Genomic DNA, 144,179 nt, shown 5'->3' with positions numbered 1-144,179 from the left:
TTTCCACTCCCGTTCCATTTCCACTCCCGTTCCATTTCCACTCCCGTTCCATTTCCACTCCCCTTCCATTTCCACTCCCCTTCCATTTCCACTCCCGTTCCATTTCCACTCCCGTTCCATTTCCACTCCCGTTCCATTTCCACTCCCCTTCCATTTCCACTCCCGTTCCATTTCCACTCCCGTTCCATTTCCACTCCCGTTCCATTTCCACTCCCCTTCCATTTCCACTCCCGTTCCATTTCCACTCCCGTTCCATTTCCACTCCCGTTCCATTTCCACTCCCCTTCCATTTCCACTCCCGTTCCATTTCCACTCCCCTTCCATTTCCACTCCCGTTCCATTTCCACCCCCGCTCCATTTCCACTCCCGTTCCATTTCCACTCCCGTTCCATTTCCACTCCCGTTCCATTTCCACTCCCGCCCCATTTCCACCCCCGTTCCATTTCCACTCCCGTTCCATTTCCACTCCCTTTCCATTTCCACTCCCGTTCCATTTCCACTCCCCTTCCATTTCCACTCCCGTTCCATTTCCACTCCCCTTCCATTTCCACTCCCATTCCATTTCCACTCCCATTCCATTTCCACTCCCATTCCATTTCCACTCCCATTCCATTTCCACTCCCGTTCCATTTCCACTCCCCTTCCATTTCCACTCCCCTTCCATTTCCACTCCCGTTCCATTTCCACTCCCGTTCCATTTCCACTCCCGTTCCATTTCCACTCCCGTTCCACTTCCACTCCCGTTCCATTTCCACTCCCCCTCCATTTCCACTCCCGTTCCATTTCCACTCCCGTTCCATTTCCACTCCCGTTCCATTTCCACTCCCCTTCCATTTCCACTCCCGTTCCATTTCCACTCCCCTTCCATTTCCACTCCCGTTCCATTTCCACTCCCGTTCCATTTCCACTCCCGTTCCATTTCCACTCCCGTTCCATTTCCACTCCCGTTCCATTTCCACTCCCGTTCCATTTCCACACCCGTTCCATTTCCACTCCCGTTCCATTTCCACTCCCGTTCCATTTCCACTCCCGTTCCATTTCCACTCCCGTTCCATTTCCACTCCCGTTCCATTTCCACTCCCGTTCCATTTCCACTCCCGTTCCATTTCCACTCCCGTTCCATTTCCACTCCCGTTCCATTTCCACTCCCGTTCCATTTCCACTCCCGTTCCATATCCTATCCCGTTCCATTTCCACTCCCATTCCATTTCCACTCCCGTTCCATTTCCACTCCCGTTCCATTTCCACTCCCGTTCCATTTCCACTCCCGTTCCATATCCTATCCCGTTCCATTTCCACTCCCATTCCATTTCCACTCCCATTCCATTTCCACTCCCGTTCCATTTCCTCTCCCATTCCATTTCCACTCCCGTTCCATTTCCACTCCCGTTCCATTTCCACTCCCGTTCCATTTCCACTCCCGTTCCATTTCCTCTCCCGTTCCATTTCCACTCCCGTTCCATTTCCACTCCCATTCCCATTCCACTGCCGTTCCATTTCCACTCCCGTTCCATTTCCACTCCCCTTCCATTTCCACTCCCGTTCCATTTCCACTCCCGTTCCATTTCCACTCCCGTTCCATTTCCACTCCCCTTCCATTTCCACTCCCGTTCCATTTCCACTCCCGTTCCATTTCCACTCCCGTTCCATTTCCACTCCCGTTCCATTTCCACTCCCGTTCCATTTCCACTCCCGTTCCATTTCCACTCCCCTTCCATTTCCACTCCCGTTCCATTTCCACTCCCGTTCCATTTCCACTCCCATTCCCATTCCACTGCCGTTCCATTTCCACTCCCGTTCCATTTCCACTCCCGTTCCATTTCCACTCCCGTTCCATATCCTATCCCGTTCCATTTCCACTCCCGTTCCATTTCCACTCCCGTTCCATTTCCACTCCCGTTCCATTTCCACTCCCGTTCCACTTCCACTCCCGTTCCATTTCCACTCCCCCTCCATTTCCACTCCCGTTCCATTTCCACTCCCGTTCCATTTCCACTCCCGTTCCATTTCCACTCCCCTTCCATTTCCACTCCCGTTCCATTTCCACTCCCCTTCCATTTCCACTCCCGTTCCATTTCCACTCCCGTTCCATTTCCACTCCCGTTCCATTTCCACTCCCGTTCCATTTCCACTCCCGTTCCATTTCCACTCCCGTTCCATTTCCACTCCCGTTCCATTTCCACTCCCGTTCCATTTCCACTCCCGTTCCATTTCCACTCCCGTTCCATTTCCACTCCCGTTCCATTTCCACTCCCGTTCCATTTCCACTCCCGTTCCATTTCCACTCCCGTTCCATTTCCACTCCCGTTCCATTTCCACTCCCGTTCCATTTCCACTCCCGTTCCATTTCCACTCCCGTTCCATTTCCACTCCCGTTCCATTTCCACTCCCGTTCCATTTCCACTCCCGTTCCATTTCCACTCCCGTTCCATATCCTATCCCGTTCCATTTCCACTCCCGTTCCATTTCCACTCCCGTTCCATTTCCACTCCCGTTCCATTTCCACTCCCGTTCCATTTCCACTCCCGTTCCATATCCTATCCCGTTCCATTTCCACTCCCATTCCATTTCCACTCCCATTCCATTTCCACTCCCGTTCCATTTCCTCTCCCATTCCATTTCCACTCCCGTTCCATTTCCACTCCCGTTCCATTTCCACTCCCGTTCCATTTCCACTCCCGTTCCATATCCTATCCCGTTCCATTTCCACTCCCATTCCATTTCCACTCCCATTCCATTTCCACTCCCGTTCCATTTCCACTCCCGTTCCATTTCCACTCCCCTTCCATTTCCACTCCCGTTCCATTTCCACTCCCCTTCCATTTCCACTCCCGTTCCATTTCCACTCCCGTTCCATTTCCACTCCCGTTCCATTTCCACTCCCCTTCCATTTCCACTCCCGTTCCATTTCCACTCCCGTTCCATTTCCACTCCCGTTCCATTTCCACTCCCGTTCCATTTCCACTCCCGTTCCATTTCCACTCCCGTTCCATTTCCACTCCCCTTCCATTTCCACTCCCGTTCCATTTCCACTCCCGTTCCATTTCCACTCCCATTCCCATTCCACTGCCGTTCCATTTCCACTCCCGTTCCATTTCCACTCCCGTTCCATTTCCACTCCCGTTCCATATCCTATCCCGTTCCATTTCCACTCCCGTTCCATTTCCACTCCCGTTCCATTTCCACTCCCGTTCCATTTCCACTCCCGTTCCACTTCCACTCCCGTTCCATTTCCACTCCCCCTCCATTTCCACTCCCGTTCCATTTCCACTCCCGTTCCATTTCCACTCCCGTTCCATTTCCACTCCCCTTCCATTTCCACTCCCGTTCCATTTCCACTCCCCTTCCATTTCCACTCCCGTTCCATTTCCACTCCCGTTCCATATCCTATCCCGTTCCATTTCCACTCCCGTTCCATTTCCACTCCCGTTCCATTTCCACTCCCGTTCCATTTCCACTCCCGTTCCATTTCCACTCCCGTTCCATATCCTATCCCGTTCCATTTCCACTCCCATTCCATTTCCACTCCCATTCCATTTCCACTCCCGTTCCATTTCCTCTCCCATTCCATTTCCACTCCCGTTCCATTTCCACTCCCGTTCCATTTCCACTCCCGTTCCATTTCCACTCCCGTTCCATTTCCTCTCCCGTTCCATTTCCACTCCCATTCCATTTCCACTCCCATTCCCATTCCACTGCCGTTCCATTTCCACTCCCGTTCCATTTCCACTCCCCTTCCATTTCCACTCCCGTTCCATTTCCACTCCCGTTCCATTTCCACTCCCGTTCCATTTCCACTCCCCTTCCATTTCCACTCCCGTTCCATTTCCACTCCCGTTCCATTTCCACTCCCGTTCCATTTCCACTCCCGTTCCATTTCCACTCCCGTTCCATTTCCACTCCCGTTCCATTTCCACTCCCCTTCCATTTCCACTCCCGTTCCATTTCCACTCCCGTTCCATTTCCACTCCCATTCCCATTCCACTGCCGTTCCATTTCCACTCCCGTTCCATTTCCACTCCCGTTCCATTTCCACTCCCGTTCCATATCCTATCCCGTTCCATTTCCACTCCCGTTCCATTTCCACTCCCATTCCATTTCCACTCCCATTCCATTTCCTCTCCCATTCCATTTCCACTCCCGTTCCATTTCCACTCCCGTTCCATTTCCACTCCCGTTCCATTTCCTCTCCCGTTCCATTTCCACTCCCATTCCATTTCCACTCCCATTCCCATTCCACTGCCGTTCCATTTCCACTCCCGTTCCATTTCCACTCCCCTTCCATTTCCACTCCCGTTCCATTTCCACTCCCGTTCCATTTCCACTCCCGTTCCATTTCCACTCCCGTTCCATTTCCACTCCCGTTCCATTTCCACTCCCGTTCCATTTCCACTCCCGTTCCATTTCCACTCCCGTTCCATTTCCACTCCCGTTCCATTTCCACTCCCGTTCCATTTCCACTCCCGTTCCATTTCCACTCCCGTTCCATTTCCACTCCCGTTCCACTTCCTCTCCCGTTCCATTTCCACTCCCGTTCCATTTCCACTCCCGTTCCATTTCCACTCCCGTTCCATTTCCACTCCCGTTCCACTTCCACTCCCGTTCCATTTCCACTCCCCTTCCATTTCCACTCCCGTTCCATTTCCACTCCCGTTCCATTTCCACTCCCGTTCCATTTCCACTCCCCTTCCATTTCCACTCCCCTTCCATTTCCACTCCCGTTCCATTTCCACTCCCGTTCCATTTCCACTCCCGTTCCATTTCCACTCCCCTTCCATTTCCACTCCCGTTCCATTTCCACTCCCGTTCCATTTCCACTCCCGTTCCATTTCCACTCCCGTTCCATTTCCACTCCCGTTCCATTTCCACTCCCGTTCCATTTCCACTCCCGTTCCATTTCCACTCCCGTTCCATTTCCACTCCCGTTCCATTTCCACTCCCGTTCCATTTCCACTCCCGTTCCATTTCCACTCCCGTTCCATTTCCACTCCCGTTCCATTTCCACTCCCGTTCCATATCCTATCCCGTTCCATTTCCACTCCCGTTCCATTTCCACTCCCGTTCCATTTCCACTCCCGTTCCATTTCCACTCCCGTTCCATTTCCACTCCCGTTCCATTTCCACTCCCGTTCCATTTCCACTCCCGTTCCATTTCCACTCCCGTTCCATTTCCACTCCCGTTCCATTTCCACTCCCGTTCCATTTCCACTCCCGTTCCATTTCCACTCCCGTTCCATATCCTATCCCGTTCCATTTCCACTCCCGTTCCATTTCCACTCCCGTTCCATTTCCACTCCCGTTCCATTTCCACTCCCGTTCCATTTCCACTCCCGTTCCATATCCTATCCCGTTCCATTTCCACTCCCATTCCATTTCCACTCCCGTTCCATTTCCACTCCCGTTCCATTTCCTCTCCCATTCCATTTCCACTCCCGTTCCATTTCCACTCCCGTTCCATTTCCACTCCCGTTCCATTTCCACTCCCGTTCCATTTCCTCTCCCGTTCCATTTCCACTCCCATTCCATTTCCACTCCCATTCCCATTCCACTGCCGTTCCATTTCCACTCCCGTTCCATTTCCACTCCCCTTCCATTTCCACTCCCGTTCCATTTCCACTCCCGTTCCATTTCCACTCCCGTTCCATTTCCACTCCCCTTCCATTTCCACTCCCGTTCCATTTCCACTCCCGTTCCATTTCCACTCCCGTTCCATTTCCACTCCCGTTCCATTTCCACTCCCGTTCCATTTCCACTCCCGTTCCATTTCCACTCCCCTTCCATTTCCACTCCCGTTCCATTTCCACTCCCGTTCCATTTCCACTCCCATTCCCATTCCACTGCCGTTCCATTTCCACTCCCGTTCCATTTCCACTCCCGTTCCATTTCCACTCCCGTTCCATATCCTATCCCGTTCCATTTCCACTCCCGTTCCATTTCCACTCCCATTCCATTTCCACTCCCATTCCATTTCCTCTCCCATTCCATTTCCACTCCCGTTCCATTTCCACTCCCGTTCCATTTCCACTCCCGTTCCATTTCCTCTCCCGTTCCATTTCCACTCCCATTCCATTTCCACTCCCATTCCCATTCCACTGCCGTTCCATTTCCACTCCCGTTCCATTTCCACTCCCCTTCCATTTCCACTCCCGTTCCATTTCCACTCCCGTTCCATTTCCACTCCCGTTCCATTTCCACTCCCGTTCCATTTCCACTCCCGTTCCATTTCCACTCCCGTTCCATTTCCACTCCCGTTCCATTTCCACTCCCGTTCCATTTCCACTCCCGTTCCATTTCCACTCCCGTTCCATTTCCACTCCCGTTCCATTTCCACTCCCGTTCCATTTCCAATCCCGTTCCACTTCCTCTCCCGTTCCATTTCCACTCCCGTTCCATTTCCACTCCCGTTCCATTTCCACTCCCGTTCCATTTCCACTCCCGTTCCACTTCCACTCCCGTTCCATTTCCACTCCCCTTCCATTTCCACTCCCGTTCCATTTCCACTCCCGTTCCATTTCCACTCCCGTTCCATTTCCACTCCCCTTCCATTTCCACTCCCCTTCCATTTCCACTCCCGTTCCATTTCCACTCCCGTTCCATTTCCACTCCCGTTCCATTTCCACTCCCCTTCCATTTCCACTCCCGTTTCATTTCCACTCCCGTTCCATTTCCACTCCCGTTCCATTTCCACTCCCGTTCCATTTCCACTCCCGTTCCATTTCCACTCCCGTTCCATTTCCACTCCCGTTCCATTTCCACTCCCGTTCCATTTCCACTCCCGTTCCATTTCCACTCCCGTTCCATTTCCACTCCCGTTCCATTTCCACTCCCGTTCCATTTCCACTCCCGTTCCATTTCCACTCCCGTTCCATTTCCACTCCCGTTCCATTTCCACTCCCGTTCCATATCCTATCCCGTTCCATTTCCACTCCCGTTCCATTTCCACTCCCGTTCCATTTCCACTCCCGTTCCATTTCCACTCCCGTTCCATTTCCACTCCCGTTCCATATCCTATCCCGTTCCATTTCCACTCCCATTCCATTTCCACTCCCATTCCATTTCCACTCCCGTTCCATTTCCTCTCCCATTCCATTTCCACTCCCATTCCATTTCCACTCCCGTTCCATTTCCACTCCCGTTCCATTTCCACTCCCGTTCCATTTCCTCTCCCGTTCCATTTCCACTCCCATTCCATTTCCACTCCCCTTCCCATTCCACTGCCGTTCCATTTCCACTCCCGTTCCATTTCCACTCCCCTTCCATTTCCACTCCCGTTCCATTTCCACTCCCGTTCCATTTCCACTCCCGTTCCATTTCCACTCCCCTTCCATTTCCACTCCCGTTCCATTTCCACTCCCGTTCCATTTCCACTCCCGTTCCATTTCCACTCCCGTTCCATTTCCACTCCCGTTCCATTTCCACTCCCGTTCCATTTCCACTCCCCTTCCATTTCCACTCCCGTTCCATTTCCACTCCCGTTCCGTTTCCACTCCCATTCCCATTCCACTGCCGTTCCATTTCCACTCCCGTTCCATTTCCACTCCCGTTCCATTTCCACTCCCGTTCCATATCCTATCCCGTTCCATTTCCACTCCCGTTCCATTTCCACTCCCGTTCCATTTCCACTCCCGTTCCATTTCCACTCCCGTTCCATTTCCACTCCCGTTCCATTTCCACTCCCGTTCCACTTCCACTCCCGTTCCATTTCCACTCCCCTTCCATTTCCACTCCCGTTCCATTTCCACTCCCGTTCCATTTCCACTCCCGTTCCATTTCCACTCCCCTTCCATTTCCACTCCCGTTCCATTTCCACTCCCCTTCCATTTCCACTCCCGTTCCATTTCCACTCCCGTTCCATTTCCACTCCCGTTCCATTTCCACTCCCCTTCCATTTCCACTCCCGTTCCATTTCCACTCCCGTTCCATTTCCACTCCCGTTCCATTTCCACTCCCGTTCCATTTCCACTCCCGTTCCATTTCCACTCCCGTTCCATTTCCACTCCCCTTCCATTTCCACTCCCGTTCCATTTCCACTCCCGTTCCGTTTCCACTCCCGTTCCCATTCCACTGCCGTTCCATTTCCACTCCCGTTCCATTTCCACTCCCGTTCCATTTCCACTCCCGTTCCATATCCTATCCCGTTCCATTTCCACTCCCGTTCCATTTCCACTCCCATTCCATTTCCACTCCCATTCCATTTCCTCTCCCATTCCATTTCCACTCCCGTTCCATTTCCACTCCCGTTCCATTTCCACTCCCGTTCCATTTCCTCTCCCGTTCCATTTCCACTCCCATTCCATTTCCACTCCCATTCCCATTCCACTGCCGTTCCATTTCCACTCCCGTTCCATTTCCACTCCCCTTCCATTTCCACTCCCGTTCCATTTCCACTCCCGTTCCATTTCCACTCCCGTTCCATTTCCACTCCCGTTCCATTTCCACTCCCGTTGCATTTCCACTCCCGTTCCATTTCCACTCCCGTTCCATTTCCACTCCCGTTCCATTTCCACTCCCGTTCCATTTCCACTCCCGTTCCATTTCCACTCCCGTTCCATTTCCACTCCCGTTCCATTTCCACTCCCGTTCCATTTCCACTCCCGTTCCACTTCCTCTCCCGTTCCATTTCCACTCCCGTTCCATTTCCACTCCCGTTCCATTTCCACTCCCGTTCCATTTCCACTCCCGTTCCACTTCCACTCCCGTTCCATTTCCACTCCCCTTCCATTTCCACTCCCGTTCCATTTCCACTCCCGTTCCATTTCCACTCCCGTTCCATTTCCACTCCCCTTCCATTTCCACTCCCCTTCCATTTCCACTCCCGTTCCATTTCCACTCCCGTTCCATTTCCACTCCCGTTCCATTTCCACTCCCCTTCCATTTCCACTCCCGTTTCATTTCCACTCCCGTTCCATTTCCACTCCCGTTCCATTTCCACTCCCGTTCCATTTCCACTCCCGTTCCATTTCCACTCCCGTTCCATTTCCTCTCCCGTTCCATTTCCACTCCCGTTCCATTTCCACTCCCGTTCCATTTCCACTCCCGTTCCATTTCCACTCCCGTTCCATTTCCACTCCCGTTCCATATCCTATCCCGTTCCATTTCCACTCCCGTTCCATTTCCACTCCCCTTCCATTTCCACTCCCGTTCCATTTCCACTCCCGTTCCATTTCCACTCCCGTTCCATATCCTATCCCGTTCCATTTCCACTCCCGTTCCATTTCCACTCCCGTTCCATTTCCACTCCCGTTCCATTTCCACTCCCGTTCCATTTCCACTCCCGTTCCATATCCTATCCCGTTCCATTTCCACTCCCGTTCCATATCCTATCCCGTTCCATTTCCACTCCCGTTCCATTTCCACTCCCGGTCCATTTCCACTCCCGTTCCATTTCCACTCCCGTTCCATTTCCACTCCCGTTCCATATCCTATCCCGTTCCATTTCCACTCCCATTCCATTTCCACTCCCATTCCATTTCCACTCCCATTCCATTTCCTCTCCCATTCCATTTCCACTCCCGTTCCATTTCCACTCCCGTTCCATTTCCACTCCCGTTCCATTTCCACTCCCGTTCCATTTCCTCTCCCGTTCCATTTCCACTCCCGTTCCATTTCCACTCCCGTTCCATTTCCACTCCCGTTCCATTTCCACTCCCGTTCCATTTCCACTCCCGTTCCATATCCTATCCCGTTCCATTTCCACTCCCGTTCCATTTCCACTCCCATTCCATTTCCACTCCCGTTCCATTTCCACTCCCGTTCCATTTCCACTCCCGTTCCATATCCTATCCCGTTCCATTTCCACTCCCATTCCATTTCCACTCCCATTCCATTTCCACTCCCATTCCATTTCCTCTCCCATTCCATTTCCACTCCCGTTCCATTTCCACTCCCGTTCCATTTCCACTCCCGTTCCATTTCCTCTCCCGTTCCATTTCCACTCCCATTCCATTTCCACTCCCATTCCCATTCCACTGCCGTTCCATTTCCACTCCCGTTCCATTTCCACTCCCGTTCCATTTCCACTCCCGTTCCATATCCTATCCCGTTCCATTTCCACTCCCATTCCATTTCCACTCCCATTCCATTTCCACTCCCATTCCATTTCCTCTCCCATTCCATTTCCACTCCCGTTCCATTTCCACTCCCGTTCCATTTCCACTCCCGTTCCATTTCCTCTCCCGTTCCATTTCCACTCCCATTCCATTTCCACTCCCATTCCCATTCCACTGCCGTTCCATTTCCACTCCCGTTCCATTTCCACTCCCCTTCCATTTCCACTCCCGTTCCATTTCCAGTCCCCTTCCATTTCCACTCCCGTTCCATTTCCACTCCCCTTCCATTTCCACTCCCGTTCCATTTCCACTCCCGTTCCATTTCCACTCCCGTTCCATTTCCACTCCCGTTCCATTTCCACTCCCGTTCCATTTCCACTCCCGTTCCATTTCCACTCCCCTTCCATTTCCACTCCCGTTCCATTTCCACTCCCCTTCCATTTCCACTCCCGTTCCATTTCCACTCCCGCTCCATTTCCACTCCCGTTCCATTTCCACTCCCGTTCCATTTCCACTCCCGTTCCATTTCCACTCCCGCCCCATTTCCACTCCCGTTCCATTTCCACTCCCGTTCCATTTCCACTCCCTTTCCATTTCCACTCCCGTTCCATTTCCACTCCCCTTCCATTTCCACTCCCGTTCCATTTCCACTCCCCTTCCATTTCCACTCCCATTCCATTTCCACTCCCATTCCATTTCCACTCCCGTTCCATTTCCACTCCCGTTCCATTTCCACTCCCATTCCATTTCCACTCCCCTTCCATTTCCACTCCCCTTCCATTTCCACTCCCGTTCCATTTCCACTCCCGTTCCATTTCCACTCCCGTTCCATTTCCACTCCCGTTCCACTTCCACTCCCGTTCCATTTCCACTCCCCTTCCATTTCCACTCCCGTTCCATTTCCACTCCCGTTCCATTTCCACTCCCGTTCCATTTCCACTCCCCTTCCATTTCCACTCCCGTTCCATTTCCACTCCCCTTCCATTTCCACTCCCGTTCCATTTCCACTCCCGTTCCATTTCCACTCCCGTTCCATTTCCACTCCCGTTCCATTTCCACTCCCGTTCCATTTCCACTCCCGTTCCATTTCCACTCCCGTTCCATTTCCACTCCCGTTCCATTTCCACTCCCGTTCCATTTCCACTCCCGTTCCATTTCCACTCCCGTTCCATTTCCACTCCCGTTCCATTTCCACTCCCGTTCCATTTCCACTCCCGTTCCATTTCCACTCCCGTTCCATATCCTATCCCGTTCCATTTCCACTCCCATTCCATTTCCACTCCCGTTCCATTTCCTCTCCCGTTCCATTTCCACTCCCATTCCATTTCCACTCCCATTCCCATTCCACTGCCGTTCCATTTCCACTCCCGTTCCATTTCCACTCCCGTTCCATTTCCACTCCCGTTCCATATCCTATCCCGTTCCATTTCCACTCCCATTCCATTTCCACTCCCATTCCATTTCCACTCCCATTCCATTTCCTCTCCCTTTCCATTTCCACTCCCGTTCCATTTCCACTCCCGTTCCATTTCCACTCCCGTTCCATTTCCTCTCCCGTTCCATTTCCACTCCCATTCCATTTCCACTCCCATTCCCATTCCACTGCCGTTCCATTTCCACTCCCGTTCCATTTCCACACCCCTTCCATTTCCACTCCCGTTCCATTTCCAGTCCCGTTCCATTTCCACTCCCGTTCCATTTCCACTCCCCTTCCATTTCCACTCCCGTTCCATTTCCACTCCCGTTCCATTTCCACTCCCGTTCCATTTCCACTCCCGTTCCATTTCCACTCCCGTTCCATTTCCACTCCCGTTCCATTTCCACTCCCCTTCCATTTCCACTCCCGTTCCATTTCCACTCCCCTTCCATTTCCACTCCCGTTCCATTTCCACTCCCGCTCCATTTCCACTCCCATTCCATTTCCACTCCCGTTCCATTTCCACTCCCGTTCCATTTCCACTCCCGCCCCATTTCCACTCCCGTTCCATTTCCACTCCCGTTCCATTTCCACTCCCTTTCCATTTCCACTCCCGTTCCATTTCCACTCCCGTTCCATTTCCACTCCCGTTCCATTTCCACTCCCCTTCCATTTCCACTCCCCTTCCATTTCCACTCCCGTTCCATTTCCACTCCCGTTCCATTTCCACTCCCATTCCCATTCCACTGCCGTTCCATTTCCACTCCCGTTCCATTTCCACTCCCGTTCCATTTCCACTCCCGTTCCATATCCTATCCCGTTCCATTTCCACTCCCGTTCCATTTCCACTCCCATTCCATTTCCACTCCCATTCCATTTCCTCTCCCATTCCATTTCCACTCCCGTTCCATTTCCACTCCCGTTCCATTTCCACTCCCGTTCCATTTCCTCTCCCGTTCCATTTCCACTCCCATTCCATTTCCACTCCCATTCCCATTCCACTGCCGTTCCATTTCCACTCCCGTTCCATTTCCACTCCCCTTCCATTTCCACTCCCGTTCCATTTCCACTCCCGTTCCATTTCCACTCCCGTTCCATTTCCACTCCCGTTCCATTTCCACTCCCGTTCCATTTCCACTCCCGTTCCATTTCCACTCCCGTTCCATTTCCACTCCCGTTCCATTTCCACTCCCGTTCCATTTCCACTCCCGTTCCATTTCCACTCCCGTTCCATTTCCACTCCCGTTCCACTTCCTCTCCCGTTCCATTTCCACTCCCGTTCCATTTCCACTCCCGTTCCATTTCCACTCCCGTTCCATTTCCACTCCCGTTCCACTTCCACTCCCGTTCCATTTCCACTCCCCTTCCATTTCCACTCCCGTTCCATTTCCACTCCCGTTCCATTTCCACTCCCGTTCCATTTCCACTCCCCTTCCATTTCCACTCCCCTTCCATTTCCACTCCCGTTCCATTTCCACTCCCGTTCCATTTCCACTCCCGTTCCATTTCCACTCCCCTTCCATTTCCACTCCCGTTCCATTTCCACTCCCGTTCCATTTCCACTCCCGTTCCATTTCCACTCCCGTTCCATTTCCACTCCCGTTCCATTTCCACTCCCGTTCCATTTCCACTCCCGTTCCATTTCCACTCCCGTTCCATTTCCACTCCCGTTCCATTTCCACTCCCGTTCCATTTCCACTCCCGTTCCATTTCCACTCCCGTTCCATTTCCACTCCCGTTCCATTTCCACTCCCGTTCCATATCCTATCCCGTTCCATTTCCACTCCCGTTCCATTTCCACTCCCGTTCCATTTCCACTCCCGTTCCATTTCCACTCCCGTTCCATTTCCACTCCCGTTCCATTTCCACTCCCGTTCCATTTCCACTCCCGTTCCATTTCCACTCCCGTTCCATTTCCACTCCCGTTCCATTTCCACTCCCGTTCCATTTCCACTCCCGTTCCATTTCCACTCCCGTTCCATATCCTATCCCGTTCCATTTCCACTCCCGTTCCATTTCCACTCCCGTTCCATTTCCACTCCCGTTCCATTTCCACTCCCGTTCCATTTCCACTCCCGTTCCATATCCTATCCCGTTCCATTTCCACTCCCATTCCATTTCCACTCCCATTCCATTTCCACTCCCGTTCCATTTCCTCTCCCATTCCATTTCCACTCCCGTTCCATTTCCACTCCCGTTCCATTTCCACTCCCGTTCCATTTCCACTCCCGTTCCATTTCCTCTCCCGTTCCATTTCCACTCCCATTCCATTTCCACTCCCATTCCCATTCCACTGCCGTTCCATTTCCACTCCCGTTCCATTTCCACTCCCCTTCCATTTCCACTCCCGTTCCATTTCCACTCCCGTTCCATTTCCACTCCCGTTCCATTTCCACTCCCCTTCCATTTCCACTCCCGTTCCATTTCCACTCCCGTTCCATTTCCACTCCCGTTCCATTTCCACTCCCGTTCCATTTCCACTCCCGTTCCATTTCCACTCCCGTTCCATTTCCACTCCCCTTCCATTTCCACTCCCGTTCCATTTCCACTCCCGTTCCATTTCCACTCCCATTCCCATTCCACTGCCGTTCCATTTCCACTCCCGTTCCATTTCCACTCCCGTTCCATTTCCACTCCCGTTCCATATCCTATCCCGTTCCATTTCCACTCCCGTTCCATTTCCACTCCCATTCCATTTCCACTCCCATTCCATTTCCTCTCCCATTCCATTTCCACTCCCGTTCCATTTCCACTCCCGTTCCATTTCCACTCCCGTTCCATTTCCTCTCCCGTTCCATTTCCACTCCCATTCCATTTCCACTCCCATTCCCATTCCACTGCCGTTCCATTTCCACTCCCGTTCCATTTCCACTCCCCTTCCATTTCCACTCCCGTTCCATTTCCACTCCCGTTCCATTTCCACTCCCGTTCCATTTCCACTCCCGTTCCATTTCCACTCCCGTTCCATTTCCACTCCCGTTCCATTTCCACTCCCGTTCCATTTCCACTCCCGTTCCATTTCCACTCCCGTTCCATTTCCACTCCCGTTCCATTTCCACTCCCGTTCCATTTCCACTCCCGTTCCATTTCCACTCCCGTTCCATTTCCAATCCCGTTCCACTTCCTCTCCCGTTCCATTTCCACTCCCGTTCCATTTCCACTCCCGTTCCATTTCCACTCCCGTTCCATTTCCACTCCCGTTCCACTTCCACTCCCGTTCCATTTCCACTCCCCTTCCATTTCCACTCCCGTTCCATTTCCACTCCCGTTCCATTTCCACTCCCGTTCCATTTCCACTCCCCTTCCATTTCCACTCCCCTTCCATTTCCACTCCCGTTCCATTTCCACTCCCGTTCCATTTCCACTCCCGTTCCATTTCCACTCCCCTTCCATTTCCACTCCCGTTTCATTTCCACTCCCGTTCCATTTCCACTCCCGTTCCATTTCCACTCCCGTTCCATTTCCACTCCCGTTCCATTTCCACTCCCGTTCCATTTCCACTCCCGTTCCATTTCCACTCCCGTTCCATTTCCACTCCCGTTCCATTTCCACTCCCGTTCCATTTCCACTCCCGTTCCATTTCCACTCCCGTTCCATTTCCACTCCCGTTCCATTTCCACTCCCGTTCCATTTCCACTCCCGTTCCATTTCCACTCCCGTTCCATATCCTATCCCGTTCCATTTCCACTCCCGTTCCATTTCCACTCCCGTTCCATTTCCACTCCCGTTCCATTTCCACTCCCGTTCCATTTCCACTCCCGTTCCATATCCTATCCCGTTCCATTTCCACTCCCATTCCATTTCCACTCCCATTCCATTTCCACTCCCGTTCCATTTCCTCTCCCATTCCATTTCCACTCCCATTCCATTTCCACTCCCGTTCCATTTCCACTCCCGTTCCATTTCCACTCCCGTTCCATTTCCTCTCCCGTTCCATTTCCACTCCCATTCCATTTCCACTCCCCTTCCCATTCCACTGCCGTTCCATTTCCACTCCCGTTCCATTTCCACTCCCCTTCCATTTCCACTCCCGTTCCATTTCCACTCCCGTTCCATTTCCACTCCCGTTCCATTTCCACTCCCCTTCCATTTCCACTCCCGTTCCATTTCCACTCCCGTTCCATTTCCACTCCCGTTCCATTTCCACTCCCGTTCCATTTCCACTCCCGTTCCATTTCCACTCCCGTTCCATTTCCACTCCCCTTCCATTTCCACTCCCGTTCCATTTCCACTCCCGTTCCGTTTCCACTCCCATTCCCATTCCACTGCCGTTCCATTTCCACTCCCGTTCCATTTCCACTCCCGTTCCATTTCCACTCCCGTTCCATATCCTATCCCGTTCCATTTCCACTCCCGTTCCATTTCCACTCCCATTCCATTTCCACTCCCATTCCATTTCCTCTCCCATTCCATTTCCACTCCCGTTCCATTTCCACTCCCGTTCCATTTCCACTCCCGTTCCATTTCCTCTCCCGTTCCATTTCCACTCCCATTCCATTTCCACTCCCATTCCCATTCCACTGCCGTTCCATTTCCACTCCCGTTCCATTTCCACTCCCCTTCCATTTCCACTCCCGTTCCATTTCCACTCCCGTTCCATTTCCACTCCCGTTCCATTTCCACTCCCGTTCCATTTCCACTCCCGTTGCATTTCCACTCCCGTTCCATTTCCACTCCCGTTCCATTTCCACTCCCGTTCCATTTCCACTCCCGTTCCATTTCCACTCCCGTTCCATTTCCACTCCCGTTCCATTTCCACTCCCGTTCCATTTCCACTCCCGTTCCATTTCCACTCCCGTTCCACTTCCTCTCCCGTTCCATTTCCACTCCCGTTCCATTTCCACTCCCGTTCCATTTCCACTCCCGTTCCATTTCCACTCCCGTTCCACTTCCACTCCCGTTCCATTTCCACTCCCCTTCCATTTCCACTCCCGTTCCATTTCCACTCCCGTTCCATTTCCACTCCCGTTCCATTTCCACTCCCCTTCCATTTCCACTCCCCTTCCATTTCCACTCCCGTTCCATTTCCACTCCCGTTCCATTTCCACTCCCGTTCCATTTCCACTCCCCTTCCATTTCCACTCCCGTTTCATTTCCACTCCCGTTCCATTTCCACTCCCGTTCCATTTCCACTCCCGTTCCATTTCCACTCCCGTTCCATTTCCACTCCCGTTCCATTTCCTCTCCCGTTCCATTTCCACTCCCGTTCCATTTCCACTCCCGTTCCATTTCCACTCCCGTTCCATTTCCACTCCCGTTCCATTTCCACTCCCGTTCCATATCCTATCCCGTTCCATTTCCACTCCCGTTCCATTTCCACTCCCCTTCCATTTCCACTCCCGTTCCATTTCCACTCCCGTTCCATTTCCACTCCCGTTCCATATCCTATCCCGTTCCATTTCCACTCCCGTTCCATTTCCACTCCCGTTCCATTTCCACTACCGTTCCATTTCCACTCCCGTTCCATTTCCACTCCCGTTCCATATCCTATCCCGTTCCATTTCCACTCCCGTTCCATATCCTATCCCGTTCCATTTCCACTCCCGTTCCATTTCCACTCCCGGTCCATTTCCACTCCCGTTCCATTTCCACTCCCGTTCCATTTCCACTCCCGTTCCATATCCTATCCCGTTCCATTTCCACTCCCATTCCATTTCCACTCCCATTCCATTTCCACTCCCATTCCATTTCCTCTCCCATTCCATTTCCACTCCCGTTCCATTTCCACTCCCGTTCCATTTCCACTCCCGTTCCATTTCCACTCCCGTTCCATTTCCTCTCCCGTTCCATTTCCACTCCCGTTCCATTTCCACTCCCGTTCCATTTCCACTCCCGTTCCATTTCCACTCCCGTTCCATTTCCACTCCCGTTCCATATCCTATCCCGTTCCATTTCCACTCCCGTTCCATTTCCACTCCCATTCCATTTCCACTCCCGTTCCATTTCCACTCCCGTTCCATTTCCACTCCCGTTCCATATCCTATCCCGTTCCATTTCCACTCCCATTCCATTTCCACTCCCATTCCATTTCCACTCCCATTCCATTTCCTCTCCCATTCCATTTCCACTCCCGTTCCATTTCCACTCCCGTTCCATTTCCACTCCCGTTCCATTTCCTCTCCCGTTCCATTTCCACTCCCATTCCATTTCCACTCCCATTCCCATTCCACTGCCGTTCCATTTCCACTCCCGTTCCATTTCCACTCCCGTTCCATTTCCACTCCCGTTCCATATCCTATCCCGTTCCATTTCCACTCCCATTCCATTTCCACTCCCATTCCATTTCCACTCCCATTCCATTTCCTCTCCCATTCCATTTCCACTCCCGTTCCATTTCCACTCCCGTTCCATTTCCACTCCCGTTCCATTTCCTCTCCCGTTCCATTTCCACTCCCATTCCATTTCCACTCCCATTCCCATTCCACTGCCGTTCCATTTCCACTCCCGTTCCATTTCCACTCCCCTTCCATTTCCACTCCCGTTCCATTTCCAGTCCCCTTCCATTTCCACTCCCGTTCCATTTCCACTCCCCTTCCATTTCCACTCCCGTTCCATTTCCACTCCCGTTCCATTTCCACTCCCGTTCCATTTCCACTCCCTTTCCATTTCCACTCCCGTTCCATTTCCACTCCCGTTCCATTTCCACTCCCCTTCCATTTCCACTCCCGTTCCATTTCCACTCCCCTTCCATTTCCACTCCCGTTCCATTTCCACTCCCGCTCCATTTCCACTCCCGTTCCATTTCCACTCCCGTTCCATTTCCACTCCCGTTCCATTTCCACTCCCGCCCCATTTCCACTCCCGTTCCATTTCCACTCCCGTTCCATTTCCACTCCCTTTCCATTTCCACTCCCGTTCCATTTCCACTCCCCTTCCATTTCCACTCCCGTTCCATTTCCACTCCCCTTCCATTTCCACTCCCATTCCATTTCCACTCCCATTCCATTTCCACTCCCGTTCCATTTCCACTCCCGTTCCATTTCCACTCCCATTCCATTTCCACTCCCCTTCCATTTCCACTCCCCTTCCATTTCCACTCCCGTTCCATTTCCACTCCCGTTCCATTTCCACTCCCGTTCCATTTCCACTCCCGTTCCACTTCCACTCCCGTTCCATTTCCACTCCCCTTCCATTTCCACTCCCGTTCCATTTCCACTCCCGTTCCATTTCCACTCCCGTTCCATTTCCACTCCCCTTCCATTTCCACTCCCGTTCCATTTCCACTCCCCTTCCATTTCCACTCCCGTTCCATTTCCACTCCCGTTCCATTTCCACTCCCGTTCCATTTCCACTCCCGTTCCATTTCCACTCCCGTTCCATTTCCACTCCCGTTCCATTTCCACTCCCGTTCCATTTCCACTCCCGTTCCATTTCCACTCCCGTTCCATTTCCACTCCCGTTCCATTTCCACTCCCGTTCCATTTCCACTCCCGTTCCATTTCCACTCCCGTTCCATTTCCACTCCCGTTCCATTTCCACTCCCGTTCCATATCCTATCCCGTTCCATTTCCACTCCCATTCCATTTCCACTCCCGTTCCATTTCCTCTCCCGTTCCATTTCCACTCCCATTCCATTTCCACTCCCATTCCCATTCCACTGCCGTTCCATTTCCACTCCCGTTCCATTTCCACTCCCGTTCCATTTCCACTCCCGTTCCATATCCTATCCCGTTCCATTTCCACTCCCATTCCATTTCCACTCCCATTCCATTTCCACTCCCATTCCATTTCCTCTCCCTTTCCATTTCCACTCCCGTTCCATTTCCACTCCCGTTCCATTTCCACTCCCGTTCCATTTCCTCTCCCGTTCCATTTCCACTCCCATTCCATTTCCACTCCCATTCCCATTCCACTGCCGTTCCATTTCCACTCCCGTTCCATTTCCACACCCCTTCCATTTCCACTCCCGTTCCATTTCCAGTCCCGTTCCATTTCCACTCCCGTTCCATTTCCACTCCCCTTCCATTTCCACTCCCGTTCCATTTCCACTCCCGTTCCATTTCCACTCCCGTTCCATTTCCACTCCCGTTCCATTTCCACTCCCGTTCCATTTCCACTCCCGTTCCATTTCCACTCCCCTTCCATTTCCACTCCCGTTCCATTTCCACTCCCCTTCCATTTCCACTCCCGTTCCATTTCCACTCCCGCTCCATTTCCACTCCCATTCCATTTCCACTCCCGTTCCATTTCCACTCCCGTTCCATTTCCACTCCCGCCCCATTTCCACTCCCGTTCCATTTCCACTCCCGTTCCATTTCCACTCCCTTTCCATTTCCACTCCCGTTCCATTTCCACTCCCCTTCCATTTCCACTCCCGTTCCATTTCCACTCCCCTTCCATTTCCACTCCCATTCCATTTCCACTCCCATTCCATTTCCACTCCCGTTCCATTTCCACTCCCATTCCCATTCCACTCCCATTCCATTTCCACTCCCCTTCCATTTCCACTCCCCTTCCATTTCCACTCCCGTTCCATTTCCACTCCCGTTCCATTTCCACTCCCGTTCCATTTCCACTCCCGTTCCACTTCCACTCCCGTTCCATTTCCACTCCCCTTCCATTTCCACTCCCGTTCCATTTCCACTCCCGTTCCATTTCCACTCCCGTTCCATTTCCACTCCCCTTCCATTTCCACTCCCGTTCCATTTCCACTCCCCTTCCATTTCCACTCCCGTTCCATTTCCACTCCCGTTCCATTTCCACTCCCGTTCCATTTCCACTCCCGTTCCATTTCCACTCCCGTTCCATTTCCACTCCCGTTCCATTTCCACTCCCGTTCCATTTCCACTCCCGTTCCATTTCCACTCCCGTACCATTTCCACTCCCGTTCCATTTCCACTCCCGTTCCATTTCCACTCCCGTTCCATTTCCACTCCCGTTCCATTTCCACTCCCGTTCCATTTCCACTCCCGTTCCATTTCCACTCCCGTTCCATTTCCACTCCCGTTCCATTTCCACTCCCGTTCCATATCCTATCCCGTTCCATTTCCACTCCCATTCCATTTCCACTCCCGTTCCATTTCCACTCCCGTTCCATTTCCACTCCCGTTCCATATCCTATCCCGTTCCATTTCCACTCCCATTCCATTTCCACTCCCATTCCATTTCCACTCCCATTCCATTTCCTCTCCCATTCCATTTCCACTCCCGTTCCATTTCCACTCCCGTTCCATTTCCACTCCCGTTCCATTTCCACTCCCGTTCCATTTCCTCTCCAGTTCCATTTCCACTCCCATTCCATTTCCACTCCCATTCCCATTCCACTGCCGTTCCATTTCCACTCCCGTTCCATTTCCACTCCCCTTCCATTTCCACTCCCGTTCCATTTCCACTCCCGTTCCATTTCCACTCCCGTTCCATTTCCACTCCCGTTCCATTTCCACTCCCGTTCCATTTCCACTCCCGTTCCATTTCCACTCCCGTTCCATTTCCACTCCCGTTCCATTTCCACTCCCGTTCCATTTCCACTCCCGTTCCATTTCCACTCCCGTTCCATTTCCACTCCCGTTCCATTTCCACTCCCGTTCCATTTCCACTCCCGTTCCATTTCCACTCCCGTTCCATATCCTATCCCGTTCCATTTCCACTCCCATTCCATTTCCACTCCCGTTCCATTTCCTCTCCCGTTCCATTTCCACTCCCATTCCATTTCCACTCCCATTCCCATTCCACTGCCGTTCCATTTCCACTCCCGTTCCATTTCCACTCCCGTTCCATTTCCACTCCCGTTCCATATCCTATCCCGTTCCATTTCCACTCCCATTCCATTTCCACTCCCATTCCATTTCCACTCCCATTCCATTTCCTCTCCCTTTCCATTTCCACTCCCGTTCCATTTCCACTCCCGTTCCATTTCCACTCCCGTTCCATTTCCTCTCCCGTTCCATTTCCACTCCCATTCCATTTCCACTCCCATTCCCATTCCACTGCCGTTCCATTTCCACTCCCGTTCCATTTCCACACCCCTTCCATTTCCACTCCCGTTCCATTTCCAGTCCCGTTCCATTTCCACTCCCGTTCCATTTCCACTCCCCTTCCATTTCCACTCCCGTTCCATTTCCACTCCCGTTCCATTTCCACTCCCGTTCCATTTCCACTCCCGTTCCATTTCCACTCCCGTTCCATTTCCACTCCCGTTCCATTTCCACTCCCCTTCCATTTCCACTCCCGTTCCATTTCCACTCCCCTTCCATTTCCACTCCCGTTCCATTTCCACTCCCGTTCCGTTTCCACTCCCATTCCCATTCCACTGCCGTTCCATTTCCACTCCCGTTCCATTTCCACTCCCGTTCCATTTCCACTCCCGTTCCATATCCTATCCCGTTCCATTTCCACTCCCGTTCCATTTCCACTCCCATTCCATTTCCACTCCCATTCCATTTCCTCTCCCATTCCATTTCCACTCCCGTTCCATTTCCACTCCCGTTCCATTTCCACTCCCGTTCCATTTCCTCTCCCGTTCCATTTCCACTCCCATTCCATTTCCACTCCCATTCCCATTCCACTGCCGTTCCATTTCCACTCCCGTTCCATTTCCACTCCCCTTCCATTTCCACTCCCGTTCCATTTCCACTCCCGTTCCATTTCCACTCCCGTTCCATTTCCACTCCCGTTCCATTTCCACTCCCGTTGCATTTCCACTCCCGTTCCATTTCCACTCCCGTTCCATTTCCACTCCCGTTCCATTTCCACTCCCGTTCCATTTCCACTCCCGTTCCACTTCCACTCCCGTTCCATTTCCACTCCCGTTCCACTTCCACTCCCGTTCCATTTCCACTCCCGTTCCACTTCCTCTCCCGTTCCACTTCCACTCCCGTTCCATTTCCACTCCCGTTCCATTTCCACTCCCGTTCCATTTCCACTCCCGTTCCACTTCCACTCCCGTTCCATTTCCACTCCCCTTCCATTTCCACTCCCGTTCCATTTCCACTCCCGTTCCATTTCCACTCCCGTTCCATTTCCACTCCCCTTCCATTTCCACTCCCCTTCCATTTCCACTCCCGTTCCATTTCCACTCCCGTTCCATTTCCACTCCCGTTCCATTTCCACTCCCCTTCCATTTCCACTCCCGTTTCATTTCCACTCCCGTTCCATTTCCACTCCCGTTCCATTTCCACTCCCGTTCCATTTCCACTCCCGTTCCATTTCCACTCCCGTTCCATTTCCTCTCCCGTTCCATTTCCACTCCCGTTCCATTTCCACTCCCGTTCCATTTCCACTCCCGTTCCATTTCCACTCCCGTTCCATTTCCACTCCCGTTCCATATCCTATCCCGTTCCATTTCCACTCCCGTTCCATTTCCACTCCCCTTCCATTTCCACTCCCGTTCCATTTCCACTCCCGTTCCATTTCCACTCCCGTTCCATATCCTATCCCGTTCCATTTCCACTCCCGTTCCATTTCCACTCCCGTTCCATTTCCACTCCCGTTCCATTTCCACTCCCGTTCCATTTCCACTCCCGTTCCATATCCTATCCCGTTCCATTTCCACTCCCGTTCCATATCCTATCCCGTTCCATTTCCACTCCCGTTCCATTTCCACTCCCGGTCCATTTCCACTCCCGTTCCATTTCCACTCCCGTTCCATTTCCACTCCCGTTCCATATCCTATCCCGTTCCATTTCCACTCCCATTCCATTTCCACTCCCATTCCATTTCCACTCCCATTCCATTTCCTCTCCCATTCCATTTCCACTCCCGTTCCATTTCCACTCCCGTTCCATTTCCACTCCCGTTCCATTTCCACTCCCGTTCCATTTCCTCTCCCGTTCCATTTCCACTCCCGTTCCATTTCCACTCCCGTTCCATTTCCACTCCCGTTCCATTTCCACTCCCGTTCCATTTCCACTCCCGTTCCATATCCTATCCCGTTCCATTTCCACTCCCGTTCCATTTCCACTCCCATTCCATTTCCACTCCCGTTCCATTTCCACTCCCGTTCCATTTCCACTCCCGTTCCATATCCTATCCCGTTCCATTTCCACTCCCATTCCATTTCCACTCCCATTCCATTTCCACTCCCATTCCATTTCCTCTCCCATTCCATTTCCACTCCCGTTCCATTTCCACTCCCGTTCCATTTCCACTCCCGTTCCATTTCCTCTCCCGTTCCATTTCCACTCCCATTCCATTTCCACTCCCATTCCCATTCCACTGCCGTTCCATTTCCACTCCCGTTCCATTTCCACTCCCGTTCCATTTCCACTCCCGTTCCATATCCTATCCCGTTCCATTTCCACTCCCATTCCATTTCCACTCCCATTCCATTTCCACTCCCATTCCATTTCCTCTCCCATTCCATTTCCACTCCCGTTCCATTTCCACTCCCGTTCCATTTCCACTCCCGTTCCATTTCCTCTCCCGTTCCATTTCCACTCCCATTCCATTTCCACTCCCATTCCCATTCCACTGCCGTTCCATTTCCACTCCCGTTCCATTTCCACTCCCCTTCCATTTCCACTCCCGTTCCATTTCCAGTCCCCTTCCATTTCCACTCCCGTTCCATTTCCACTCCCCTTCCATTTCCACTCCCGTTCCATTTCCACTCCCGTTCCATTTCCACTCCCGTTCCATTTCCACTCCCGTTCCATTTCCACTCCCGTTCCATTTCCACTCCCGTTCCATTTCCACTCCCCTTCCATTTCCACTCCCGTTCCATTTCCACTCCCCTTCCATTTCCACTCCCGTTCCATTTCCACTCCCGCTCCATTTCCACTCCCGTTCCATTTCCACTCCCGTTCCATTTCCACTCCCGTTCCATTTCCACTCCCGCCCCATTTCCACTCCCGTTCCATTTCCACTCCCGTTCCATTTCCACTCCCTTTCCATTTCCACTCCCGTTCCATTTCCACTCCCCTTCCATTTCCACTCCCGTTCCATTTCCACTCCCCTTCCATTTCCACTCCCATTCCATTTCCACTCCCATTCCATTTCCACTCCCGTTCCATTTCCACTCCCGTTCCATTTCCACTCCCATTCCATTTCCACTCCCCTTCCATTTCCACTCCCCTTCCATTTCCACTCCCGTTCCATTTCCACTCCCGTTCCATTTCCACTCCCGTTCCATTTCCACTCCCGTTCCACTTCCACTCCCGTTCCATTTCCACTCCCCTTCCATTTCCACTCCCGTTCCATTTCCACTCCCGTTCCATTTCCACTCCCGTTCCATTTCCACTCCCCTTCCATTTCCACTCCCGTTCCATTTCCACTCCCCTTCCATTTCCACTCCCGTTCCATTTCCACTCCCGTTCCATTTCCACTCCCGTTCCATTTCCACTCCCGTTCCATTTCCACTCCCGTTCCATTTCCACTCCCGTTCCATTTCCACTCCCGTTCCATTTCCACTCCCGTTCCATTTCCACTCCCGTTCCATTTCCACTCCCGTTCCATTTCCACTCCCGTTCCATTTCCACTCCCGTTCCATTTCCACTCCCGTTCCATTTCCACTCCCGTTCCATATCCTATCCCGTTCCATTTCCACTCCCATTCCATTTCCACTCCCGTTCCATTTCCTCTCCCGTTCCATTTCCACTCCCATTCCATTTCCACTCCCATTCCCATTCCACTGCCGTTCCATTTCCACTCCCGTTCCATTTCCACTCCCGTTCCATTTCCACTCCCGTTCCATATCCTATCCCGTTCCATTTCCACTCCCATTCCATTTCCACTCCCATTCCATTTCCACTCCCATTCCATTTCCTCTCCCTTTCCATTTCCACTCCCGTTCCATTTCCACTCCCGTTCCATTTCCACTCCCGTTCCATTTCCTCTCCCGTTCCATTTCCACTCCCATTCCATTTCCACTCCCATTCCCATTCCACTGCCGTTCCATTTCCACTCCCGTTCCATTTCCACACCCCTTCCATTTCCACTCCCGTTCCATTTCCAGTCCCGTTCCATTTCCACTCCCGTTCCATTTCCACTCCCCTTCCATTTCCACTCCCGTTCCATTTCCACTCCCGTTCCATTTCCACTCCCGTTCCATTTCCACTCCCGTTCCATTTCCACTCCCGTTCCATTTCCACTCCCGTTCCATTTCCACTCCCCTTCCATTTCCACTCCCGTTCCATTTCCACTCCCCTTCCATTTCCACTCCCGTTCCATTTCCACTCCCGCTCCATTTCCACTCCCATTCCATTTCCACTCCCGTTCCATTTCCACTCCCGTTCCATTTCCACTCCCGCCCCATTTCCACTCCCGTTCCATTTCCACTCCCGTTCCATTTCCACTCCCTTTCCATTTCCACTCCCGTTCCATTTCCACTCCCCTTCCATTTCCACTCCCGTTCCATTTCCACTCCCCTTCCATTTCCACTCCCATTCCATTTCCACTCCCCTTCCATTTCCACTCCCGTTCCATTTCCACTCCCATTCCCATTCCACTCCCATTCCATTTCCACTCCCCTTCCATTTCCACTCCCCTTCCATTTCCACTCCCGTTCCATTTCCACTCCCATTCCATTTCCACTCCCGTTCCATTTCCACTCCCGTTCCACTTCCACTCCCGTTCCATTTCCACTCCCCTTCCATTTCCACTCCCGTTCCATTTCCACTCCCGTTCCATTTCCACTCCCGTTCCATTTCCACTCCCCTTCCATTTCCACTCCCGTTCCATTTCCACTCCCCTTCCATTTCCACTCCCGTTCCATTTCCACTCCCGTTCCATTTCCACTCCCGTTCCATTTCCACTCCCGTTCCATTTCCACTCCCGTTCCATTTCCACTCCCGTTCCATTTCCACTCCCGTTCCATTTCCACTCCCGTTCCATTTCCACTCCCGTACCATTTCCACTCCCGTTCCATTTCCACTCCCGTTCCATTTCCACTCCCGTTCCATTTCCACTCCCGTTCCATTTCCACTCCCGTTCCATTTCCACTCCCGTTCCATTTCCACTCCCGTTCCATTTCCACTCCCGTTCCATTTCCACTCCCGTTCCATATCCTATCCCGTTCCATTTCCACTCCCATTCCATTTCCACTCCCGTTCCATTTCCACTCCCGTTCCATTTCCACTCCCGTTCCATATCCTATCCCGTTCCATTTCCACTCCCATTCCATTTCCACTCCCATTCCATTTCCACTCCCATTCCATTTCCTCTCCCATTCCATTTCCACTCCCGTTCCATTTCCACTCCCGTTCCATTTCCACTCCCGTTCCATTTCCACTCCCGTTCCATTTCCTCTCCAGTTCCATTTCCACTCCCATTCCATTTCCACTCCCATTCCCATTCCACTGCCGTTCCATTTCCACTCCCGTTCCATTTCCACTCCCCTTCCATTTCCACTCCCGTTCCATTTCCACTCCCGTTCCATTTCCACTCCCGTTCCATTTCCACTCCCGTTCCATTTCCACTCCCGTTCCATTTCCACTCCCGTTCCATTTCCACTCCCGTTCCATTTCCACTCCCGTTCCATTTCCACTCCCGTTCCATTTCCACTCCCGTTCCATTTCCACTCCCGTTCCATTTCCACTCCCGTTCCATTTCCACTCCCGTTCCATTTCCACTCCCGTTCCATTTCCACTCCCGTTCCATATCCTATCCCGTTCCATTTCCACTCCCATTCCATTTCCACTCCCGTTCCATTTCCTCTCCCGTTCCATTTCCACTCCCATTCCATTTCCACTCCCATTCCCATTCCACTGCCGTTCCATTTCCACTCCCGTTCCATTTCCACTCCCGTTCCATTTCCACTCCCGTTCCATATCCTATCCCGTTCCATTTCCACTCCCATTCCATTTCCACTCCCATTCCATTTCCACTCCCATTCCATTTCCTCTCCCTTTCCATTTCCACTCCCGTTCCATTTCCACTCCCGTTCCATTTCCACTCCCGTTCCATTTCCTCTCCCGTTCCATTTCCACTCCCATTCCATTTCCACTCCCATTCCCATTCCACTGCCGTTCCATTTCCACTCCCGTTCCATTTCCACACCCCTTCCATTTCCACTCCCGTTCCATTTCCAGTCCCGTTCCATTTCCACTCCCGTTCCATTTCCACTCCCCTTCCATTTCCACTCCCGTTCCATTTCCACTCCCGTTCCATTTCCACTCCCGTTCCATTTCCACTCCCGTTCCATTTCCACTCCCGTTCCATTTCCACTCCCGTTCCATTTCCACTCCCCTTCCATTTCCACTCCCGTTCCATTTCCACTCCCCTTCCATTTCCACTCCCGTTCCATTTCCACTCCCGCTCCATTTCCACTCCCATTCCATTTCCACTCCCGTTCCATTTCCACTCCCGTTCCATTTCCACTCCCGCCCCATTTCCACTCCCGTTCCATTTCCACTCCCGTTCCATTTCCACTCCCTTTCCATTTCCACTCCCGTTCCATTTCCACTCCCCTTCCATTTCCACTCCCGTTCCATTTCCACTCCCCTTCCATTTCCACTCCCATTCCATTTCCACTCCCATTCCATTTCCACTCCCGTTCCATTTCCACTCCCATTCCATTTCCACTCCCATTCCATTTCCACTCCCCTTCCATTTCCACTCCCCTTCCATTTCCACTCCCGTTCCATTTCCACTCCCGTTCCATTTCCACTCCCGTTCCATTTCCACTCCCGTTCCACTTCCACTCCCGTTCCATTTCCACTCCCCTTCCATTTCCACTCCCGTTCCATTTCCACTCCCGTTCCATTTCCACTCCCGTTCCATTTCCACTCCCCTTCCATTTCCACTCCCGTTCCATTTCCACTCCCCTTCCATTTCCACTCCCGTTCCATTTCCACTCCCGTTCCATTTCCACTCCCGTTCCATTTCCACTCCCGTTCCATTTCCACTCCCGTTCCATTTCCACTCCCGTTCCATTTCCACTCCCGTTCCATTTCCACTCCCGTACCATTTCCACTCCCGTTCCATTTCCACTCCCGTTCCATTTCCACTCCCGTTCCATTTCCACTCCCGTTCCATTTCCACTCCCGTTCCATTTCCACTCCCGTTCCATTTCCACTCCCGTTCCATTTCCACTCCCGTTCCATTTCCACTCCCGTTCCATATCCTATCCCGTTCCATTTCCACTCCCATTCCATTTCCACTCCCGTTCCATTTCCACTCCCGTTCCATTTCCACTCCCGTTCCATATCCTATCCCGTTCCATTTCCACTCCCATTCCATTTCCACTCCCATTCCATTTCCACTCCCATTCCATTTCCTCTCCCATTCCATTTCCACTCCCGTTCCATTTCCACTCCCGTTCCATTTCCACTCCCGTTCCATTTCCACTCCCGTTCCATTTCCTCTCCAGTTCCATTTCCACTCCCATTCCATTTCCACTCCCATTCCCATTCCACTGCCGTTCCATTTCCACTCCCGTTCCATTTCCACTCCCCTTCCATTTCCACTCCCGTTCCATTTCCACTCCCGTTCCATTTCCACTCCCGTTCCATTTCCACTCCCCTTCCATTTCCACTCCCGTTCCATTTCCACTCCCGTTCCATTTCCACTCCCGTTCCATTTCCACTCCCGTTCCATTTCCACTCCCGTTCCATTTCCACTCCCCTTCCATTTCCACTCCCGTTCCATTTCCACTCCCGTTCCATTTCCACTCCCATTCCCATTCCACTGCCGTTCCATTTCCACTCCCGTTCCATTTCCACTCCCGTTCCATTTCCACTCCCGTTCCATTTCCACTCCCGTTCCACTTCCTCTCCCGTTCCATTTCCACTCCCGTTCCATTTCCACTCCCGTTCCATTTCCACTCCCGTTCCATTTCCACTCCCGTTCCACTTCCACTCCCGTTCCATTTCCACTCCCCTTCCATTTCCACTCCCGTTCCATTTCCACTCCCGTTCCATTTCCACTCCCGTTCCATTTCCACTCCCCTTCCATTTCCACTCCCCTTCCATTTCCACTCCCGTTCCATTTCCACTCCCGTTCCATTTCCACTCCCGTTCCATTTCCACTCCCCTTCCATTTCCACTCCCGTTTCATTTCCACTCCCGTTCCATTTCCACTCCCGTTCCATTTCCACTCCCGTTCCATTTCCACTCCCGTTCCATTTCCACTCCCGTTCCATTTCCTCTCCCGTTCCATTTCCACTCCCGTTCCATTTCCACTCCCGTTCCATTTCCACTCCCGTTCCATTTCCACTCCCGTTCCATTTCCACTCCCGTTCCATATCCTATCCCGTTCCATTTCCACTCCCGTTCCATTTCCACTCCCCTTCCATTTCCACTCCCGTTCCATTTCCACTCCCGTTCCATTTCCACTCCCGTTCCATATCCTATCCCGTTCCATTTCCACTCCCGTTCCATTTCCACTCCCGTTCCATTTCCACTCCCGTTCCATTTCCACTCCCGTTCCATTTCCACTCCCGTTCCATATCCTATCCCGTTCCATTTCCACTCCCGTTCCATATCCTATCCCGTTCCATTTCCACTCCCGTTCCATTTCCACTCCCGGTCCATTTCCACTCCCGTTCCATTTCCACTCCCGTTCCATTTCCACTCCCGTTCCATATCCTATCCCGTTCCATTTCCACTCCCATTCCATTTCCACTCCCATTCCATTTCCACTCCCATTCCATTTCCTCTCCCATTCCATTTCCACTCCCGTTCCATTTCCACTCCCGTTCCATTTCCACTCCCGTTCCATTTCCACTCCCGTTCCATTTCCTCTCCCGTTCCATTTCCACTCCCGTTCCATTTCCACTCCCGTTCCATTTCCACTCCCGTTCCATTTCCACTCCCGTTCCATTTCCACTCCCGTTCCATATCCTATCCCGTTCCATTTCCACTCCCGTTCCATTTCCACTCCCATTCCATTTCCACTCCCGTTCCATTTCCACTCCCGTTCCATTTCCACTCCCGTTCCATATCCTATCCCGTTCCATTTCCACTCCCATTCCATTTCCACTCCCATTCCATTTCCACTCCCATTCCATTTCCTCTCCCATTCCATTTCCACTCCCGTTCCATTTCCACTCCCGTTCCATTTCCACTCCCGTTCCATTTCCTCTCCCGTTCCATTTCCACTCCCATTCCATTTCCACTCCCATTCCCATTCCACTGCCGTTCCATTTCCACTCCCGTTCCATTTCCACTCCCGTTCCATTTCCACTCCCGTTCCATATCCTATCCCGTTCCATTTCCACTCCCATTCCATTTCCACTCCCATTCCATTTCCACTCCCATTCCATTTCCTCTCCCATTCCATTTCCACTCCCGTTCCATTTCCACTCCCGTTCCATTTCCACTCCCGTTCCATTTCCTCTCCCGTTCCATTTCCACTCCCATTCCATTTCCACTCCCATTCCCATTCCACTGCCGTTCCATTTCCACTCCCGTTCCATTTCCACTCCCCTTCCATTTCCACTCCCGTTCCATTTCCAGTCCCCTTCCATTTCCACTCCCGTTCCATTTCCACTCCCCTTCCATTTCCACTCCCGTTCCATTTCCACTCCCGTTCCATTTCCACTCCCGTTCCATTTCCACTCCCGTTCCATTTCCACTCCCGTTCCATTTCCACTCCCGTTCCATTTCCACTCCCCTTCCATTTCCACTCCCGTTCCATTTCCACTCCCCTTCCATTTCCACTCCCGTTCCATTTCCACTCCCGCTCCATTTCCACTCCCGTTCCATTTCCACTCCCGTTCCATTTCCACTCCCGTTCCATTTCCACTCCCGCCCCATTTCCACTCCCGTTCCATTTCCACTCCCGTTCCATTTCCACTCCCTTTCCATTTCCACTCCCGTTCCATTTCCACTCCCCTTCCATTTCCACTCCCGTTCCATTTCCACTCCCCTTCCATTTCCACTCCCATTCCATTTCCACTCCCATTCCATTTCCACTCCCGTTCCATTTCCACTCCCATTCCATTTCCACTCCCATTCCATTTCCACTCCCCTTCCATTTCCACTCCCCTTCCATTTCCACTCCCGTTCCATTTCCACTCCCGTTCCATTTCCACTCCCGTTCCATTTCCACTCCCGTTCCACTTCCACTCCCGTTCCATTTCCACTCCCCTTCCATTTCCACTCCCGTTCCATTTCCACTCCCGTTCCATTTCCTCTCCAGTTCCATTTCCACTCCCATTCCATTTCCACTCCCATTCCCATTCCACTGCCGTTCCATTTCCACTCCCGTTCCATTTCCACTCCCCTTCCATTTCCACTCCCGTTCCATTTCCACTCCCGTTCCATTTCCACTCCCGTTCCATTTCCACTCCCGTTCCATTTCCACTCCCGTTCCATTTCCACTCCCGTTCCATTTCCACTCCCGTTCCATTTCCACTCCCGTTCCATTTCCACTCCCGTTCCATTTCCACTCCCGTTCCATTTCCACTCCCGTTCCATTTCCACTCCCGTTCCATTTCCACTCCCGTTCCATTTCCACTCCCGTTCCATTTCCACTCCCGTTCCATATCCTATCCCGTTCCATTTCCACTCCCATTCCATTTCCACTCCCGTTCCATTTCCTCTCCCGTTCCATTTCCACTCCCATTCCATTTCCACTCCCATTCCCATTCCACTGCCGTTCCATTTCCACTCCCGTTCCATTTCCACTCCCGTTCCATTTCCACTCCCGTTCCATATCCTATCCCGTTCCATTTCCACTCCCATTCCATTTCCACTCCCATTCCATTTCCACTCCCATTCCATTTCCTCTCCCTTTCCATTTCCACTCCCGTTCCATTTCCACTCCCGTTCCATTTCCACTCCCGTTCCATTTCCTCTCCCGTTCCATTTCCACTCCCATTCCATTTCCACTCCCATTCCCATTCCACTGCCGTTCCATTTCCACTCCCGTTCCATTTCCACACCCCTTCCATTTCCACTCCCGTTCCATTTCCAGTCCCGTTCCATTTCCACTCCCGTTCCATTTCCACTCCCCTTCCATTTCCACTCCCGTTCCATTTCCACTCCCGTTCCATTTCCACTCCCGTTCCATTTCCACTCCCGTTCCATTTCCACTCCCGTTCCATTTCCACTCCCGTTCCATTTCCACTCCCCTTCCATTTCCACTCCCGTTCCATTTCCACTCCCCTTCCATTTCCACTCCCGTTCCATTTCCACTCCCGCTCCATTTCCACTCCCATTCCATTTCCACTCCCGTTCCATTTCCACTCCCGTTCCATTTCCACTCCCGCCCCATTTCCACTCCCGTTCCATTTCCACTCCCGTTCCATTTCCACTCCCTTTCCATTTCCACTCCCGTTCCATTTCCACTCCCCTTCCATTTCCACTCCCGTTCCATTTCCACTCCCCTTCCATTTCCACTCCCATTCCATTTCCACTCCCATTCCATTTCCACTCCCGTTCCATTTCCACTCCCATTCCATTTCCACTCCCATTCCATTTCCACTCCCCTTCCATTTCCACTCCCCTTCCATTTCCACTCCCGTTCCATTTCCACTCCCGTTCCATTTCCACTCCCGTTCCATTTCCACTCCCGTTCCACTTCCACTCCCGTTCCATTTCCACTCCCCTTCCATTTCCACTCCCGTTCCATTTCCACTCCCGTTCCATTTCCACTCCCGTTCCATTTCCACTCCCCTTCCATTTCCACTCCCGTTCCATTTCCACTCCCCTTCCATTTCCACTCCCGTTCCATTTCCACTCCCGTTCCATTTCCACTCCCGTTCCATTTCCACTCCCGTTCCATTTCCACTCCCGTTCCATTTCCACTCCCGTTCCATTTCCACTCCCGTTCCATTTCCACTCCCGTACCATTTCCACTCCCGTTCCATTTCCACTCCCGTTCCATTTCCACTCCCGTTCCATTTCCACTCCCGTTCCATTTCCACTCCCGTTCCATTTCCACTCCCGTTCCATTTCCACTCCCGTTCCATTTCCACTCCCGTTCCATTTCCACTCCCGTTCCATATCCTATCCCGTTCCATTTCCACTCCCATTCCATTTCCACTCCCGTTCCATTTCCACTCCCGTTCCATTTCCACTCCCGTTCCATATCCTATCCCGTTCCATTTCCACTCCCATTCCATTTCCACTCCCATTCCATTTCCACTCCCATTCCATTTCCTCTCCCATTCCATTTCCACTCCCGTTCCATTTCCACTCCCGTTCCATTTCCACTCCCGTTCCATTTCCACTCCCGTTCCATTTCCTCTCCAGTTCCATTTCCACTCCCATTCCATTTCCACTCCCATTCCCATTCCACTGCCGTTCCATTTCCACTCCCGTTCCATTTCCACTCCCCTTCCATTTCCACTCCCGTTCCATTTCCACTCCCGTTCCATTTCCACTCCCGTTCCATTTCCACTCCCCTTCCATTTCCACTCCCGTTCCATTTCCACTCCCGTTCCATTTCCACTCCCGTTCCATTTCCACTCCCGTTCCATTTCCACTCCCGTTCCATTTCCACTCCCCTTCCATTTCCACTCCCGTTCCATTTCCACTCCCGTTCCATTTCCACTCCCATTCCCATTCCACTGCCGTTCCATTTCCACTCCCGTTCCATTTCCACTCCCGTTCCATTTCCACTCCCGTTCCATTTCCACTCCCGTTCCACTTCCTCTCCCGTTCCATTTCCACTCCCGTTCCATTTCCACTCCCGTTCCATTTCCACTCCCGTTCCATTTCCACTCCCGTTCCACTTCCACTCCCGTTCCATTTCCACTCCCCTTCCATTTCCACTCCCGTTCCATTTCCACTCCCGTTCCATTTCCACTCCCGTTCCATTTCCACTCCCCTTCCATTTCCACTCCCCTTCCATTTCCACTCCCGTTCCATTTCCACTCCCGTTCCATTTCCACTCCCGTTCCATTTCCACTCCCCTTCCATTTCCACTCCCGTTTCATTTCCACTCCCGTTCCATTTCCACTCCCGTTCCATTTCCACTCCCGTTCCATTTCCACTCCCGTTCCATTTCCACTCCCGTTCCATTTCCTCTCCCGTTCCATTTCCACTCCCGTTCCATTTCCACTCCCGTTCCATTTCCACTCCCGTTCCATTTCCACTCCCGTTCCATTTCCACTCCCGTTCCATATCCTATCCCGTTCCATTTCCACTCCCGTTCCATTTCCACTCCCCTTCCATTTCCACTCCCGTTCCATTTCCACTCCCGTTCCATTTCCACTCCCGTTCCATATCCTATCCCGTTCCATTTCCACTCCCGTTCCATTTCCACTCCCGTTCCATTTCCACTCCCGTTCCATTTCCACTCCCGTTCCATTTCCACTCCCGTTCCATATCCTATCCCGTTCCATTTCCACTCCCGTTCCATATCCTATCCCGTTCCATTTCCACTCCCGTTCCATTTCCACTCCCGGTCCATTTCCACTCCCGTTCCATTTCCACTCCCGTTCCATTTCCACTCCCGTTCCATATCCTATCCCGTTCCATTTCCACTCCCATTCCATTTCCACTCCCATTCCATTTCCACTCCCATTCCATTTCCTCTCCCATTCCATTTCCACTCCCGTTCCATTTCCACTCCCGTTCCATTTCCACTCCCGTTCCATTTCCACTCCCGTTCCATTTCCTCTCCCGTTCCATTTCCACTCCCGTTCCATTTCCACTCCCGTTCCATTTCCACTCCCGTTCCATTTCCACTCCCGTTCCATTTCCACTCCCGTTCCATATCCTATCCCGTTCCATTTCCACTCCCGTTCCATTTCCACTCCCATTCCATTTCCACTCCCGTTCCATTTCCACTCCCGTTCCATTTCCACTCCCGTTCCATATCCTATCCCGTTCCATTTCCACTCCCATTCCATTTCCACTCCCATTCCATTTCCACTCCCATTCCATTTCCTCTCCCATTCCATTTCCACTCCCGTTCCATTTCCACTCCCGTTCCATTTCCACTCCCGTTCCATTTCCTCTCCCGTTCCATTTCCACTCCCATTCCATTTCCACTCCCATTCCCATTCCACTGCCGTTCCATTTCCACTCCCGTTCCATTTCCACTCCCGTTCCATTTCCACTCCCGTTCCATATCCTATCCCGTTCCATTTCCACTCCCATTCCATTTCCACTCCCATTCCATTTCCACTCCCATTCCATTTCCTCTCCCATTCCATTTCCACTCCCGTTCCATTTCCACTCCCGTTCCATTTCCACTCCCGTTCCATTTCCTCTCCCGTTCCATTTCCACTCCCATTCCATTTCCACTCCCATTCCCATTCCACTGCCGTTCCATTTCCACTCCCGTTCCATTTCCACTCCCCTTCCATTTCCACTCCCGTTCCATTTCCAGTCCCCTTCCATTTCCACTCCCGTTCCATTTCCACTCCCCTTCCATTTCCACTCCCGTTCCATTTCCACTCCCGTTCCATTTCCACTCCCGTTCCATTTCCACTCCCGTTCCATTTCCACTCCCGTTCCATTTCCACTCCCGTTCCATTTCCACTCCCCTTCCATTTCCACTCCCGTTCCATTTCCACTCCCCTTCCATTTCCACTCCCGTTCCATTTCCACTCCCGCTCCATTTCCACTCCCGTTCCATTTCCACTCCCGTTCCATTTCCACTCCCGTTCCATTTCCACTCCCGCCCCATTTCCACTCCCGTTCCATTTCCACTCCCGTTCCATTTCCACTCCCTTTCCATTTCCACTCCCGTTCCATTTCCACTCCCCTTCCATTTCCACTCCCGTTCCATTTCCACTCCCCTTCCATTTCCACTCCCATTCCATTTCCACTCCCATTCCATTTCCACTCCCGTTCCATTTCCACTCCCATTCCATTTCCACTCCCATTCCATTTCCACTCCCCTTCCATTTCCACTCCCCTTCCATTTCCACTCCCGTTCCATTTCCACTCCCGTTCCATTTCCACTCCCGTTCCATTTCCACTCCCGTTCCACTTCCACTCCCGTTCCATTTCCACTCCCCTTCCATTTCCACTCCCGTTCCATTTCCACTCCCGTTCCATTTCCACTCCCGTTCCATTTCCACTCCCCTTCCATTTCCACTCCCGTTCCATTTCCACTCCCCTTCCATTTCCACTCCCGTTCCATTTCCACTCCCGTTCCATTTCCACTCCCGTTCCATTTCCACTCCCGTTCCATTTCCACTCCCGTTCCATTTCCACTCCCGTTCCATTTCCACTCCCGTTCCATTTCCACTCCCGTTCCATTTCCACTCCCGTTCCATTTCCACTCCCGTTCCATTTCCACTCCCGTTCCATTTCCACTCCCGTTCCATTTCCACTCCCGTTCCATTTCCACTCCCGTTCCATTTCCACTCCCGTTCCATATCCTATCCCGTTCCATTTCCACTCCCATTCCATTTCCACTCCCGTTCCATTTCCTCTCCCGTTCCATTTCCACTCCCATTCCATTTCCACTCCCATTCCCATTCCACTGCCGTTCCATTTCCACTCCCGTTCCATTTCCACTCCCGTTCCATTTCCACTCCCGTTCCATATCCTATCCCGTTCCATTTCCACTCCCATTCCATTTCCACTCCCATTCCATTTCCACTCCCATTCCATTTCCTCTCCCTTTCCATTTCCACTCCCGTTCCATTTCCACTCCCGTTCCATTTCCACTCCCGTTCCATTTCCTCTCCCGTTCCATTTCCACTCCCATTCCATTTCCACTCCCATTCCCATTCCACTGCCGTTCCATTTCCACTCCCGTTCCATTTCCACACCCCTTCCATTTCCACTCCCGTTCCATTTCCAGTCCCGTTCCATTTCCACTCCCGTTCCATTTCCACTCCCCTTCCATTTCCACTCCCGTTCCATTTCCACTCCCGTTCCATTTCCACTCCCGTTCCATTTCCACTCCCGTTCCATTTCCACTCCCGTTCCATTTCCACTCCCGTTCCATTTCCACTCCCCTTCCATTTCCACTCCCGTTCCATTTCCACTCCCCTTCCATTTCCACTCCCGTTCCATTTCCACTCCCGCCCCATTTCCACTCCCGTTCCATTTCCACTCCCGTTCCATTTCCACTCCCGTTCCATTTCCACTCCCGCCCCATTTCCACTCCCGTTCCATTTCCACTCCCGTTCCATTTCCACTCCCTTTCCATTTCCACTCCCGTTCCATTTCCACTCCCCTTCCATTTCCACTCCCGTTCCATTTCCACTCCCCTTCCATTTCCACTCCCATTCCATTTCCACTCCCATTCCATTTCCACTCCCGTTCCATTTCCACTCCCATTCCATTTCCACTCCCATTCCATTTCCACTCCCCTTCCATTTCCACTCCCCTTCCATTTCCACTCCCGTTCCATTTCCACTCCCGTTCCATTTCCACTCCCGTTCCATTTCCACTCCCGTTCCACTTCCACTCCCGTTCCATTTCCACTCCCCTTCCATTTCCACTCCCGTTCCATTTCCACTCCCGTTCCATTTCCACTCCCGTTCCATTTCCACTCCCGTTCCACTTCCACTCCCGTTCCATTTCCACTCCCCTTCCATTTCCACTCCCGTTCCATTTCCACTCCCGTTCCATTTCCACTCCCGTTCCATTTCCACTCCCCTTCCATTTCCACTCCCGTTCCATTTCCACTCCCCTTCCATTTCCACTCCCGTTCCATTTCCACTCCCGTTCCATTTCCACTCCCGTTCCATTTCCACTCCCGTTCCATTTCCACTCCCGTTCCATTTCCACTCCCGTTCCATTTCCACTCCCGTTCCATTTCCACTCCCGTTCCATATCCTATCCCGTTCCATTTCCACTCCCATTCCATTTCCACTCCCGTTCCATTTCCACTCCCGTTCCATTTCCACTCCCGTTCCATATCCTATCCCGTTCCATTTCCACTCCCATTCCATTTCCACTCCCATTCCATTTCCACTCCCATTCCATTTCCTCTCCCATTCCATTTCCACTCCCGTTCCATTTCCACTCCCGTTCCATTTCCACTCCCGTTCCATTTCCACTCCCGTTCCATTTCCTCTCCAGTTCCATTTCCACTCCCATTCCATTTCCACTCCCATTCCCATTCCACTGCCGTTCCATTTCCACTCCCGTTCCATTTCCACTCCCCTTCCATTTCCACTCCCGTTCCATTTCCACTCCCGTTCCATTTCCACTCCCGTTCCATTTCCACTCCCCTTCCATTTCCACTCCCGTTCCATTTCCACTCCCGTTCCATTTCCACTCCCGTTCCATTTCCACTCCCGTTCCATTTCCACTCCCGTTCCATTTCCACTCCCGTTCCATTTCCACTCCCCTTCCATTTCCACTCCCGTTCCATTTCCACTCCCGTTCCATTTCCACTCCCATTCCCATTCCACTGCCGTTCCATTTCCACTCCCGTTCCATTTCCACTCCCGTTCCATTTCCACTCCCGTTCCATATCCTATCCCGTTCCATTTCCACTCCCGTTCCATTTCCACTCCCATTCCATTTCCACTCCCATTCCATTTCCTCTCCCATTCCATTTCCACTCCCGTTCCATTTCCACTCCCGTTCCATTTCCACTCCCGTTCCATTTCCTCTCCCGTTCCATTTCCACTCCCATTCCATTTCCACTCCCATTCCCATTCCACTGCCGTTCCATTTCCACTCCCGTTCCATTTCCACTCCCCTTCCATTTCCACTCCCGTTCCATTTCCACTCCCGTTCCATTTCCACTCCCGTTCCATTTCCACTCCCGTTCCATTTCCACTCCCGTTCCATTTCCACTCCCCTTCCATTTCCACTCCCGTTCCATTTCCACTCCCGTTCCATTTCCACTCCCATTCCCATTCCACTGCCGTTCCATTTCCACTCCCGTTCCATTTCCACTCCCGTTCCATTTCCACTCCCGTTCCATATCCTATCCCGTTCCATTTCCACTCCCGTTCCATTTCCACTCCCATTCCATTTCCACTCCCATTCCATTTCCTCTCCCATTCCATTTCCACTCCCGTTCCATTTCCACTCCCGTTCCATTTCCACTCCCGTTCCATTTCCTCTCCCGTTCCATTTCCACTCCCATTCCATTTCCACTCCCATTCCCATTCCACTGCCGTTCCATTTCCACTCCCGTTCCATTTCCACTCCCCTTCCATTTCCACTCCCGTTCCATTTCCACTCCCGTTCCATTTCCACTCCCGTTCCATTTCCACTCCCGTTCCATTTCCACTCCCGTTCCATTTCCACTCCCGTTCCACTTCCACTCCCGTTCCATTTCCACTCCCGTTCCATTTCCACTCCCGTTCCATTTCCACTCCCGTTCCATTTCCACTCCCGTTCCATTTCCACTCCCGTTCCATATCCTATCCCGTTCCATTTCCACTCCCGTTCCATATCCTATCCCGTTCCATTTCCACTCCCGTTCCATTTCCACTCCCGGTCCATTTCCACTCCCGTTCCATTTCCACTCCCGTTCCATTTCCACTCCCGTTCCATATCCTATCCCGTTCCATTTCCACTCCCATTCCATTTCCACTCCCATTCCATTTCCACTCCCATTCCATTTCCTCTCCCATTCCATTTCCACTCCCGTTCCATTTCCACTCCCGTTCCATTTCCACTCCCGTTCCATTTCCACTCCCGTTCCATTTCCTCTCCCGTTCCATTTCCACTCCCGTTCCATTTCCACTCCCGTTCCATTTCCACTCCCGTTCCATTTCCACTCCCGTTCCATTTCCACTCCCGTTCCATATCCTATCCCGTTCCATTTCCACTCCCGTTCCATTTCCACTCCCATTCCATTTCCACTCCCGTTCCATTTCCACTCCCGTTCCATTTCCACTCCCGTTCCATATCCTATCCCGTTCCATTTCCACTCCCATTCCATTTCCACTCCCATTCCATTTCCACTCCCATTCCATTTCCTCTCCCATTCCATTTCCACTCCCGTTCCATTTCCACTCCCGTTCCATTTCCACTCCCGTTCCATTTCCTCTCCCGTTCCATTTCCACTCCCATTCCATTTCCACTCCCATTCCCATTCCACTGCCGTTCCATTTCCACTCCCGTTCCATTTCCACTCCCCTTCCATTTCCACTCCCGTTCCATTTCCAGTCCCCTTCCATTTCCACTCCCGTTCCATTTCCACTCCCCTTCCATTTCCACTCCCGTTCCATTTCCACTCCCGTTCCATTTCCACTCCCGTTCCATTTCCACTCCCGTTCCATTTCCACTCCCGTTCCATTTCCACTCCCGTTCCATTTCCACTCCCCTTCCATTTCCACTCCCGTTCCATTTCCACTCCCCTTCCATTTCCACTCCCGTTCCATTTCCACTCCCGCTCCATTTCCACTCCCGTTCCATTTCCACTCCCGTTCCATTTCCACTCCCGTTCCATTTCCACTCCCGCCCCATTTCCACTCCCGTTCCATTTCCACTCCCGTTCCATTTCCACTCCCTTTCCATTTCCACTCCCGTTCCATTTCCACTCCCCTTCCATTTCCACTCCCGTTCCATTTCCACTCCCCTTCCATTTCCACTCCCATTCCATTTCCACTCCCATTCCATTTCCACTCCCGTTCCATTTCCACTCCCATTCCATTTCCACTCCCATTCCATTTCCACTCCCCTTCCATTTCCACTCCCCTTCCATTTCCACTCCCGTTCCATTTCCACTCCCGTTCCATTTCCACTCCCGTTCCATTTCCACTCCCGTTCCACTTCCACTCCCGTTCCATTTCCACTCCCCTTCCATTTCCACTCCCGTTCCATTTCCACTCCCGTTCCATTTCCACTCCCGTTCCATTTCCACTCCCCTTCCATTTCCACTCCCGTTCCATTTCCACTCCCCTTCCATTTCCACTCCCGTTCCATTTCCACTCCCGTTCCATTTCCACTCCCGTTCCATTTCCACTCCCGTTCCATTTCCACTCCCGTTCCATTTCCACTCCCGTTCCATTTCCACTCCCGTTCCATTTCCACTCCCGTTCCATTTCCACTCCCGTTCCATTTCCACTCCCGTTCCATTTCCACTCCCGTTCCATTTCCACTCCCGTTCCATTTCCACTCCCGTTCCATTTCCACTCCCGTTCCATTTCCACTCCCGTTCCATATCCTATCCCGTTCCATTTCCACTCCCATTCCATTTCCACTCCCGTTCCATTTCCTCTCCCGTTCCATTTCCACTCCCATTCCATTTCCACTCCCATTCCCATTCCACTGCCGTTCCATTTCCACTCCCGTTCCATTTCCACTCCCGTTCCATTTCCACTCCCGTTCCATATCCTATCCCGTTCCATTTCCACTCCCATTCCATTTCCACTCCCATTCCATTTCCACTCCCATTCCATTTCCTCTCCCTTTCCATTTCCACTCCCGTTCCATTTCCACTCCCGTTCCATTTCCACTCCCGTTCCATTTCCTCTCCCGTTCCATTTCCACTCCCATTCCATTTCCACTCCCATTCCCATTCCACTGCCGTTCCATTTCCACTCCCGTTCCATTTCCACACCCCTTCCATTTCCACTCCCGTTCCATTTCCAGTCCCGTTCCATTTCCACTCCCGTTCCATTTCCACTCCCCTTCCATTTCCACTCCCGTTCCATTTCCACTCCCGTTCCATTTCCACTCCCATTCCCATTCCACTGCCGTTCCATTTCCACTCCCGTTCCATTTCCACTCCCGTTCCATTTCCACTCCCGTTCCATATCCTATCCCGTTCCATTTCCACTCCCATTCCATTTCCACTCCCATTCCATTTCCACTCCCATTCCATTTCCTCTCCCATTCCATTTCCACTCCCGTTCCATTTCCACTCCCGTTCCATTTCCACTCCCGTTCCATTTCCACTCCCGTTCCATTTCCTCTCCAGTTCCATTTCCACTCCCATTCCATTTCCACTCCCATTCCCATTCCACTGCCGTTCCATTTCCACTCCCGTTCCATTTCCACTCCCCTTCCATTTCCACTCCCGTTCCATTTCCACTCCCGTTCCATTTCCACTCCCGTTCCATTTCCACTCCCCTTCCATTTCCACTCCCGTTCCATTTCCACTCCCGTTCCATTTCCACTCCCGTTCCATTTCCACTCCCGTTCCATTTCCACTCCCGTTCCATTTCCACTCCCGTTCCATTTCCACTCCCCTTCCATTTCCACTCCCGTTCCATTTCCACTCCCGTTCCATTTCCACTCCCATTCCCATTCCACTGCCGTTCCATTTCCACTCCCGTTCCATTTCCACTCCCGTTCCATTTCCACTCCCGTTCCATATCCTATCCCGTTCCATTTCCACTCCCGTTCCATTTCCACTCCCATTCCATTTCCACTCCCATTCCATTTCCTCTCCCATTCCATTTCCACTCCCGTTCCATTTCCACTCCCGTTCCATTTCCACTCCCGTTCCATTTCCTCTCCCGTTCCATTTCCACTCCCATTCCATTTCCACTCCCATTCCCATTCCACTGCCGTTCCATTTCCACTCCCGTTCCATTTCCACTCCCCTTCCATTTCCACTCCCGTTCCATTTCCACTCCCGTTCCATTTCCACTCCCGTTCCATTTCCACTCCCGTTCCATTTCCACTCCCGTTCCATTTCCACTCCCCTTCCATTTCCACTCCCGTTCCATTTCCACTCCCGTTCCATTTCCACTCCCGTTCCATTTCCACTCCCGTTCCATTTCCACTCCCATTCCCATTCCACTGCCGTTCCATTTCCACTCCCGTTCCATTTCCACTCCCGTTCCATTTCCACTCCCGTTCCATATCCTATCCCGTTCCATTTCCACTCCCGTTCCATTTCCACTCCCATTCCATTTCCACTCCCATTCCATTTCCTCTCCCATTCCATTTCCACTCCCGTTCCATTTCCACTCCCGTTCCATTTCCACTCCCGTTCCATTTCCTCTCCCGTTCCATTTCCACTCCCATTCCATTTCCACTCCCATTCCCATTCCACTGCCGTTCCATTTCCACTCCCGTTCCATTTCCACTCCCCTTCCATTTCCACTCCCGTTCCATTTCCACTCCCGTTCCATTTCCACTCCCGTTCCATTTCCACTCCCGTTCCATTTCCACTCCCGTTCCATTTCCACTCCCGTTCCACTTCCACTCCCGTTCCATTTCCACTCCCGTTCCATTTCCACTCCCGTTCCATTTCCACTCCCGTTCCATTTCCACTCCCGTTCCATTTCCACTCCCGTTCCATATCCTATCCCGTTCCATTTCCACTCCCGTTCCATATCCTATCCCGTTCCATTTCCACTCCCGTTCCATTTCCACTCCCGGTCCATTTCCACTCCCGTTCCATTTCCACTCCCGTTCCATTTCCACTCCCGTTCCATATCCTATCCCGTTCCATTTCCACTCCCATTCCATTTCCACTCCCATTCCATTTCCACTCCCATTCCATTTCCTCTCCCATTCCATTTCCACTCCCGTTCCATTTCCACTCCCGTTCCATTTCCACTCCCGTTCCATTTCCACTCCCGTTCCATTTCCTCTCCCGTTCCATTTCCACTCCCGTTCCATTTCCACTCCCGTTCCATTTCCACTCCCGTTCCATTTCCACTCCCGTTCCATTTCCACTCCCGTTCCATATCCTATCCCGTTCCATTTCCACTCCCGTTCCATTTCCACTCCCATTCCATTTCCACTCCCGTTCCATTTCCACTCCCGTTCCATTTCCACTCCCGTTCCATATCCTATCCCGTTCCATTTCCACTCCCATTCCATTTCCACTCCCATTCCATTTCCACTCCCATTCCATTTCCTCTCCCATTCCATTTCCACTCCCGTTCCATTTCCACTCCCGTTCCATTTCCACTCCCGTTCCATTTCCTCTCCCGTTCCATTTCCACTCCCATTCCATTTCCACTCCCATTCCCATTCCACTGCCGTTCCATTTCCACTCCCGTTCCATTTCCACTCCCCTTCCATTTCCACTCCCGTTCCATTTCCAGTCCCCTTCCATTTCCACTCCCGTTCCATTTCCACTCCCCTTCCATTTCCACTCCCGTTCCATTTCCACTCCCGTTCCATTTCCACTCCCGTTCCATTTCCACTCCCGTTCCATTTCCACTCCCGTTCCATTTCCACTCCCGTTCCATTTCCACTCCCCTTCCATTTCCACTCCCGTTCCATTTCCACTCCCCTTCCATTTCCACTCCCGTTCCATTTCCACTCCCGCTCCATTTCCACTCCCGTTCCATTTCCACTCCCGTTCCATTTCCACTCCCGTTCCATTTCCACTCCCGCCCCATTTCCACTCCCGTTCCATTTCCACTCCCGTTCCATTTCCACTCCCTTTCCATTTCCACTCCCGTTCCATTTCCACTCCCCTTCCATTTCCACTCCCGTTCCATTTCCACTCCCCTTCCATTTCCACTCCCATTCCATTTCCACTCCCATTCCATTTCCACTCCCGTTCCATTTCCACTCCCATTCCATTTCCACTCCCATTCCATTTCCACTCCCCTTCCATTTCCACTCCCCTTCCATTTCCACTCCCGTTCCATTTCCACTCCCGTTCCATTTCCACTCCCGTTCCATTTCCACTCCCGTTCCACTTCCACTCCCGTTCCATTTCCACTCCCCTTCCATTTCCACTCCCGTTCCATTTCCACTCCCGTTCCATTTCCACTCCCGTTCCATTTCCACTCCCCTTCCATTTCCACTCCCGTTCCATTTCCACTCCCCTTCCATTTCCACTCCCGTTCCATTTCCACTCCCGTTCCATTTCCACTCCCGTTCCATTTCCACTCCCGTTCCATTTCCACTCCCGTTCCATTTCCACTCCCGTTCCATTTCCACTCCCGTTCCATTTCCACTCCCGTTCCATTTCCACTCCCGTTCCATTTCCACTCCCGTTCCATTTCCACTCCCGTTCCATTTCCACTCCCGTTCCATTTCCACTCCCGTTCCATTTCCACTCCCGTTCCATATCCTATCCCGTTCCATTTCCACTCCCATTCCATTTCCACTCCCGTTCCATTTCCTCTCCCGTTCCATTTCCACTCCCATTCCATTTCCACTCCCATTCCCATTCCACTGCCGTTCCATTTCCACTCCCGTTCCATTTCCACTCCCGTTCCATTTCCACTCCCGTTCCATATCCTATCCCGTTCCATTTCCACTCCCATTCCATTTCCACTCCCATTCCATTTCCACTCCCATTCCATTTCCTCTCCCTTTCCATTTCCACTCCCGTTCCATTTCCACTCCCGTTCCATTTCCACTCCCGTTCCATTTCCTCTCCCGTTCCATTTCCACTCCCATTCCATTTCCACTCCCATTCCCATTCCACTGCCGTTCCATTTCCACTCCCGTTCCATTTCCACACCCCTTCCATTTCCACTCCCGTTCCATTTCCAGTCCCGTTCCATTTCCACTCCCGTTCCATTTCCACTCCCCTTCCATTTCCACTCCCGTTCCATTTCCACTCCCGTTCCATTTCCACTCCCGTTCCATTTCCACTCCCGTTCCATTTCCACTCCCGTTCCATTTCCACTCCCGTTCCATTTCCACTCCCCTTCCATTTCCACTCCCGTTCCATTTCCACTCCCCTTCCATTTCCACTCCCGTTCCATTTCCACTCCCGCTCCATTTCCACTCCCGTTCCATTTCCACTCCCGTTCCATTTCCACTCCCGTTCCATTTCCACTCCCGCCCCATTTCCACTCCCGTTCCATTTCCACTCCCGTTCCATTTCCACTCCCTTTCCATTTCCACTCCCGTTCCATTTCCACTCCCCTTCCATTTCCACTCCCGTTCCATTTCCACTCCCCTTCCATTTCCACTCCCATTCCATTTCCACTCCCATTCCATTTCCACTCCCGTTCCATTTCCACTCCCATTCCATTTCCACTCCCATTCCATTTCCACTCCCCTTCCATTTCCACTCCCCTTCCATTTCCACTCCCGTTCCATTTCCACTCCCGTTCCATTTCCACTCCCGTTCCATTTCCACTCCCGTTCCACTTCCACTCCCGTTCCATTTCCACTCCCCTTCCATTTCCACTCCCGTTCCATTTCCACTCCCGTTCCATTTCCACTCCCGTTCCATTTCCACTCCCCTTCCATTTCCACTCCCGTTCCATTTCCACTCCCCTTCCATTTCCACTCCCGTTCCATTTCCACTCCCGTTCCATTTCCACTCCCGTTCCATTTCCACTCCCGTTCCATTTCCACTCCCGTTCCATTTCCACTCCCGTTCCATTTCCACTCCCGTTCCATTTCCACTCCCATTCCATTTCCACTCCCGTACCATTTCCACTCCCGTTCCATTTCCACTCCCGTTCCATTTCCACTCCCGTTCCATTTCCACTCCCGTTCCATTTCCACTCCCGTTCCATTTCCACTCCCGTTCCATTTCCACTCCCGTTCCATTTCCACTCCCGTTCCATATCCTATCCCGTTCCATTTCCACTCCCATTCCATTTCCACTCCCGTTCCATTTCCACTCCCGTTCCATTTCCACTCCCGTTCCATATCCTATCCCGTTCCATTTCCACTCCCATTCCATTTCCACTCCCATTCCATTTCCACTCCCATTCCATTTCCTCTCCCATTCCATTTCCACTCCCGTTCCATTTCCACTCCCGTTCCATTTCCACTCCCGTTCCATTTCCACTCCCGTTCCATTTCCTCTCCAGTTCCATTTCCACTCCCATTCCATTTCCACTCCCATTCCCATTCCACTGCCGTTCCATTTCCACTCCCGTTCCATTTCCACTCCCCTTCCATTTCCACTCCCGTTCCATTTCCACTCCCGTTCCATTTCCACTCCCGTTCCATTTCCACTCCCCTTCCATTTCCACTCCCGTTCCATTTCCACTCCCGTTCCATTTCCACTCCCGTTCCATTTCCACTCCCGTTCCATTTCCACTCCCGTTCCATTTCCACTCCCGTTCCATTTCCACTCCCCTTCCATTTCCACTCCCGTTCCATTTCCACTCCCGTTCCATTTCCACTCCCATTCCCATTCCACTGCCGTTCCATTTCCACTCCCGTTCCATTTCCACTCCCGTTCCATTTCCACTCCCGTTCCATATCCTATCCCGTTCCATTTCCACTCCCGTTCCATTTCCACTCCCATTCCATTTCCACTCCCATTCCATTTCCTCTCCCATTCCATTTCCACTCCCGTTCCATTTCCACTCCCGTTCCATTTCCACTCCCGTTCCATTTCCTCTCCCGTTCCATTTCCACTCCCATTCCATTTCCACTCCCATTCCCATTCCACTGCCGTTCCATTTCCACTCCCGTTCCATTTCCACTCCCCTTCCATTTCCACTCCCGTTCCATTTCCACTCCCGTTCCATTTCCACTCCCGTTCCATTTCCACTCCCGTTCCATTTCCACTCCCGTTCCATTTCCACTCCCGTTCCACTTCCACTCCCGTTCCATTTCCACTCCCCTTCCATTTCCACTCCCGTTCCATTTCCACTCCCGTTCCATTTCCACTCCCGTTCCACTTCCACTCCCGTTCCATTTCCACTCCCGTTCCACTTCCACTCCCGTTCCATTTCCACTCCCCTTCCATTTCCACTCCCGTTCCATTTCCACTCCCGTTCCATTTCCACTCCCGTTCCATTTCCACTCCCCTTCCATTTCCACTCCCCTTCCATTTCCACTCCCGTTCCATTTCCACTCCCGTTCCATTTCCACTCCCGTTCCATTTCCACTCCCCTTCCATTTCCACTCCCGTTCCATTTCCACTCCCGTTCCATTTCCACTCCCGTTCCATTTCCACTCCCGTTCCATTTCCACTCCCGTTCCATTTCCACTCCCGTTCCATTTCCACTCCCGTTCCATTTCCACTCCCGTTCCATTTCCACTCCCGTTCCATTTCCACTCCCGTTCCATTTCCACTCCCGTTCCATTTCCACTCCCGTTCCATTTCCACTCCCGTTCCATTTCCACTCCCGTTCCACTTCCTCTCCCGTTCCACTTCCACTCCCGTTCCATTTCCACTCCCGTTCCATTTCCACTCCCGTTCCATTTCCACTCCCGTTCCATTTCCTCTCCCGTTCCATTTCCACTCCCGTTCCATTTCCACTCCCGTTCCATTTCCACTCCCGTTCCATTTCCACTCCCGTTCCATTTCCACTCCCGTCCCATTCCACTGCCGTTCCATTTCCACTCCCGTTCCATTTCCACTCCCCTTCCATTTCCACTCCCGTTCCATTTCCACTCCCGTTCCATTTCCACTCCCGTTCCATTTCCACTCCCGTTCCATTTCCACTCCCGTTCCATTTCCACTCCCGTTCCATTTCCACTCCCGTTCCATTTCCACTCCCGTTCCATTTCCACTCCCGTTCCATTTCCACTCCCGTTCCATTTCCACTCCCGTTCCATTTCCACTCCCGTTCCACTTCCTCTCCCGTTCCATTTCCACTCCCGTTCCATTTCCACTCCCGTTCCATTTCCACTCCCGTTCCATTTCCACTCCCGTTCCACTTCCACTCCCGTTCCATTTCCACTCCCCTTCCATTTCCACTCCCCTTCCATTTCCACTCCCGTTCCATTTCCACTCCCGTTCCATTTCCACTCCCGTTCCATTTCCACTCCCCTTCCATTTCCACTCCCCTTCCATTTCCACTCCCGTTCCATTTCCACTCCCGTTCCATTTCCACTCCCGTTCCATTTCCACTCCCCTTCCATTTCCACTCCCGTTTCATTTCCACTCCCGTTCCATTTCCACTCCCGTTCCATTTCCACTCCCGTTCCATTTCCACTCCCGTTCCATTTCCACTCCCGTTCCATTTCCACTCCCGTTCCATTTCCACTCCCGTTCCATTTCCACTCCCGTTCCATTTCCACTCCCGTTCCATTTCCACTCCCGTTCCATATCCTATCCCGTTCCATTTCCACTCCCGTTCCATTTCCACTCCCATTCCATTTCCACTCCCATTCCATTTCCTCTCCCATTCCATTTCCACTCCCATTCCATTTCCTCTCCCATTCCATTTCCACTCCCGTTCCATTTCCACTCCCGTTCCATTTCCACTCCCGTTCCATTTCCACTCCCCTTCCATTTCCACTCCCGTTTCATTTCCACTCCCGTTCCATTTCCACTCCCGTTCCATTTCCACTCCCGTTCCATTTCCACTCCCGTTCCATTTCCACTCCCGTTCCATTTCCACTCCCGTTCCATTTCCACTCCCGTTCCATTTCCACTCCCGTTCCATTTCCACTCCCGTTCCATTTCCACTCCCGTTCCATTTCCACTCCCGTTCCATTTCCACTCCCGTTCCATTTCCACTCCCGTTCCATTTCCACTCCCGTTCCATTTCCACTCCCGTTCCATATCCTATCCCGTTCCATTTCCACTCCCGTTCCATTTCCACTCCCGTTCCATTTCCACTCCCGTTCCATTTCCACTCCCGTTCCATTTCCACTCCCGTTCCATTTCCACTCCCGTTCCATTTCCACTCCCGTTCCATTTCCTCTCCCGTTCCATTTCCACTCCCATTCCATTTCCACTCCCCTTCCCATTCCACTGCCGTTCCATTTCCACTCCCGTTCCATTTCCACTCCCCTTCCATTTCCACTCCCGTTCCATTTCCACTCCCGTTCCATTTCCACTCCCGTTCCATTTCCACTCCCCTTCCATTTCCACTCCCGTTCCATTTCCACTCCCGTTCCATTTCCACTCCCGTTCCATTTCCACTCCCGTTCCATTTCCACTCCCGTTCCATTTCCACTCCCGTTCCATTTCCACTCCCGTTCCATTTCCACTCCCGTTCCATTTCCACTCCCGTTCCATTTCCACTCCCGTTCCATTTCCACTCCCGTTCCATTTCCACTCCCGTTCCATTTCCACTCCCGTTCCATTTCCACTCCCGTTCCATTTCCACTCCCGTTCCATTTCCACTCCCGTTCCATATCCTATCCCGTTCCATTTCCACTCCCGTTCCATTTCCACTCCCGTTCCATTTCCACTCCCGTTCCATTTCCACTCCCGTTCCATTTCCACTCCCGTTCCATTTCCACTCCCGTTCCATTTCCACTCCCGTTCCATTTCCTCTCCCGTTCCATTTCCACTCCCATTCCATTTCCACTCCCCTTCCCATTCCACTGCCGTTCCATTTCCACTCCCGTTCCATTTCCACTCCCCTTCCATTTCCACTCCCGTTCCATTTCCACTCCCGTTCCATTTCCACTCCCGTTCCATTTCCACTCCCCTTCCATTTCCACTCCCGTTCCATTTCCACTCCCGTTCCATTTCCACTCCCGTTCCATTTCCACTCCCGTTCCATTTCCACTCCCGTTCCATATCCTATCCCGTTCCATTTCCACTCCCATTCCATTTCCACTCCCGTTCCATTTCCACTCCCGTTCCATTTCCACTCCCGTTCCATATCCTATCCCGTTCCATTTCCACTCCCATTCCATTTCCACTCCCATTCCATTTCCACTCCCATTCCATTTCCTCTCCCATTCCATTTCCACTCCCGTTCCATTTCCACTCCCGTTCCATTTCCACTCCCGTTCCATTTCCACTCCCGTTCCATTTCCTCTCCAGTTCCATTTCCACTCCCATTCCATTTCCACTCCCATTCCCATTCCACTGCCGTTCCATTTCCACTCCCGTTCCATTTCCACTCCCCTTCCATTTCCACTCCCGTTCCATTTCCACTCCCGTTCCATTTCCACTCCCGTTCCATTTCCACTCCCCTTCCATTTCCACTCCCGTTCCATTTCCTCTCCCATTCCATTTCCACTCCCGTTCCATTTCCACTCCCGTTCCATTTCCACTCCCGTTCCATTTCCTCTCCCGTTCCATTTCCACTCCCATTCCATTTCCACTCCCATTCCCATTCCACTGCCGTTCCATTTCCACTCCCGTTCCATTTCCACTCCCCTTCCATTTCCACTCCCGTTCCATTTCCACTCCCGTTCCATTTCCACTCCCGTTCCATTTCCACTCCCGTTCCATTTCCACTCCCGTTCCATTTCCACTCCCGTTCCACTTCCACTCCCGTTCCATTTCCACTCCCCTTCCACTTCCACTCCCGTTCCATTTCCACTCCCGTTCCATTTCCACTCCCGTTCCACTTCCACTCCCGTTCCATTTCCACTCCCGTTCCATTTCCACTCCCCTTCCATTTCCACTCCCCTTCCATTTCCACTCCCGTTCCATTTCCACTCCCGTTCCATTTCCACTCCCGTTCCATTTCCACTCCCCTTCCATTTCCACTCCCGTTCCATTTCCACTCCCGTTCCATTTCCACTCCCGTTCCATTTCCACTCCCGTTCCATTTCCACTCCCGTTCCATTTCCACTCCCGTTCCATTTCCACTCCCGTTCCATTTCCACTCCCGTTCCATTTCCACTCCCGTTCCATTTCCACTCCCGTTCCATTTCCACTCCCGTTCCATTTCCACTCCCGTTCCATTTCCACTCCCGTTCCATTTCCACTCCCGTTCCATTTCCACTCCCGTTCCATTTCCACTCCCGTTCCACTTCCTCTCCCGTTCCACTTCCACTCCCGTTCCATTTCCACTCCCGTTCCATTTCCACTCCCGTTCCATTTCCACTCCCGTTCCATTTCCTCTCCCGTTCCATTTCCACTCCCGTTCCATTTCCACTCCCATTCCCATTCCACTGCCGTTCCATTTCCACTCCCGTTCCATTTCCACTCCCCTTCCATTTCCACTCCCGTTCCATTTCCACTCCCGTTCCATTTCCACTCCCGTTCCATTTCCACTCCCGTTCCATTTCCACTCCCGTTCCATTTCCACTCCCGTTCCATTTCCACTCCCGTTCCATTTCCACTCCCGTTCCATTTCCACTCCCGTTCCATTTCCACTCCCGTTCCATTTCCACTCCCGTTCCATTTCCACTCCCGTTCCACTTCCTCTCCCGTTCCATTTCCACTCCCGTTCCATTTCCACTCCCGTTCCATTTCCACTCCCGTTCCATTTCCACTCCCGTTCCACTTCCACTCCCGTTCCATTTCCACTCCCCTTCCATTTCCACTCCCCTTCCATTTCCACTCCCGTTCCATTTCCACTCCCGTTCCATTTCCACTCCCGTTCCATTTCCACTCCCCTTCCATTTCCACTCCCCTTCCATTTCCACTCCCGTTCCATTTCCACTCCCGTTCCATTTCCACTCCCGTTCCATTTCCACTCCCCTTCCATTTCCACTCCCGTTTCATTTCCACTCCCGTTCCATTTCCACTCCCGTTCCATTTCCACTCCCGTTCCATTTCCACTCCCGTTCCATTTCCACTCCCGTTCCATTTCCACTCCCGTTCCATTTCCACTCCCGTTCCATTTCCACTCCCGTTCCATTTCCACTCCCGTTCCATTTCCACTCCCGTTCCATTTCCACTCCCGTTCCATTTCCACTCCCGTTCCATTTCCACTCCCGTTCCATTTCCACTCCCGTTCCATTTCCACTCCCGTTCCATATCCTATCCCGTTCCATTTCCACTCCCGTTCCATTTCCACTCCCGTTCCATTTCCACTCCCGTTCCATTTCCACTCCCGTTCCATTTCCACTCCCGTTCCATATCCTATCCCGTTCCATTTCCACTCCCATTCCATTTCCACTCCCATTCCATTTCCACTCCCGTTCCATTTCCTCTCCCATTCCATTTCCACTCCCGTTCCATTTCCACTCCCGTTCCATTTCCACTCCCGTTCCATTTCCACTCCCGTTCCATTTCCTCTCCCGTTCCATTTCCACTCCCATTCCATTTCCACTCCCCTTCCCATTCCACTGCCGTTCCATTTCCACTCCCGTTCCATTTCCACTCCCCTTCCATTTCCACTCCCGTTCCATTTCCACTCCCGTTCCATTTCCACTCCCGTTCCATTTCCACTCCCCTTCCATTTCCACTCCCGTTCCATTTCCACTCCCGTTCCATTTCCACTCCCGTTCCATTTCCACTCCCGTTCCATTTCCACTCCCGTTCCATTTCCACTCCCGTTCCATTTCCACTCCCCTTCCATTTCCACTCCCGTTCCATTTCCACTCCCGTTCCATTTCCACTCCCGTTCCATTTCCACTCCCGTTCCATTTCCACTCCCGTTCCATATCCTATCCCGTTCCATTTCCACTCCCATTCCATTTCCACTCCCATTCCATTTCCACTCCCATTCCATTTCCTCTCCCATTCCATTTCCACTCCCGTTCCATTTCCACTCCCGTTCCATTTCCACTCCCGTTCCATTTCCACTCCCGTTCCATTTCCTCTCCCGTTCCATTTCCACTCCCGTTCCATTTCCACTCCCGTTCCATTTCCACTCCCGTTCCATTTCCACTCCCGTTCCATTTCCACTCCCGTTCCATATCCTATCCCGTTCCATTTCCACTCCCATTCCATTTCCACTCCCATTCCATTTCCACTCCCATTCCATTTCCTCTCCCATTCCATTTCCACTCCCGTTCCATTTCCACTCCCGTTCCATTTCCACTCCCGTTCCATTTCCACTCCCGTTCCATTTCCTCTCCAGTTCCATTTCCACTCCCATTCCATTTCCACTCCCATTCCCATTCCACTGCCGTTCCATTTCCACTCCCGTTCCATTTCCACTCCCCTTCCATTTCCACTCCCGTTCCATTTCCACTCCCGTTCCATTTCCACTCCCGTTCCATTTCCACTCCCCTTCCATTTCCACTCCCGTTCCATTTCCTCTCCCATTCCATTTCCACTCCCGTTCCATTTCCACTCCCGTTCCATTTCCACTCCCGTTCCATTTCCTCTCCCGTTCCATTTCCACTCCCATTCCATTTCCACTCCCATTCCCATTCCACTGCCGTTCCATTTCCACTCCCGTTCCATTTCCACTCCCCTTCCATTTCCACTCCCGTTCCATTTCCACTCCCGTTCCATTTCCACTCCCGTTCCATTTCCACTCCCGTTCCATTTCCACTCCCGTTCCATTTCCACTCCCGTTCCACTTCCACTCCCGTTCCATTTCCACTCCCCTTCCATTTCCACTCCCGTTCCATTTCCACTCCCGTTCCATTTCCACTCCCGTTCCACTTCCACTCCCGTTCCATTTCCACTCCCGTTCCACTTCCACTCCCGTTCCATTTCCACTCCCCTTCCATTTCCACTCCCGTTCCATTTCCACTCCCGTTCCATTTCCACTCCCGTTCCATTTCCACTCCCCTTCCATTTCCACTCCCCTTCCATTTCCACTCCCGTTCCATTTCCACTCCCGTTCCATTTCCACTCCCGTTCCATTTCCACTCCCCTTCCATTTCCACTCCCGTTCCATTTCCACTCCCGTTCCATTTCCACTCCCGTTCCATTTCCACTCCCGTTCCATTTCCACTCCCGTTCCATTTCCACTCCCGTTCCATTTCCACTCCCGTTCCATTTCCACTCCCGTTCCATTTCCACTCCCGTTCCATTTCCACTCCCGTTCCATTTCCACTCCCGTTCCATTTCCACTCCCGTTCCATTTCCACTCCCGTTCCATTTCCACTCCCGTTCCATTTCCACTCCCGTTCCATTTCCACTCCCGTTCCACTTCCTCTCCCGTTCCACTTCCACTCCCGTTCCATTTCCACTCCCGTTCCATTTCCACTCCCGTTCCATTTCCACTCCCGTTCCATTTCCTCTCCCGTTCCATTTCCACTCCCGTTCCATTTCCACTCCCATTCCCATTCCACTGCCGTTCCATTTCCACTCCCGTTCCATTTCCACTCCCCTTCCATTTCCACTCCCGTTCCATTTCCACTCCCGTTCCATTTCCACTCCCGTTCCATTTCCACTCCCGTTCCATTTCCACTCCCGTTCCATTTCCACTCCCGTTCCATTTCCACTCCCGTTCCATTTCCACTCCCGTTCCATTTCCACTCCCGTTCCATTTCCACTCCCGTTCCATTTCCACTCCCGTTCCATTTCCACTCCCGTTCCACTTCCTCTCCCGTTCCATTTCCACTCCCGTTCCATTTCCACTCCCGTTCCATTTCCACTCCCGTTCCATTTCCACTCCCGTTCCACTTCCACTCCCGTTCCATTTCCACTCCCCTTCCATTTCCACTCCCCTTCCATTTCCACTCCCGTTCCATTTCCACTCCCGTTCCATTTCCACTCCCGTTCCATTTCCACTCCCCTTCCATTTCCACTCCCCTTCCATTTCCACTCCCGTTCCATTTCCACTCCCGTTCCATTTCCACTCCCGTTCCATTTCCACTCCCCTTCCATTTCCACTCCCGTTTCATTTCCACTCCCGTTCCATTTCCACTCCCGTTCCATTTCCACTCCCGTTCCATTTCCACTCCCGTTCCATTTCCACTCCCGTTCCATTTCCACTCCCGTTCCATTTCCACTCCCGTTCCATTTCCACTCCCGTTCCATTTCCACTCCCGTTCCATTTCCACTCCCGTTCCATTTCCACTCCCGTTCCATTTCCACTCCCGTTCCATTTCCACTCCCGTTCCATTTCCACTCCCGTTCCATATCCTATCCCGTTCCATTTCCACTCCCGTTCCATTTCCACTCCCGTTCCATTTCCACTCCCGTTCCATTTCCACTCCCGTTCCATTTCCACTCCCGTTCCATATCCTATCCCGTTCCATTTCCACTCCCATTCCATTTCCACTCCCATTCCATTTCCACTCCCGTTCCATTTCCTCTCCCATTCCATTTCCACTCCCGTTCCATTTCCACTCCCGTTCCATTTCCACTCCCGTTCCATTTCCACTCCCGTTCCATTTCCTCTCCCGTTCCATTTCCACTCCCATTCCATTTCCACTCCCCTTCCCATTCCACTGCCGTTCCATTTCCACTCCCGTTCCATTTCCACTCCCCTTCCATTTCCACTCCCGTTCCATTTCCACTCCCGTTCCATTTCCACTCCCGTTCCATTTCCACTCCCCTTCCATTTCCACTCCCGTTCCATTTCCACTCCCGTTCCATTTCCACTCCCGTTCCATTTCCACTCCCGTTCCATTTCCACTCCCGTTCCATTTCCACTCCCGTTCCATTTCCACTCCCCTTCCATTTCCACTCCCGTTCCATTTCCACTCCCGTTCCATTTCCACTCCCGTTCCATTTCCACTCCCCTTCCATTTCCACTCCCGTTCCATTTCCACTCCCGTTCCGTTTCCACTCCCATTCCCATTCCACTGCCGTTCCATTTCCACTCCCGTTCCATTTCCACTCCCGTTCCATTTCCACTCCCGTTCCATATCCTATCCCGTTCCATTTCCACTCCCGTTCCATTTCCACTCCCATTCCATTTCCACTCCCATTCCATTTCCTCTCCCATTCCATTTCCACTCCCATTCCATTTCCTCTCCCATTCCATTTCCACTCCCGTTCCATTTCCACTCCCGTTCCATTTCCACTCCCGTTCCATTTCCACTCCCCTTCCATTTCCACTCCCGTTTCATTTCCACTCCCGTTCCATTTCCACTCCCGTTCCATTTCCACTCCCGTTCCATTTCCACTCCCGTTCCATTTCCACTCCCGTTCCATTTCCACTCCCGTTCCATTTCCACTCCCGTTCCATTTCCACTCCCGTTCCATTTCCACTCCCGTTCCATTTCCACTCCCGTTCCATTTCCACTCCCGTTCCATTTCCACTCCCGTTCCATTTCCACTCCCGTTCCATTTCCACTCCCGTTCCATTTCCACTCCCGTTCCATATCCTATCCCGTTCCATTTCCACTCCCGTTCCATTTCCACTCCCGTTCCATTTCCACTCCCGTTCCATTTCCACTCCCGTTCCATTTCCACTCCCGTTCCATATCCTATCCCGTTCCATTTCCACTCCCATTCCATTTCCACTCCCATTCCATTTCCACTCCCGTTCCATTTCCTCTCCCATTCCATTTCCACTCCCGTTCCATTTCCACTCCCGTTCCATTTCCACTCCCGTTCCATTTCCACTCCCGTTCCATTTCCTCTCCCGTTCCATTTCCACTCCCATTCCATTTCCACTCCCCTTCCCATTCCACTGCCGTTCCATTTCCACTCCCGTTCCATTTCCACTCCCCTTCCATTTCCACTCCCGTTCCATTTCCACTCCCGTTCCATTTCCACTCCCGTTCCATTTCCACTCCCCTTCCATTTCCACTCCCGTTCCATTTCCACTCCCGTTCCATTTCCACTCCCGTTCCATTTCCACTCCCGTTCCATTTCCACTCCCGTTCCATTTCCACTCCCGTTCCATTTCCACTCCCCTTCCATTTCCACTCCCGTTCCATTTCCACTCCCGTTCCATTTCCACTCCCGTTCCATTTCCACTCCCCTTCCATTTCCACTCCCGTTCCATTTCCACTCCCGTTCCGTTTCCACTCCCATTCCCATTCCACTGCCGTTCCATTTCCACTCCCGTTCCATTTCCACTCCCGTTCCATTTCCACTCCCGTTCCATATCCTATCCCGTTCCATTTCCACTCCCGTTCCATTTCCACTCCCATTCCATTTCCACTCCCATTCCATTTCCTCTCCCATTCCATTTCCACTCCCGTTCCATTTCCACTCCCGTTCCATTTCCACTCCCGTTCCATTTCCTCTCCCGTTCCATTTCCACTCCCATTCCATTTCCACTCCCATTCCCATTCCACTGCCGTTCCATTTCCACTCCCGTTCCATTTCCACTCCCCTTCCATTTCCACTCCCGTTCCATTTCCACTCCCGTTCCATTTCCACTCCCGTTCCATTTCCACTCCCGTTCCATTTCCACTCCCGTTGCATTTCCACTCCCGTTCCATTTCCACTCCCGTTCCATTTCCACTCCCCTTCCATTTCCACTCCCCTTCCATTTCCACTCCCGTTCCATTTCCACTCCCGTTCCATTTCCACTCCCGTTCCATTTCCACTCCCGTTCCATTTCCACTCCCGTTCCATTTCCACTCCCGTTCCATTTCCACTCCCGTTCCATTTCCACTCCCGTTCCATTTCCACTCCCGTTCCATTTCCACTCCCGTTCCATTTCCACTCCCGTTCCATTTCCACTCCCGTTCCATTTCCACTCCCGTTCCATTTCCACTCCCGTTCCACTTCCTCTCCCGTTCCACTTCCACTCCCGTTCCATTTCCACTCCCGTTCCATTTCCACTCCCGTTCCATTTCCACTCCCGTTCCACTTCCACTCCCGTTCCATTTCCACTCCCCTTCCATTTCCACTCCCGTTCCATTTCCACTCCCGTTCCATTTCCACTCCCGTTCCATTTCCACTCCCCTTCCATTTCCACTCCCCTTCCATTTCCACTCCCGTTCCATTTCCACTCCCGTTCCATTTCCACTCCCGTTCCATTTCCACTCCCCTTCCATTTCCACTCCCGTTTCATTTCCACTCCCGTTCCATTTCCACTCCCGTTCCATTTCCACTCCCGTTCCATTTCCACTCCCGTTCCATTTCCACTCCCGTTCCATTTCCACTCCCGTTCCATTTCCACTCCCGTTCCATTTCCACTCCCGTTCCATTTCCACTCCCGTTCCATTTCCACTCCCGTTCCATTTCCACTCCCGTTCCATTTCCACTCCCGTTCCATTTCCACTCCCGTTCCATTTCCACTCCCGTTCCATTTCCACTCCCGTTCCATATCCTATCCCGTTCCATTTCCACTCCCGTTCCATTTCCACTCCCGTTCCATTTCCACTCCCGTTCCATTTCCACTCCCGTTCCATTTCCACTCCCGTTCCATATCCTATCCCGTTCCATTTCCACTCCCATTCCATTTCCACTCCCATTCCATTTCCACTCCCGTTCCATTTCCTCTCCCATTCCATTTCCACTCCCGTTCCATTTCCACTCCCGTTCCATTTCCACTCCCGTTCCATTTCCACTCCCGTTCCATTTCCTCTCCCGTTCCATTTCCACTCCCATTCCATTTCCACTCCCCTTCCCATTCCACTGCCGTTCCATTTCCACTCCCGTTCCATTTCCACTCCCCTTCCATTTCCACTCCCGTTCCATTTCCACTCCCGTTCCATTTCCACTCCCGTTCCATTTCCACTCCCCTTCCATTTCCACTCCCGTTCCATTTCCACTCCCGTTCCATTTCCACTCCCGTTCCATTTCCACTCCCGTTCCATTTCCACTCCCGTTCCATTTCCACTCCCGTTCCATTTCCACTCCCCTTCCATTTCCACTCCCGTTCCATTTCCACTCCCGTTCCGTTTCCACTCCCATTCCCATTCCACTGCCGTTCCATTTCCACTCCCGTTCCATTTCCACTCCCGTTCCATTTCCACTCCCGTTCCATATCCTATCCCGTTCCATTTCCACTCCCGTTCCATTTCCACTCCCATTCCATTTCCACTCCCATTCCATTTCCTCTCCCATTCCATTTCCACTCCCGTTCCATTTCCACTCCCGTTCCATTTCCACTCCCGTTCCATTTCCTCTCCCGTTCCATTTCCACTCCCATTCCATTTCCACTCCCATTCCCATTCCACTGCCGTTCCATTTCCACTCCCGTTCCATTTCCACTCCCCTTCCATTTCCACTCCCGTTCCATTTCCACTCCCGTTCCATTTCCACTCCCGTTCCATTTCCACTCCCGTTCCATTTCCACTCCCGTTGCATTTCCACTCCCGTTCCATTTCCACTCCCGTTCCATTTCCACTCCCGTTCCATTTCCACTCCCGTTCCATTTCCACTCCCGTTCCATTTCCACTCCCGTTCCATTTCCACTCCCGTTCCATTTCCACTCCCGTTCCATTTCCACTCCCGTTCCACTTCCTCTCCCGTTCCATTTCCACTCCCGTTCCATTTCCACTCCCGTTCCATTTCCACTCCCGTTCCATTTCCACTCCCGTTCCACTTCCACTCCCGTTCCATTTCCACTCCCCTTCCATTTCCACTCCCGTTCCATTTCCACTCCCGTTCCATTTCCACTCCCGTTCCATTTCCACTCCCCTTCCATTTCCACTCCCCTTCCATTTCCACTCCCGTTCCATTTCCACTCCCGTTCCATTTCCACTCCCGTTCCATTTCCACTCCCCTTCCATTTCCACTCCCGTTTCATTTCCACTCCCGTTCCATTTCCACTCCCGTTCCATTTCCACTCCCGTTCCATTTCCACTCCCGTTCCATTTCCACTCCCGTTCCATTTCCTCTCCCGTTCCATTTCCACTCCCGTTCCATTTCCACTCCCGTTCCATTTCCACTCCCGTTCCATTTCCACTCCCGTTCCATTTCCACTCCCGTTCCATTTCCACTCCCGTTCCATTTCCACTCCCGTTCCATTTCCTCTCCCGTTCCATTTCCACTCCCGTTCCATTTCCACTCCCGTTCCATTTCCACTCCCGTTCCATATCCTATCCCGTTCCATTTCCACTCCCGTTCCATTTCCACTCCCATTCCATTTCCACTCCCGTTCCATTTCCACTCCCGTTCCATTTCCACTCCCGTTCCATATCCTATCCCGTTCCATTTCCACTCCCATTCCATTTCCACTCCCATTCCATTTCCACTCCCATTCCATTTCCTCTCCCATTCCATTTCCACTCCCGTTCCATTTCCACTCCCGTTCCATTTCCACTCCCGTTCCATTTCCACTCCCGTTCCATTTCCTCTCCCGTTCCATTTCCACTCCCGTTCCATTTCCACTCCCCTTCCATTTCCACTCCCGTTTCATTTCCACTCCCGTTCCATTTCCACTCCCGTTCCATTTCCACTCCCGTTCCATTTCCACTCCCGTTCCATTTCCACTCCCGTTCCATTTCCACTCCCGTTCCATTTCCACTCCCGTTCCATTTCCACTCCCGTTCCATATCCTATCCCGTTCCATTTCCACTCCCGTTCCATTTCCACTCCCATTCCATTTCCACTCCCATTCCATTTCCTCTCCCATTCCATTTCCACTCCCGTTCCATTTCCACTCCCGTTCCATTTCCACTCCCGTTCCATTTCCTCTCCCGTTCCATTTCCACTCCCATTCCATTTCCACTCCCATTCCCATTCCACTGCCGTTCCATTTCCACTCCCGTTCCATTTCCACTCCCCTTCCATTTCCACTCCCGTTCCATTTCCACTCCCGTTCCATTTCCACTCCCGTTCCATTTCCACTCCCGTTCCATTTCCACTCCCGTTGCATTTCCACTCCCGTTCCATTTCCACTCCCGTTCCATTTCCACTCCCCTTCCATTTCCACTCCCCTTCCATTTCCACTCCCGTTCCATTTCCACTCCCGTTCCATTTCCACTCCCGTTCCATTTCCACTCCCGTTCCATTTCCACTCCCGTTCCATTTCCACTCCCGTTCCATTTCCACTCCCGTTCCATTTCCACTCCCGTTCCATTTCCACTCCCGTTCCACTTCCACTCCCGTTCCATTTCCACTCCCGTTCCATTTCCACTCCCGTTCCATTTCCACTCCCGTTCCATTTCCACTCCCGTTCCACTTCCTCTCCCGTTCCACTTCCACTCCCGTTCCATTTCCACTCCCGTTCCATTTCCACTCCCGTTCCATTTCCACTCCCGTTCCACTTCCACTCCCGTTCCATTTCCACTCCCCTTCCATTTCCACTCCCGTTCCATTTCCACTCCCGTTCCATTTCCACTCCCGTTCCATTTCCACTCCCCTTCCATTTCCACTCCCCTTCCATTTCCACTCCCGTTCCATTTCCACTCCCGTTCCATTTCCACTCCCGTTCCATTTCCACTCCCCTTCCATTTCCACTCCCGTTTCATTTCCACTCCCGTTCCATTTCCACTCCCGTTCCATTTCCACTCCCGTTCCATTTCCACTCCCGTTCCATTTCCACTCCCGTTCCATTTCCACTCCCGTTCCATTTCCAATCCCGTTCCATTTCCACTCCCGTTCCATTTCCACTCCCGTTCCATTTCCACTCCCGTTCCATTTCCACTCCCGTTCCATTTCCACTCCCGTTCCATTTCCACTCCCGTTCCATTTCCACTCCCGTTCCATTTCCACTCCCGTTCCATATCCTATCCCGTTCCATTTCCACTCCCGTTCCATTTCCACTCCCGTTCCATTTCCACTCCCGTTCCATTTCCACTCCCGTTCCATTTCCACTCCCGTTCCATATCCTATCCCGTTCCATTTCCACTCCCATTCCATTTCCACTCCCGTTCCATTTCCACTCCCGTTCCATTTCCTCTCCCGTTCCATTTCCACTCCCGTTCCATTTCCACTCCCGTTCCATTTCCACTCCCGTTCCATTTCCACTCCCGTTCCATTTCCTCTCCCGTTCCATTTCCACTCCCATTCCATTTCCACTCCCCTTCCCATTCCACTGCCGTTCCATTTCCACTCCCGTTCCATTTCCACTCCCCTTCCATTTCCACTCCCGTTCCATTTCCACTCCCGTTCCATTTCCACTCCCGTTCCATTTCCACTCCCCTTCCATTTCCACTCCCGTTCCATTTCCACTCCCGTTCCATTTCCACTCCCGTTCCATTTCCACTCCCGTTCCATTTCCACTCCCGTTCCATTTCCACTCCCGTTCCATTTCCACTCCCCTTCCATTTCCACTCCCGTTCCATTTCCACTCCCGTTCCGTTTCCACTCCCATTCCCATTCCACTGCCGTTCCATTTCCACTCCCGTTCCATTTCCACTCCCGTTCCATTTCCACTCCCGTTCCATATCCTATCCCGTTCCATTTCCACTCCCGTTCCATTTCCACTCCCATTCCATTTCCACTCCCATTCCATTTCCTCTCCCATTCCATTTCCACTCCCGTTCCATTTCCACTCCCGTTCCATTTCCACTCCCGTTCCATTTCCTCTCCCGTTCCATTTCCACTCCCATTCCATTTCCACTCCCATTCCCATTCCACTGCCGTTCCATTTCCACTCCCGTTCCATTTCCACTCCCCTTCCATTTCCACTCCCGTTCCATTTCCACTCCCGTTCCATTTCCACTCCCGTTCCATTTCCACTCCCGTTCCATTTCCACTCCCGTTGCATTTCCACTCCCGTTCCATTTCCACTCCCGTTCCATTTCCACTCCCGTTCCATTTCCACTCCCGTTCCATTTCCACTCCCGTTCCATTTCCACTCCCGTTCCATTTCCACTCCCGTTCCATTTCCACTCCCGTTCCATTTCCACTCCCGTTCCACTTCCTCTCCCGTTCCATTTCCACTCCCGTTCCATTTCCACTCCCGTTCCATTTCCACTCCCGTTCCATTTCCACTCCCGTTCCACTTCCACTCCCGTTCCATTTCCACTCCCCTTCCATTTCCACTCCCGTTCCATTTCCACTCCCGTTCCATTTCCACTCCCGTTCCATTTCCACTCCCCTTCCATTTCCACTCCCCTTCCATTTCCACTCCCGTTCCATTTCCACTCCCGTTCCATTTCCACTCCCGTTCCATTTCCACTCCCCTTCCATTTCCACTCCCGTTTCATTTCCACTCCCGTTCCATTTCCACTCCCGTTCCATTTCCACTCCCGTTCCATTTCCACTCCCGTTCCATTTCCACTCCCGTTCCATTTCCTCTCCCGTTCCATTTCCACTCCCGTTCCATTTCCACTCCCGTTCCATTTCCACTGCCGTTCCATTTCCACTCCCGTTCCATTTCCACTCCCGTTCCATTTCCACTCCCGTTCCATTTCCACTCCCGTTCCATTTCCTCTCCCGTTCCATTTCCACTCCCGTTCCATTTCCACTCCCGTTCCATTTCCACTCCCGTTCCATATCCTATCCCGTTCCATTTCCACTCCCGTTCCATTTCCACTCCCATTCCATTTCCACTCCCATTCCATTTCCTCTCCCATTCCATTTCGACTCCCGTTCCATTTCCACTCCCGTTCCATTTCCACTCCCGTTCCATTTCCTCTCCCGTTCCATTTCCACTCCCATTCCATTTCCACTCCCATTCCCATTCCACTGCCGTTCCATTTCCACTCCCGTTCCATTTCCACTCCCGTTCCATTTCCACTCCCGTTCCATATCCTATCCCGTTCCATTTCCACTCCCATTCCATTTCCACTCCCATTCCATTTCCACTCCCATTCCATTTCCTCTCCCATTCCATTTCCACTCCCGTTCCATTTCCACTCCCGTTCCATTTCCACTCCCGTTCCATTTCCTCTCCCGTTCCATTTCCACTCCCATTCCATTTCCACTCCCATTCCCATTCCACTGCCGTTCCATTTCCACTCCCGTTCCATTTCCACTCCCCTTCCATTTCCACTCCCGTTCCATTTCCAGTCCCCTTCCATTTCCACTCCCGTTCCATTTCCACTCCCCTTCCATTTCCACTCCCGTTCCATTTCCACTCCCGTTCCATTTCCACTCCCGTTCCATTTCCACTCCCGTTCCATTTCCACTCCCGTTCCATTTCCACTCCCGTTCCATTTCCACTCCCCTTCCATTTCCACTCCCGTTCCATTTCCACTCCCCTTCCATTTCCACTCCCGTTCCATTTCCACTCCCGCTCCATTTCCACTCCCGTTCCATTTCCACTCCCGTTCCATTTCCACTCCCGTTCCATTTCCACTCCCGCCCCATTTCCACTCCCGTTCCATTTCCACTCCCGTTCCATTTCCACTCCCTTTCCATTTCCACTCCCGTTCCATTTCCACTCCCCTTCCATTTCCACTCCCGTTCCATTTCCACTCCCCTTCCATTTCCACTCCCATTCCATTTCCACTCCCATTCCATTTCCACTCCCGTTCCATTTCCACTCCCATTCCATTTCCACTCCCATTCCATTTCCACTCCCCTTCCATTTCCACTCCCCTTCCATTTCCACTCCCGTTCCATTTCCACTCCCGTTCCATTTCCACTCCCGTTCCATTTCCACTCCCGTTCCACTTCCACTCCCGTTCCATTTCCACTCCCCTTCCATTTCCACTCCCGTTCCATTTCCACTCCCGTTCCATTTCCACTCCCGTTCCATTTCCACTCCCCTTCCATTTCCACTCCCGTTCCATTTCCACTCCCCTTCCATTTCCACTCCCGTTCCATTTCCACTCCCGTTCCATTTCCACTCCCGTTCCATTTCCACTCCCGTTCCATTTCCACTCCCGTTCCATTTCCACTCCCGTTCCATTTCCACTCCCGTTCCATTTCCACTCCCGTTCCATTTCCACTCCCGTTCCATTTCCACTCCCGTTCCATTTCCACTCCCGTTCCATTTCCACTCCCGTTCCATTTCCACTCCCGTTCCATTTCCACTCCCGTTCCATTTCCACTCCCGTTCCATATCCTATCCCGTTCCATTTCCACTCCCGTTCCATTTCCACTCCCGTTCCATTTCCTCTCCCGTTCCATTTCCACTCCCATTCCATTTCCACTCCCATTCCCATTCCACTGCCGTTCCATTTCCACTCCCGTTCCATTTCCACTCCCGTTCCATTTCCACTCCCGTTCCATATCCTATCCCGTTCCATTTCCACTCCCATTCCATTTCCACTCCCATTCCATTTCCACTCCCATTCCATTTCCTCTCCCTTTCCATTTCCACTCCCGTTCCATTTCCACTCCCGTTCCATTTCCACTCCCGTTCCATTTCCTCTCCCGTTCCATTTCCACTCCCATTCCATTTCCACTCCCATTCCCATTCCACTGCCGTTCCATTTCCACTCCCGTTCCATTTCCACTCCCCTTCCATTTCCACTCCCGTTCCATTTCCAGTCCCGTTCCATTTCCACTCCCGTTCCATTTCCACTCCCCTTCCATTTCCACTCCCGTTCCATTTCCACTCCCGTTCCATTTCCACTCCCGTTCCATTTCCACTCCCGTTCCATTTCCACTCCCGTTCCATTTCCACTCCCGTTCCATTTCCACTCCCCTTCCATTTCCACTCCCGTTCCATTTCCACTCCCCTTCCATTACCACTCCCGTTCCATTTCCACTCCCGCTCCATTTCCACTCCCGTTCCATTTCCACTCCCGTTCCATTTCCACTCCCGTTCCATTTCCACTCCCGCCCCATTTCCACTCCCGTTCCATTTCCACTCCCGTTCCATTTCCACTCCCTTTCCATTTCCACTCCCGTTCCATTTCCACTCCCCTTCCATTTCCACTCCCGTTCCATTTCCACTCCCCTTCCATTTCCACTCCCATTCCATTTCCACTCCCATTCCATTTCCACTCCCGTTCCATTTCCACTCCCATTCCATTTCCACTCCCATTCCATTTCCACTCCCCTTCCATTTCCACTCCCCTTCCATTTCCACTCCCGTTCCATTTCCACTCCCGTTCCATTTCCACTCCCGTTCCATTTCCACTCCCGTTCCACTTCCACTCCCGTTCCATTTCCACTCCCCTTCCATTTCCACTCCCGTTCCATTTCCACTCCCGTTCCATTTCCACTCCCGTTCCATTTCCACTCCCCTTCCATTTCCACTCCCGTTCCATATCCTATCCCGTTCCATTTCCACTCCCATTCCATTTCCACTCCCATTCCATTTCCACTCCCATTCCATTTCCTCTCCCATTCCATTTCCACTCCCGTTCCATTTCCACTCCCGTTCCATTTCCACTCCCGTTCCATTTCCACTCCCGTTCCATTTCCTCTCCAGTTCCATTTCCACTCCCATTCCATTTCCACTCCCATTCCCATTCCACTGCCGTTCCATTTCCACTCCCGTTCCATTTCCACTCCCCTTCCATTTCCACTCCCGTTCCATTTCCACTCCCGTTCCATTTCCACTCCCGTTCCATTTCCACTCCCCTTCCATTTCCACTCCCGTTCCATTTCCACTCCCGTTCCATTTCCACTCCCGTTCCATTTCCACTCCCGTTCCATTTCCACTCCCGTTCCATTTCCACTCCCGTTCCATTTCCACTCCCCTTCCATTTCCACTCCCGTTCCATTTCCACTCCCGTTCCATTTCCACTCCCATTCCCATTCCACTGCCGTTCCATTTCCACTCCCGTTCCATTTCCACTCCCGTTCCATTTCCACTCCCGTTCCATTTCCACTCCCGTTCCATTTCCTCTCCAGTTCCATTTCCACTCCCATTCCATTTCCACTCCCATTCCCATTCCACTGCCGTTCCATTTCCACTCCCGTTCCATTTCCACTCCCCTTCCATTTCCACTCCCGTTCCATTTCCACTCCCGTTCCATTTCCACTCCCGTTCCATTTCCACTCCCCTTCCATTTCCACTCCCGTTCCATTTCCACTCCCGTTCCATTTCCACTCCCGTTCCATTTCCACTCCCGATCCATTTCCACTCCCGTTCCATTTCCACTCCCGTTCCATTTCCACTCCCCTTCCATTTCCACTCCCGTTCCATTTCCACTCCCGTTCCATTTCCACTCCCGTTCCATTTCCTCTCCCGTTCCATTTCCACTCCCATTCCATTTCCACTCCCATTCCCATTCCACTGCCGTTCCATTTCCACTCCCGTTCCATTTCCACTCCCCTTCCATTTCCACTCCCGTTCCATTTCCAGTCCCGTTCCATTTCCACTCCCGTTCCATTTCCACTCCCCTTCCATTTCCACTCCCGTTCCATTTCCACTCCCGTTCCATTTCCACTCCCGTTCCATTTCCACTCCCGTTCCATTTCCACTCCCGTTCCATTTCCACTCCCGTTCCATTTCCACTCCCCTTCCATTTCCACTCCCGTTCCATTTCCACTCCCCTTCCATTACCACTCCCGTTCCATTTCCACTCCCGCTCCATTTCCACTCCCGTTCCATTTCCACTCCCGTTCCATTTCCACTCCCGTTCCATTTCCACTCCCGCCCCATTTCCACTCCCGTTCCATTTCCACTCCCGTTCCATTTCCACTCCCTTTCCATTTCCACTCCCGTTCCATTTCCACTCCCCTTCCATTTCCACTCCCGTTCCATTTCCACTCCCCTTCCATTTCCACTCCCATTCCATTTCCACTCCCATTCCATTTCCACTCCCGTTCCATTTCCACTCCCATTCCATTTCCACTCCCATTCCATTTCCACTCCCCTTCCATTTCCACTCCCCTTCCATTTCCACTCCCGTTCCATTTCCACTCCCGTTCCATTTCCACTCCCGTTCCATTTCCACTCCCGTTCCACTTCCACTCCCGTTCCATTTCCACTCCCCTTCCATTTCCACTCCCGTTCCATTTCCACTCCCGTTCCATTTCCACTCCCGTTCCATTTCCACTCCCCTTCCATTTCCACTCCCGTTCCATATCCTATCCCGTTCCATTTCCACTCCCATTCCATTTCCACTCCCATTCCATTTCCACTCCCATTCCATTTCCTCTCCCATTCCATTTCCACTCCCGTTCCATTTCCACTCCCGTTCCATTTCCACTCCCGTTCCATTTCCACCCCCGTTCCATTTCCTCTCCAGTTCCATTTCCACTCCCATTCCATTTCCACTCCCATTCCCATTCCACTGCCGTTCCATTTCCACTCCCGTTCCATTTCCACTCCCCTTCCATTTCCACTCCCGTTCCATTTCCACTCCCGTTCCATTTCCACTCCCGTTCCATTTCCACTCCCCTTCCATTTCCACTCCCGTTCCATTTCCACTCCCGTTCCATTTCCACTCCCGTTCCATTTCCACTCCCGTTCCATTTCCACTCCCGTTCCATTTCCACTCCCGTTCCATTTCCACTCCCCTTCCATTTCCACTCCCGTTCCATTTCCACTCCCGTTCCATTTCCACTCCCATTCCCATTCCACTGCCGTTCCATTTCCACTCCCGTTCCATTTCCACTCCCGTTCCATTTCCACTCCCGTTCCATTTCCACTCCCGTTCCATTTCCTCTCCAGTTCCATTTCCACTCCCATTCCATTTCCACTCCCATTCCCATTCCACTGCCGTTCCATTTCCACTCCCGTTCCATTTCCACTCCCCTTCCATTTCCACTCCCGTTCCATTTCCACTCCCGTTCCATTTCCACTCCCGTTCCATTTCCACTCCCCTTCCATTTCCACTCCCGTTCCATTTCCACTCCCGTTCCATTTCCACTCCCGTTCCATTTCCACTCCCGATCCATTTCCACTCCCGTTCCATTTCCACTCCCGTTCCATTTCCACTCCCCTTCCATTTCCACTCCCGTTCCATTTCCACTCCCGTTCCATTTCCACTCCCATTCCCATTCCACTGCCGTTCCATTTCCACTCCCGTTCCATTTCCACTCCCGTTCCATTTCCACTCCCGTTCCATATCCTATCCCGTTCCATTTCCACTCCCGTTCCATTTCCACTCCCATTCCATTTCCACTCCCATTCCATTTCCTCTCCCATTCCATTTCCACTCCCGTTCCATTTCCACTCCCGTTCCATTTCCACTCCCGTTCCATTTCCTCTCCCGTTCCATTTCCACTCCCATTCCATTTCCACTCCCATTCCCATTCCACTGCCGTTCCATTTCCACTCCCGTTCCATTTCCACTCCCCTTCCATTTCCACTCCCGTTCCATTTCCACTCCCGTTCCATTTCCACTCCCGTTCCATTTCCACTCCCGTTCCATTTCCACTCCCGTTCCATTTCCACTCCCGTTCCACTTCCACTCCCGTTCCATTTCCACTCCCCTTCCATTTCCACTCCCGTTCCATTTCCACTCCCGTTCCATTTCCACTCCCGTTCCATTTCCACTCCCGTTCCACTTCCACTCCCGTTCCATTTCCACTCCCCTTCCATTTCCACTCCCGTTCCATTTCCACTCCCGTTCCATTTCCACTCCCGTTCCATTTCCACTCCCCTTCCATTTCCACTCCCCTTCCATTTCCACTCCCGTTCCATTTCCACTCCCGTTCCATTTCCACTCCCGTTCCATTTCCACTCCCCTTCCATTTCCACTCCCGTTCCATTTCCACTCCCGTTCCATTTCCACTCCCGTTCCATTTCCACTCCCGTTCCATTTCCACTCCCGTTCCATTTCCACTCCCGTTCCATTTCCACTCCCGTTCCATTTCCACTCCCGTTCCATTTCCACTCCCGTTCCATATCCTATCCCGTTCCATTTCCACTCCCGTTCCATTTCCACTCCCGTTCCATTTCCACTCCCGTTCCATTTCCACTCCCGTTCCATTTCCTCTCCCGTTCCATTTCCACTCCCATTCCATTTCCACTCCCATTCCCATTCCACTGCCGTTCCATTTCCACTCCCGTTCCATTTCCACTCCCGTTCCATTTCCACTCCCGTTCCATATCCTATCCCGTTCCATTTCCACTCCCCTTCCATTTCCACTCCCGTTCCATTTCCACTCCCGTTCCATTTCGACTCCCGTTCCATTTCCACTCCCGTTCCATTTCCACTCCCGTTCCATTTCCACTCCCGTTCCATTTCCACTCCCCTTCCATTTCCACTCCCGTTCCATTTCCACTCCCGTTCCATTTCCACTCCCATTCCCATTCCACTGCCGTTCCATTTCCACTCCCGTTCCATTTCCACTCCCGTTCCATTTCCACTCCCGTTCCATATCCTATCCCGTTCCATTTCCACTCCCATTCCATTTCCACTCCCATTCCATTTCCACTCCCATTCCATTTCCTCTCCCATTCCATTTCCACTCCCGTTCCATTTCCACTCCCGTTCCATTTCCACTCCCGTTCCATTTCCTCTCCCGTTCCATTTCCACTCCCATTCCATTTCCACTCCCATTCCCATTCCACTGCCGCTCCATTTCCACTCCCGTTCCATTTCCACTCCCGTTCCATTTCCACTCCCCCTCCATTTCCACTCCCGTTCCATTTCCACTCCCGTTCCATTTCCACTCCCATTCCATTTCCACTCCCCTTCCATTTCCACTCCCGTTCCATTTCCACTCCCCTTCCATTTCCACTCCCGTTCCATTTCCACTCCCGTTCCATTTCCACTCCCGTTCCATTTCCACTCCCGTTCCATTTCCACTCCCGTTCCATTTCCACTCCCGTTCCATTTCCACTCCCGTTCCATTTCCACTTCCGTTCCATTTCCACTCCCGTTCCATTTCCACTCCCGTTCCATTTCCACTCCCGTTCCATTTCCACTCCCGTTCCATTTCCACTCCCGTTCCATTTCCACTCCCGTTCCATTTCCACTCCCGTTCCATTTCCACTCCCGTTCCATTTCCACTCCCGTTCCATTTCCACTCCCGTTCCATTTCCACTCCCGTTCCATTTCCACTCCCGTTCCATTTCCACTCCCGTTCCATATCCTATCCCGTTCCATTTCCACTCCCGTTCCATTTCCACTCCCGTTCCATTTCCACTCCCGTTCCATTTCCACTCCCGTTCCATTTCCACTCCCGTTCCATATCCTATCCCGTTCCATTTCCACTCCCGTTCCATTTCCACTCCCGTTCCATTTCCACTCCCGTTCCATTTCCACTCCCGTTCCATTTCCACTCCCGTTCCATATCCTATCCCGTTCCATTTCCACTCCCATTCCATTTCCACTCCCATTCCATTTCCACTCCCATTCCATTTCCACTCCCATTCCATTTCCTCTCCCATTCCATTTCCACTCCCGTTCCATTTCCACTCCCCCTCCATTTCCACTCCCGTTCCATTTCCACTCCCGTTCCATTTCCACTCCCGTTCCATTTCCACTCCCCTTCCATTTCCACTCCCGTTCCATTTCCACTCCCCTTCCATTTCCACTCCCGTTCCATTTCCACTCCCGTTCCATTTCCACTCCCGTTCCATTTCCACTCCCGTTCCATTTCCACTCCCGTTCCATTTCCACTCCCGTTCCATTTCCACTCCCGTTCCATTTCCACTCCCGTTCCATTTCCACTCCCGTTCCATTTCCACTCCCGTTCCATTTCCACTCCCGTTCCATTTCCACTCCCGTTCCATTTCCACTCCCGTTCCATTTCCACTCCCGTTCCATTTCCACTCCCGTTCCATTTCCACTCCCGTTCCATTTCCACTCCCGTTCCATTTCCACTCCCGTTCCATTTCCACTCCCGTTCCATTTCCACTCCCGTTCCATTTCCACTCCCGTTCCATTTCCACTCCCGTTCCATATCCTATCCCGTTCCATTTCCACTCCCGTTCCATTTCCACTCCCGTTCCATTTCCACTCCCGTTCCATTTCCACTCCCGTTCCATTTCCACTCCCGTTCCATATCCTATCCCGTTCCATTTCCACTCCCATTCCATTTCCACTCCCATTCCATTTCCACTCCCATTCCATTTCCTCTCCCATTCCATTTCCACTCCCGTTCCATTTCCACTCCCGTTCCATTTCCACTCCCGTTCCATTTCCACTCCCGTTCCATTTCCTCTCCCGTTCCATTTCCACTCCCATTCCATTTCCACTCCCATTCCCATTCTACTGCCGTTCCATTTCCACTCCCGTTCCATTTCCACTCCCCTTCCATTTCCACTCCCGTTCCATTTCCACTCCCGTTCCATTTCCACTCCCGTTCCATTTCCACTCCCCTTCCATTTCCACTCCCGTTCCATTTCCACTCCCGTTCCATTTCCACTCCCGTTCCATTTCCACTCCCGTTCCATTTCCACTCCCGTTCCATTTCCACTCCCCTTCCATTTCCACTCCCGTTCCATTTCCACTCCCGTTCCATTTCCACTCCCATTCCCATTCCACTGCCGTTCCATTTCCACTCCCGTTCCATTTCCACTCCCGTTCCATTTCCACTCCCGTTCCATATCCTATCCCGTTCCATTTCCACTCCCGTTCCATTTCCACTCCCATTCCATTTCCACTCCCATTCCATTTCCTCTCCCATTCCATTTCCACTCCCGTTCCATTTCCACTCCCGTTCCATTTCCACTCCCGTTCCATTTCCTCTCCCGTTCCATTTCCACTCCCATTCCATTTCCACTCCCATTCCCATTCCACTGCCGTTCCATTTCCACTCCCGTTCCATTTCCACTCCCCTTCCATTTCCACTCCCGTTCCATTTCCACTCCCGTTCCATTTCCACTCCCGTTCCATTTCCACTCCCGTTCCATTTCCACTCCCGTTCCATTTCCACTCCCGTTCCACTTCCACTCCCGTTCCATTTCCACTCCCCTTCCATTTCCACTCCCGTTCCATTTCCACTCCCGTTCCATTTCCACTCCCGTTCCATTTCCACTCCCGTTCCACTTCCACTCCCGTTCCATTTCCACTCCCCTTCCATTTCCACTCCCGTTCCATTTCCACTCCCGTTCCATTTCCACTCCCGTTCCATTTCCACTCCCCTTCCATTTCCACTCCCCTTCCATTTCCACTCCCGTTCCATTTCCACTCCCGTTCCATTTCCACTCCCGTTCCATTTCCACTCCCCTTCCATTTCCACTCCCGTTCCATTTCCACTCCCGTTCCATTTCCACTCCCGTTCCATTTCCACTCCCGTTCCATTTCCACTCCCGTTCCATTTCCACTCCCGTTCCATTTCCACTCCCGTTCCATTTCCACTCCCGTTCCATTTCCACTCCCGTTCCATTTCCACTCCCGTTCCATTTCCACTCCCGTTCCATTTCCACTCCCGTTCCATTTCCACTCCCGTTCCATATCCTATCCCGTTCCATTTCCACTCCCGTTCCATTTCCACTCCCGTTCCATTTCCACTCCCGTTCCATTTCCACTCCCGTTCCATTTCCTCTCCCGTTCCATTTCCACTCCCATTCCATTTCCACTCCCATTCCCATTCCACTGCCGTTCCATTTCCACTCCCGTTCCATTTCCACTCCCGTTCCATTTCCACTCCCGTTCCATATCCTATCCCGTTCCATTTCCACTCCCCTTCCATTTCCACTCCCGTTCCATTTCCACTCCCGTTCCATTTCGACTCCCGTTCCATTTCCACTCCCGTTCCATTTCCACTCCCGTTCCATTTCCACTCCCGTTCCATTTCCACTCCCCTTCCATTTCCACTCCCGTTCCATTTCCACTCCCGTTCCATTTCCACTCCCGTTCCCATTCCACTGCCGTTCCATTTCCACTCCCGTTCCATTTCCACTCCCGTTCCATTTCCACTCCCGTTCCATATCCTATCCCGTTCCATTTCCACTCCCATTCCATTTCCACTCCCATTCCATTTCCACTCCCATTCCATTTCCTCTCCCATTCCATTTCCACTCCCGTTCCATTTCCACTCCCGTTCCATTTCCACTCCCGTTCCATTTCCTCTCCCGTTCCATTTCCACTCCCATTCCATTTCCACTCCCATTCCCATTCCACTGCCGCTCCATTTCCACTCCCGTTCCATTTCCACTCCCGTTCCATTTCCACTCCCCCTCCATTTCCACTCCCGTTCCATTTCCACTCCCGTTCCATTTCCACTCCCATTCCATTTCCACTCCCCTTCCATTTCCACTCCCGTTCCATTTCCACTCCCCTTCCATTTCCACTCCCGTTCCATTTCCACTCCCGTTCCATTTCCACTCCCGTTCCATTTCCACTCCCGTTCCATTTCCACTCCCGTTCCATTTCCACTCCCGTTCCATTTCCACTCCCGTTCCATTTCCACTCCCGTTCCATTTCCACTCCCGTTCCATTTCCACTCCCGTTCCATTTCCACTCCCGTTCCATTTCCACTCCCGTTCCATTTCCACTCCCGTTCCATTTCCACTCCCGTTCCATTTCCACTCCCGTTCCATTTCCACTCCCGTTCCATTTCCACTCCCGTTCCATTTCCACTCCCGTTCCATTTCCACTCCCGTTCCATTTCCACTCCCGTTCCATTTCCACTCCCGTTCCATTTCCACTCCCGTTCCATTTCCACTCCCGTTCCATTTCCACTCCCGTTCCATATCCTATCCCGTTCCATTTCCACTCCCGTTCCATTTCCACTCCCGTTCCATTTCCACTCCCGTTCCATTTCCACTCCCGTTCCATTTCCACTCCCGTTCCATATCCTATCCCGTTCCATTTCCACTCCCGTTCCATTTCCACTCCCGTTCCATTTCCACTCCCGTTCCATTTCCACTCCCGTTCCATTTCCACTCCCGTTCCATATCCTATCCCGTTCCATTTCCACTCCCATTCCATTTCCACTCCCATTCCATTTCCACTCCCATTCCATTTCCACTCCCATTCCATTTCCTCTCCCATTCCATTTCCACTCCCGTTCCATTTCCACTCCCCCTCCATTTCCACTCCCGTTCCATTTCCACTCCCGTTCCATTTCCACTCCCGTTCCATTTCCACTCCCCTTCCATTTCCACTCCCGTTCCATTTCCACTCCCCTTCCATTTCCACTCCCGTTCCATTTCCACTCCCGTTCCATTTCCACTCCCGTTCCATTTCCACTCCCGTTCCATTTCCACTCCCGTTCCATTTCCACTCCCGTTCCATTTCCACTCCCGTTCCATTTCCACTCCCGTTCCATTTCCACTCCCGTTCCATTTCCACTCCCGTTCCATTTCCACTCCCGTTCCATTTCCACTCCCGTTCCATTTCCACTCCCGTTCCATTTCCACTCCCGTTCCATTTCCACTCCCGTTCCATTTCCACTCCCGTTCCATTTCCACTCCCGTTCCATTTCCTCTCCCATTCCATTTCCACTCCCGTTCCATTTCCACTCCCGTTCCATTTCCACTCCCGTTCCATTTCCACTCCCGTTCCATTTCCTCTCCCGTTCCATTTCCACTCCCATTCCATTTCCACTCCCATTCCCATTCCACTGCCGTTCCATTTCCACTCCCGTTCCATTTCCACTCCCCTTCCATTTCCACTCCCGTTCCATTTCCACTCCCGTTCCATTTCCACTCCCGTTCCATTTCCACTCCCCTTCCATTTCCACTCCCGTTCCATTTCCACTCCCGTTCCATTTCCACTCCCGTTCCATTTCCACTCCCGTTCCATTTCCACTCCCGTTCCATTTCCACTCCCCTTCCATTTCCACTCCCGTTCCATTTCCACTCCCGTTCCATTTCCACTCCCATTCCCATTCCACTGCCGTTCCATTTCCACTCCCGTTCCATTTCCACTCCCGTTCCATTTCCACTCCCGTTCCATATCCTATCCCGTTCCATTTCCACTCCCGTTCCATTTCCACTCCCATTCCATTTCCACTCCCATTCCATTTCCTCTCCCATTCCATTTCCACTCCCGTTCCATTTCCACTCCCGTTCCATTTCCACTCCCGTTCCATTTCCTCTCCCGTTCCATTTCCACTCCCATTCCATTTCCACTCCCATTCCCATTCCACTGCCGTTCCATTTCCACTCCCGTTCCATTTCCACTCCCCTTCCATTTCCACTCCCGTTCCATTTCCACTCCCGTTCCATTTCCACTCCCGTTCCATTTCCACTCCCGTTCCATTTCCACTCCCGTTCCATTTCCACTCCCGTTCCATTTCCACTCCCGTTCCATTTCCACTCCCGTTCCATTTCCACTCCCGTTCCATTTCCACTCCCGTTCCATTTCCACTCCCGTTCCATTTCCACTCCCGTTCCATTTCCACTCCCGTTCCATTTCCACTCCCGTTCCATTTCCACTCCCGTTCCATATCCTATCCCGTTCCATTTCCACTCCCATTCCATTTCCACTCCCGTTCCATTTCCACTCCCGTTCCATTTCCACTCCCGTTCCATTTCCACTCCCGTTCCATATCCTATCCCGTTCCATTTCCACTCCCATTCCATTTCCACTCCCGTTCCATTTCCACTCCCGTTCCATTTCCTCTCCCATTCCATTTCCACTCCCGTTCCATTTCCACTCCCGTTCCATTTCCACTCCCGTTCCATTTCCACTCCCGTTCCATTTCCTCTCCCGTTCCATTTCCACTCCCATTCCATTTCCACTCCCCTTCCCATTCCACTGCCGTTCCATTTCCACTCCCGTTCCATTTCCACTCCCCTTCCATTTCCACTCCCGTTCCATTTCCACTCCCGTTCCATTTCCACTCCCGTTCCATTTCCACTCCCCTTCCATTTCCACTCCCGTTCCATTTCCACTCCCGTTCCATTTCCACTCCCGTTCCATTTCCACTCCCGTTCCATTTCCACTCCCGTTCCATTTCCACTCCCGTTCCATTTCCACTCCCCTTCCATTTCCACTCCCGTTCCATTTCCACTCCCGTTCCGTTTCCACTCCCATTCCCATTCCACTGCCGTTCCATTTCCACTCCCGTTCCATTTCCACTCCCGTTCCATTTCCACTCCCGTTCCATATCCTATCCCGTTCCATTTCCACTCCCGTTCCATTTCCACTCCCATTCCATTTCCACTCCCATTCCATTTCCTCTCCCATTCCATTTCCACTCCCGTTCCATTTCCACTCCCGTTCCATTTCCACTCCCGTTCCATTTCCTCTCCCATTCCCATTCCACTGCCGTTCCATTTCCACTCCCGTTCCATTTCCACTCCCCTTCCATTTCCACTCCCGTTCCATTTCCACTCCCGTTCCATTTCCACTCCCGTTCCATTTCCACTCCCGTTCCATATCCTATCCCGTTCCATTTCCACTCCCGTTCCATTTCCACTCCCATTCCATTTCCACTCCCATTCCATTTCCTCTCCCATTCCATTTCCACTCCCGTTCCATTTCCACTCCCGTTCCATTTCCACTCCCATTCCATTTCCACTCCCATTCCCATTCCACTGCCGTTCCATTTCCACTCCCGTTCCATTTCCACTCCCCTTCCATTTCCACTCCCGTTCCATTTCCACTCCCGTTCCATTTCCACTCCCGTTCCATTTCCACTCCCGTTCCATTTCCACTCCCGTTGCATTTCCACTCCCGTTCCATTTCCACTCCCGTTCCATTTCCACTCCCGTTCCATTTCCACTCCCGTTCCATTTCCACTCCCGTTCCATTTCCACTCCCGTTCCATTTCCACTCCCGTTCCATTTCCACTCCCGTTCCACTTCCACTCCCGTTCCACTTCCTCTCCCGTTCCATTTCCACTCCCGTTCCATTTCCACTCCCGTTCCATTTCCACTCCCGTTCCATTTCCACTCCCGTTCCACTTCCACTCCCGTTCCATTTCCACTCCCCTTCCATTTCCACTCCCGTTCCATTTCCACTCCCGTTCCATTTCCACTCCCGTTCCATTTCCACTCCCCTTCCATTTCCACTCCCCTTCCATTTCCACTCCCGTTCCATTTCCACTCCCGTTCCATTTCCACTCCCGTTCCATTTCCACTCCCCTTCCATTTCCACTCCCGTTCCATTTCCACTCCCGTTCCATTTCCACTCCCGTTCCATTTCCACTCCCGTTCCATTTCCACTCCCGTTCCATTTCCACTCCCGTTCCATTTCCTCTCCCGTTCCATTTCCACTCCCGTTCCATTTCCACTCCCGTTCCATTTCCACTCCCGTTCCATTTCCACTCCCGTTCCATTTCCACTCCCGTTCCATTTCCACTCCCGTTCCATTTCCACTCCCGTTCCATTTCCTCTCCCGTTCCATTTCCACTCCCGTTCCATTTCCACTCCCGTTCCATTTCCACTCCCGTTCCATATCCTATCCCGTTCCATTTCCACTCCCGTTCCATTTCCACTCCCATTCCATTTCCACTCCCGTTCCATTTCCACTCCCGTTCCATTTCCACTCCCGTTCCATATCCTATCCCGTTCCATTTCCACTCCCATTCCATTTCCACTCCCATTCCATTTCCACTCCCATTCCATTTCCTCTCCCATTCCATTTCCACTCCCGTTCCATTTCCACTCCCGTTCCATTTCCACTCCCGTTCCATTTCCACTCCCGTTCCATTTCCTCTCCCGTTCCATTTCCACTCCCGTTCCATTTCCACTCCCCTTCCATTTCCACTCCCGTTCCATTTCCACTCCCGTTCCATTTCCACTCCCGTTCCATTTCCACTCCCCTTCCATTTCCACTCCCGTTCCATTTCCACTCCCGTTCCATTTCCACTCCCGTTCCATTTCCACTCCCGTTCCATTTCCACTCCCGTTCCATTTCCACTCCCGTTCCATTTCCACTCCCCTTCCATTTCCACTCCCGTTCCATTTCCACTCCCGTTCCGTTTCCACTCCCATTCCCATTCCACTGCCGTTCCATTTCCACTCCCGTTCCATTTCCACTCCCGTTCCATTTCCACTCCCGTTCCATATCCTATCCCGTTCCATTTCCACTCCCGTTCCATTTCCACTCCCATTCCATTTCCACTCCCATTCCATTTCCTCTCCCATTCCATTTCCACTCCCGTTCCATTTCCACTCCCGTTCCATTTCCACTCCCGTTCCATTTCCTCTCCCGTTCCATTTCCACTCCCATTCCATTTCCACTCCCATTCCCATTCCACTGCCGTTCCATTTCCACTCCCGTTCCATTTCCACTCCCCTTCCATTTCCACTCCCGTTCCATTTCCACTCCCGTTCCATTTCCACTCCCGTTCCATTTCCACTCCCGTTCCATTTCCACTCCCGTTGCATTTCCACTCCCGTTCCATTTCCACTCCCGTTCCATTTCCACTCCCGTTCCATTTCCACTCCCGTTCCATTTCCACTCCCGTTCCATTTCCACTCCCGTTCCATTTCCACTCCCGTTCCATTTCCACTCCCGTTCCATTTCCACTCCCGTTCCACTTCCTCTCCCGTTCCATTTCCACTCCCGTTCCATTTCCACTCCCGTTCCATTTCCACTCCCGTTCCATTTCCACTCCCGTTCCACTTCCACTCCCGTTCCATTTCCACTCCCCTTCCATTTCCACTCCCGTTCCATTTCCACTCCCGTTCCATTTCCACTCCCGTTCCATTTCCACTCCCCTTCCATTTCCACTCCCCTTCCATTTCCACTCCCGTTCCATTTCCACTCCCGTTCCATTTCCACTCCCGTTCCATTTCCACTCCCCTTCCATTTCCACTCCCGTTTCATTTCCACTCCCGTTCCATTTCCACTCCCGTTCCATTTCCACTCCCGTTCCATTTCCACTCCCGTTCCATTTCCACTCCCGTTCCATTTCCTCTCCCGTTCCATTTCCACTCCCGTTCCATTTCCACTCCCGTTCCATTTCCACTCCCGTTCCATTTCCACTCCCGTTCCATTTCCACTCCCGTTCCATTTCCACTCCTGTTCCATTTCCACTCCCGTTCCATTTCCTCTCCCGTTCCATTTCCACTCCCGTTCCATTTCCACTCCCGTTCCATTTCCACTCCCGTTCCATATCCTATCCCGTTCCATTTCCACTCCCGTTCCATTTCCACTCCCATTCCATTTCCACTCCCGTTCCATATCCACTCCCGTTCCATTTCCACTCCCGTTCCATATCCTATACCGTTCCATTTCCACTCCCATTCCATTTCCACTCCCATTCCATTTCCACTCCCATTCCATTTCCTCTCCCATTCCATTTCCACTCCCGTTCCATTTCCACTCCCGTTCCATTTCCACTCCCGTTCCATTTCCACTCCCGTTCCATTTCCTCTCCCGTTCCATTTCCACTCCCGTTCCATTTCCACTCCCCTTCCATTTCCACTCCCGTTCCATTTCCACTCCCGTTCCATTTCCTCTCCCGTTCCATTTCCACTCCCATTCCATTTCCACTCCCATTCCCATTCCACTGCCGTTCCATTTCCACTCCCGTTCCATTTCCACTCCCCTTCCATTTCCACTCCCGTTCCATTTCCACTCCCGTTCCATTTCCACTCCCGTTCCATTTCCACTCCCGTTCCATTTCCACTCCCGTTGCATTTCCACTCCCGTTCCATTTCCACTCCCGTTCCATTTCCACTCCCGTTCCATTTCCTCTCCCGTTCCATTTCCACTCCCGTTCCATTTCCACTCCCGTTCCATTTCCACTCCCGTTCCATTTCCACTCCCGTTCCATTTCCTCTCCCGTTCCATTTCCACTCCCATTCCATTTCCACTCCCATTCCCATTCCACTGCCGTTCCATTTCCACTCCCGTTCCATTTCCACTCCCCTTCCATTTCCACTCCCGTTCCATTTCCACTCCCGTTCCATTTCCACTCCCGTTCCATTTCCACTCCCGTTCCATTTCCACTCCCGTTGCATTTCCACTCCCGTTCCATTTCCACTCCCGTTCCATTTCCACTCCCCTTCCATTTCCACTCCCCTTCCATTTCCACTCCCGTTCCATTTCCACTCCCGTTCCATTTCCACTCCCGTTCCATTTCCACTCCCGTTCCATTTCCACTCCCGTTCCATTTCCACTCCCGTTCCATTTCCACTCCCGTTCCATTTCCACTCCCGTTCCATTTCCACTCCCGTTCCATTTCCACTCCCGTTCCATTTCCACTCCCGTTCCATTTCCACTCCCGTTCCATTTCCACTCCCGTTCCACTTCCTCTCCCGTTCCACTTCCACTCCCGTTCCATTTCCACTCCCGTTCCATTTCCACTCCCGTTCCATTTCCACTCCCGTTCCACTTCCACTCCCGTTCCATTTCCACTCCCCTTCCATTTCCACTCCCGTTCCATTTCCACTCCCGTTCCATTTCCACTCCCGTTCCATTTCCACTCCCCTTCCATTTCCACTCCCCTTCCATTTCCACTCCCGTTCCATTTCCACTCCCGTTCCATTTCCACTCCCGTTCCATTTCCACTCCCCTTCCATTTCCACTCCCGTTTCATTTCCACTCCCGTTCCATTTCCACTCCCGTTCCATTTCCACTCCCGTTCCATTTCCACTCCCGTTCCATTTCCACTCCCGTTCCATTTCCACTCCCGTTCCATTTCCACTCCCGTTCCATTTCCACTCCCGTTCCATTTCCACTCCCGTTCCATTTCCACTCCCGTTCCATTTCCACTCCCGTTCCATTTCCACTCCCGTTCCATTTCCACTCCCGTTCCATATCCTATCCCGTTCCATTTCCACTCCCGTTCCATTTCCACTCCCGTTCCATTTCCACTCCCGTTCCATTTCCACTCCCGTTCCATTTCCACTCCCGTTCCATATCCTATCCCGTTCCATTTCCACTCCCATTCCATTTCCACTCCCATTCCATTTCCACTCCCGTTCCATTTCCTCTCCCATTCCATTTCCACTCCCGTTCCATTTCCACTCCCGTTCCATTTCCACTCCCGTTCCATTTCCACTCCCGTTCCATTTCCTCTCCCGTTCCATTTCCACTCCCATTCCATTTCCACTCCCCTTCCCATTCCACTGCCGTTCCATTTCCACTCCCGTTCCATTTCCACTCCCCTTCCATTTCCACTCCCGTTCCATTTCCACTCCCGTTCCATTTCCACTCCCGTTCCATTTCCACTCCCCTTCCATTTCCACTCCCGTTCCATTTCCACTCCCGTTCCATTTCCACTCCCGTTCCATTTCCACTCCCGTTCCATTTCCACTCCCGTTCCATTTCCACTCCCGTTCCATTTCCACTCCCCTTCCATTTCCACTCCCGTTCCATTTCCACTCCCGTTCCGTTTCCACTCCCATTCCCATTCCACTGCCGTTCCATTTCCACTCCCGTTCCATTTCCACTCCCGTTCCATTTCCACTCCCGTTCCATATCCTATCCCGTTCCATTTCCACTCCCGTTCCATTTCCACTCCCATTCCATTTCCACTCCCATTCCATTTCCTCTCCCATTCCATTTCCACTCCCGTTCCATTTCCACTCCCGTTCCATTTCCACTCCCGTTCCATTTCCTCTCCCGTTCCATTTCCACTCCCATTCCATTTCCACTCCCATTCCCATTCCACTGCCGTTCCATTTCCACTCCCGTTCCATTTCCACTCCCCTTCCATTTCCACTCCCGTTCCATTTCCACTCCCGTTCCATTTCCACTCCCGTTCCATTTCCACTCCCGTTCCATTTCCACTCCCGTTGCATTTCCACTCCCGTTCCATTTCCACTCCCGTTCCATTTCCACTCCCGTTCCATTTCCACTCCCGTTCCATTTCCACTCCCGTTCCATTTCCACTCCCGTTCCATTTCCACTCCCGTTCCATTTCCACTCCCGTTCCATTTCCACTCCCGTTCCACTTCCTCTCCCGTTCCATTTCCACTCCCGTTCCATTTCCACTCCCGTTCCATTTCCACTCCCGTTCCATTTCCACTCCCGTTCCACTTCCACTCCCGTTCCATTTCCACTCCCCTTCCATTTCCACTCCCGTTCCATTTCCACTCCCGTTCCATTTCCACTCCCGTTCCATTTCCACTCCCCTTCCATTTCCACTCCCCTTCCATTTCCACTCCCGTTCCATTTCCACTCCCGTTCCATTTCCACTCCCGTTCCATTTCCACTCCCCTTCCATTTCCACTCCCGTTTCATTTCCACTCCCGTTCCATTTCCACTCCCGTTCCATTTCCACTCCCGTTCCATTTCCACTCCCGTTCCATTTCCACTCCCGTTCCATTTCCTCTCCCGTTCCATTTCCACTCCCGTTCCATTTCCACTCCCGTTCCATTTCCACTCCCGTTCCATTTCCACTCCCGTTCCATTTCCACTCCCGTTCCATTTCCACTCCCGTTCCATTTCCACTCCCGTTCCATTTCCTCTCCCGTTCCATTTCCACTCCCGTTCCATTTCCACTCCCGTTCCATTTCCACTCCCGTTCCATATCCTATCCCGTTCCATTTCCACTCCCGTTCCATTTCCACTCCCATTCCATTTCCACTCCCGTTCCATTTCCACTCCCGTTCCATTTCCACTCCCGTTCCATATCCTATCCCGTTCCATTTCCACTCCCATTCCATTTCCACTCCCATTCCATTTCCACTCCCATTCCATTTCCTCTCCCATTCCATTTCCACTCCCGTTCCATTTCCACTCCCGTTCCATTTCCACTCCCGTTCCATTTCCACTCCCGTTCCATTTCCTCTCCCGTTCCATTTCCACTCCCGTTCCATTTCCACTCCCGTTCCATTTCCACTCCCGTTCCATTTCCACTCCCGTTCCATTTCCACTCCCGTTCCATATCCTATCCCGTTCCATTTCCACTCCCGTTCCATTTCCACTCCCATTCCATTTCCACTCCCGTTCCATTTCCACTCCCGTTCCATTTCCACTCCCGTTCCATATCCTATCCCGTTCCATTTCCACTCCCGTTCCATTTCCACTCCCATTCCATTTCCACTCCCATTCCATTTCCTCTCCCATTCCATTTCGACTCCCGTTCCATTTCCACTCCCGTTCCATTTCCACTCCCGTTCCATTTCCTCTCCCGTTCCATTTCCACTCCCATTCCATTTCCACTCCCATTCCCATTCCACTGCCGTTCCATTTCCACTCCCGTTCCATTTCCACTCCCGTTCCATTTCCACTCCCGTTCCATATCCTATCCCGTTCCATTTCCACTCCCATTCCATTTCCACTCCCATTCCATTTCCACTCCCATTCCATTTCCTCTCCCATTCCATTTCCACTCCCGTTCCATTTCCACTCCCGTTCCATTTCCACTCCCGTTCCATTTCCTCTCCCGTTCCATTTCCACTCCCATTCCATTTCCACTCCCATTCCCATTCCACTGCCGTTCCATTTCCACTCCCGTTCCATTTCCACTCCCCTTCCATTTCCACTCCCGTTCCATTTCCAGTCCCCTTCCATTTCCACTCCCGTTCCATTTCCACTCCCCTTCCATTTCCACTCCCGTTCCATTTCCACTCCCGTTCCATTTCCACTCCCGTTCCATTTCCACTCCCGTTCCATTTCCACTCCCGTTCCATTTCCACTCCCGTTCCATTTCCACTCCCCTTCCATTTCCACTCCCGTTCCATTTCCACTCCCCTTCCATTTCCACTCCCGTTCCATTTCCACTCCCGCTCCATTTCCACTCCCGTTCCATTTCCACTCCCGTTCCATTTCCACTCCCGTTCCATTTCCACTCCCGCCCCATTTCCACTCCCGTTCCATTTCCACTCCCGTTCCATTTCCACTCCCTTTCCATTTCCACTCCCGTTCCATTTCCACTCCCCTTCCATTTCCACTCCCGTTCCATTTCCACTCCCCTTCCATTTCCACTCCCATTCCATTTCCACTCCCATTCCATTTCCACTCCCGTTCCATTTCCACTCCCATTCCATTTCCACTCCCATTCCATTTCCACTCCCCTTCCATTTCCACTCCCCTTCCATTTCCACTCCCGTTCCATTTCCACTCCCGTTCCATTTCCACTCCCGTTCCATTTCCACTCCCGTTCCACTTCCACTCCCGTTCCATTTCCACTCCCCTTCCATTTCCACTCCCGTTCCATTTCCACTCCCGTTCCATTTCCACTCCCGTTCCATTTCCACTCCCGTTCCATTTCCACTCCCGTTCCATTTCCACTCCCGTTCCATTTCCACTCCCGTTCCATTTCCACTCCCGTTCCATTTCCACTCCCGTTCCATTTCCACTCCCGTTCCATTTCCACTCCCGTTCCATATCCTATCCCGTTCCATTTCCACTCCCGTTCCATTTCCACTCCCGTTCCATTTCCTCTCCCGTTCCATTTCCACTCCCATTCCATTTCCACTCCCATTCCCATTCCACTGCCGTTCCATTTCCACTCCCGTTCCATTTCCACTCCCGTTCCATTTCCACTCCCGTTCCATATCCTATCCCGTTCCATTTCCACTCCCATTCCATTTCCACTCCCATTCCATTTCCACTCCCATTCCATTTCCTCTCCCTTTCCATTTCCACTCCCGTTCCATTTCCACTCCCGTTCCATTTCCACTCCCGTTCCATTTCCTCTCCCGTTCCATTTCCACTCCCATTCCATTTCCACTCCCATTCCCATTCCACTGCCGTTCCATTTCCACTCCCGTTCCATTTCCACTCCCCTTCCATTTCCACTCCCGTTCCATTTCCAGTCCCGTTCCATTTCCACTCCCGTTCCATTTCCACTCCCCTTCCATTTCCACTCCCGTTCCATTTCCACTCCCGTTCCATTTCCACTCCCGTTCCATTTCCACTCCCGTTCCATTTCCACTCCCGTTCCATTTCCACTCCCGTTCCATTTCCACTCCCCTTCCATTTCCACTCCCGTTCCATTTCCACTCCCCTTCCATTACCACTCCCGTTCCATTTCCACTCCCGCTCCATTTCCACTCCCGTTCCATTTCCACTCCCGTTCCATTTCCACTCCCGTTCCATTTCCACTCCCGCCCCATTTCCACTCCCGTTCCATTTCCACTCCCGTTCCATTTCCACTCCCTTTCCATTTCCACTCCCGTTCCATTTCCACTCCCCTTCCATTTCCACTCCCGTTCCATTTCCACTCCCCTTCCATTTCCACTCCCATTCCATTTCCACTCCCATTCCATTTCCACTCCCGTTCCATTTCCACTCCCATTCCATTTCCACTCCCATTCCATTTCCACTCCCCTTCCATTTCCACTCCCCTTCCATTTCCACTCCCGTTCCATTTCCACTCCCGTTCCATTTCCACTCCCGTTCCATTTCCACTCCCGTTCCACTTCCACTCCCGTTCCATTTCCACTCCCCTTCCATTTCCACTCCCGTTCCATTTCCACTCCCGTTCCATTTCCACTCCCGTTCCATTTCCACTCCCCTTCCATTTCCACTCCCGTTCCATATCCTATCCCGTTCCATTTCCACTCCCATTCCATTTCCACTCCCATTCCATTTCCACTCCCATTCCATTTCCTCTCCCATTCCATTTCCACTCCCGTTCCATTTCCACTCCCGTTCCATTTCCACTCCCGTTCCATTTCCACTCCCGTTCCATTTCCTCTCCAGTTCCATTTCCACTCCCATTCCATTTCCACTCCCATTCCCATTCCACTGCCGTTCCATTTCCACTCCCGTTCCATTTCCACTCCCCTTCCATTTCCACTCCCGTTCCATTTCCACTCCCGTTCCATTTCCACTCCCGTTCCATTTCCACTCCCCTTCCATTTCCACTCCCGTTCCATTTCCACTCCCGTTCCATTTCCACTCCCGTTCCATTTCCACTCCCGTTCCATTTCCACTCCCGTTCCATTTCCACTCCCGTTCCATTTCCACTCCCCTTCCATTTCCACTCCCGTTCCATTTCCACTCCCGTTCCATTTCCACTCCCATTCCCATTCCACTGCCGTTCCATTTCCACTCCCGTTCCATTTCCACTCCCGTTCCATTTCCACTCCCGTTCCATTTCCACTCCCGTTCCATTTCCTCTCCAGTTCCATTTCCACTCCCATTCCATTTCCACTCCCATTCCCATTCCACTGCCGTTCCATTTCCACTCCCGTTCCATTTCCACTCCCCTTCCATTTCCACTCCCGTTCCATTTCCACTCCCGTTCCATTTCCACTCCCGTTCCATTTCCACTCCCCTTCCATTTCCACTCCCGTTCCATTTCCACTCCCGTTCCATTTCCACTCCCGTTCCATTTCCACTCCCGATCCATTTCCACTCCCGTTCCATTTCCACTCCCGTTCCATTTCCACTCCCCTTCCATTTCCACTCCCGTTCCATTTCCACTCCCGTTCCATTTCCACTCCCATTCCCATTCCACTGCCGTTCCATTTCCACTCCCGTTCCATTTCCACTCCCGTTCCATTTCCACTCCCGTTCCATATCCTATCCCGTTCCATTTCCACTCCCGTTCCATTTCCACTCCCATTCCATTTCCACTCCCATTCCATTTCCTCTCCCATTCCATTTCCACTCCCGTTCCATTTCCACTCCCGTTCCATTTCCACTCCCGTTCCATTTCCTCTCCCGTTCCATTTCCACTCCCATTCCATTTCCACTCCCATTCCCATTCCACTGCCGTTCCATTTCCACTCCCGTTCCATTTCCACTCCCCTTCCATTTCCACTCCCGTTCCATTTCCACTCCCGTTCCATTTCCACTCCCGTTCCATTTCCACTCCCGTTCCATTTCCACTCCCGTTCCATTTCCACTCCCGTTCCACTTCCACTCCCGTTCCATTTCCACTCCCCTTCCATTTCCACTCCCGTTCCATTTCCACTCCCGTTCCATTTCCACTCCCGTTCCATTTCCACTCCCGTTCCACTTCCACTCCCGTTCCATTTCCACTCCCCTTCCATTTCCACTCCCGTTCCATTTCCACTCCCGTTCCATTTCCACTCCCGTTCCATTTCCACTCCCCTTCCATTTCCACTCCCCTTCCATTTCCACTCCCGTTCCATTTCCACTCCCGTTCCATTTCCACTCCCGTTCCATTTCCACTCCCCTTCCATTTCCACTCCCGTTCCATTTCCACTCCCGTTCCATTTCCACTCCCGTTCCATTTCCACTCCCGTTCCATTTCCACTCCCGTTCCATTTCCACTCCCGTTCCATTTCCACTCCCGTTCCATTTCCACTCCCGTTCCATTTCCACTCCCGTTCCATATCCTATCCCGTTCCATTTCCACTCCCATTCCATTTCCACTCCCGTTCCATTTCCACTCCCGTTCCATTTCCACTCCCGTTCCATTTCCTCTCCCGTTCCATTTCCACTCCCATTCCATTTCCACTCCCATTCCCATTCCACTGCCGTTCCATTTCCACTCCCGTTCCATTTCCACTCCCGTTCCATTTCCACTCCCGTTCCATATCCTATCCCGTTCCATTTCCACTCCCCTTCCATTTCCACTCCCGTTCCATTTCCACTCCCGTTCCATTTCGACTCCCGTTCCATTTCCACTCCCGTTCCATTTCCACTCCCGTTCCATTTCCACTCCCGTTCCATTTCCACTCCCCTTCCATTTCCACTCCCGTTCCATTTCCACTCCCGTTCCATTTCCACTCCCATTCCCATTCCACTGCCGTTCCATTTCCACTCCCGTTCCATTTCCACTCCCGTTCCATTTCCACTCCCGTTCCATATCCTATCCCGTTCCATTTCCACTCCCATTCCATTTCCACTCCCATTCCATTTCCACTCCCATTCCATTTCCTCTCCCATTCCATTTCCACTCCCGTTCCATTTCCACTCCCGTTCCATTTCCACTCCCGTTCCATTTCCTCTCCCGTTCCATTTCCACTCCCGTTCCATTTCCACTCCCATTCCCATTCCACTGCCGCTCCATTTCCACTCCCGTTCCATTTCCACTCCCGTTCCATTTCCACTCCCCCTCCATTTCCACTCCCGTTCCATTTCCACTCCCGTTCCATTTCCACTCCCATTCCATTTCCACTCCCCTTCCATTTCCACTCCCGTTCCATTTCCACTCCCCTTCCATTTCCACTCCCGTTCCATTTCCACTCCCGTTCCATTTCCACTCCCGTTCCATTTCCACTCCCGTTCCATTTCCACTCCCGTTCCATTTCCACTCCCGTTCCATTTCCACTCCCGTTCCATTTCCACTCCCGTTCCATTTCCACTCCCGTTCCATTTCCACTCCCGTTCCATTTCCACTCCCGTTCCATTTCCACTCCCGTTCCATTTCCACTCCCGTTCCATTTCCACTCCCGTTCCATTTCCACTCCCGTTCCATTTCCACTCCCGTTCCATTTCCACTCCCGTTCCATTTCCACTCCCGTTCCATTTCCACTCCCGTTCCATTTCCACTCCCGTTCCATTTCCACTCCCGTTCCATATCCTATCCCGTTCCATTTCCACTCCCGTTCCATTTCCACTCCCGTTCCATTTCCACTCCCGTTCCATTTCCACTCCCGTTCCATTTCCACTCCCGTTCCATATCCTATCCCGTTCCATTTCCACTCCCGTTCCATTTCCACTCCCGTTCCATTTCCACTCCCGTTCCATTTCCACTCCCGTTCCATTTCCACTCCCGTTCCATATCCTATCCCGTTCCATTTCCACTCCCATTCCATTTCCACTCCCGTTCCATTTCCACTCCCGTTCCATTTCCACTCCCGTTCCATATCCTATCCCGTTCCATTTCCACTCCCATTCCATTTCCACTCCCGTTCCATTTCCACTCCCGTTCCATTTCCACTCCCGTTCCATTTCCTCTCCCGTTCCATTTCCACTCCCATTCCATTTCCACTCCCATTCCCATTCCACTGCCGTTCCATTTCCACTCCCGTTCCATTTCCACTCCCGTTCCATTTCCACTCCCGTTCCATATCCTATCCCGTTCCATTTCCACTCCCCTTCCATTTCCACTCCCGTTCCATTTCCACTCCCGTTCCATTTCGACTCCCGTTCCATTTCCACTCCCGTTCCATTTCCACTCCCGTTCCATTTCCACTCCCGTTCCATTTCCACTCCCCTTCCATTTCCACTCCCGTTCCATTTCCACTCCCGTTCCATTTCCACTCCCATTCCCATTCCACTGCCGTTCCATTTCCACTCCCGTTCCATTTCCACTCCCGTTCCATTTCCACTCCCGTTCCATATCCTATCCCGTTCCATTTCCACTCCCATTCCATTTCCACTCCCATTCCATTTCCACTCCCATTCCATTTCCTCTCCCATTCCATTTCCACTCCCGTTCCATTTCCACTCCCGTTCCATTTCCACTCCCGTTCCATTTCCTCTCCCGTTCCATTTCCACTCCCGTTCCATTTCCACTCCCATTCCCATTCCACTGCCGCTCCATTTCCACTCCCGTTCCATTTCCACTCCCGTTCCATTTCCACTCCCCCTCCATTTCCACTCCCGTTCCATTTCCACTCCCGTTCCATTTCCACTCCCATTCCATTTCCACTCCCCTTCCATTTCCACTCCCGTTCCATTTCCACTCCCCTTCCATTTCCACTCCCGTTCCATTTCCACTCCCGTTCCATTTCCACTCCCGTTCCATTTCCACTCCCGTTCCATTTCCACTCCCGTTCCATTTCCACTCCCGTTCCATTTCCACTCCCGTTCCATTTCCACTCCCGTTCCATTTCCACTCCCGTTCCATTTCCACTCCCGTTCCATTTCCACTCCCGTTCCATTTCCACTCCCGTTCCATTTCCACTCCCGTTCCATTTCCACTCCCGTTCCATTTCCACTCCCGTTCCATTTCCACTCCCGTTCCATTTCCACTCCCGTTCCATTTCCACTCCCGTTCCATTTCCACTCCCGTTCCATTTCCACTCCCGTTCCATATCCTATCCCGTTCCATTTCCACTCCCGTTCCATTTCCACTCCCGTTCCATTTCCACTCCCGTTCCATTTCCACTCCCGTTCCATTTCCACTCCCGTTCCATATCCTATCCCGTTCCATTTCCACTCCCGTTCCATTTCCACTCCCGTTCCATTTCCACTCCCGTTCCATTTCCACTCCCGTTCCATTTCCACTCCCGTTCCATATCCTATCCCGTTCCATTTCCACTCCCATTCCATTTCCACTCCCATTCCATTTCCACTCCCATTCCATTTCCACTCCCATTCCATTTCCTCTCCCATTCCATTTCCACTCCCGTTCCATTTCCACTCCCCCTCCATTTCCACTCCCGTTCCATTTCCACTCCCGTTCCATTTCCACTCCCGTTCCATTTCCACTCCCCTTCCATTTCCACTCCCGTTCCATTTCCACTCCCCTTCCATTTCCACTCCCGTTCCATTTCCACTCCCGTTCCATTTCCACTCCCGTTCCATTTCCACTCCCGTTCCATTTCCACTCCCGTTCCATTTCCACTCCCGTTCCATTTCCACTCCCGTTCCATTTCCACTCCCGTTCCATTTCCACTCCCCTTCCATTTCCACTCCCGTTCCATTTCCACTCCCGTTCCATTTCCACTCCCGTTCCATTTCCACTCCCGTTCCATTTCCACTCCCGTTCCATTTCCACTCCCGTTCCATTTCCACTCCCGTTCCATTTCCACTCCCGTTCCATTTCCACTCCCGTTCCATTTCCACTCCCGTTCCATTTCCACTCCCGTTCCATTTCCACTCCCGTTCCATTTCCACTCCCGTTCCATTTCCACTCCCGTTCCATATCCTATCCCGTTCCATTTCCACTCCCATTCCATTTCCACTCCCGTTCCATTTCCACTCCCGTTCCATTTCCACTCCCGTTCCATTTCCACTCCCGTTCCATATCCTATCCCGTTCCATTTCCACTCCCATTCCATTTCCACTCCCATTCCATTTCCACTCCCATTCCATTTCCTCTCCCATTCCATTTCCACTCCCGTTCCATTTCCACTCCCGTTCCATTTCCACTCCCGTTCCATTTCCACTCCCGTTCCATTTCCTCTCCCGTTCCATTTCCACTCCCATTCCATTTCCACTCCCATTCCCATTCCACTGCCTTTCCATTTCCACTCCCGTTCCATTTCCACTCCCCTTCCATTTCCACTCCCGTTCCATTTCCACTCCCGTTCCATTTCCACTCCCGTTCCATTTCCACTCCCCTTCCATTTCCACTCCCGTTCCATTTCCACTCCCGTTCCATTTCCACTCCCGTTCCATTTCCACTCCCGTTCCATTTCCACTCCCGTTCCATTTCCACTCCCCTTCCATTTCCACTCCCGTTCCATTTCCACTCCCGTTCCATTTCCACTCCCATTCCCATTCCACTGCCGTTCCATTTCCACTCCCGTTCCATTTCCACTCCCGTTCCATTTCCACTCCCGTTCCATATCCTATCCCGTTCCATTTCCACTCCCGTTCCATTTCCACTCCCATTCCATTTCCACTCCCATTCCATTTCCTCTCCCATTCCATTTCCACTCCCGTTCCATTTCCACTCCCGTTCCATTTCCACTCCCGTTCCATTTCCTCTCCCGTTCCATTTCCACTCCCATTCCATTTCCACTCCCATTCCCATTCCACTGCCGTTCCATTTCCACTCCCGTTCCATTTCCACTCCCCTTCCATTTCCACTCCCGTTCCATTTCCACTCCCGTTCCATTTCCACTCCCGTTCCATTTCCACTCCCGTTCCATTTCCACTCCCGTTCCATTTCCACTCCCGTTCCATTTCCACTCCCGTTCCATTTCCACTCCCGTTCCATTTCCACTCCCGTTCCATTTCCACTCCCGTTCCATTTCCACTCCCGTTCCATTTCCACTCCCGTTCCATTTCCACTCCCGTTCCATTTCCACTCCCGTTCCACTTCCTCTCCCGTTCCATTTCCACTCCCGTTCCAGTTCCACTCCCGTTCCATTTCCACTCCCGTTCCATTTCCACTCCCGTTCCACTTCCACTCCCGTTCCATTTCCACTCCCCTTCCATTTCCACTCCCGTTCCATTTCCACTCCCGTTCCATTTCCACTCCCGTTCCATTTCCACTCCCCTTCCATTTCCACTCCCCTTCCATTTCCACTCCCGTTCCATTTCCACTCCCGTTCCATTTCCACTCCCGTTCCATTTCCACTCCCCTTCCATTTCCACTCCCGTTCCATTTCCACTCCCGTTCCATTTCCACTCCCGTTCCATTTCCACTCCCGTTCCATTTCCACTCCCGTTCCATTTCCACTCCCGTTCCATTTCCTCTCCCGTTCCATTTCCACTCCCGTTCCATTTCCACTCCCGTTCCATTTCCACTCCCGTTCCATTTCCACTCCCGTTCCATTTCCACTCCCGTTCCATATCCTATCCCGTTCCATTTCCACTCCCGTTCCATTTCCACTCCCGTTCCATTTCCACTCCCGTTCCATTTCCACTCCCGTTCCATTTCCACTCCCGTTTCATATCCTATCCCGTTCCATTTCCACTCCCATTCCATTTCCACTCCCATTCCATTTCCTCTCCCATTCCATTTCCACTCCCGTTCCATTTCCACTCCCGTTCCATATCCTATCCCGTTCCATTTCCACTCCCATTCCATTTCCACTCCCATTCCCATTCCACTGCCGTTCCATTTCCACTCCCGTTCCATTTCCACTCCCGTTCCATTTCCACTCCCGTTCCATTTCCACTCCCGTTCCATTTCCTCTCCCGTTCCATTTCCACTCCCATTCCATTTCCACTCCCATTCCCATTCCACTGCCGTTCCATTTCCACTCCCGTTCCATTTCCACTCCCGTTCCATTTCCACTCCCGTTCCATATCCTATCCCGTTCCATTTCCACTCCCCTTCCATTTCCACTCCCGTTCCATTTCCACTCCCGTTCCATTTCGACTCCCGTTCCATTTCCACTCCCGTTCCATTTCCACTCCCGTTCCATTTCCACTCCCGTTCCATTTCCACTCCCCTTCCATTTCCACTCCCGTTCCATTTCCACTCCCGTTCCATTTCCACTCCCATTCCCATTCCACTGCCGTTCCATTTCCACTCCCGTTCCATTTCCACTCCCGTTCCATTTCCACTCCCGTTCCATATCCTATCCCGTTCCATTTCCACTCCCATTCCATTTCCACTCCCATTCCATTTCCACTCCCATTCCATTTCCTCTCCCATTCCATTTCCACTCCCGTTCCATTTCCACTCCCGTTCCATTTCCACTCCCGTTCCATTTCCACTCCCCTTCCATTTCCACTCCCGTTCCATTTCCACTCCCCTTCCATTTCCACTCCCGTTCCATTTCCACTCCCGTTCCATTTCCACTCCCGTTCCATTTCCACTCCCGTTCCATTTCCACTCCCGTTCCATTTCCACTCCCGTTCCATTTCCACTCCCGTTCCATTTCCACTCCCGTTCCATTTCCACTCCCCTTCCATTTCCACTCCCGTTCCATTTCCACTCCCGTTCCATTTCCACTCCCGTTCCATTTCCACTCCCGTTCCATTTCCACTCCCGTTCCATTTCCACTCCCGTTCCATTTCCACTCCCGTTCCATTTCCACTCCCGTTCCATTTCCACTCCCGTTCCATTTCCACTCCCGTTCCATTTCCACTCCCGTTCCATTTCCACTCCCGTTCCATTTCCACTCCCGTTCCATTTCCACTCCCGTTCCATATCCTATCCCGTTCCATTTCCACTCCCATTCCATTTCCACTCCCGTTCCATTTCCACTCCCGTTCCATTTCCACTCCCGTTCCATTTCCACTCCCGTTCCATATCCTATCCCGTTCCATTTCCACTCCCATTCCATTTCCACTCCCATTCCATTTCCACTCCCATTCCATTTCCTCTCCCATTCCATTTCCACTCCCGTTCCATTTCCACTCCCGTTCCATTTCCACTCCCGTTCCATTTCCACTCCCGTTCCATTTCCTCTCCCGTTCCATTTCCACTCCCATTCCATTTCCACTCCCATTCCCATTCCACTGCCTTTCCATTTCCACTCCCGTTCCATTTCCACTCCCCTTCCATTTCCACTCCCGTTCCATTTCCACTCCCGTTCCATTTCCACTCCCGTTCCATTTCCACTCCCCTTCCATTTCCACTCCCGTTCCATTTCCACTCCCGTTCCATTTCCACTCCCGTTCCATTTCCACTCCCGTTCCATTTCCACTCCCGTTCCATTTCCACTCCCCTTCCATTTCCACTCCCGTTCCATTTCCACTCCCGTTCCATTTCCACTCCCATTCCCATTCCACTGCCGTTCCATTTCCACTCCCGTTCCATTTCCACTCCCGTTCCATTTCCACTCCCGTTCCATATCCTATCCCGTTCCATTTCCACTCCCGTTCCATTTCCACTCCCATTCCATTTCCACTCCCATTCCATTTCCTCTCCCATTCCATTTCCACTCCCGTTCCATTTCCACTCCCGTTCCATTTCCACTCCCGTTCCATTTCCTCTCCCGTTCCATTTCCACTCCCATTCCATTTCCACTCCCATTCCCATTCCACTGCCGTTCCATTTCCACTCCCGTTCCATTTCCACTCCCCTTCCATTTCCACTCCCGTTCCATTTCCACTCCCGTTCCATTTCCACTCCCGTTCCATTTCCACTCCCGTTCCATTTCCACTCCCGTTCCATTTCCACTCCCGTTCCATTTCCACTCCCGTTCCATTTCCACTCCCGTTCCATTTCCACTCCCGTTCCATTTCCACTCCCGTTCCATTTCCACTCCCGTTCCATTTCCACTCCCGTTCCATTTCCACTCCCGTTCCATTTCCACTCCCGTTCCACTTCCTCTCCCGTTCCATTTCCACTCCCGTTCCAGTTCCACTCCCGTTCCATTTCCACTCCCGTTCCATTTCCACTCCCGTTCCACTTCCACTCCCGTTCCATTTCCACTCCCCTTCCATTTCCACTCCCGTTCCATTTCCACTCCCGTTCCATTTCCACTCCCGTTCCATTTCCACTCCCCTTCCATTTCCACTCCCCTTCCATTTCCACTCCCGTTCCATTTCCACTCCCGTTCCATTTCCACTCCCGTTCCATTTCCACTCCCCTTCCATTTCCACTCCCGTTCCATTTCCACTCCCGTTCCATTTCCACTCCCGTTCCATTTCCACTCCCGTTCCATTTCCACTCCCGTTCCATTTCCACTCCCGTTCCATTTCCTCTCCCGTTCCATTTCCACTCCCGTTCCATTTCCACTCCCGTTCCATTTCCACTCCCGTTCCATTTCCACTCCCGTTCCATTTCCACTCCCGTTCCATATCCTATCCCGTTCCATTTCCACTCCCGTTCCATTTCCACTCCCGTTCCATTTCCACTCCCGTTCCATTTCCACTCCCGTTCCATTTCCACTCCCGTTTCATATCCTATCCCGTTCCATTTCCACTCCCATTCCATTTCCACTCCCATTCCATTTCCTCTCCCATTCCATTTCCACTCCCGTTCCATTTCCACTCCCGTTCCATATCCTATCCCGTTCCATTTCCACTCCCATTCCATTTCCACTCCCATTCCCATTCCACTGCCGTTCCATTTCCACTCCCGTTCCATTTCCACTCCCGTTCCATTTCCACTCCCGTTCCATTTCCACTCCCGTTCCATTTCCTCTCCCGTTCCATTTCCACTCCCATTCCATTTCCACTCCCATTCCCATTCCACTGCCGTTCCATTTCCACTCCCGTTCCATTTCCACTCCCGTTCCATTTCCACTCCCGTTCCATATCCTATCCCGTTCCATTTCCACTCCCCTTCCATTTCCACTCCCGTTCCATTTCCACTCCCGTTCCATTTCGACTCCCGTTCCATTTCCACTCCCGTTCCATTTCCACTCCCGTTCCATTTCCACTCCCGTTCCATTTCCACTCCCCTTCCATTTCCACTCCCGTTCCATTTCCACTCCCGTTCCATTTCCACTCCCATTCCCATTCCACTGCCGTTCCATTTCCACTCCCGTTCCATTTCCACTCCCGTTCCATTTCCACTCCCGTTCCATATCCTATCCCGTTCCATTTCCACTCCCGTTCCATTTCCACTCCCATTCCATTTCCACTCCCGTTCCATTTCCACTCCCGTTCCATTTCCACTCCCGTTCCATATCCTATCCCGTTCCATTTCCACTCCCGTTCCATTTCCACTCCCGTTCCATTTCCACTCCCGTTCCATTTCCACTCCCGTTCCATTTCCACTCCCGTTTCATATCCTATCCCGTTCCATTTCCACTCCCATTCCATTTCCACTCCCATTCCATTTCCTCTCCCATTCCATTTCCACTCCCGTTCCATTTCCACTCCCGTTCCATATCCTATCCCGTTCCATTTCCACTCCCATTCCATTTCCACTCCCATTCCCATTCCACTGCCGTTCCATTTCCACTCCCGTTCCATTTCCACTCCCGTTCCATTTCCACTCCCGTTCCATTTCCACTCCCGTTCCATTTCCTCTCCCGTTCCATTTCCACTCCCATTCCATTTCCACTCCCATTCCCATTCCACTGCCGTTCCATTTCCACTCCCGTTCCATTTCCACTCCCGTTCCATTTCCACTCCCGTTCCATATCCTATCCCGTTCCATTTCCACTCCCCTTCCATTTCCACTCCCGTTCCATTTCCACTCCCGTTCCATTTCGACTCCCGTTCCATTTCCACTCCCGTTCCATTTCCACTCCCGTTCCATTTCCACTCCCGTTCCATTTCCACTCCCCTTCCATTTCCACTCCCGTTCCATTTCCACTCCCGTTCCATTTCCACTCCCATTCCCATTCCACTGCCGTTCCATTTCCACTCCCGTTCCATTTCCACTCCCGTTCCATTTCCACTCCCGTTCCATATCCTATCCCGTTCCATTTCCACTCCCATTCCATTTCCACTCCCATTCCATTTCCACTCCCATTCCATTTCCTCTCCCATTCCATTTCCACTCCCGTTCCATTTCCACTCCCGTTCCATTTCCACTCCCGTTCCATTTCCTCTCCCGTTCCATTTCCACTCCCATTCCATTTCCACTCCCATTCCCATTCCACTGCCGCTCCATTTCCACTCCCGTTCCATTTCCACTCCCGTTCCATTTCCACTCCCCCTCCATTTCCACTCCCGTTCCATTTCCACTCCCGTTCCATTTCCACTCCCATTCCATTTCCACTCCCCTTCCATTTCCACTCCCGTTCCATTTCCACTCCCCTTCCATTTCCACTCCCGTTCCATTTCCACTCCCGTTCCATTTCCACTCCCGTTCCATTTCCACTCCCGTTCCATTTCCACTCCCGTTCCATTTCCACTCCCGTTCCATTTCCACTCCCGTTCCATTTCCACTCCCGTTCCATTTCCACTCCCGTTCCATTTCCACTCCCGTTCCATTTCCACTCCCGTTCCATTTCCACTCCCGTTCCATTTCCACTCCCGTTCCATTTCCACTCCCGTTCCATTTCCACTCCCGTTCCATTTCCACTCCCGTTCCATTTCCACTCCCGTTCCATTTCCACTCCCGTTCCATTTCCACTCCCGTTCCATTTCCACTCCCGTTCCATATCCTATCCCGTTCCATTTCCACTCCCGTTCCATTTCCACTCCCGTTCCATTTCCACTCCCGTTCCATTTCCACTCCCGTTCCATTTCCACTCCCGTTCCATATCCTATCCCGTTCCATTTCCACTCCCGTTCCATTTCCACTCCCGTTCCATTTCCACTCCCGTTCCATTTCCACTCCCGTTCCATTTCCACTCCCGTTCCATATCCTATCCCGTTCCATTTCCACTCCCATTCCATTTCCACTCCCATTCCATTTCCACTCCCATTCCATTTCCACTCCCATTCCATTTCCTCTCCCGTTCCATTTCCACTCCCGTTCCATTTCCACTCCCGTTCCATTTCCACTCCCGTTCCATTTCCTCTCCCGTTCCATTTCCACTCCCATTCCATTTCCACTCCCATTCCCATTCCACTGCCGTTCCATTTCCACTCCCGTTCCATTTCCACTCCCGTTCCATTTCCACTCCCCCTCCATTTCCACTCCCGTTCCATTTCCACTCCCGTTCCATTTCCACTCCCGTTCCATTTCCACTCCCCTTCCATTTCCACTCCCGTTCCATTTCCACTCCCCTTCCATTTCCACTCCCGTTCCATTTCCACTCCCGTTCCATTTCCACTCCCGTTCCATTTCCACTCCCGTTCCATTTCCACTCCCGTTCCATTTCCACTCCCGTTCCATTTCCACTCCCGTTCCATTTCCACTCCCGTTCCATTTCCACTCCCGTTCCATTTCCACTCCCGTTCCATTTCCACTCCCGTTCCATTTCCACTCCCGTTCCATTTCCACTCCCGTTCCATTTCCACTCCCGTTCCATTTCCACTCCCGTTCCATTTCCACTCCCGTTCCATTTCCACTCCCGTTCCATTTCCACTCCCGTTCCATTTCCACTCCCGTTCCATTTCCACTCCCGTTCCATTTCCACTCCCGTTCCATTTCCACTCCCGTTCCATATCCTATCCCGTTCCATTTCCACTCCCATTCCATTTCCACTCCCGTTCCATTTCCACTCCCGTTCCATTTCCACTCCCGTTCCATATCCTATCCCGTTCCATTTCCACTCCCATTCCATTTCCACTCCCATTCGATTTCCACTCCCATTCCATTTCCTCTCCCATTCCATTTCCACTCCCGTTCCATTTCCACTCCCGTTCCATTTCCACTCCCGTTCCATTTCCACTCCCGTTCCATTTCCTCTCCCGTTCCATTTCCACTCCCATTCCATTTCCACTCCCATTCCCATTCCACTGCCGTTCCATTTCCACTCCCGTTCCATTTCCACTCCCCTTCCATTTCCACTCCCGTTCCATTTCCACTCCCGTTCCATTTCCACTCCCGTTCCATTTCCACTCCCCTTCCATTTCCACTCCCGTTCCATTTCCACTCCCGTTCCATTTCCACTCCCGTTCCATTTCCACTCCCGTTCCATTTCCACTCCCGTTCCATTTCCACTCCCCTTCCATTTCCACTCCCGTTCCATTTCCACTCCCGTTCCATTTCCACTCCCATTCCCATTCCACTGCCGTTCCATTTCCACTCCCGTTCCATTTCCACTCCCGTTCCATTTCCACTCCCGTTCCATATCCTATCCCGTTCCATTTCCACTCCCGTTCCATTTCCACTCCCATTCCATTTCCTCTCCCATTCCATTTCCACTCCCGTTCCATTTCCACTCCCGTTCCATATCCTATCCCGTTCCATTTCCACTCCCATTCCATTTCCACTCCCATTCCCATTCCACTGCCGTTCCATTTCCACTCCCGTTCCATTTCCACTCCCGTTCCATTTCCACTCCCGTTCCATATCCTATCCCGTTCCATTTCCACTGCCATTCCATTTCCACTCCCATTCCATTTCCACTCCCATTCCATTTCCTCTCCCATTCCATTTCCACTCCCGTTCCATTTCCACTCCCGTTCCATTTCCACTCCCGTTCCATTTCCTCTCCCGTTCCATTTCCACTCCCATTCCATTTCCACTCCCATTCCCATTCCACTGCCGTTCCATTTCCACTCCCGTTCCATTTCCACTCCCCTTCCATTTCCACTCCCGTTCCATTTCCAGTCCCGTTCCATTTCCACTCCCGTTCCATTTCCACTCCCCTTCCATTTCCACTCCCGTTCCATTTCCACTCCCGTTCCATTTCCACTCCCGTTCCATTTCCACTCCCGTTCCATTTCCACTCCCGTTCCATTTCCACTCCCGTTCCATTTCCACTCCCCTTCCATTTCCACTCCCGTTCCATTTCCACTCCCCTTCCATTTCCACTCCCGTTCCATTTCCACTCCCGCTCCATTTCCACTCCCGTTCCATTTCCACTCCCGTTCCATTTCCACTCCCCTTCCATTTCCACTCCCGTTCCATTTCCTCTCCCGTTCCATTTCCACTCCCGTTCCATTTCCACTCCCGTTCCATTTCCACTCCCGTTCCATTTCCACTCCCGTTCCATTTCCACTCCCGTTCCATATCCTATCCCGTTCCATTTCCACTCCCGTTCCATTTCCACTCCCATTCCATTTCCACTCCCGTTCCATTTCCACTCCCGTTCCATTTCCACTCCCGTTCCATATCCTATCCCGTTCCATTTCCACTCCCATTCCATTTCCACTCCCATTCCATTTCCACTCCCATTCCATTTCCTCTCCCATTCCATTTCCACTCCCGTTCCATTTCCACTCCCGTTCCATATCCTATCCCGTTCCATTTCCACTCCCATTCCATTTCCACTCCCATTCCCATTCCACTGCCGTTCCATTTCCACTCCCGTTCCATTTCCACTCCCGTTCCATTTCCACTCCCGTTCCATATCCTATCCCGTTCCATTTCCACTCCCATTCCATTTCCACTCCCATTCCATTTCCACTCCCATTCCATTTCCTCTCCCATTCCATTTCCACTCCCGTTCCATTTCCACTCCCGTTCCATTTCCACTCCCGTTCCATTTCCTCTCCCGTTCCATTTCCACTCCCATTCCATTTCCACTCCCATTCCCATTCCACTGCCGTTCCATTTCCACTCCCGTTCCATTTCCACTCCCCTTCCATTTCCACTCCCGTTCCATTTCCAGTCCCGTTCCATTTCCACTCCCGTTCCATTTCCACTCCCCTTCCATTTCCACTCCCGTTCCATTTCCACTCCCGTTCCATTTCCACTCCCGTTCCATTTCCACTCCCGTTCCATTTCCACTCCCGTTCCATTTCCACTCCCGTTCCATTTCCACTCCCCTTCCATTTCCACTCCCGTTCCATTTCCACTCCCCTTCCATTTCCACTCCCGTTCCATTTCCACTCCCGCTCCATTTCCACTCCCGTTCCATTTCCACTCCCGTTCCATTTCCACTCCCGTTCCATTTCCACTCCCGCCCCATTTCCACTCCCGTTCCATTTCCACTCCCGTTCCATTTCCACTCCCTTTCCATTTCCACTCCCGTTCCATTTCCACTCCCCTTCCATTTCCACTCCCGTTCCATTTCCACTCCCCTTCCATTTCCACTCCCATTCCATTTCCACTCCCATTCCATTTCCACTCCCATTCCATTTCCACTCCCATTCCATTTCCACTCCCATTCCATTTCCACTCCCCTTCCATTTCCACTCCCCTTCCATTTCCACTCCCGTTCCATTTCCACTCCCGTTCCATTTCCACTCCCGTTCCATTTCCACTCCCGTTCCACTTCCACTCCCGTTCCATTTCCACTCCCCTTCCATTTCCACTCCCGTTCCATTTCCACTCCCGTTCCATTTCCACTCCCGTTCCATTTCCACTCCCCTTCCATTTCCACTCCCGTTCCATTTCCACTCCCCTTCCATTTCCACTCCCGTTCCATTTCCACTCCCGTTCCATTTCCACTCCCGTTCCATTTCCACTCCCGTTCCATTTCCACTCCCGTTCCATTTCCACTCCCGTTCCATTTCCACTCCCGTTCCATTTCCACTCCCGTTCCATTTCCACTCCCGTTCCATTTCCACTCCCGTTCCATTTCCACTCCCGTTCCATTTCCACTCCCGTTCCATATCCTATCCCGTTCCATTTCCACTCCCATTCCATTTCCACTCCCGTTCCATTTCCACTCCCGTTCCATTTCCACTCCCGTTCCATATCCTATCCCGTTCCATTTCCACTCCCATTCCATTTCCACCCCCATTCCATTTCCACTCCCATTCCATTTCCTCTCCCATTCCATTTCCACTCCCGTTCCATTTCCACTCCCGTTCCATTTCCACTCCCGTTCCATTTCCACTCCCGTTCCATTTCCTCTCCCGTTCCATTTCCACTCCCATTCCATTTCCACTCCCATTCCCATTCCACTGCCGTTCCATTTCCACTCCCGTTCCATTTCCACTCCCCTTCCATTTCCACTCCCGTTCCATTTCCACTCCCGTTCCATTTCCACTCCCGTTCCATTTCCACTCCCCTTCCATTTCCACTCCCGTTCCATTTCCACTCCCGTTCCATTTCCACTCCCGTTCCATTTCCACTCCCGTTCCATTTCCACTCCCGTTCCATTTCCACTCCCGTTCCATTTCCACTCCCCTTCCATTTCCACTCCCGTTCCATTTCCACTCCCGTTCCATTTCCACTCCCGTTCCATTTCCACTCCCGTTCCATTTCCACTCCCCTTCCATTTCCACTCCCGTTCCATTTCCACTCCCGTTCCATATCCTATCCCGTTCCATTTCCACTCCCGTTCCATTTCCACTCCCATTCCATTTCCACTCCCGTTCCATTTCCACTCCCGTTCCATTTCCACTCCCCTTCCATTTCCACTCCCGTTCCATTTCCACTCCCGTTCCATTTCCACTCCCATTCCCATTCCACTGCCGTTCCATTTCCACTCCCGTTCCATTTCCACTCCCGTTCCATTTCCACTCCCGTTCCATATCCTATCCCGTTCCATTTCCACTCCCGTTCCATTTCCACTCCCATTCCATTTCCTCTCCCATTCCATTTCCACTCCCGTTCCATTTCCACTCCCGTTCCATATCCTATCCCGTTCCATTTCCACTCCCATTCCATTTCCACTCCCATTCCCATTCCACTGCCGTTCCATTTCCACTCCCGTTCCATTTCCACTCCCGTTCCATTTCCACTCCCGTTCCATATCCTATCCCGTTCCATTTCCACTGCCATTCCATTTCCACTCCCATTCCATTTCCACTCCCATTCCATTTCCTCTCCCATTCCATTTCCACTCCCGTTCCATTTCCACTCCCGTTCCATTTCCACTCCCGTTCCATTTCCTCTCCCGTTCCATTTCCACTCCCATTCCATTTCCACTCCCATTCCCATTCCACTGCCGTTCCATTTCCACTCCCGTTCCATTTCCACTCCCCTTCCATTTCCACTCCCGTTCCATTTCCAGTCCCGTTCCATTTCCACTCCCGTTCCATTTCCACTCCCCTTCCATTTCCACTCCCGTTCCATTTCCACTCCCGTTCCATTTCCACTCCCGTTCCATTTCCACTCCCGTTCCATTTCCACTCCCGTTCCATTTCCACTCCCGTTCCATTTCCACTCCCCTTCCATTTCCACTCCCGTTCCATTTCCACTCCCCTTCCATTTCCACTCCCGTTCCATTTCCACTCCCGCTCCATTTCCACTCCCGTTCCATTTCCACTCCCGTTCCATTTCCACTCCCCTTCCATTTCCACTCCCGTTCCATTTCCTCTCCCGTTCCATTTCCACTCCCGTTCCATTTCCACTCCCGTTCCATTTCCACTCCCGTTCCATTTCCACTCCCGTTCCATTTCCACTCCCGTTCCATATCCTATCCCGTTCCATTTCCACTCCCGTTCCATTTCCACTCCCATTCCATTTCCACTCCCGTTCCATTTCCACTCCCGTTCCATTTCCACTCCCGTTCCATATCCTATCCCGTTCCATTTCCACTCCCATTCCATTTCCACTCCCATTCCATTTCCACTCCCATTCCATTTCCTCTCCCATTCCATTTCCACTCCCGTTCCATTTCCACTCCCGTTCCATATCCTATCCCGTTCCATTTCCACTCCCATTCCATTTCCACTCCCATTCCCATTCCACTGCCGTTCCATTTCCACTCCCGTTCCATTTCCACTCCCGTTCCATTTCCACTCCCGTTCCATATCCTATCCCGTTCCATTTCCACTCCCATTCCATTTCCACTCCCATTCCATTTCCACTCCCATTCCATTTCCTCTCCCATTCCATTTCCACTCCCGTTCCATTTCCACTCCCGTTCCATTTCCACTCCCGTTCCATTTCCTCTCCCGTTCCATTTCCACTCCCATTCCATTTCCACTCCCATTCCCATTCCACTGCCGTTCCATTTCCACTCCCGTTCCATTTCCACTCCCCTTCCATTTCCACTCCCGTTCCATTTCCAGTCCCGTTCCATTTCCACTCCCGTTCCATTTCCACTCCCCTTCCATTTCCACTCCCGTTCCATTTCCACTCCCGTTCCATTTCCACTCCCGTTCCATTTCCACTCCCGTTCCATTTCCACTCCCGTTCCATTTCCACTCCCGTTCCATTTCCACTCCCCTTCCATTTCCACTCCCGTTCCATTTCCACTCCCCTTCCATTTCCACTCCCGTTCCATTTCCACTCCCGCTCCATTTCCACTCCCGTTCCATTTCCACTCCCGTTCCATTTCCACTCCCGTTCCATTTCCACTCCCGCCCCATTTCCACTCCCGTTCCATTTCCACTCCCGTTCCATTTCCACTCCCTTTCCATTTCCACTCCCGTTCCATTTCCACTCCCCTTCCATTTCCACTCCCGTTCCATTTCCACTCCCCTTCCATTTCCACTCCCATTCCATTTCCACTCCCATTCCATTTCCACTCCCATTCCATTTCCACTCCCATTCCATTTCCACTCCCATTCCATTTCCACTCCCCTTCCATTTCCACTCCCCTTCCATTTCCACTCCCGTTCCATTTCCACTCCCGTTCCATTTCCACTCCCGTTCCATTTCCACTCCCGTTCCACTTCCACTCCCGTTCCATTTCCACTCCCCTTCCATTTCCACTCCCGTTCCATTTCCACTCCCGTTCCATTTCCACTCCCGTTCCATTTCCACTCCCCTTCCATTTCCACTCCCGTTCCATTTCCACTCCCCTTCCATTTCCACTCCCGTTCCATTTCCACTCCCGTTCCATTTCCACTCCCGTTCCATTTCCACTCCCGTTCCATTTCCACTCCCGTTCCATTTCCACTCCCGTTCCATTTCCACTCCCGTTCCATTTCCACTCCCGTTCCATTTCCACTCCCGTTCCATTTCCACTCCCGTTCCATTTCCACTCCCGTTCCATTTCCACTCCCGTTCCATATCCTATCCCGTTCCATTTCCACTCCCATTCCATTTCCACTCCCGTTCCATTTCCACTCCCGTTCCATTTCCACTCCCGTTCCATATCCTATCCCGTTCCATTTCCACTCCCATTCCATTTCCACCCCCATTCCATTTCCACTCCCATTCCATTTCCTCTCCCATTCCATTTCCACTCCCGTTCCATTTCCACTCCCGTTCCATTTCCACTCCCGTTCCATTTCCACTCCCGTTCCATTTCCTCTCCCGTTCCATTTCCACTCCCATTCCATTTCCACTCCCATTCCCATTCCACTGCCGTTCCATTTCCACTCCCGTTCCATTTCCACTCCCCTTCCATTTCCACTCCCGTTCCATTTCCACTCCCGTTCCATTTCCACTCCCGTTCCATTTCCACTCCCCTTCCATTTCCACTCCCGTTCCATTTCCACTCCCGTTCCATTTCCACTCCCGTTCCATTTCCACTCCCGTTCCATTTCCACTCCCGTTCCATTTCCACTCCCGTTCCATTTCCACTCCCCTTCCATTTCCACTCCCGTTCCATTTCCACTCCCGTTCCATTTCCACTCCCGTTCCATTTCCACTCCCGTTCCATTTCCACTCCCCTTCCATTTCCACTCCCGTTCCATTTCCACTCCCGTTCCATATCCTATCCCGTTCCATTTCCACTCCCGTTCCATTTCCACTCCCATTCCATTTCCACTCCCGTTCCATTTCCACTCCCGTTCCATTTCCACTCCCGTTCCATATCCTATCCCGTTCCATTTCCACTCCCATTCCATTTCCACTCCCATTCCATTTCCACTCCCATTCCATTTCCTCTCCCATTCCATTTCCACTCCCGTTCCATTTCCACTCCCGTTCCATTTCCTCTCCCGTTCCATTTCCACTCCCATTCCATTTCCACTCCCATTCCCATTCCACTGCCGTTCCATTTCCACTCCCGTTCCATTTCCACTCCCCTTCCATTTCCACTCCCCTTCCATTTCCACTCCCGTTCCATTTCCACTCCCGTTCCATTTCCACTCCCGTTCCATTTCCACTCCCGTTCCACTTCCACTCCCGTTCCATTTCCACTCCCCTTCCATTTCCACTCCCGTTCCATTTCCACTCCCGTTCCATTTCCACTCCCGTTCCATTTCCACTCCCCTTCCATTTCCACTCCCGTTCCATTTCCACTCCCCTTCCATTTCCACTCCCGTTCCATTTCCACTCCCCTTCCATTTCCACTCCCGTTCCATTTCCACTCCCGTTCCATTTCCACTCCCGTTCCATTTCCACTCCCGTTCCATTTCCACTCCCCTTCCATTTCCACTCCCGTTCCATTTCCACTCCCGTTCCGTTTCCACTCCCATTCCCATTCCACTGCCGTTCCATTTCCACTCCCGTTCCATTTCCACTCCCGTTCCATTTCCACTCCCGTTCCATATCCTATCCCGTTCCATTTCCACTCCCGTTCCATTTCCACTCCCATTCCATTTCCACTCCCATTCCATTTCCTCTCCCATTCCATTTCCACTCCCGTTCCATTTCCACTCCCGTTCCATTTCCACTCCCGTTCCATTTCCTCTCCCATTCCCATTCCACTGCCGTTCCATTTCCACTCCCGTTCCATTTCCACTCCCCTTCCATTTCCACTCCCGTTCCATTTCCACTCCCGTTCCATTTCCACTCCCGTTCCATTTCCACTCCCGTTCCATATCCTATCCCGTTCCATTTCCACTCCCGTTCCATTTCCACTCCCATTCCATTTCCACTCCCATTCCATTTCCTCTCCCATTCCATTTCCACTCCCGTTCCATTTCCACTCCCGTTCCATTTCCACTCCCATTCCATTTCCACTCCCATTCCCATTCCACTGCCGTTCCATTTCCACTCCCGTTCCATTTCCACTCCCCTTCCATTTCCACTCCCGTTCCATTTCCACTCCCGTTCCATTTCCACTCCCGTTCCATTTCCACTCCCGTTCCATTTCCACTCCCGTTGCATTTCCACTCCCGTTCCATTTCCACTCCCGTTCCATTTCCACTCCCGTTCCATTTCCACTCCCGTTCCATTTCCACTCCCGTTCCATTTCCACTCCCGTTCCATTTCCACTCCCGTTCCATTTCCACTCCCGTTCCACTTCCACTCCCGTTCCACTTCCTCTCCCGTTCCATTTCCACTCCCGTTCCATTTCCACTCCCGTTCCATTTCCACTCCCGTTCCATTTCCACTCCCGTTCCACTTCCACTCCCGTTCCATTTCCACTCCCCTTCCATTTCCACTCCCGTTCCATTTCCACTCCCGTTCCATTTCCACTCCCGTTCCATTTCCACTCCCCTTCCATTTCCACTCCCCTTCCATTTCCACTCCCGTTCCATTTCCACTCCCGTTCCATTTCCACTCCCGTTCCATTTCCACTCCCCTTCCATTTCCACTCCCGTTCCATTTCCACTCCCGTTCCATTTCCACTCCCGTTCCATTTCCACTCCCGTTCCATTTCCACTCCCGTTCCATTTCCACTCCCGTTCCATTTCCTCTCCCGTTCCATTTCCACTCCCGTTCCATTTCCACTCCCGTTCCATTTCCACTCCCGTTCCATTTCCACTCCCGTTCCATTTCCACTCCCGTTCCATTTCCACTCCCGTTCCATTTCCACTCCCGTTCCATTTCCTCTCCCGTTCCATTTCCACTCCCGTTCCATTTCCACTCCCGTTCCATTTCCACTCCCGTTCCATATCCTATCCCGTTCCATTTCCACTCCCGTTCCATTTCCACTCCCATTCCATTTCCACTCCCGTTCCATTTCCACTCCCGTTCCATTTCCACTCCCGTTCCATATCCTATCCCGTTCCATTTCCACTCCCATTCCATTTCCACTCCCATTCCATTTCCACTCCCATTCCATTTCCTCTCCCATTCCATTTCCACTCCCGTTCCATTTCCACTCCCGTTCCATTTCCACTCCCGTTCCATTTCCACTCCCGTTCCATTTCCTCTCCCGTTCCATTTCCACTCCCGTTCCATTTCCACTCCCCTTCCATTTCCACTCCCGTTCCATTTCCACTCCCGTTCCATTTCCACTCCCGTTCCATTTCCACTCCCCTTCCATTTCCACTCCCGTTCCATTTCCACTCCCGTTCCATTTCCACTCCCGTTCCATTTCCACTCCCGTTCCATTTCCACTCCCGTTCCATTTCCACTCCCGTTCCATTTCCACTCCCCTTCCATTTCCACTCCCGTTCCATTTCCACTCCCGTTCCGTTTCCACTCCCATTCCCATTCCACTGCCGTTCCATTTCCACTCCCGTTCCATTTCCACTCCCGTTCCATTTCCACTCCCGTTCCATATCCTATCCCGTTCCATTTCCACTCCCGTTCCATTTCCACTCCCATTCCATTTCCACTCCCATTCCATTTCCTCTCCCATTCCATTTCCACTCCCGTTCCATTTCCACTCCCGTTCCATTTCCACTCCCGTTCCATTTCCTCTCCCGTTCCATTTCCACTCCCATTCCATTTCCACTCCCATTCCCATTCCACTGCCGTTCCATTTCCACTCCCGTTCCATTTCCACTCCCCTTCCATTTCCACTCCCGTTCCATTTCCACTCCCGTTCCATTTCCACTCCCGTTCCATTTCCACTCCCGTTCCATTTCCACTCCCGTTGCATTTCCACTCCCGTTCCATTTCCACTCCCGTTCCATTTCCACTCCCGTTCCATTTCCACTCCCGTTCCATTTCCACTCCCGTTCCATTTCCACTCCCGTTCCATTTCCACTCCCGTTCCATTTCCACTCCCGTTCCATTTCCACTCCCGTTCCACTTCCTCTCCCGTTCCATTTCCACTCCCGTTCCATTTCCACTCCCGTTCCATTTCCACTCCCGTTCCATTTCCACTCCCGTTCCACTTCCACTCCCGTTCCATTTCCACTCCCCTTCCATTTCCACTCCCGTTCCATTTCCACTCCCGTTCCATTTCCACTCCCGTTCCATTTCCACTCCCCTTCCATTTCCACTCCCCTTCCATTTCCACTCCCGTTCCATTTCCACTCCCGTTCCATTTCCACTCCCGTTCCATTTCCACTCCCCTTCCATTTCCACTCCCGTTTCATTTCCACTCCCGTTCCATTTCCACTCCCGTTCCATTTCCACTCCCGTTCCATTTCCACTCCCGTTCCATTTCCACTCCCGTTCCATTTCCTCTCCCGTTCCATTTCCACTCCCGTTCCATTTCCACTCCCGTTCCATTTCCACTCCCGTTCCATTTCCACTCCCGTTCCATTTCCACTCCCGTTCCATTTCCACTCCTGTTCCATTTCCACTCCCGTTCCATTTCCTCTCCCGTTCCATTTCCACTCCCGTTCCATTTCCACTCCCGTTCCATTTCCACTCCCGTTCCATATCCTATCCCGTTCCATTTCCACTCCCGTTCCATTTCCACTCCCATTCCATTTCCACTCCCGTTCCATATCCACTCCCGTTCCATTTCCACTCCCGTTCCATATCCTATACCGTTCCATTTCCACTCCCATTCCATTTCCACTCCCATTCCATTTCCACTCCCATTCCATTTCCTCTCCCATTCCATTTCCACTCCCGTTCCATTTCCACTCCCGTTCCATTTCCACTCCCGTTCCATTTCCACTCCCGTTCCATTTCCTCTCCCGTTCCATTTCCACTCCCGTTCCATTTCCACTCCCCTTCCATTTCCACTCCCGTTCCATTTCCACTCCCGTTCCATTTCCTCTCCCGTTCCATTTCCACTCCCATTCCATTTCCACTCCCATTCCCATTCCACTGCCGTTCCATTTCCACTCCCGTTCCATTTCCACTCCCCTTCCATTTCCACTCCCGTTCCATTTCCACTCCCGTTCCATTTCCACTCCCGTTCCATTTCCACTCCCGTTCCATTTCCACTCCCGTTGCATTTCCACTCCCGTTCCATTTCCACTCCCGTTCCATTTCCACTCCCGTTCCATTTCCTCTCCCGTTCCATTTCCACTCCCGTTCCATTTCCACTCCCGTTCCATTTCCACTCCCGTTCCATTTCCACTCCCGTTCCATTTCCTCTCCCGTTCCATTTCCACTCCCATTCCATTTCCACTCCCATTCCCATTCCACTGCCGTTCCATTTCCACTCCCGTTCCATTTCCACTCCCCTTCCATTTCCACTCCCGTTCCATTTCCACTCCCGTTCCATTTCCACTCCCGTTCCATTTCCACTCCCGTTCCATTTCCACTCCCGTTGCATTTCCACTCCCGTTCCATTTCCACTCCCGTTCCATTTCCACTCCCCTTCCATTTCCACTCCCCTTCCATTTCCACTCCCGTTCCATTTCCACTCCCGTTCCATTTCCACTCCCGTTCCATTTCCACTCCCGTTCCATTTCCACTCCCGTTCCATTTCCACTCCCGTTCCATTTCCACTCCCGTTCCATTTCCACTCCCGTTCCATTTCCACTCCCGTTCCATTTCCACTCCCGTTCCATTTCCACTCCCGTTCCATTTCCACTCCCGTTCCATTTCCACTCCCGTTCCACTTCCTCTCCCGTTCCACTTCCACTCCCGTTCCATTTCCACTCCCGTTCCATTTCCACTCCCGTTCCATTTCCACTCCCGTTCCACTTCCACTCCCGTTCCATTTCCACTCCCCTTCCATTTCCACTCCCGTTCCATTTCCACTCCCGTTCCATTTCCACTCCCGTTCCATTTCCACTCCCCTTCCATTTCCACTCCCCTTCCATTTCCACTCCCGTTCCATTTCCACTCCCGTTCCATTTCCACTCCCGTTCCATTTCCACTCCCCTTCCATTTCCACTCCCGTTTCATTTCCACTCCCGTTCCATTTCCACTCCCGTTCCATTTCCACTCCCGTTCCATTTCCACTCCCGTTCCATTTCCACTCCCGTTCCATTTCCACTCCCGTTCCATTTCCACTCCCGTTCCATTTCCACTCCCGTTCCATTTCCACTCCCGTTCCATTTCCACTCCCGTTCCATTTCCACTCCCGTTCCATTTCCACTCCCGTTCCATTTCCACTCCCGTTCCATATCCTATCCCGTTCCATTTCCACTCCCGTTCCATTTCCACTCCCGTTCCATTTCCACTCCCGTTCCATTTCCACTCCCGTTCCATTTCCACTCCCGTTCCATATCCTATCCCGTTCCATTTCCACTCCCATTCCATTTCCACTCCCATTCCATTTCCACTCCCGTTCCATTTCCTCTCCCATTCCATTTCCACTCCCGTTCCATTTCCACTCCCGTTCCATTTCCACTCCCGTTCCATTTCCACTCCCGTTCCATTTCCTCTCCCGTTCCATTTCCACTCCCATTCCATTTCCACTCCCCTTCCCATTCCACTGCCGTTCCATTTCCACTCCCGTTCCATTTCCACTCCCCTTCCATTTCCACTCCCGTTCCATTTCCACTCCCGTTCCATTTCCACTCCCGTTCCATTTCCACTCCCCTTCCATTTCCACTCCCGTTCCATTTCCACTCCCGTTCCATTTCCACTCCCGTTCCATTTCCACTCCCGTTCCATTTCCACTCCCGTTCCATTTCCACTCCCGTTCCATTTCCACTCCCCTTCCATTTCCACTCCCGTTCCATTTCCACTCCCGTTCCGTTTCCACTCCCATTCCCATTCCACTGCCGTTCCATTTCCACTCCCGTTCCATTTCCACTCCCGTTCCATTTCCACTCCCGTTCCATATCCTATCCCGTTCCATTTCCACTCCCGTTCCATTTCCACTCCCATTCCATTTCCACTCCCATTCCATTTCCTCTCCCATTCCATTTCCACTCCCGTTCCATTTCCACTCCCGTTCCATTTCCACTCCCGTTCCATTTCCTCTCCCGTTCCATTTCCACTCCCATTCCATTTCCACTCCCATTCCCATTCCACTGCCGTTCCATTTCCACTCCCGTTCCATTTCCACTCCCCTTCCATTTCCACTCCCGTTCCATTTCCACTCCCGTTCCATTTCCACTCCCGTTCCATTTCCACTCCCGTTCCATTTCCACTCCCGTTGCATTTCCACTCCCGTTCCATTTCCACTCCCGTTCCATTTCCACTCCCGTTCCATTTCCACTCCCGTTCCATTTCCACTCCCGTTCCATTTCCACTCCCGTTCCATTTCCACTCCCGTTCCATTTCCACTCCCGTTCCATTTCCACTCCCGTTCCACTTCCTCTCCCGTTCCATTTCCACTCCCGTTCCATTTCCACTCCCGTTCCATTTCCACTCCCGTTCCATTTCCACTCCCGTTCCACTTCCACTCCCGTTCCATTTCCACTCCCCTTCCATTTCCACTCCCGTTCCATTTCCACTCCCGTTCCATTTCCACTCCCGTTCCATTTCCACTCCCCTTCCATTTCCACTCCCCTTCCATTTCCACTCCCGTTCCATTTCCACTCCCGTTCCATTTCCACTCCCGTTCCATTTCCACTCCCCTTCCATTTCCACTCCCGTTTCATTTCCACTCCCGTTCCATTTCCACTCCCGTTCCATTTCCACTCCCGTTCCATTTCCACTCCCGTTCCATTTCCACTCCCGTTCCATTTCCTCTCCCGTTCCATTTCCACTCCCGTTCCATTTCCACTCCCGTTCCATTTCCACTCCCGTTCCATTTCCACTCCCGTTCCATTTCCACTCCCGTTCCATTTCCACTCCCGTTCCATTTCCACTCCCGTTCCATTTCCTCTCCCGTTCCATTTCCACTCCCGTTCCATTTCCACTCCCGTTCCATTTCCACTCCCGTTCCATATCCTATCCCGTTCCATTTCCACTCCCGTTCCATTTCCACTCCCATTCCATTTCCACTCCCGTTCCATTTCCACTCCCGTTCCATTTCCACTCCCGTTCCATATCCTATCCCGTTCCATTTCCACTCCCATTCCATTTCCACTCCCATTCCATTTCCACTCCCATTCCATTTCCTCTCCCATTCCATTTCCACTCCCGTTCCATTTCCACTCCCGTTCCATTTCCACTCCCGTTCCATTTCCACTCCCGTTCCATTTCCTCTCCCGTTCCATTTCCACTCCCGTTCCATTTCCACTCCCGTTCCATTTCCACTCCCGTTCCATTTCCACTCCCGTTCCATTTCCACTCCCGTTCCATATCCTATCCCGTTCCATTTCCACTCCCGTTCCATTTCCACTCCCATTCCATTTCCACTCCCGTTCCATTTCCACTCCCGTTCCATTTCCACTCCCGTTCCATATCCTATCCCGTTCCATTTCCACTCCCGTTCCATTTCCACTCCCATTCCATTTCCACTCCCATTCCATTTCCTCTCCCATTCCATTTCGACTCCCGTTCCATTTCCACTCCCGTTCCATTTCCACTCCCGTTCCATTTCCTCTCCCGTTCCATTTCCACTCCCATTCCATTTCCACTCCCATTCCCATTCCACTGCCGTTCCATTTCCACTCCCGTTCCATTTCCACTCCCGTTCCATTTCCACTCCCGTTCCATATCCTATCCCGTTCCATTTCCACTCCCATTCCATTTCCACTCCCATTCCATTTCCACTCCCATTCCATTTCCTCTCCCATTCCATTTCCACTCCCGTTCCATTTCCACTCCCGTTCCATTTCCACTCCCGTTCCATTTCCTCTCCCGTTCCATTTCCACTCCCATTCCATTTCCACTCCCATTCCCATTCCACTGCCGTTCCATTTCCACTCCCGTTCCATTTCCACTCCCCTTCCATTTCCACTCCCGTTCCATTTCCAGTCCCCTTCCATTTCCACTCCCGTTCCATTTCCACTCCCCTTCCATTTCCACTCCCGTTCCATTTCCACTCCCGTTCCATTTCCACTCCCGTTCCATTTCCACTCCCGTTCCATTTCCACTCCCGTTCCATTTCCACTCCCGTTCCATTTCCACTCCCCTTCCATTTCCACTCCCGTTCCATTTCCACTCCCCTTCCATTTCCACTCCCGTTCCATTTCCACTCCCGCTCCATTTCCACTCCCGTTCCATTTCCACTCCCGTTCCATTTCCACTCCCGTTCCATTTCCACTCCCGCCCCATTTCCACTCCCGTTCCATTTCCACTCCCGTTCCATTTCCACTCCCTTTCCATTTCCACTCCCGTTCCATTTCCACTCCCCTTCCATTTCCACTCCCGTTCCATTTCCACTCCCCTTCCATTTCCACTCCCATTCCATTTCCACTCCCATTCCATTTCCACTCCCGTTCCATTTCCACTCCCATTCCATTTCCACTCCCATTCCATTTCCACTCCCCTTCCATTTCCACTCCCCTTCCATTTCCACTCCCGTTCCATTTCCACTCCCGTTCCATTTCCACTCCCGTTCCATTTCCACTCCCGTTCCACTTCCACTCCCGTTCCATTTCCACTCCCCTTCCATTTCCACTCCCGTTCCATTTCCACTCCCGTTCCATTTCCACTCCCGTTCCATTTCCACTCCCGTTCCATTTCCACTCCCGTTCCATTTCCACTCCCGTTCCATTTCCACTCCCGTTCCATTTCCACTCCCGTTCCATTTCCACTCCCGTTCCATTTCCACTCCCGTTCCATTTCCACTCCCGTTCCATATCCTATCCCGTTCCATTTCCACTCCCGTTCCATTTCCACTCCCGTTCCATTTCCTCTCCCGTTCCATTTCCACTCCCATTCCATTTCCACTCCCATTCCCATTCCACTGCCGTTCCATTTCCACTCCCGTTCCATTTCCACTCCCGTTCCATTTCCACTCCCGTTCCATATCCTATCCCGTTCCATTTCCACTCCCATTCCATTTCCACTCCCATTCCATTTCCACTCCCATTCCATTTCCTCTCCCTTTCCATTTCCACTCCCGTTCCATTTCCACTCCCGTTCCATTTCCACTCCCGTTCCATTTCCTCTCCCGTTCCATTTCCACTCCCATTCCATTTCCACTCCCATTCCCATTCCACTGCCGTTCCATTTCCACTCCCGTTCCATTTCCACTCCCCTTCCATTTCCACTCCCGTTCCATTTCCAGTCCCGTTCCATTTCCACTCCCGTTCCATTTCCACTCCCCTTCCATTTCCACTCCCGTTCCATTTCCACTCCCGTTCCATTTCCACTCCCGTTCCATTTCCACTCCCGTTCCATTTCCACTCCCGTTCCATTTCCACTCCCGTTCCATTTCCACTCCCCTTCCATTTCCACTCCCGTTCCATTTCCACTCCCCTTCCATTACCACTCCCGTTCCATTTCCACTCCCGCTCCATTTCCACTCCCGTTCCATTTCCACTCCCGTTCCATTTCCACTCCCGTTCCATTTCCACTCCCGCCCCATTTCCACTCCCGTTCCATTTCCACTCCCGTTCCATTTCCACTCCCTTTCCATTTCCACTCCCGTTCCATTTCCACTCCCCTTCCATTTCCACTCCCGTTCCATTTCCACTCCCCTTCCATTTCCACTCCCATTCCATTTCCACTCCCATTCCATTTCCACTCCCGTTCCATTTCCACTCCCATTCCATTTCCACTCCCATTCCATTTCCACTCCCCTTCCATTTCCACTCCCCTTCCATTTCCACTCCCGTTCCATTTCCACTCCCGTTCCATTTCCACTCCCGTTCCATTTCCACTCCCGTTCCACTTCCACTCCCGTTCCATTTCCACTCCCCTTCCATTTCCACTCCCGTTCCATTTCCACTCCCGTTCCATTTCCACTCCCGTTCCATTTCCACTCCCCTTCCATTTCCACTCCCGTTCCATATCCTATCCCGTTCCATTTCCACTCCCATTCCATTTCCACTCCCATTCCATTTCCACTCCCATTCCATTTCCTCTCCCATTCCATTTCCACTCCCGTTCCATTTCCACTCCCGTTCCATTTCCACTCCCGTTCCATTTCCACTCCCGTTCCATTTCCTCTCCAGTTCCATTTCCACTCCCATTCCATTTCCACTCCCATTCCCATTCCACTGCCGTTCCATTTCCACTCCCGTTCCATTTCCACTCCCCTTCCATTTCCACTCCCGTTCCATTTCCACTCCCGTTCCATTTCCACTCCCGTTCCATTTCCACTCCCCTTCCATTTCCACTCCCGTTCCATTTCCACTCCCGTTCCATTTCCACTCCCGTTCCATTTCCACTCCCGTTCCATTTCCACTCCCGTTCCATTTCCACTCCCGTTCCATTTCCACTCCCCTTCCATTTCCACTCCCGTTCCATTTCCACTCCCGTTCCATTTCCACTCCCATTCCCATTCCACTGCCGTTCCATTTCCACTCCCGTTCCATTTCCACTCCCGTTCCATTTCCACTCCCGTTCCATTTCCACTCCCGTTCCATTTCCTCTCCAGTTCCATTTCCACTCCCATTCCATTTCCACTCCCATTCCCATTCCACTGCCGTTCCATTTCCACTCCCGTTCCATTTCCACTCCCCTTCCATTTCCACTCCCGTTCCATTTCCACTCCCGTTCCATTTCCACTCCCGTTCCATTTCCACTCCCCTTCCATTTCCACTCCCGTTCCATTTCCACTCCCGTTCCATTTCCACTCCCGTTCCATTTCCACTCCCGATCCATTTCCACTCCCGTTCCATTTCCACTCCCGTTCCATTTCCACTCCCCTTCCATTTCCACTCCCGTTCCATTTCCACTCCCGTTCCATTTCCACTCCCATTCCCATTCCACTGCCGTTCCATTTCCACTCCCGTTCCATTTCCACTCCCGTTCCATTTCCACTCCCGTTCCATATCCTATCCCGTTCCATTTCCACTCCCGTTCCATTTCCACTCCCATTCCATTTCCACTCCCATTCCATTTCCTCTCCCATTCCATTTCCACTCCCGTTCCATTTCCACTCCCGTTCCATTTCCACTCCCGTTCCATTTCCTCTCCCGTTCCATTTCCACTCCCATTCCATTTCCACTCCCATTCCCATTCCACTGCCGTTCCATTTCCACTCCCGTTCCATTTCCACTCCCCTTCCATTTCCACTCCCGTTCCATTTCCACTCCCGTTCCATTTCCACTCCCGTTCCATTTCCACTCCCGTTCCATTTCCACTCCCGTTCCATTTCCACTCCCGTTCCATTTCCACTCCCGTTCCATTTCCACTCCCGTTCCATATCCTATCCCGTTCCATTTCCACTCCCCTTCCATTTCCACTCCCGTTCCATTTCCACTCCCGTTCCATTTCGACTCCCGTTCCATTTCCACTCCCGTTCCATTTCCACTCCCGTTCCATTTCCACTCCCGTTCCATTTCCACTCCCCTTCCATTTCCACTCCCGTTCCATTTCCACTCCCGTTCCATTTCCACTCCCATTCCCATTCCACTGCCGTTCCATTTCCACTCCCGTTCCATTTCCACTCCCGTTCCATTTCCACTCCCGTTCCATATCCTATCCCGTTCCATTTCCACTCCCATTCCATTTCCACTCCCATTCCATTTCCACTCCCATTCCATTTCCTCTCCCATTCCATTTCCACTCCCGTTCCATTTCCACTCCCGTTCCATTTCCACTCCCGTTCCATTTCCTCTCCCGTTCCATTTCCACTCCCGTTCCATTTCCACTCCCATTCCCATTCCACTGCCGCTCCATTTCCACTCCCGTTCCATTTCCACTCCCGTTCCATTTCCACTCCCCCTCCATTTCCACTCCCGTTCCATTTCCACTCCCGTTCCATTTCCACTCCCATTCCATTTCCACTCCCCTTCCATTTCCACTCCCGTTCCATTTCCACTCCCCTTCCATTTCCACTCCCGTTCCATTTCCACTCCCGTTCCATTTCCACTCCCGTTCCATTTCCACTCCCGTTCCATTTCCACTCCCGTTCCATTTCCACTCCCGTTCCATTTCCACTCCCGTTCCATTTCCACTCCCCTTCCATTTCCACTCCCCTTCCATTACCACTCCCGTTCCATTTCCACTCCCGCTCCATTTCCACTCCCGTTCCATTTCCACTCCCGTTCCATTTCCACTCCCGTTCCATTTCCACTCCCGCCCCATTTCCACTCCCGTTCCATTTCCACTCCCGTTCCATTTCCACTCCCTTTCCATTTCCACTCCCGTTCCATTTCCACTCCCCTTCCATTTCCACTCCCGTTCCATTTCCACTCCCCTTCCATTTCCACTCCCATTCCATTTCCACTCCCATTCCATTTCCACTCCCGTTCCATTTCCACTCCCATTCCATTTCCACTCCCATTCCATTTCCACTCCCCTTCCATTTCCACTCCCCTTCCATTTCCACTCCCGTTCCATTTCCACTCCCGTTCCATTTCCACTCCCGTTCCATTTCCACTCCCGTTCCACTTCCACTCCCGTTCCATTTCCACTCCCCTTCCATTTCCACTCCCGTTCCATTTCCACTCCCGTTCCATTTCCACTCCCGTTCCATTTCCACTCCCCTTCCATTTCCACTCCCGTTCCATATCCTATCCCGTTCCATTTCCACTCCCATTCCATTTCCACTCCCATTCCATTTCCACTCCCATTCCATTTCCTCTCCCATTCCATTTCCACTCCCGTTCCATTTCCACTCCCGTTCCATTTCCACTCCCGTTCCATTTCCACTCCCGTTCCATTTCCTCTCCAGTTCCATTTCCACTCCCATTCCATTTCCACTCCCATTCCCATTCCACTGCCGTTCCATTTCCACTCCCGTTCCATTTCCACTCCCCTTCCATTTCCACTCCCGTTCCATTTCCACTCCCGTTCCATTTCCACTCCCGTTCCATTTCCACTCCCCTTCCATTTCCACTCCCGTTCCATTTCCACTCCCGTTCCATTTCCACTCCCGTTCCATTTCCACTCCCGTTCCATTTCCACTCCCGTTCCATTTCCACTCCCGTTCCATTTCCACTCCCCTTCCATTTCCACTCCCGTTCCATTTCCACTCCCGTTCCATTTCCACTCCCATTCCCATTCCACTGCCGTTCCATTTCCACTCCCGTTCCATTTCCACTCCCGTTCCATTTCCACTCCCGTTCCATTTCCACTCCCGTTCCATTTCCTCTCCAGTTCCATTTCCACTCCCATTCCATTTCCACTCCCATTCCCATTCCACTGCCGTTCCATTTCCACTCCCGTTCCATTTCCACTCCCCTTCCATTTCCACTCCCGTTCCATTTCCACTCCCGTTCCATTTCCACTCCCGTTCCATTTCCACTCCCCTTCCATTTCCACTCCCGTTCCATTTCCACTCCCGTTCCATTTCCACTCCCGTTCCATTTCCACTCCCGATCCATTTCCACTCCCGTTCCATTTCCACTCCCGTTCCATTTCCACTCCCCTTCCATTTCCACTCCCGTTCCATTTCCACTCCCGTTCCATTTCCACTCCCATTCCCATTCCACTGCCGTTCCATTTCCACTCCCGTTCCATTTCCACTCCCGTTCCATTTCCACTCCCGTTCCATATCCTATCCCGTTCCATTTCCACTCCCGTTCCATTTCCACTCCCATTCCATTTCCACTCCCATTCCATTTCCTCTCCCATTCCATTTCCACTCCCGTTCCATTTCCACTCCCGTTCCATTTCCACTCCCGTTCCATTTCCTCTCCCGTTCCATTTCCACTCCCATTCCATTTCCACTCCCATTCCCATTCCACTGCCGTTCCATTTCCACTCCCGTTCCATTTCCACTCCCCTTCCATTTCCACTCCCGTTCCATTTCCACTCCCGTTCCATTTCCACTCCCGTTCCATTTCCACTCCCGTTCCATTTCCACTCCCGTTCCATTTCCACTCCCGTTCCACTTCCACTCCCGTTCCATTTCCACTCCCCTTCCATTTCCACTCCCGTTCCATTTCCACTCCCGTTCCATTTCCACTCCCGTTCCATTTCCACTCCCGTTCCACTTCCACTCCCGTTCCATTTCCACTCCCCTTCCATTTCCACTCCCGTTCCATTTCCACTCCCGTTCCATTTCCACTCCCGTTCCATTTCCACTCCCCTTCCATTTCCACTCCCCTTCCATTTCCACTCCCGTTCCATTTCCACTCCCGTTCCATTTCCACTCCCGTTCCATTTCCACTCCCCTTCCATTTCCACTCCCGTTCCATTTCCACTCCCGTTCCATTTCCACTCCCGTTCCATTTCCACTCCCGTTCCATTTCCACTCCCGTTCCATTTCCACTCCCGTTCCATTTCCACTCCCGTTCCATTTCCACTCCCGTTCCATTTCCACTCCCGTTCCATATCCTATCCCGTTCCATTTCCACTCCCATTCCATTTCCACTCCCGTTCCATTTCCACTCCCGTTCCATTTCCACTCCCGTTCCATTTCCTCTCCCGTTCCATTTCCACTCCCATTCCATTTCCACTCCCATTCCCATTCCACTGCCGTTCCATTTCCACTCCCGTTCCATTTCCACTCCCGTTCCATTTCCACTCCCGTTCCATATCCTATCCCGTTCCATTTCCACTCCCCTTCCATTTCCACTCCCGTTCCATTTCCACTCCCGTTCCATTTCGACTCCCGTTCCATTTCCACTCCCGTTCCATTTCCACTCCCGTTCCATTTCCACTCCCGTTCCATTTCCACTCCCCTTCCATTTCCACTCCCGTTCCATTTCCACTCCCGTTCCATTTCCACTCCCATTCCCATTCCACTGCCGTTCCATTTCCACTCCCGTTCCATTTCCACTCCCGTTCCATTTCCACTCCCGTTCCATATCCTATCCCGTTCCATTTCCACTCCCATTCCATTTCCACTCCCATTCCATTTCCACTCCCATTCCATTTCCTCTCCCATTCCATTTCCACTCCCGTTCCATTTCCACTCCCGTTCCATTTCCACTCCCGTTCCATTTCCTCTCCCGTTCCATTTCCACTCCCGTTCCATTTCCACTCCCATTCCCATTCCACTGCCGCTCCATTTCCACTCCCGTTCCATTTCCACTCCCGTTCCATTTCCACTCCCCCTCCATTTCCACTCCCGTTCCATTTCCACTCCCGTTCCATTTCCACTCCCATTCCATTTCCACTCCCCTTCCATTTCCACTCCCGTTCCATTTCCACTCCCCTTCCATTTCCACTCCCGTTCCATTTCCACTCCCGTTCCATTTCCACTCCCGTTCCATTTCCACTCCCGTTCCATTTCCACTCCCGTTCCATTTCCACTCCCGTTCCATTTCCACTCCCGTTCCATTTCCACTCCCGTTCCATTTCCACTCCCGTTCCATTTCCACTCCCGTTCCATTTCCACTCCCGTTCCATTTCCACTCCCGTTCCATTTCCACTCCCGTTCCATTTCCACTCCCGTTCCATTTCCACTCCCGTTCCATTTCCACTCCCGTTCCATTTCCACTCCCGTTCCATTTCCACTCCCGTTCCATTTCCACTCCCGTTCCATTTCCACTCCCGTTCCATTTCCACTCCCGTTCCATATCCTATCCCGTTCCATTTCCACTCCCGTTCCATTTCCACTCCCGTTCCATTTCCACTCCCGTTCCATTTCCACTCCCGTTCCATTTCCACTCCCGTTCCATATCCTATCCCGTTCCATTTCCACTCCCGTTCCATTTCCACTCCCGTTCCATTTCCACTCCCGTTCCATTTCCACTCCCGTTCCATTTCCACTCCCGTTCCATATCCTATCCCGTTCCATTTCCACTCCCATTCCATTTCCACTCCCGTTCCATTTCCACTCCCGTTCCATTTCCACTCCCGTTCCATTTCCTCTCCCGTTCCATTTCCACTCCCATTCCATTTCCACTCCCATTCCCATTCCACTGCCGTTCCATTTCCACTCCCGTTCCATTTCCACTCCCGTTCCATTTCCACTCCCGTTCCATATCCTATCCCGTTCCATTTCCACTCCCCTTCCATTTCCACTCCCGTTCCATTTCCACTCCCGTTCCATTTCGACTCCCGTTCCATTTCCACTCCCGTTCCATTTCCACTCCCGTTCCATTTCCACTCCCGTTCCATTTCCACTCCCCTTCCATTTCCACTCCCGTTCCATTTCCACTCCCGTTCCATTTCCACTCCCATTCCCATTCCACTGCCGTTCCATTTCCACTCCCGTTCCATTTCCACTCCCGTTCCATTTCCACTCCCGTTCCATATCCTATCCCGTTCCATTTCCACTCCCATTCCATTTCCACTCCCATTCCATTTCCACTCCCATTCCATTTCCTCTCCCATTCCATTTCCACTCCCGTTCCATTTCCACTCCCGTTCCATTTCCACTCCCGTTCCATTTCCTCTCCCGTTCCATTTCCACTCCCGTTCCATTTCCACTCCCATTCCCATTCCACTGCCGCTCCATTTCCACTCCCGTTCCATTTCCACTCCCGTTCCATTTCCACTCCCCCTCCATTTCCACTCCCGTTCCATTTCCACTCCCGTTCCATTTCCACTCCCATTCCATTTCCACTCCCCTTCCATTTCCACTCCCGTTCCATTTCCACTCCCCTTCCATTTCCACTCCCGTTCCATTTCCACTCCCGTTCCATTTCCACTCCCGTTCCATTTCCACTCCCGTTCCATTTCCACTCCCGTTCCATTTCCACTCCCGTTCCATTTCCACTCCCGTTCCATTTCCACTCCCGTTCCATTTCCACTCCCGTTCCATTTCCACTCCCGTTCCATTTCCACTCCCGTTCCATTTCCACTCCCGTTCCATTTCCACTCCCGTTCCATTTCCACTCCCGTTCCATTTCCACTCCCGTTCCATTTCCACTCCCGTTCCATTTCCACTCCCGTTCCATTTCCACTCCCGTTCCATTTCCACTCCCGTTCCATTTCCACTCCCGTTCCATATCCTATCCCGTTCCATTTCCACTCCCGTTCCATTTCCACTCCCGTTCCATTTCCACTCCCGTTCCATTTCCACTCCCGTTCCATTTCCACTCCCGTTCCATATCCTATCCCGTTCCATTTCCACTCCCGTTCCATTTCCACTCCCGTTCCATTTCCACTCCCGTTCCATTTCCACTCCCGTTCCATTTCCACTCCCGTTCCATATCCTATCCCGTTCCATTTCCACTCCCATTCCATTTCCACTCCCATTCCATTTCCACTCCCATTCCATTTCCACTCCCATTCCATTTCCTCTCCCATTCCATTTCCACTCCCGTTCCATTTCCACTCCCCCTCCATTTCCACTCCCGTTCCATTTCCACTCCCGTTCCATTTCCACTCCCGTTCCATTTCCACTCCCCTTCCATTTCCACTCCCGTTCCATTTCCACTCCCCTTCCATTTCCACTCCCGTTCCATTTCCACTCCCGTTCCATTTCCACTCCCGTTCCATTTCCACTCCCGTTCCATTTCCACTCCCGTTCCATTTCCACTCCCGTTCCATTTCCACTCCCGTTCCATTTCCACTCCCGTTCCATTTCCACTCCCCTTCCATTTCCACTCCCGTTCCATTTCCACTCCCGTTCCATTTCCACTCCCGTTCCATTTCCACTCCCGTTCCATTTCCACTCCCGTTCCATTTCCACTCCCGTTCCATTTCCACTCCCGTTCCATTTCCACTCCCGTTCCATTTCCACTCCCGTTCCATTTCCACTCCCGTTCCATTTCCACTCCCGTTCCATTTCCACTCCCGTTCCATTTCCACTCCCGTTCCATTTCCACTCCCGTTCCATATCCTATCCCGTTCCATTTCCACTCCCATTCCATTTCCACTCCCGTTCCATTTCCACTCCCGTTCCATTTCCACTCCCGTTCCATTTCCACTCCCGTTCCATATCCTATCCCGTTCCATTTCCACTCCCATTCCATTTCCACTCCCATTCCATTTCCACTCCCATTCCATTTCCTCTCCCATTCCATTTCCACTCCCGTTCCATTTCCACTCCCGTTCCATTTCCACTCCCGTTCCATTTCCACTCCCGTTCCATTTCCTCTCCCGTTCCATTTCCACTCCCATTCCATTTCCACTCCCATTCCCATTCCACTGCCTTTCCATTTCCACTCCCGTTCCATTTCCACTCCCCTTCCATTTCCACTCCCGTTCCATTTCCACTCCCGTTCCATTTCCACTCCCGTTCCATTTCCACTCCCCTTCCATTTCCACTCCCGTTCCATTTCCACTCCCGTTCCATTTCCACTCCCGTTCCATTTCCACTCCCGTTCCATTTCCACTCCCGTTCCATTTCCACTCCCCTTCCATTTCCACTCCCGTTCCATTTCCACTCCCGTTCCATTTCCACTCCCATTCCCATTCCACTGCCGTTCCATTTCCACTCCCGTTCCATTTCCACTCCCGTTCCATTTCCACTCCCGTTCCATATCCTATCCCGTTCCATTTCCACTCCCGTTCCATTTCCACTCCCATTCCATTTCCACTCCCATTCCATTTCCTCTCCCATTCCATTTCCACTCCCGTTCCATTTCCACTCCCGTTCCATTTCCACTCCCGTTCCATTTCCTCTCCCGTTCCATTTCCACTCCCATTCCATTTCCACTCCCATTCCCATTCCACTGCCGTTCCATTTCCACTCCCGTTCCATTTCCACTCCCCTTCCATTTCCACTCCCGTTCCATTTCCACTCCCGTTCCATTTCCACTCCCGTTCCATTTCCACTCCCGTTCCATTTCCACTCCCGTTCCATTTCCACTCCCGTTCCATTTCCACTCCCGTTCCATTTCCACTCCCGTTCCATTTCCACTCCCGTTCCATTTCCACTCCCGTTCCATTTCCACTCCCGTTCCATTTCCACTCCCGTTCCATTTCCACTCCCGTTCCATTTCCACTCCCGTTCCACTTCCTCTCCCGTTCCATTTCCACTCCCGTTCCAGTTCCACTCCCGTTCCATTTCCACTCCCGTTCCATTTCCACTCCCGTTCCACTTCCACTCCCGTTCCATTTCCACTCCCCTTCCATTTCCACTCCCGTTCCATTTCCACTCCCGTTCCATTTCCACTCCCGTTCCATTTCCACTCCCCTTCCATTTCCACTCCCCTTCCATTTCCACTCCCGTTCCATTTCCACTCCCGTTCCATTTCCACTCCCGTTCCATTTCCACTCCCCTTCCATTTCCACTCCCGTTCCATTTCCACTCCCGTTCCATTTCCACTCCCGTTCCATTTCCACTCCCGTTCCATTTCCACTCCCGTTCCATTTCCACTCCCGTTCCATTTCCTCTCCCGTTCCATTTCCACTCCCGTTCCATTTCCACTCCCGTTCCATTTCCACTCCCGTTCCATTTCCACTCCCGTTCCATTTCCACTCCCGTTCCATATCCTATCCCGTTCCATTTCCACTCCCGTTCCATTTCCACTCCCGTTCCATTTCCACTCCCGTTCCATTTCCACTCCCGTTCCATTTCCACTCCCGTTTCATATCCTATCCCGTTCCATTTCCACTCCCATTCCATTTCCACTCCCATTCCATTTCCTCTCCCATTCCATTTCCACTCCCGTTCCATTTCCACTCCCGTTCCATATCCTATCCCGTTCCATTTCCACTCCCATTCCATTTCCACTCCCATTCCCATTCCACTGCCGTTCCATTTCCACTCCCGTTCCATTTCCACTCCCGTTCCATTTCCACTCCCGTTCCATTTCCACTCCCGTTCCATTTCCTCTCCCGTTCCATTTCCACTCCCATTCCATTTCCACTCCCATTCCCATTCCACTGCCGTTCCATTTCCACTCCCGTTCCATTTCCACTCCCGTTCCATTTCCACTCCCGTTCCATATCCTATCCCGTTCCATTTCCACTCCCCTTCCATTTCCACTCCCGTTCCATTTCCACTCCCGTTCCATTTCGACTCCCGTTCCATTTCCACTCCCGTTCCATTTCCACTCCCGTTCCATTTCCACTCCCGTTCCATTTCCACTCCCCTTCCATTTCCACTCCCGTTCCATTTCCACTCCCGTTCCATTTCCACTCCCATTCCCATTCCACTGCCGTTCCATTTCCACTCCCGTTCCATTTCCACTCCCGTTCCATTTCCACTCCCGTTCCATATCCTATCCCGTTCCATTTCCACTCCCATTCCATTTCCACTCCCATTCCATTTCCACTCCCATTCCATTTCCTCTCCCATTCCATTTCCACTCCCGTTCCATTTCCACTCCCGTTCCATTTCCACTCCCGTTCCATTTCCACTCCCCTTCCATTTCCACTCCCGTTCCATTTCCACTCCCCTTCCATTTCCACTCCCGTTCCATTTCCACTCCCGTTCCATTTCCACTCCCGTTCCATTTCCACTCCCGTTCCATTTCCACTCCCGTTCCATTTCCACTCCCGTTCCATTTCCACTCCCGTTCCATTTCCACTCCCGTTCCATTTCCACTCCCCTTCCATTTCCACTCCCGTTCCATTTCCACTCCCGTTCCATTTCCACTCCCGTTCCATTTCCACTCCCGTTCCATTTCCACTCCCGTTCCATTTCCACTCCCGTTCCATTTCCACTCCCGTTCCATTTCCACTCCCGTTCCATTTCCACTCCCGTTCCATTTCCACTCCCGTTCCATTTCCACTCCCGTTCCATTTCCACTCCCGTTCCATTTCCACTCCCGTTCCATTTCCACTCCCGTTCCATATCCTATCCCGTTCCATTTCCACTCCCATTCCATTTCCACTCCCGTTCCATTTCCACTCCCGTTCCATTTCCACTCCCGTTCCATTTCCACTCCCGTTCCATATCCTATCCCGTTCCATTTCCACTCCCATTCCATTTCCACTCCCATTCCATTTCCACTCCCATTCCATTTCCTCTCCCATTCCATTTCCACTCCCGTTCCATTTCCACTCCCGTTCCATTTCCACTCCCGTTCCATTTCCACTCCCGTTCCATTTCCTCTCCCGTTCCATTTCCACTCCCATTCCATTTCCACTCCCATTCCCATTCCACTGCCTTTCCATTTCCACTCCCGTTCCATTTCCACTCCCCTTCCATTTCCACTCCCGTTCCATTTCCACTCCCGTTCCATTTCCACTCCCGTTCCATTTCCACTCCCCTTCCATTTCCACTCCCGTTCCATTTCCACTCCCGTTCCATTTCCACTCCCGTTCCATTTCCACTCCCGTTCCATTTCCACTCCCGTTCCATTTCCACTCCCCTTCCATTTCCACTCCCGTTCCATTTCCACTCCCGTTCCATTTCCACTCCCATTCCCATTCCACTGCCGTTCCATTTCCACTCCCGTTCCATTTCCACTCCCGTTCCATTTCCACTCCCGTTCCATATCCTATCCCGTTCCATTTCCACTCCCGTTCCATTTCCACTCCCATTCCATTTCCACTCCCATTCCATTTCCTCTCCCATTCCATTTCCACTCCCGTTCCATTTCCACTCCCGTTCCATTTCCACTCCCGTTCCATTTCCTCTCCCGTTCCATTTCCACTCCCATTCCATTTCCACTCCCATTCCCATTCCACTGCCGTTCCATTTCCACTCCCGTTCCATTTCCACTCCCCTTCCATTTCCACTCCCGTTCCATTTCCACTCCCGTTCCATTTCCACTCCCGTTCCATTTCCACTCCCGTTCCATTTCCACTCCCGTTCCATTTCCACTCCCGTTCCATTTCCACTCCCGTTCCATTTCCACTCCCGTTCCATTTCCACTCCCGTTCCATTTCCACTCCCGTTCCATTTCCACTCCCGTTCCATTTCCACTCCCGTTCCATTTCCACTCCCGTTCCATTTCCACTCCCGTTCCACTTCCTCTCCCGTTCCATTTCCACTCCCGTTCCAGTTCCACTCCCGTTCCATTTCCACTCCCGTTCCATTTCCACTCCCGTTCCACTTCCACTCCCGTTCCATTTCCACTCCCCTTCCATTTCCACTCCCGTTCCATTTCCACTCCCGTTCCATTTCCACTCCCGTTCCATTTCCACTCCCCTTCCATTTCCACTCCCCTTCCATTTCCACTCCCGTTCCATTTCCACTCCCGTTCCATTTCCACTCCCGTTCCATTTCCACTCCCCTTCCATTTCCACTCCCGTTCCATTTCCACTCCCGTTCCATTTCCACTCCCGTTCCATTTCCACTCCCGTTCCATTTCCACTCCCGTTCCATTTCCACTCCCGTTCCATTTCCTCTCCCGTTCCATTTCCACTCCCGTTCCATTTCCACTCCCGTTCCATTTCCACTCCCGTTCCATTTCCACTCCCGTTCCATTTCCACTCCCGTTCCATATCCTATCCCGTTCCATTTCCACTCCCGTTCCATTTCCACTCCCGTTCCATTTCCACTCCCGTTCCATTTCCACTCCCGTTCCATTTCCACTCCCGTTTCATATCCTATCCCGTTCCATTTCCACTCCCATTCCATTTCCACTCCCATTCCATTTCCTCTCCCATTCCATTTCCACTCCCGTTCCATTTCCACTCCCGTTCCATATCCTATCCCGTTCCATTTCCACTCCCATTCCATTTCCACTCCCATTCCCATTCCACTGCCGTTCCATTTCCACTCCCGTTCCATTTCCACTCCCGTTCCATTTCCACTCCCGTTCCATTTCCACTCCCGTTCCATTTCCTCTCCCGTTCCATTTCCACTCCCATTCCATTTCCACTCCCATTCCCATTCCACTGCCGTTCCATTTCCACTCCCGTTCCATTTCCACTCCCGTTCCATTTCCACTCCCGTTCCATATCCTATCCCGTTCCATTTCCACTCCCCTTCCATTTCCACTCCCGTTCCATTTCCACTCCCGTTCCATTTCGACTCCCGTTCCATTTCCACTCCCGTTCCATTTCCACTCCCGTTCCATTTCCACTCCCGTTCCATTTCCACTCCCCTTCCATTTCCACTCCCGTTCCATTTCCACTCCCGTTCCATTTCCACTCCCATTCCCATTCCACTGCCGTTCCATTTCCACTCCCGTTCCATTTCCACTCCCGTTCCATTTCCACTCCCGTTCCATATCCTATCCCGTTCCATTTCCACTCCCATTCCATTTCCACTCCCATTCCATTTCCACTCCCGTTCCATTTCCACTCCCGTTCCATTTCCACTCCCGTTCCATATCCTATCCCGTTCCATTTCCACTCCCGTTCCATTTCCACTCCCGTTCCATTTCCACTCCCGTTCCATTTCCACTCCCGTTCCATTTCCACTCCCGTTTCATATCCTATCCCGTTCCATTTCCACTCCCATTCCATTTCCACTCCCATTCCATTTCCTCTCCCATTCCATTTCCACTCCCGTTCCATTTCCACTCCCGTTCCATATCCTATCCCGTTCCATTTCCACTCCCATTCCATTTCCACTCCCATTCCCATTCCACTGCCGTTCCATTTCCACTCCCGTTCCATTTCCACTCCCGTTCCATTTCCACTCCCGTTCCATTTCCACTCCCGTTCCATTTCCTCTCCCGTTCCATTTCCACTCCCATTCCATTTCCACTCCCATTCCCATTCCACTGCCGTTCCATTTCCACTCCCGTTCCATTTCCACTCCCGTTCCATTTCCACTCCCGTTCCATATCCTATCCCGTTCCATTTCCACTCCCCTTCCATTTCCACTCCCGTTCCATTTCCACTCCCGTTCCATTTCGACTCCCGTTCCATTTCCACTCCCGTTCCATTTCCACTCCCGTTCCATTTCCACTCCCGTTCCATTTCCACTCCCCTTCCATTTCCACTCCCGTTCCATTTCCACTCCCGTTCCATTTCCACTCCCATTCCCATTCCACTGCCGTTCCATTTCCACTCCCGTTCCATTTCCACTCCCGTTCCATTTCCACTCCCGTTCCATATCCTATCCCGTTCCATTTCCACTCCCATTCCATTTCCACTCCCATTCCATTTCCACTCCCATTCCATTTCCTCTCCCATTCCATTTCCACTCCCGTTCCATTTCCACTCCCGTTCCATTTCCACTCCCGTTCCATTTCCTCTCCCGTTCCATTTCCACTCCCATTCCATTTCCACTCCCATTCCCATTCCACTGCCGCTCCATTTCCACTCCCGTTCCATTTCCACTCCCGTTCCATTTCCACTCCCCCTCCATTTCCACTCCCGTTCCATTTCCACTCCCGTTCCATTTCCACTCCCATTCCATTTCCACTCCCCTTCCATTTCCACTCCCGTTCCATTTCCACTCCCCTTCCATTTCCACTCCCGTTCCATTTCCACTCCCGTTCCATTTCCACTCCCGTTCCATTTCCACTCCCGTTCCATTTCCACTCCCGTTCCATTTCCACTCCCGTTCCATTTCCACTCCCGTTCCATTTCCACTCCCGTTCCATTTCCACTCCCGTTCCATTTCCACTCCCGTTCCATTTCCACTCCCGTTCCATTTCCACTCCCGTTCCATTTCCACTCCCGTTCCATTTCCACTCCCGTTCCATTTCCACTCCCGTTCCATTTCCACTCCCGTTCCATTTCCACTCCCGTTCCATTTCCACTCCCGTTCCATTTCCACTCCCGTTCCATTTCCACTCCCGTTCCATATCCTATCCCGTTCCATTTCCACTCCCGTTCCATTTCCACTCCCGTTCCATTTCCACTCCCGTTCCATTTCCACTCCCGTTCCATTTCCACTCCCGTTCCATATCCTATCCCGTTCCATTTCCACTCCCGTTCCATTTCCACTCCCGTTCCATTTCCACTCCCGTTCCATTTCCACTCCCGTTCCATTTCCACTCCCGTTCCATATCCTATCCCGTTCCATTTCCACTCCCATTCCATTTCCACTCCCATTCCATTTCCACTCCCATTCCATTTCCACTCCCATTCCATTTCCTCTCCCGTTCCATTTCCACTCCCGTTCCATTTCCACTCCCGTTCCATTTCCACTCCCGTTCCATTTCCTCTCCCGTTCCATTTCCACTCCCATTCCATTTCCACTCCCATTCCCATTCCACTGCCGTTCCATTTCCACTCCCGTTCCATTTCCACTCCCGTTCCATTTCCACTCCCCCTCCATTTCCACTCCCGTTCCATTTCCACTCCCGTTCCATTTCCACTCCCGTTCCATTTCCACTCCCCTTCCATTTCCACTCCCGTTCCATTTCCACTCCCCTTCCATTTCCACTCCCGTTCCATTTCCACTCCCGTTCCATTTCCACTCCCGTTCCATTTCCACTCCCGTTCCATTTCCACTCCCGTTCCATTTCCACTCCCGTTCCATTTCCACTCCCGTTCCATTTCCACTCCCGTTCCATTTCCACTCCCGTTCCATTTCCACTCCCGTTCCATTTCCACTCCCGTTCCATTTCCACTCCCGTTCCATTTCCACTCCCGTTCCATTTCCACTCCCGTTCCATTTCCACTCCCGTTCCATTTCCACTCCCGTTCCATTTCCACTCCCGTTCCATTTCCACTCCCGTTCCATTTCCACTCCCGTTCCATTTCCACTCCCGTTCCATTTCCACTCCCGTTCCATTTCCACTCCCGTTCCATATCCTATCCCGTTCCATTTCCACTCCCATTCCATTTCCACTCCCGTTCCATTTCCACTCCCGTTCCATTTCCACTCCCGTTCCATATCCTATCCCGTTCCATTTCCACTCCCATTCCATTTCCACTCCCATTCGATTTCCACTCCCATTCCATTTCCTCTCCCATTCCATTTCCACTCCCGTTCCATTTCCACTCCCGTTCCATTTCCACTCCCGTTCCATTTCCACTCCCGTTCCATTTCCTCTCCCGTTCCATTTCCACTCCCATTCCATTTCCACTCCCATTCCCATTCCACTGCCGTTCCATTTCCACTCCCGTTCCATTTCCACTCCCCTTCCATTTCCACTCCCGTTCCATTTCCACTCCCGTTCCATTTCCACTCCCGTTCCATTTCCACTCCCCTTCCATTTCCACTCCCGTTCCATTTCCACTCCCGTTCCATTTCCACTCCCGTTCCATTTCCACTCCCGTTCCATTTCCACTCCCGTTCCATTTCCACTCCCCTTCCATTTCCACTCCCGTTCCATTTCCACTCCCGTTCCATTTCCACTCCCATTCCCATTCCACTGCCGTTCCATTTCCACTCCCGTTCCATTTCCACTCCCGTTCCATTTCCACTCCCGTTCCATATCCTATCCCGTTCCATTTCCACTCCCGTTCCATTTCCACTCCCATTCCATTTCCTCTCCCATTCCATTTCCACTCCCGTTCCATTTCCACTCCCGTTCCATATCCTATCCCGTTCCATTTCCACTCCCATTCCATTTCCACTCCCATTCCCATTCCACTGCCGTTCCATTTCCACTCCCGTTCCATTTCCACTCCCGTTCCATTTCCACTCCCGTTCCATATCCTATCCCGTTCCATTTCCACTGCCATTCCATTTCCACTCCCATTCCATTTCCACTCCCATTCCATTTCCTCTCCCATTCCATTTCCACTCCCGTTCCATTTCCACTCCCGTTCCATTTCCACTCCCGTTCCATTTCCTCTCCCGTTCCATTTCCACTCCCATTCCATTTCCACTCCCATTCCCATTCCACTGCCGTTCCATTTCCACTCCCGTTCCATTTCCACTCCCCTTCCATTTCCACTCCCGTTCCATTTCCAGTCCCGTTCCATTTCCACTCCCGTTCCATTTCCACTCCCCTTCCATTTCCACTCCCGTTCCATTTCCACTCCCGTTCCATTTCCACTCCCGTTCCATTTCCACTCCCGTTCCATTTCCACTCCCGTTCCATTTCCACTCCCGTTCCATTTCCACTCCCCTTCCATTTCCACTCCCGTTCCATTTCCACTCCCCTTCCATTTCCACTCCCGTTCCATTTCCACTCCCGCTCCATTTCCACTCCCGTTCCATTTCCACTCCCGTTCCATTTCCACTCCCCTTCCATTTCCACTCCCGTTCCATTTCCTCTCCCGTTCCATTTCCACTCCCGTTCCATTTCCACTCCCGTTCCATTTCCACTCCCGTTCCATTTCCACTCCCGTTCCATTTCCACTCCCGTTCCATATCCTATCCCGTTCCATTTCCACTCCCGTTCCATTTCCACTCCCATTCCATTTCCACTCCCGTTCCATTTCCACTCCCGTTCCATTTCCACTCCCGTTCCATATCCTATCCCGTTCCATTTCCACTCCCATTCCATTTCCACTCCCATTCCATTTCCACTCCCATTCCATTTCCTCTCCCATTCCATTTCCACTCCCGTTCCATTTCCACTCCCGTTCCATATCCTATCCCGTTCCATTTCCACTCCCATTCCATTTCCACTCCCATTCCCATTCCACTGCCGTTCCATTTCCACTCCCGTTCCATTTCCACTCCCGTTCCATTTCCACTCCCGTTCCATATCCTATCCCGTTCCATTTCCACTCCCATTCCATTTCCACTCCCATTCCATTTCCACTCCCATTCCATTTCCTCTCCCATTCCATTTCCACTCCCGTTCCATTTCCACTCCCGTTCCATTTCCACTCCCGTTCCATTTCCTCTCCCGTTCCATTTCCACTCCCATTCCATTTCCACTCCCATTCCCATTCCACTGCCGTTCCATTTCCACTCCCGTTCCATTTCCACTCCCCTTCCATTTCCACTCCCGTTCCATTTCCAGTCCCGTTCCATTTCCACTCCCGTTCCATTTCCACTCCCCTTCCATTTCCACTCCCGTTCCATTTCCACTCCCGTTCCATTTCCACTCCCGTTCCATTTCCACTCCCGTTCCATTTCCACTCCCGTTCCATTTCCACTCCCGTTCCATTTCCACTCCCCTTCCATTTCCACTCCCGTTCCATTTCCACTCCCCTTCCATTTCCACTCCCGTTCCATTTCCACTCCCGCTCCATTTCCACTCCCGTTCCATTTCCACTCCCGTTCCATTTCCACTCCCGTTCCATTTCCACTCCCGCCCCATTTCCACTCCCGTTCCATTTCCACTCCCGTTCCATTTCCACTCCCTTTCCATTTCCACTCCCGTTCCATTTCCACTCCCCTTCCATTTCCACTCCCGTTCCATTTCCACTCCCCTTCCATTTCCACTCCCATTCCATTTCCACTCCCATTCCATTTCCACTCCCATTCCATTTCCACTCCCATTCCATTTCCACTCCCATTCCATTTCCACTCCCCTTCCATTTCCACTCCCCTTCCATTTCCACTCCCGTTCCATTTCCACTCCCGTTCCATTTCCACTCCCGTTCCATTTCCACTCCCGTTCCACTTCCACTCCCGTTCCATTTCCACTCCCCTTCCATTTCCACTCCCGTTCCATTTCCACTCCCGTTCCATTTCCACTCCCGTTCCATTTCCACTCCCCTTCCATTTCCACTCCCGTTCCATTTCCACTCCCCTTCCATTTCCACTCCCGTTCCATTTCCACTCCCGTTCCATTTCCACTCCCGTTCCATTTCCACTCCCGTTCCATTTCCACTCCCGTTCCATTTCCACTCCCGTTCCATTTCCACTCCCGTTCCATTTCCACTCCCGTTCCATTTCCACTCCCGTTCCATTTCCACTCCCGTTCCATTTCCACTCCCGTTCCATTTCCACTCCCGTTCCATATCCTATCCCGTTCCATTTCCACTCCCATTCCATTTCCACTCCCGTTCCATTTCCACTCCCGTTCCATTTCCACTCCCGTTCCATATCCTATCCCGTTCCATTTCCACTCCCATTCCATTTCCACCCCCATTCCATTTCCACTCCCATTCCATTTCCTCTCCCATTCCATTTCCACTCCCGTTCCATTTCCACTCCCGTTCCATTTCCACTCCCGTTCCATTTCCACTCCCGTTCCATTTCCTCTCCCGTTCCATTTCCACTCCCATTCCATTTCCACTCCCATTCCCATTCCACTGCCGTTCCATTTCCACTCCCGTTCCATTTCCACTCCCCTTCCATTTCCACTCCCGTTCCATTTCCACTCCCGTTCCATTTCCACTCCCGTTCCATTTCCACTCCCCTTCCATTTCCACTCCCGTTCCATTTCCACTCCCGTTCCATTTCCACTCCCGTTCCATTTCCACTCCCGTTCCATTTCCACTCCCGTTCCATTTCCACTCCCGTTCCATTTCCACTCCCCTTCCATTTCCACTCCCGTTCCATTTCCACTCCCGTTCCATTTCCACTCCCGTTCCATTTCCACTCCCGTTCCATTTCCACTCCCCTTCCATTTCCACTCCCGTTCCATTTCCACTCCCGTTCCATATCCTATCCCGTTCCATTTCCACTCCCGTTCCATTTCCACTCCCATTCCATTTCCACTCCCGTTCCATTTCCACTCCCGTTCCATTTCCACTCCCGTTCCATATCCTATCCCGTTCCATTTCCACTCCCATTCCATTTCCACTCCCATTCCATTTCCACTCCCATTCCATTTCCTCTCCCATTCCATTTCCACTCCCGTTCCATTTCCACTCCCGTTCCATTTCCACTCCCGTTCCATTTCCTCTCCCGTTCCATTTCCACTCCCATTCCATTTCCACTCCCATTCCCATTCCACTGCCGTTCCATTTCCACTCCCGTTCCATTTCCACTCCCCTTCCATTTCCACTCCCGTTCCATTTCCAGTCCCGTTCCATTTCCACTCCCGTTCCATTTCCACTCCCCTTCCATTTCCACTCCCGTTCCATTTCCACTCCCGTTCCATTTCCACTCCCGTTCCATTTCCACTCCCGTTCCATTTCCACTCCCGTTCCATTTCCACTCCCGTTCCATTTCCACTCCCCTTCCATTTCCACTCCCGTTCCATTTCCACTCCCCTTCCATTTCCACTCCCGTTCCATTTCCACTCCCGCTCCATTTCCACTCCCGTTCCATTTCCACTCCCGTTCCATTTCCACTCCCGTTCCATTTCCACTCCCGCCCCATTTCCACTCCCGTTCCATTTCCACTCCCGTTCCATTTCCACTCCCTTTCCATTTCCACTCCCGTTCCATTTCCACTCCCCTTCCATTTCCACTCCCGTTCCATTTCCACTCCCCTTCCATTTCCACTCCCGTTCCATTTCCACTCCCCTTCCATTTCCACTCCCATTCCATTTCCACTCCCATTCCATTTCCACTCCCGTTCCATTTCCACTCCCATTCCATTTCCACTCCCATTCCATTTCCACTCCCCTTCCATTTCCACTCCCCTTCCATTTCCACTCCCGTTCCATTTCCACTCCCGTTCCATTTCCACTCCCGTTCCATTTCCACTCCCGTTCCACTTCCACTCCCGTTCCATTTCCACTCCCCTTCCATTTCCACTCCCGTTCCATTTCCACTCCCGTTCCATTTCCACTCCCGTTCCATTTCCACTCCCGTTCCATTTCCACTCCCCTTCCATTTCCACTCCCGTTCCATTTCCACTCCCCTTCCATTTCCACTCCCGTTCCATTTCCACTCCCGCTCCATTTCCACTCCCGTTCCATTTCCACTCCCGTTCCATTTCCACTCCCGTTCCATTTCCACTCCCGCCCCATTTCCACTCCCGTTCCATTTCCACTCCCGTTCCATTTCCACTCCCTTTCCATTTCCACTCCCGTTCCATTTCCACTCCCCTTCCATTTCCACTCCCGTTCCATTTCCACTCCCCTTCCATTTCCACTCCCATTCCATTTCCACTCCCATTCCATTTCCACTCCCATTCCATTTCCACTCCCATTCCATTTCCACTCCCATTCCATTTCCACTCCCCTTCCATTTCCACTCCCCTTCCATTTCCACTCCCGTTCCATTTCCACTCCCGTTCCATTTCCACTCCCGTTCCATTTCCACTCCCGTTCCACTTCCACTCCCGTTCCATTTCCACTCCCCTTCCATTTCCACTCCCGTTCCATTTCCACTCCCGTTCCATTTCCACTCCCGTTCCATTTCCACTCCCCTTCCATTTCCACTCCCGTTCCATTTCCACTCCCCTTCCATTTCCACTCCCGTTCCATTTCCACTCCCGTTCCATTTCCACTCCCGTTCCATTTCCACTCCCGTTCCATTTCCACTCCCGTTCCATTTCCACTCCCGTTCCATTTCCACTCCCGTTCCATTTCCACTCCCGTTCCATTTCCACTCCCGTTCCATTTCCACTCCCGTTCCATTTCCACTCCCGTTCCATTTCCACTCCCGTTCCATATCCTATCCCGTTCCATTTCCACTCCCATTCCATTTCCACTCCCGTTCCATTTCCACTCCCGTTCCATTTCCACTCCCGTTCCATATCCTATCCCGTTCCATTTCCACTCCCATTCCATTTCCACCCCCATTCCATTTCCACTCCCATTCCATTTCCTCTCCCATTCCATTTCCACTCCCGTTCCATTTCCACTCCCGTTCCATTTCCACTCCCGTTCCATTTCCACTCCCGTTCCATTTCCTCTCCCGTTCCATTTCCACTCCCATTCCATTTCCACTCCCATTCCCATTCCACTGCCGTTCCATTTCCACTCCCGTTCCATTTCCACTCCCCTTCCATTTCCACTCCCGTTCCATTTCCACTCCCGTTCCATTTCCACTCCCGTTCCATTTCCACTCCCCTTCCATTTCCACTCCCGTTCCATTTCCACTCCCGTTCCATTTCCACTCCCGTTCCATTTCCACTCCCGTTCCATTTCCACTCCCGTTCCATTTCCACTCCCGTTCCATTTCCACTCCCCTTCCATTTCCACTCCCGTTCCATTTCCACTCCCGTTCCATTTCCACTCCCGTTCCATTTCCACTCCCGTTCCATTTCCACTCCCCTTCCATTTCCACTCCCGTTCCATTTCCACTCCCGTTCCATATCCTATCCCGTTCCATTTCCACTCCCGTTCCATTTCCACTCCCATTCCATTTCCACTCCCGTTCCATTTCCACTCCCGTTCCATTTCCACTCCCGTTCCATATCCTATCCCGTTCCATTTCCACTCCCATTCCATTTCCACTCCCATTCCATTTCCACTCCCATTCCATTTCCTCTCCCATTCCATTTCCACTCCCGTTCCATTTCCACTCCCGTTCCATTTCCACTCCCGTTCCATTTCCTCTCCCGTTCCATTTCCACTCCCATTCCATTTCCACTCCCATTCCCATTCCACTGCCGTTCCATTTCCACTCCCGTTCCATTTCCACTCCCCTTCCATTTCCACTCCCGTTCCATTTCCAGTCCCGTTCCATTTCCACTCCCGTTCCATTTCCACTCCCCTTCCATTTCCACTCCCGTTCCATTTCCACTCCCGTTCCATTTCCACTCCCGTTCCATTTCCACTCCCGTTCCATTTCCACTCCCGTTCCATTTCCACTCCCGTTCCATTTCCACTCCCCTTCCATTTCCACTCCCGTTCCATTTCCACTCCCCTTCCATTTCCACTCCCGTTCCATTTCCACTCCCGCTCCATTTCCACTCCCGTTCCATTTCCACTCCCGTTCCATTTCCACTCCCGTTCCATTTCCACTCCCGCCCCATTTCCACTCCCGTTCCATTTCCACTCCCGTTCCATTTCCACTCCCTTTCCATTTCCACTCCCGTTCCATTTCCACTCCCCTTCCATTTCCACTCCCGTTCCATTTCCACTCCCCTTCCATTTCCACTCCCGTTCCATTTCCACTCCCCTTCCATTTCCACTCCCATTCCATTTCCACTCCCATTCCATTTCCACTCCCGTTCCATTTCCACTCCCATTCCATTTCCACTCCCATTCCATTTCCACTCCCCTTCCATTTCCACTCCCCTTCCATTTCCACTCCCGTTCCATTTCCACTCCCGTTCCATTTCCACTCCCGTTCCATTTCCACTCCCGTTCCACTTCCACTCCCGTTCCATTTCCACTCCCCTTCCATTTCCACTCCCGTTCCATTTCCACTCCCGTTCCATTTCCACTCCCGTTCCATTTCCACTCCCCTTCCATTTCCACTCCCGTTCCATTTCCACTCCCCTTCCATTTCCACTCCCGTTCCATTTCCACTCCCGTTCCATTTCCACTCCCGTTCCATTTCCACTCCCGTTCCATTTCCACTCCCGTTCCATTTCCACTCCCGTTCCATTTCCACTCCCGTTCCATATCCTATCCCGTTCCATTTCCACTCCCGTTCCATTTCCACTCCCGTTCCATTTCCACTCCCGTTCCATTTCCACTCCCGTTCCATTTCCACTCCCGTTCCATATCCTATCCCGTTCCATTTCCACTCCCATTCCATTTCCACTCCCATTCCATTTCCACTCCCATTCCATTTCCTCTCCCATTCCATTTCCACTCCCGTTCCATTTCCACTCCCGTTCCATTTCCACTCCCGTTCCATTTCCTCTCCCGTTCCATTTCCACTCCCATTCCATTTCCACTCCCATTCCCATTCCACTGCCGTTCCATTTCCACTCCCGTTCCATTTCCACTCCCGTTCCATTTCCACTCCCGTTCCATATCCTATCCCGTTCCATTTCCACTCCCATTCCATTTCCACTCCCATTCCATTTCCACTCCCATTCCATTTCCTCTCCCATTCCATTTCCACTCCCGTTCCATTTCCACTCCCGTTCCATTTCCACTCCCGTTCCATTTCCTCTCCCGTTCCATTTCCACTCCCATTCCATTTCCACTCCCATTCCCATTCCACTGCCGTTCCATTTCCACTCCCGTTCCATTTCCACTCCCCTTCCATTTCCACTCCCGTTCCATTTCCAGTCCCGTTCCATTTCCACTCCCGTTCCATTTCCACTCCCCTTCCATTTCCACTCCCGTTCCATTTCCACTCCCGTTCCATTTCCACTCCCGTTCCATTTCCACTCCCGTTCCATTTCCACTCCCGTTCCATTTCCACTCCCGTTCCATTTCCACTCCCCTTCCATTTCCACTCCCGTTCCATTTCCACTCCCCTTCCATTTCCACTCCCGTTCCATTTCCACTCCCGCTCCATTTCCACTCCCGTTCCATTTCCACTCCCGTTCCATTTCCACTCCCGTTCCATTTCCACTCCCGCCCCATTTCCACTCCCGTTCCATTTCCACTCCCGTTCCATTTCCACTCCCTTTCCATTTCCACTCCCGTTCCATTTCCACTCCCCTTCCATTTCCACTCCCGTTCCATTTCCACTCCCCTTCCATTTCCACTCCCATTCCATTTCCACTCCCATTCCATTTCCACTCCCATTCCATTTCCACTCCCATTCCATTTCCACTCCCATTCCATTTCCACTCCCCTTCCATTTCCACTCCCCTTCCATTTCCACTCCCGTTCCATTTCCACTCCCGTTCCATTTCCACTCCCGTTCCATTTCCACTCCCGTTCCACTTCCACTCCCGTTCCATTTCCACTCCCCTTCCATTTCCACTCCCGTTCCATTTCCACTCCCGTTCCATTTCCACTCCCGTTCCATTTCCACTCCCCTTCCATTTCCACTCCCGTTCCATTTCCACTCCCGTTCCATTTCCACTCCCGTTCCATTTCCACTCCCGTTCCATTTCCACTCCCGTTCCATTTCCACTCCCGTTCCATTTCCACTCCCGTTCCATTTCCACTCCCGTTCCATTTCCACTCCCGTTCCATTTCCACTCCCGTTCCATTTCCACTCCCGTTCCATTTCCACTCCCGTTCCATTTCCACTCCCGTTCCATTTCCACTCCCGTTCCATTTCCACTCCCGTTCCATTTCCACTCCCGTTCCATTTCCACTCCCGTTCCATTTCCACTCCCTTTCCATATCCTATCCCGTTCCATTTCCACTCCCGTTCCATTTCCACTCCCGTTCCATTTCCACTCCCGTTCCATTTCCACTCCCGTTCCATATCCTATCCCGTTCCATTTCCACTCCCATTCCATTTCCACTCCCATTCCATTTCCACTCCCATTCCATTTCCTCTCCCATTCCATTTCCACTCCCGTTCCATTTCCACTCCCGTTCCATTTCCACTCCCGTTCCATTTCCACTCCCGTTCCATTTCCTCTCCCGTTCCATTTCCACTCCCATTCCATTTCCACTCCCATTCCCATTCCACTGCCGTTCCATTTCCACTCCCGTTCCATTTCCACTCCCCTTCCATTTCCACTCCCGTTCCATTTCCACTCCCGTTCCATTTCCACTCCCGTTCCATTTCCACTCCCCTTCCATTTCCACTCCCGTTCCATTTCCACTCCCGTTCCATTTCCACTCCCGTTCCATTTCCACTCCCGTTCCATTTCCACTCCCGTTCCATTTCCACTCCCGTTCCATTTCCACTCCCCTTCCATTTCCACTCCCGTTCCATTTCCACTCCCGTTCCATTTCCACTCCCATTCCCATTCCACTGCCGTTCCATTTCCACTCCCGTTCCATTTCCACTCCCGTTCCATTTCCACTCCCGTTCCATATCCTATCCCGTTCCATTTCCACTCCCGTTCCATTTCCACTCCCATTCCATTTCCACTCCCATTCCATTTCCTCTCCCATTCCATTTCCACTACCGTTCCATTTCCACTCCCGTTCCATTTCCACTCCCGTTCCATTTCCTCTCCCGTTCCATTTCCACTCCCGTTCCATTTCCACTCCCATTCCCATTCCACTGCCGTTCCATTTCCACTCCCGTTCCATTTCCACTCCCCTTCCATTTCCACTCCCGTTCCATTTCCACTCCCGTTCCATTTCCACTCCCGTTCCATTTCCACTCCCGTTCCATTTCCACTCCCGTTCCATTTCCACTCCCGTTCCACTTCCACTCCCGTTCCATTTCCACTCCCCTTCCATTTCCACTCCCGTTCCATTTCCACTCCCGTTCCATTTCCACTCCCGTTCCACTTCCACTCCCGTTCCATTTCCACTCCCCTTCCATTTCCACTCCCGTTCCATTTCCACTCCCGTTCCATTTCCACTCCCGTTCCATTTCCACTCCCCTTCCATTTCCACTCCCCTTCCATTTCCACTCCCGTTCCATTTCCACTCCCGTTCCATTTCCACTCCCGTTCCATTTCCACTCCCCTTCCATTTCCACTCCCGTTCCATTTCCACTCCCGTTCCATTTCCACTCCCGTTCCATTTCCACTCCCGTTCCATTTCCACTCCCGTTCCATTTCCACTCCCGTTCCATTTCCACTCCCGTTCCATTTCCACTCCCGTTCCATTTCCACTCCCGTTCCATATCCTATCCCGTTCCATTTCCACTCCCATTCCATTTCCACTCCCATTCCATTTCCACTCCCGTTCCATTTCCTCTCCCATTCCATTTCCACTCCCGTTCCATTTCCACTCCCGTTCCATTTCCACTCCCGTTCCATTTCCTCTCCCGTTCCATTTCCACTCCCATTCCATTTCCACTCCCATTCCCATTCCACTGCCGTTCCATTTCCACTCCCGTTCCATTTCCACTCCCGTTCCATTTCCACTCCCGTTCCATATCCTATCCCGTTCCATTTCCACTCCCATTCCATTTCCACTCCCATTCCATTTCCACTCCCATTCCATTTCCTCTCCCATTCCATTTCCACTCCCGTTCCATTTCCACTCCCGTTCCATTTCCACTCCCGTTCCATTTCCTGTCCCGTTCCATTTCCACTCCCATTCCATTTCCACTCCCATTCCCATTCCACTGCCGTTCCATTTCCACTCCCGTTCCATTTCCACTCCCCTTCCATTTCCACTCCCGTTCCATTTCCACTCCCGTTCCATTTCCACTCCCGTTCCATTTCCACTCCCGTTCCATTTCCACTCCCGTTCCATTTCCACTCCCCTTCCATTTCCACTCCCGTTCCATTTCCACTCCCGTTCCATTTCCACTCCCGTTCCATTTCCACTCCCGTTCCATTTCCACTCCCGTTCCATTTCCACTCCCGTTCCATTTCCACTCCCGTTCCATTTCCACTCCCGTTCCATTTCCACTCCCGTTCCATTTCCACTCCCCTTCCATTTCCACTCCCGTTCCATTTCCACTCCCGTTCCATTTCCACTCCCATTGCCATTCCACTGCCGTTCCATTTCCACTCCCGTTCCATTTCCACTCCCGTTCCATTTCCACTCCCGTTCCATATCCTATCCCGTTCCATTTCCACTCCCATTCCATTTCCACTCCCATTCCATTTCCACTCCCATTCCATTTCCTCTCCCATTCCATTTCCACTCCCGTTCCATTTCCACTCCCGTTCCATTTCCACTCCCGTTCCATTTCCTCTCCCGTTCCATTTCCACTCCCATTCCATTTCCACTCCCATTCCCATTCCACTGCCGTTCCATTTCCACTCCCGTTCCATTTCCACTCCCCTTCCATTTCCACTCCCGCCCCATTTCCACTCCCGTTCCATTTCCACTCCCGTTCCATTTCCACTCCCTTTCCATTTCCACTCCCGTTCCATTTCCACTCCCCTTCCATTTCCACTCCCGTTCCATTTCCACTCCCCTTCCATTTCCACTCCCGTTCCATTTCCACTCCCGTTCCATTTCCACTCCCATTCCATTTCCACTCCCCTTCCATTTCCACTCCCCTTCCATTTCCACTCCCCTTCCATTTCCACTCCCGTTCCATTTCAACTCCCGTTCCATTTCCACTCCCGTTCCATTTCCACTCCCATTCCATTTCCACTCCCATTCCATTTCCACTCCCGTTCCATTTCCTCTCCCATTCCATTTCCACTCCCCTTCCATTTCCACTCCCGTTCCATTTCCACTCCCGTTCCATTTCCTCTCCCGTTCCATTTCCACTCCCATTCCATTTCCACTCCCATTCCCATTCCACTGCCGTTCCATTTCCACTCCCGTTCCATTTCCACTCCCGTTCCATTT

The sequence above is a fragment of the Gorilla gorilla genome, chromosome 14 (assembly GCF_029281585.2).
Source record: "Gorilla gorilla gorilla isolate KB3781 chromosome 14, NHGRI_mGorGor1-v2.1_pri, whole genome shotgun sequence".
Taxonomy (NCBI): domain Eukaryota; kingdom Metazoa; phylum Chordata; class Mammalia; order Primates; family Hominidae; genus Gorilla; species Gorilla gorilla.
Note: the sequence above shows the minus strand (reverse complement) of the source record.